Here is a 132,431-nt window from a genome sequence, read left to right as displayed (position 1 = left end):
AAATATGAGCGCTGATGGCAGAGGGAACTTATGAGAATAAGAATTAGGCAAGTAATACAAATCTTGTGGGAATCAGCTATCCGCTAAATTTGGTTAACCAGGAGCTTTGGAATATTACAATATCATTTAATGGAAAAGTATTTCACTTCACATACGAAAAAAAAAAAATCAAGCTACTATTAGCAGTTTTGGTTCTGATTAGCCATGTGATCTCAAACCTTTATATTTGTAAAAACTGAGGAGTTGGATGGGATCAGTACTTCTCAACTTTCAACTTGAGGGTATATATCAGAATAATTTGGGGAGTTAAGAAAAAAATATAAATGTCTGGGCCCAACCAAGATCTGTATGTTTAGAAGCACTGAAGCTGACACCTAAGCATATAGGCTTACTTATTTAAATTTTGTCAGTGTTCGTTTTGAAGCAGACCGGACCAATGCTTCTTACATTTTAATATGTCTGTAAGTCATCTGGGAGTTGTTAGTACACAAATTCTGACCCATAGGTATTGAGTGGGGCCTGAAATTATCCATTTCTATGAAGTTCCAAAGTGAAAGATGATGCTGTTCCTGGGCCTATGTATGTATGGAATAGATTTCTCCAGCTATAATCTTTGCATTCTATTTTTGGCACACCTACAATCTATCATATGCTTAGTTCTTAAATTACAAGTGCTATTAGATGTTGTTTTCTTTTCACTTTGAAAATAGATATAGAGACTTCTATTGATGTATGTGATATAATAAGACTATCTAGCACGGAGATATCTCCCATCAAGGACAGAGAAGGTAAGTCACGCCCTCTTTAGTCTTAAACATCTTTCCTTTCTTCATTTAGAAGACACAAAGTTGGGGCCTCCCTGGTGGCGCAGGGGTTAAAGGCTCAGTACTAATCAAACTATGGCCAGCCGCTGTGGCATGAGTTTGATTCCTGCCCAGGAAGCTAACCCACTTGGCACAGCAGACCTCTCCTGTCTCACCTGCTGCTCCCTCACCAGTGTATTTCAGTAGATCTGCCTATTTTGTTCCCCACTCTGTCTCTGGTGAATCCTCTCAACTTCTGCACCTCTGGTCTATACCCCAGTTCTTATATGCATTTATAAATAAAAATAAATCTTAAAAATAAAAGACACAAAGTCATTATTAGCAAAACACATATTTCTCAGCTTAGTAAATCAGTGTCTCCTGATGTGATGACATAATCACAAAAGGAAACTCAAATCTTCAAGGAAAGCAAAGTTTTATAATAAATACAAGCTGTAATTATAACAAAACCACTAAAGTTCATCATCATCTAAGACTACTGCCTAAGACACTACACAACTCATGAAAATGTTAAATATGCCTAGAACCTAGGATTTCATATAACTATGCAGGTAATGTTTGAGGGTTTTCATTTGCTAGGCCTTAATACACTTTATATTCATTATTTACCACCTATTTTATATCAGTGAAACTCTAGAGCCAGTGCAGAACAGAAAACTAATAAAAACTAATGCCAGAATTCTGTCAAAAAACAAAAAGACTGAGTCTGTGGAATCAGTAGAGACTTCTGGGCAGAACAATTTTAAAAATAGCATAACAAATTTAATAAATCAAGGATAATAATGATCAATGTTATGCAGAGCTTCAAATCTACTCCATTCTTTTTTTTTTTTTTTTTTTTTTTTTTTTTTTTATAGAGGCATGTTTTATCCATTTATTTTGTTTGTCTGTTTGTTCTGTCCACACATGCACTGGGCACAGTCAGAAGCGCGGGAGGGCGAGAGAATTCACCAGAGCCAGAGCGGGGAGCAGAGCAAGCAGAAGGACCGAAGTACACTGCTGAGGGGAGCAGCGGGCGGCAGGAGAGGTCCGCGCGCCACGTGGGACCCTCCGCCGGTGGCCGGGGAGCAGCCGGGGATCGAACCGGCGCCGCAGAGGCCGCGGGCAGCCTCGCAACCCAGTGCTCAACAGCTGCGCCACCGGGGAGGCCCCTCTACTCCATTCTTGATGGAAGAGTCAGGAGCCAGGAGTTAAAATCAAATTGCTTGGCTCTATGATTGCCAAGAACTCAGATCTTGTAACTTGTTATAAACCAACTTGTATTTAGTGAAGGTGATGTCGAGGAATCATCATGATCTTCTTGGTAAAAAGAGTGGTAGTTCCTTTAGAGCAGCAGGGATTTTGACCCCCAGGGGACATTTGGCAATATCTGGAGAGATTTTTCGATTGTCAGGGGCTGAAGGAGTGGATGCTACTGGCATTTAGTGGTTAGAGAGCAGGGATAATGCTTAACCTAAAATATACAAAGAATTGACTATCCAAAATGTCAGTAATACTGAGAAATTGCAGTAGTATTTCACACAATTTTACAGTGACAATAAGAATTAGTGAAGAGTTGAATTATAATTTTTTACACTACAGTTATCCTAACCAACATGCAGCAAGTGGCATTAGCACTGACGCAGGAGCTTATTGCTATCTGTTGAAATGCTCCTTTGAGTTTCAAAACTGCACCTTAAGTAGGTTAAAAGTTGACCCCTATGACAATGCAGAGGCCTTACATTCATTTACTTACTCTTTGCACTCACCAATTAAGCATCTGCTATATAGTAGGCTTCAGTGGAGATAGAGTATAAAACAATAACTACAACAATACAAGAAAAACACAATCCCAACTAAACCCAGTTTCTGGCCTCAAGGAGTCTACAGTCCAGAGAGGAAACAAGTGAACAGATAAAATAAAAACCTGTGGGTAATTACAAGGTCTGATATAGGCATAATGTAGGGCCCAAATAACACAGGCAATGATGGTCAAAAAGAGAAAGTTTCCTGCAAGAAGAATCCAAGTTGAAACTTGTAGGAATAGAAAAAGTAGGTAAGTAACTTAGAGTCTGAAATTTGGGTAGATAGAGCTATAAGAGAAATATGCTATGTTTCTCATCTCTGAAAATATCGACAATGATAAAAATAATTAACATTTGGAGAGTAAAAACTAGGAACTGGACACTATTCTAAGAACCTTGCCTATGTTAACTCAGACAAACCTCATAAAAGCCCTTTGAGGCAGGAACTGTAATTAGTCTCAATCTACAGAAAATAAGCTGAGGCACAGGGTGGTTCGGGTGACTTTCCCAAGGTCACATAGCTAGTGACTGGTGGTTAAAACTTAATCTTCCTTGGTGCCTAAGCTTATAACCACTGCTTTCTACTACTTGAACAGTCAGAAGATATGACAACTCCTCAACAAGAACAATTCAGGGACCTCCCTGGTGGCGCAAGGGGTTAAGATGCAACCTATTAAGCTATCGCAGCCACTGCAGCATGAGTTTGATCCCCAGCCAGGGAGCTACCCACATGGCACAGCAGACCTCTCCTGTCTTGCCCGCTGCTCCCCTCAGCAGTGTATTTCAGTCAATCTGCCTGTTCTGTTCCCCACTCTGTCTCTGGTGAATCCTCTCACCTCCCCCTGCCACACCTCTGGCCTGTACTCCAGCTCTTGTATGCATAAATAAATAAATCCTTAAAAAAAATTTTTAAAAACGAGCTATTTAGAGACTTACTCAAAGTTAACCTAGGCCTACTAGGCAAAAGTCATGTCCTGATAAACCATGCTTTTAGGAAGAAGACCCAACACTTCTAACCATGTATCACTAGGCCCTGCCTGATCAGGCCCTCCTACCCCAAATCATTTCTATCCTAAGCCCCCTCCATCTTCACACATGTATAGGTGGTCCTTCCAGTGTTTCTAGAGTTGGATGATATCCCTTGATTGTTCCTCTCCCTTCCTGTAATCATAAGGAGCAGACCCCTCTCTATTCTCACCCTATTTAGTGTTCAACACTAGAGAGGGTGGAGCTGAGGCTAGAATCCTCCCAGAGGATCTTCCAAACCAGCAGGGGAGGGCGCCATTGAAGAACACCTATTGAACATTGTCCTATCCCAGCAAACACTCGGACCACATTTTCACACACTTTATCAAGATAGTATGTGGAACTATCAGGTGCTGGGGGATCTAGAAAAAAAGCCTCCAGCACTGCTCTGACCCACACATCTACCGACATCGCCAAAACAGAATTCTCTTTAGAATGAGAAATACTCCAGAATCAACTAAGTTCCTTGATTCTGAAGCTTTTTGATTTCTTCCAACTTGAAGATTCTATAATTCTAAACCTCATGACTCGGGAAGAAACCTCATGACACAGTAATTAAGCACACAAGCCTGGGTCTGTGACTTTGAGTAAGGCACTTGACCTCTCTGATCCTCATTTAATAATCTCATTGGGTTATATGAGGTAATACGGGTCAATTACTTGGCAAAGGTACCTGGCACACAGAGCACTCAACAAATGTTTGTTTTTATTATTAATAGATTATTTTTTTAAAACTGGAAAAAATTACAGACTGTGAGTTTGTAGTACAGAGAAAATAGTTAAAGGTCATACATCCAATTTTCACCAGGAAACAAAGGAACTCTCACTTTTTATATGCACGTAATTTCTTTTTTAAAAATTTATTTTATTTATTTATGCATACAAGAGCTGGGGTGTAGTCCAGCAGTGTGGGGGGTGAGAGGATTCACCAGAGACAGAGTGGAAACAGAACAGGTGGACTGACAGAAATACACTGCTGAGGGGAGCAGTGGGGGAGATAGGAGAGGTCTGCTGAGCTATGTGGGTAGCTCCCTGGCTGGGGATCAAACTGCTGCAGTGGCTGCCAATAGCTTCATACTGCTGAGACTTAACCCCTTGCACCACCAGGGAGGCCCCTATATATACGTAATTTCTAAAACATTTTACTAATGGTCTGTACCTTTTGTAAATTTTTTAAAATATGAAAAAGAAAAATAAATTCATGCTTACTATTCATTTTTTCCTTTAAAAATTTCACTGTCAATCAACACCGTCTATTTGAAAAGAGAAAAGGAAGGGTCAACACCCTCAAACTGCCTGAGTTATATTTAGTCAAGGGATTGGCACTGGCCTTCACAGTGAAAATTGTATTCCATCACTGCAGCAAAGCTGCCCAAGCTTGGCTCTGGTTTGGGAGTACACCTATATGAAAATCAATGTTGGTTCATTTTCTGTACATTTGATTGAATCAAACCTTGCCCCATAACTATGTTTGGGGGTTACCTATAAAGAAAAATGCATAGCTAGATTACAAATGTCTTGCTCACTTCTTTACAAAAAGAGAGAAAAGAAAAGTGAATAAGAAAGCAAAATAACAGCTGCAATTTGACTTAATATTCATTATGCTTCAAAGAAATTTTTAGTGGGAGCTTCTGAATCTACCTAGCTGCCTCAAGTCTGTCCTATCCCACTAATTTTAACTTGGCTGCCACTCTAAATCAGAATAGGCTCAGAACCCGTGACCTTTACCTACCAAACCATTTTCAGTTTGGACTTCATTAGGTAACACACAATGATGATCCATGGAATAGTCTACATGTAATTGTCTTTGAAATCCCACAAATGAATGTTCACTTTTGCCTAGGGGCATTTAACCACACCCAGAAATTGTGAAGCTCTCTTTCTCGTCTGTGTCTTAAGCTTTTTTTTACATTTGCCATATGCCCTTGGGCCAGAATTCATGTTGAATTTCTCTTGGTGTGTTCAAGCTTGGCACAGAGAGGTGCTCCATAAGTGAGCCAAGGAACAGCAAATCAACCTGCCACCACCCTATTCGCCCTTTCCCATACCCTCCAAGGTTGGGAGTTCTTCTGTCTCCCAAGCCAGCAAGCTGTTTCCCTCTGTTCTGAAACAAATGCCAGGCACGTCTTTAATAGCAGGTGAGTTCCTTTACAAAGTAGAGGGTGGCTTTTTCTTTACAGATATATAGCATCAGCAAGATCTAGAATATCACCACCCATTCTGCAAAAGTGGGAGCAACATTTCTTAAAGGATGAACTATAAGGATACGTGGCTTCTTAGCAGAGCAGGTGTTCGTGTGCACATATGCAGAAATCACATACAACACAAGGCGCTCTTTAGTTTACGATCAAATAATGAAAACACCTTCAGACAGAGTCCAAAGATAACAGCCAAAGTAACCACGCCTGGCAACTCCAGGGAAAAACTGCAAAAGGACCCCGTTCCTAGCGTCAGAGCTGCCTTGACCCTACACTGGGAGAAGCGCCACCAGGGAACATCCACCGTCTTGCTCCCTAGCTCAGCTTTCTGCACGGTGAGGTAAGCACTTCGCTGAGAAGTCGACAAAGCGCGTCGACTTAGTGCCCCTTTTACTAACACCCCGAGGGAGGCTCAGTCCGGATCCACACCCAGTCGCCCTAAGCCTCTGCAGCCGGCGCAAGCCCCACCCAGCCAACCAGCCCAGAATAGCATTACACCACTTTCCTCTTTCTTGTTTTTTTGTTTTTGTTTTTTTTTAAACTGCACCACTGTAAATATCAATCTGTGCCTAACCGGGCACGGAAAAAAAAAAAGTCTTTCTTTTCTTTCGCCCGGGGTTGGCGACTTGTCCTCAGCGGTAGGGCCCTTGTCTCAGCCCGAGGAGCAGAAAGCAAAAAAGACTCTCCCCCCAGATCGCTGCGGCCTGGCCCAGGGAAGAAGTTTCCACTGGCTTGGCCGATTGCAGCTGCCAGGGCGGCGCTGGGCTTGGAGAGTCTCAGCATCCCCCGATCTTGCACCCCGAGCCCCCTCCGTGCTGTCCCCACCAGCGCCGGGGAGGGGAACCCACTTACCCCACAACGGAAATCATCATGGCAGCCACCACCAGGTAGTTGGTCTGATAATAGAGCAGGTTGCTCACCACACGGTTGTTCCATTTGGAAATGTCCCTGAAGTCCGGTCGGGCGAAACGGTCAGAGCCCGGGAAGAAATCGTCCCAGGCGCGGAGCGGAGCGATGTTCACGTCCATGTCGCCGAGCTTCTTGTTCCTCGCCTCTGGAATCCGGAGGCGGCGGGAGCGGCAACCGATCAGCTGAGCTGGGTTATAGAGATTCTGGTGGCTCGGCCTCCGTTGGCTCTGCGGTTGGCGCACAGCAGTGCAAACGAAACTGGAGCGGAAGGGCGGATTTTCTGTTCCTTCTTTCCTGCGTGATTGGTTCTAAGTGGTTAAGCAGAGCCTGCGACAGAGTAAGGGACGGAGCTCGGAATAGTGGTGAGTGACCGAAGGAGACCCGAGGAAATCCTTGTCTGAAGCGAGGTGGCAAGGTTTTCCCTAACAGCCCGAATACCAACGGTCTCCTTTGACATATCTCTTTGGGGTGTTCAACCTAGGGATGTGTGCTGGACTTTTGGGGAAAATACTGGCAGCTGTTCACATTCCAAATTATATTTTTTAAAAAATGGAATGGAAGATGATTCTAGTGTTACTGGAGGATGAGCTGGTTTTGAAAACTAAGCAGTTAATGACCTCTGCACATCTGAATGCAATGCCTGTGTTTTCCCGTTTCACTATGAGTCACTATGAATGAAATGAGATAGGAAAAATGGAAAGGACATGTAGCATGAAAGAGCTGGTTGTTATTTCACCTCTCTTCTCTATTCCTATTCTCTTGGGGGAAATTATTAAACTATGGTTCATTCTGATAAAGTAAACAATCAGGGAACTGCAGCTATGGGTTGGGCATATTATTTACATTTTAAAGCAATAATTTGGTAGACACAATTCTAAAATGCTGTGTCTAAGATAATGAACAGAATCTCTAAACGCGAGAGTGGTGCTTTTAAAAAAGAAACTAAACACAATCATCAGACCATCAATTTTCAAAAAAAATAGAAAGCAATAAAATACTTAATGCAAAGTCTAGAAGACATAATTTAATTTTCACTGATGATTCAGAAAGAAGGCAGTTAAAAAACTTACAATGACTCTAGATTATCTTGCCATTCAGAAAATTTGGTTTTTAAATCAAATAGGTACTTAAATATAGCATAGGTGATACTTTTTTTGAATAAAGTTAAAATATGAAAATGCGGGCCTCCCTGGTTGCTCAAGGGGATAAGACGCAACCTAGGAAGCTATCCTCAACCACTGAAGCACGAGTTTGATCCCTGGCCAGGGAGTTACCCTGTCTTGCCCACTGCTTCCCTCAGCAGTGTATTTCAATCAGTCTGCCTGTTCTGTTCCCCACTTTGTCTCTGGTGAATCCTCTCATCCCACACACACACCTCTGGCCTGCACCCAGTTCTTGTATGCGCAAATAAATAAATCTTTTAAAAATATATGAAAATGCTTCTGAGTTCCCACATTTTCTTGAGTCTGGAAAAATGAGAGAGTCATAAGTCAGACAGAGGAAAATTACAGTCTTAGCTCTCCCATTCCTGCTAGGGACTGTGAAGAAATAACTTAATTTTCTCCAATCTTGAGTGCCCCTGGTCAGTATAGTTAGTCTACTTGTAAGAAGAGGAAATTCAGACACAGACGATGACAAAGGATGACCTATGACAACAGAGGGGAAGATAGCCAACAAGCCAAAGAAAGAGACCTGGATCATCTCCTTCCCTTACTGTCCTCAGAAGAGAGGACCAACACCTTGACCTTGCATTTTCAGTCTCCGACCAGAACTGTGAGAAAATAAATATCTAGCATTTAATTCAAATAACTAAATAGATAAATAAATAATAAATAAATGAAATTGAGACACTCACTAGAGATGTGCCAGGCCTTGGTGCTCAGTTACAGGAAGTCAGAGGGTGTGGAATAATTCGCCTGGGCTCAAGAATTTCAAGAAGCAGCATTGTGGGTAGGCAGAGTAAATGACCTTGGTCAAGACCAGCGTGGGAGCCCCAGTAGGAACCCACAGCTGTTGGAGAGATCAGTGAGCATTAGAGAGCTATGACTAAGAACTTTGACCTTCCTGTTGCTCAATACTATATGACCATAAGCTGTCAAATGTGTGTTAGTAACAATATGATGACTATTGATCATAGGCAATTAAAATCTAATAAACATTTGTTCAGTCTATTTTTACTTATTTGCTTAAAACTCCAAAGGTTTTTTTTTTTAAAGGCAGATATTACTTCATATGGCATAATTCCTTTCTCCCCTTTTCCCTCCATGCTTCTCTTATGGCAGATTTTTTTCCTCCTCTACATATTTTCACCTTTGTTATAAAGCATTTCAAATAAACATGACTGCATATGGAATCCTTGCTTTATCTCAGACACTATTTGAAATAGTAGTAGTAGCAGCTCTTTGTCACTCTTCCTCCAGGGGGCTAGATTAGCTGTAGGGGGCTCTTATACCCAGACTTGTGCTTCTACGTAGGACAACCCTGAACGTTTGTCTGTATATGTTATAGCAAATAGTGTAATAATTTCTGATATATCTATTTGAAATGAAAGTAATCCGAAACATGTGACCCGGAGAAAGGCTGGTATGTCCTGCCAGGAATGGGGACTGTGAACTTCAAATCCCACCCACCAACCCCCTTTTCTGCCCAACAATGACTTTCAGCTCCTCGAGTGCTACTGAACTGAACCTGACTGAGGGATGAAAAAAAAAATACAAAAAGAGATTAAATATTACAATTAGTAACACCTGTATTTACTAAGTATTCATCAGGCTTCATATAGTCCATTTTAGTGGTTCTCAAACTTCATTTTACACAGAATCATCAAGGCTTTGCAGAAGGCCAGGCATGGGGCTGAACATTTATAACACCTCCCCAAATGATGCTGATGTGGCTGATCAGAAATATTACTTTAAGAGCCATTATGGATTTCACTTAGTTGTCAGTGTTACAGGTGTTACTATTACCCCCAGTTTACAAATAAAGACACGGAAGTGCCCACAGTCTTATAGTCAGTAAGTGGAGAGTTAAAGATTTAAACCGTTCACTCTAACTCTAAATCTCATTCTTGTTCTGCTCTAAGAAAGGATATATGTATCCCTCATGGATATATATATATATATATATTATATATGGATATGTACACGTAAAGCATGATTTTTTTGTATTTAGCCATCCAATTGTGTGTATGCACATGCACGCTCACACACACACATACACACAAACACACACTTATCCAACTCTGAAAGAAAATAGTTCAAAATTCTATCACCATTTGTCTTTAGGTGATGAGATTATGGTTGTTCCAAACTATTGTTTGAATTTTGCAATTTTCTTTATACTTTAATCTATTTACATGCTTTTCCCCATAAAAGAATGTTTTTTCAATTTATTAATGGTTCTATTTCCACTGAATTTCTTATCTGACATAACAGATGTGTCATTAAAAATTAAAACAATGATGTCAAATATATAAATAAAAAATTGCTATAGATAAAAATAAAATAAAATACTAATCTTAATATTCACAAGGAAAGAAAACAATAATCTCTCCATAGCACCTATATAAACTGATTCAGAAAATTATTCTTAAAGTTTGTATCTTTATGCAAAGATGTTGGATCAATTGTGAAAATTAGAAAGTGAGAATTCTCTCATGTTTTTCCGCAGAGGGAAGTTTTGGCATATTAAGCTCTTCCAGGAGATTTTTCCTAGAACATGTCATTTTATATAACCACTAACACACACATTGTATAAAAATAATGTATTATAGCTGTATTTGCGTTCAGCATAACACCACTATACACTGTATGTGATTTATCTAAATAAGTGTATTAATCAAGATAATTCTATATATAATTACATTTATACGATTATAATCAAGGAAAGGTGTAATGCCCTGAAGAGCCTCAGCCAAGTCGGCCCCGCCCCTCCGGCCCCGCCCGCCCCGCCCCTCCGGCCCCGCCCGCCCCGCCCCTCCGGCCCCGCCCCTCCGGCTCCGCCCGCCGTGGGGGCACCTGGGAGGAGGCGGAGAACAATATGGCGGATGGTGAGGAGCCGTAAGTACCCGGGCTCTGCAGGCGCGCGGGTCCGGGCTGGGCTGTGAGAGAGCGTGGCGGTGGGCGGTCGCCGCCGCCACCCGGGGTCCCCCCGACCCCCGCCCCGTCCCCTCGCCCCCCATCTCCTCGCGGCGCCCAGTGTGTAGCGTGATGCTGACCCTTCTTTTATTCTCTCTTTCTTTTAGGGAGAAGAAAAGAAGGAGAATAGAGGAGCTGCTGGCTGAGAAGTTAGTGCTGCCGGGAGGCCGGGGCCCTCTCCGGGACCCCCGCCTCCCCCGACCCCAGGCCTAGGGGACCAGCCGCAGCGGGACCGGGGGGGTGGGAGTGGGGCAGTCGGAGCGCAGGCCGCGCGGCCTCATCCCCGGTCCCCCGTCCCGCAGCCCCAGGTGCCGGGCGGGCGGCTCCTGCCCTCTCTCCCTCGGGCGGGCTCCGGGCCCGGGTGCACCGCAGCAGATTTTTGCAGGGGCCGGCCAGGGTGCTTGGGCCAAAGGTCTTGCGGAAGGACCCTGAGCCCTCCTTCCTCTATCCCAAATTGTTAGAGCTGCAGTCTTGTGAAAAGACATGTTAAACACGAAACGGAGATTAGCCTATTTTTGGTCTTTCATAAACACTGAGACAGTAGTATTAATTGCAGATATTTTTATGGGAACTGTATATCAGGTGTTGTACTAAGCACTCAAATCAAAGTAATTGGCTCTTAAAGCAGAGAGTTGACTCCAAAGAGTTTATTTTTCCTCTTTACTACACATCCTACTTCTTATCAGATGCTTAGTTTTGTGCTGGTGAAACAGGTTTAAACTAAATGTTTTATAACCATGCCAACGCCACATATTTTTCTTCCTCCCTACTGGGGCGGGGGTACTCCTGCAGTGGGTGTGGTGAGTTAGTAATTTCTGTGCCAATTCCCAGGAACAGTACTTCAGAGTGTGTAGGCATCCCTCAGAAAGTTATATTGCAAGAGAACTAGAAAGACAGAATAAATTTCACATTCCTTCCCAACTATTCATTTCCTTTTCACTTTTGCTTAAAATGATAGTTAAAATTTGAATGCTTAGTATATGCCGAGTACCATACTAGGGCCTCTCTGGATTATCTCTATATCCTCATTTTGACCTCAAGTAGCTATGAACAGCCTACAGATGAGGTTTATGGCTGTAATCTTCTCAAGGTCACAATGCTGTTAATTGTGGAACCAAATCCAGTTGTGACATCAAAATTTATCTTGTTTTTATTGCTTGCTTTGCTAATACTTCTTGATCCTTTTTTGTACAAAATTAGGTGTTACTAATATACTCGAAGGTAGAAATTGTGAGGTTATAGGAAACTTGAAAGTTAAAAGTAAGCACAACCAAATATGAATATTGCCCTCAGTGAATAAGAAAATACAGTTTAAGGAGTCCCTTCTTATTCATTGTTCTTAGGGTCTCCAGATGTTAATGCCTATTTGTGGCATAATTAGAACCTAAAACTTTGTGTTGTTTATTTGCAACAAAAAACACTTAATAGTTTTGAAGTTCTTTTTGAAAATTGGGACCTCATTCGGAAAAGAATACGTGAAAGTTCCTTTCATCAAAAATACGCAAATCCTGTTTTTCAAATATGGAAATAACATGAGTTGTATTAGATTTGAAGCCTCACAATTCTGAAAGTGAAGTTTTGTGGGGGGGGTTTTGGTAACTGATGTTTCCTGATCCAAGTGTGTTGAAGGAACAGGTTGGACTTTAGAGTGATCTTTTGTAATTTCCAGGTGTAGAAAAGCCCACTTCTCATTAATTGACCGCTGTCCCAAGTTTTTCTTGGGTTGCTTTAGGAATTCCAAACAAGTAGACTGATATATTTAATCAAATGTGCAGTTCTTAGCTTTAAATCGTATAATAATAGCCACCAAGGGAAAATGAAAGCATAAGAAAACCACATTGACTGTTCCCTTTTATTTGAGCAGGTTTGGTGTGATTACCTTTTCATTTGGGGAAACCCCTAATGTTTGTAAGTGTGGCTTTTTCATACTGATCTTTGCAGCTGAATTTACTGTGTTCTGTGCAGAATGGCTGTTGATGGTGGGTGTGGGGACACTGGAGACTGGGAAGGTCGCTGGAACCATGTAAAGAAGTTCCTCGAGCGATCTGGACCCTTCACACACCCTGATTTCGAACCGAGCACTGAAGTGAGAAACATTTATTTTTAAATAAATCTTCTAATAGTTTAGTTATATGTTTCAAAAATAATAAAATGCTTCCTTTTAATTTGCTCTTATAATAAAAATACTAATAAAATTGTATAAGTTATCTTGAAATGCTAAATTGAATATTTGCAATTGATTTTATTTAAATGTTCAATATGAGTCTTTTTTTACATTTTTCATATAATACAGATTTTTTCAAGGGCACATAAACTTTATAACCTCATTTAAAATTCTAAGTCATACTTCACTTTAAATTCCAGTTTAAAATTACTTCTGACAATACTTTTTAGTCTTGCTTTGAGAAATTAATTTTGATAGGAATATAGATGTGCTTAATTTTTGAAATTTAGTTGAAACAAGTAATTTAAATCCAATATAATTGCATGTTTAAGTTATGTGATTACTGTATAATAGAATTTTACATTAATAGTGTGACTTAAAGCAAATGTTAAATTAGATACAACTTGTTTTTCACTACAAAGTCAGAAAAAGTATTCTTTATAGTAAATTTTATGACCTTTGTGTTTATAAAGAGATGTTGTTTTGAAATAGAAACACCGTGCTGCTTCTAAAATGCATGCTCTTGGGTTTGACCCAGTGTCTCATCTGAGTAACCTTTCTTTTGAATCTTGGACAGAATTAACTCTGCCATTCTTTGAATAAATTTTACCATATTTTCTTATGCTTCTGATTTTTTTCCCCTGGTAATTTAAGATGCTCCTGTTGAATGATTGTTTCAAATTATATTTCTGCTGATATGTAATTTTCTAAGAGTTTTATCAGTTTTTTCCTTATTGTGATCTAATGATTTGGAAGTCTCAGTCATTATATTCAAAAGTAGTTGTTACTGTTACAACTACTTTTATTTTATTTAGACCTTTGAATACCTTGTATAGTACTTGATCCTCTGTTCTAAAGGTGTTTTGCACTTTTTTTTTTTTTTTTTTAGGAAATCACTTAAATAATTGAATTTGCTACTTTCCCCTTTTAAAGAAAAAAAAAAGAATGTTTAACTTGGCATAGTTTTTCCTTTTTTTTCTTTTTTTTTAAAGATTTATTTATTTATTTATACAAGCACTGGGTACAGTCAGAAGCACGGGAGGGTGAGAGAATTCATCAGAGCCAAAGCCGGGAGCAGAACAGGCAGAAGGACTGAAGTACACTGCTGAGGGGAGCAGCGGGCGGCAGGAGAGGTCTGCGCGCCATGTGGGACCCTTGCCCTGCGGCTGGGGATCGAACTGGCGCTGCCACCGGGGATCCAACCGGTGCTGCAGAGGCTGCGGGTAGCTTCGCAGCCCAGCGCTCAAGCGCTGCGCCACCGGGGAGGCCCGGCATAGTTTTTCTTGTTACAAATAACCTTGCAATTTGTACAATAAAAATTAATTTAAAAAATTAAAAATTATAAATAATTTAGGGTTATAAATAATTTATAAATAAATATAGGGTTATAGAACTTCTGGTTCTACCTTGTTCTTAAATTTGAAATAATTTATTAAATACCAAGTACTCTTTATCCCAAATTGAATTTTTCACGGAAACATCAAAAACTGTTTTATGGCTCTTATTACTTTATTGATGTTACTTTGGGGTTTTGTCAACCAGTTTTAATATGCCTTTTCATTCTTTACAGTCTCTTCAGTTTTTGTTAGATACATGTAAAGTTCTAGTGATTGGAGCTGGCGGCTTAGGATGTGAGCTCCTGAAAAATCTGGTAATTATATATAAAATATGTATTTTTTTCTTCTTTGTGATAATTAACCATTTTCCCTTTTATGTCATAAATTTTTTTATTTTGCCTGTTGACCTTGCTACTTGAGCCTTTGTTAGCTAACTTTAGCATGACATATTTCAGACAGTAATTAAAATGTTAGATAACCTTTGGGACTTCTAAAACACTAATGTTCTCAGCTATAAAGTCACTAGAAATTGTTTTCTTCTCTGCTCTTTAAGCAAACAAATCTGCTTCCTCTTGCAGAACACTCATTAGTTTCAATGATGTAAGTTATAAAAACTAGCATTTCATATTTTAACATGTAATTTTAAAGAATTTATTATTTCTTTTGCTCCTGAAAATCATCTTGTTACATGGATAAGGTATTTTCATATAGAAGGAGACAGTAAGTTTTAAAATTATATTATAACTTGCTCAGGTTTTTCTGGATTGTAATGATGTGCCTGGAATCTAATGTAGGACATTGATTCTTAGGGTGTTCTTTTCACTGAACTGTTAGGTCATTAACCAGATAGTAATTTTTGAGGATCTTATAGTAGTAGATTGATGAAATTTGGGAATGCTAAACCTCTTTTTTTTTTTTTTTCCCTTTTGGTCAGTTTGTTTTTAATGAATATCATTTTAAGCAAGGTTCCTATTTAGTGAAATATATTCATATACTGCTTGGATATCCTTAACTTGTGATTTAATTAGTTGTTTTCATTGGCTTCTGGTTACCACAGAGTAGCTTTGTATAAGTCTTTGTCAGTTTATTTGACAAAAATGGATAGGGGGAGGATTGATTTAGAGACGTTATCTTCCAGGTATCGTACTCCTTGGTATATAAAAAGTGGAAATGCTAGAGTAGACTTACTTGAAAATGAAGCAGGTAACAACCAATTAAAGGACCTAAAAAGTTGGCCATGAGGCTATAATTTAAATATAAACAACCACATTAATTCTGCTAGGGAACACTAATCTTACTCCTAATGAAACTACAAAACCTACAAAACTGCTTCATCACCTGTGATGGATTCTTCGAGGGATTGTAGCAGCTATTCATGGTCTCTATACTTAATAAATTTGAAGTTTCATTGGGGAGACAAGTTTCACATGAAATAGCAATATGTACAGTTTACTTTGATGGGGTGCCAAAATGACAGTACTTTATCAGCCATAAATACTCATTTAGTACATAAACCAAAGAATTCTAGAAAGGAAGGATTTTTGGAGAATGGATAGTGGTTTTGGTAGGCATTTTATACACAAATCTCCTAATCCTTAACTCTTTCCATTTAGGAAATTGTTATTTTTAAATGTGTTATATACTAATTTTAAATGTAATTGGAGATTAGAGCTGAGGATTAGTCATTTAGCAACTTTAGGAGTAGCCTTGGTATTTATTTATTGCATTGTAATAACCTCCTAGACAAAAGAAGGAAACTCAGGGTTTTCAGTTTTACCACTTACTTTGCTTATTTCAGACATAAGTACATAGGGGTATGCATGTTTTTTAATTGTAATACCCCCAAATGCTCTTTCTAAGAAAAAGTATATGGCATTAATATTGATTAAATATTTATTGACCCTCCTTCCCCATAAGCTATGTACTGTTTTAGATGCTAAAAATAAGCATTGAACAATATTGATAGGTGGTTTTTTTTTTTTTTTGACTTATATTTTAGTGATGGGAAAAAACAAGTCAAATACACCTTATATTAGGTGGTAATAAATGCTATGGAGAAAGGAAGGATAGAAAATAGGTAGCCTGGTAGGAAGGGGAAGGGCTTACAAAAAGGTAGGTGCTCTTTGAGCCAAGAGGAGCAAGAATATTTCTGACAGTAGACTGTGCAAATGCAGAAGTTGTGAAGTAGGAGCGTGGCGTATATATTCCAGTACAGCAAGGGTGTTATAGCTAAAGCAGAAGTGGATAAGAGGAAGCATTTTTCAGAATGCTATCAGAGATATAATAAGAGACATAGGGCCTTGCAGTAAATATCACAAAAGATTTTGAAGGCTGTTGTAAGAAATTTGAGTTTTACTGAATTAGGAAGTCTTTGGAGAGATTTAAGCAGATCAAATTAACTTGATCTGACTGGATCAAAGGAAAAACAGGAGGGAGCTCAGAGATTAGTTAGAAGTTTGTTACAATCATTGAGGCAGGAAGTGATAGTTACCTGGAACATGGTGGTAGACTTGGAGGTGGAAAGAGGAGGTCAGATTATGAATGTTTTAAAGATGAAGTCAACAGGTTTAGCTCATGCAACAGATTTGTGGTGCATGAGAGAAAGGCATTAAGGATGACATAGCAAAGTTTTAGCCCTGATCTCTGGAAAGATGGAGTTAACATTAACTGGAAATGAAAGAATGGGAAATGAGTATATTTGGTTATGTTAGCAAATTAGGATGATTGAGTTTGGTTTTGAAAATTACTATGTCTTTTAGATGTTGTTTATCTAATGTGATTATCTGAGTTCACCAGAACTAATGAAAGGATAGTCCAAATTCTCTCTAGTTAGGTGGGAGGAAAACTCCTGAGTGGTGAACTAGAAACTAATTTTAAAAAAGCATTCCAGTTTTCAAGCACGTGGTGACCAAGGGAACATGTTTAAGGAATTGATCCATACCCTGCCAAGTACTTCAGATAGGTAAGGTCAGAGGGTGTGAGAATTGATCACTGGAGGTAATAACATGGAGATCACTGGTGACATTGACAAGTGCAGTTTTGGTGGAGAGGTGGGAGCAAAAGCTTTTTCAGAGTAAGCTCAAGACAGCTCTCCTGCCTACCTGTGACTACCCAGGTATTTCTTTCCACAAACCTTTTCACTTTGCAAAATAGCTTTCCTGCCCCTCTGTGACTATGTAAGTGCATAGTCCTTCAGCTAACTCCTTTTGCTAATAAACCTGTCCTTTTAAAGGTAAAACAAAAAACAGAGTAAGGTCAAGAGAGCAGTTTGAGAGAACAAGTATGGACAACTCTTATAAGAGTTGTTGTAAATTGGGACAGAAAAATGGGGAAATTATTAGCAAGTGATTTAATGTAATCACTTAAATAAATGGATCCAGACCAGAAAGCATATTATGGAGACTTAATTCTGCTGATAAATTTGAATAGTGGTTTTGCTCTTAGAGTGTGTGGCATTATCATTGAAACACAACAGTATTTTGCTTTTCTCTAGCTTTTTTGACTGCTTGTTCTTGACTCAGTACTTTTAATAGTTCTTTTGTATATTCAGTGTACGTGTGTATTTATAATATAGTTTCTCTTTAATAGTTTACTTCTGAATTGTGGCATGCTTAATGTCATGTAAACTGAGATAAAGCTTGTAGGAATTGCTTTTAATAATATTTTGCAAACATAATAGCAAAAACTGTTCATAGTAAAATTAAAGTAAATTAAATATTAGTAAAATGAAAGTATCTTGTAATAGCAAAGCCACAAGTATTGAGATGTGTTTATGAAAATGCAAAACTGTAGAAATTTTGGGTTGTTCTCTTTTGGTTATACACTGTTTAAAACTGAATAGTTAAAGATTTTTCATCTTTGTAGGAGCCCTGAGTTTTATGTACCTTATAAGATGGTTTAATCATTGAATAGATTATACAGAGTTTATTATTAAAAATTTGTAGATTTAGGACTACCTTGAAAACAAATCTTAAAATTTCAAATGTGAGGAAATTTCTGCTTAATTGTTTTTTGTTTGTTTCTACAGGCATTGTCTGGTTTCAGACAGATTCATGTCATAGACATGGATACTATAGATGTTTCTAATCTCAATAGACAGTTTTTATTTAGGTAAGTTTTAATATCTAAGTTTTTTCCCCCTTAAATCTGATGATTGCTAAACTTGAGAACGCTGCAGGTAGTAATTTTTAAAAACTACTGAAAGGATAACATTAATTTTATATATTCAAAAAAAGTAATAACCACTCCCATTTTATGTGAAATTTTACAAGGAAATTTGGGGCATTTAAGTGAAAGTAGTTCTGCTTTGTTTTTTAAGAAATTTCCAAATCATTTATTTGCTTTTGTGCTCTAGCATGCAGCTTTTTTCCTCCTGGTGATTTCATAAGAAAACAATAGCTGGATTATTGAGCCCTAGTGAGATGTATTGGTGCAAGCTCCTGAGCCAGTATTTAAGTGGTGATCCTGGGACAATAATGTGGTATTGAGTGTAAACTTTTCTTAGAGGGGGGAAAGCAAATGGAGAGTTAAGGAGAGTAAACCCGGGAGCTATTGAAATAGAACTAAGAGGAATAATTACCATGGCAATACATGAACGACAGAAAACATCAAGGAATGTTTAAGTGACTTTAAAAAGCTTGAAGTAGACCATATAGGAGATTTGGTGAAAAGTTCATTAGTGAATTTTAATTTAGCTTGTAAGGTTTTGAGTGACTTATATGAAAGTATTAATCCAGGAATTATTGACATGGAGAGATATGGGCCTTTTTTTATTTCCCTCTCTCTAGTGAGTAAGATAGTGATATAACTCAAATAGTCCTACGTATGTAGGCTAAGGTTACCTTAGTAGAAAAGATAAAATCAAATTTGGAGATAGAACTCTGTCTTGTAGAAGATCTTAAAGAAATTGAGAGATGGGTAAAACTAAGTTAAGGAAGTGTTGTCATTGCAATGTAAGCTCTACATTTAACTTTCAAGTTTTATTTTTTAAAATGCCCTAAAGGGGGCCTCCCCTGGTGGCGCAGAGGTTGAGCGCTGGCCGGTTTGATCCCTGGGCGAGGGTCCCACATGGCGCGCAGACCTCTCCTGCCGCCCACTGCTCCCCTCAGCAGTGTACTTCGTCAGTCTGCCTGCTCTGCTCTCCGCTCTGACTCTGGTAAATTCTCTCACCCTTCCGCGCTTCTAACTGTACCCAGTGCTTGTATAAATAAATAAATCTTTAAAAAAAAAAAAATGCCCTAAAGGGCCTCCCTGGTGGCGCAGGAGGTTGAGCGCAGCGCTGTGAAGCTGTCCACAGCCTCTACAGTGCTGGTTCGATCCCGCTGGCTACGGAGATACCCACATGGCATAGCAGACCTCTCCTGTCTCGCCCGCTGCTCCCCTCAGCAGTGTGTTTCGGTCTGCCTGTTCTGTTCCCCTACTCTCTCTCTCTCTGGTGAATCCTCTCACCCTCCCGCGTATCTAGCCTGTACCCCGGTTCTTGTATAAAAATAAATAAAAATTTTTTAAAGATTTATTTATTTATTTATACAAGCACTGGGTACAGTCAGAAGCATGGGAGGGTGAGAGAACCCACTAGAGCCAGAGCGGGGAGCAGAGCAGGCAGAAGGAATGAAGTACGCTGCTGAGGGGAGCAGCGGGTGGCAGGAGAGGTCTGCGCGCCATGTGGGACCCTCCTCCAGTGGCTGGGGAGCAGCCGGGGATCGAACTGGCGCTGCAGAGGCTGCGGGCAGCTTCGCAACCCAGTGCTCAACCGTTGCGCCACCGGGGAGGCCCTAAATAAATATTTTAAAAAAATAAATAAATAAAAATAAAATGCCCTAAAAATGATACCATTGAATTGGTTGTATATTGGTGATAAGATATACACTATCCAAGCTCTTTGCCTATATCACCTTGTTGAATCCTCAGGGTAAGATTAAGTAATTAGGCCATGGTGTCCTTTAAGGATGATGTATGTGGAAGGTCATTTTATTTAAGGTACAGATTTTGGAGGGAATTATCTATTCCCCTAATCATGGAATGGTAAATTTGCAGACTTTTCCACAGAAACCATCTAGGAGTTATTTTGTTTGTTTTTTTTTTTTAACTTTTTTTTTTTTTAAGATTTATTTATTTATTTATACAAGCACTGGGTACAGTCAGAAGCGCGGGAGGGTGAGATAATTCACCAGAGCCAGAGCAGGAAGCAGAACAGGCAGGCCGATGAAGTACACTGCTGAGAGGAGCAGTGGGCGTCAGGAGAGGTCTGCGTGCCATGTGGGACCCTCGCCCTGCGGCTGGGGATCGAACCGGCACTGCATTGGCTGCAGGCAGCTTCGCAGCCCAGCGCTCAACCACTGTGCCACCGGGGAGGCCCAGGAGTTATTTTGTTTTGTGAAATAATATGAAAGCATATAAAATCAACAACATAAAAGAATTTTGGAAGTTTACTTTATCCCCTTCACATATAAAAAAACTGTCCAGAGTAGTTGAATTCAATACTGAAATCATGTTCCTTGTCTTATATGAGGGTCTTCTCTATTACAAGTTAAGACAAAGTCAGAATAAGACTGATCAGAAGTTTTTTGTTTTTTTTTAAGATTTATTTATTTATACAAGAACTGGGGTACAGGCCAGATTCATATAAGGGTGAGCGGATTCACCAGAGACAGAGTGGGGAACAGAACAGGCAGACTGACGAAATGCACTGCTGAGGGGAGCAGCGGGCGAGACAGGAGAGGTCTGCCACGCCATGTAGGACCCTTGCCGGCCGGCAGGGATTGAACCCGATCCGGTGCTGCAGAGGCTGCGGACAGCTTCACAACGCAGTGCTCAACTGCCTGCGCCACCAGGGGAGACCCTGATTAGAAGTTTTTAATCAGAAAAGACCACTGCTTTTATTGGAGGCAAACTTGAACTGTAAAAGTATTTTTCTTCAAATTTCCAATTTTAAATTAATTTCTAGGCCATTGATTATTTTAATTTCTTTAAAAAGTTAACTCTGTTCTCAGATATAAAGGATTATAAAGAGATACGAATGTGGTCACTTTCTTCCAGGTGTCCATAGGCTAGTGGGTATCTTAGGCCTTTGTATATAACAAAAAATACGTTGTGAAAAAGGTAGTGATGAAACACTTACTGTGTATACATGCAGGAGTGATTTATTTTTGTGAGGAGAATGGGAAATGTCAGGAAAGAAAATGCCATTTGTATTGAGATTACAAGAGAGAATTCATGTCCTTTCCTGTCTATAGCTACAGTTATTAGCTAGAAGTGACCTTTTGAGGCCTTATAATTTAGCTTCTCGAAATATTGTTGTCATTTGCAATTTTAGATAATGCCTTTGGAATTGTTCCTTCTTTAAGTGCAGCAGTAGGATGTCCTCTTAAGCGATGCAAAATTTACTACTTAATCAGCAGCATACATGGGAAGAAGCAGATAAGTTAAAGTTCTTCCATCCCTAGAATGAATCACATTGTATGTATTTCAGCTGTGACCAGCATAGTAACATCTTGAGGTTCTTGGTTTTAGGGCATATGCTTGAAAGTATCTGGGTCTGCAATAATTTCCAGGAAGAAAGTCACAGTGAAAAGTGTCCGGGAAACATGTCATTATATTTTTTACCTAGAAGAAAAAGAACACTTTATATTTTCATTTAGGAAATACTTAATTATACTTACCACCTATAAATAATGAATTTGAGCATTAGAAGGACTGAATGACTGATTATTCACCAAAAATCCTTTGTTAAAAATATTCTAAATATTCACTGAATAGTCACTGTGGACATTTTTAAGTTTGAAAATAAGCTATGTGGATCATCTAAAATTATGTCATGAATGATAATTCAAATATAATTTTTCCTGTAGGTCTAAAGATGTCGGAAGACCTAAAGCTGAAGTTGCTGCAGAATTTTTAAATGACAGAATTCCCAATTGCAATGTAGTTCCGTATCCTTTTAACAAAAAACCTAATTTTTTCAAGTTTTTGTCTCTAAGAGATGGTTAACATAAGTAATACAGATAAACAAGGTGAAATAAAGATCAGCAGCAATAGCTTATTGCTGATCATAGATCTGCTGATAACAGTTTGCTTTATATCCTCCTGGTTTTTTCCTTAAGGTTATATAAAATTTTTTGCCCTAATTTTTAAATTAAACTTATGTAGCCGGTGTCATAATTTGTTTTGCATTATTGTCTTTAATTTTAGTTACAATTGCGTATCTCCTCGCCCAGATGGTAAATTCCTAGAATAATACAATTAATCTTTGTGTCTTCTTACAGTAGTAGAGAGTAAGTTGCCAAATGGGGAGTGTGTCAGAGTAAATTTATTTTTACAAGAAATGTATATTCACACTCTTGGTTTTTGTACCATTAGATCTGGGGTACTTTAGTATTTTATAGAAATTTAGGAGTTAGGGTTACTCTGATGGAAATCCCACAGGATATAAAATCAACATACAAAAATTATGTATTTCTGTATACTAGCAGTGAAATTTAAATACAGTGGATATATAACATTGTCTATGCCACTCAAAAAAGGGGAGAAATACTTTGGTGTAAAGCTGAGAAAATAAGTGGAATTTGTATGCTAAAAACTACAAAATGTTGATGAAAGAAATCAAGCATCTTAATAAAAGGAGAGATAGCCAATGTTCAAGAATTGGATAAATAGTCAAGATGTCCATTCTTTCCAACTTTGTATACAAGTGTAACCAATTTCTATAATCATAGCAAAATTTTTTGATGATACAGATAATATTCAAATATTTATATAGAAAGCCACAAAAATGTTCTTCTAAACAATTCTGAAAAAGAATAAAATGGGAGGAAACATGTCTAATTTCAATACTTATTATATAGTGACAGTAATCAAGACAGTGTGGGATTTTCACAGAGAGACACATATCTGTAGAACAAAATAGAGAAGCCAGAAATAACCCCTAGCAAGTCTGGCGATTGCTATTTGACAAAGGCACAATATCAGTACAGTGGAAGAAGATTAATTTTTCAACAAACTGTTATGGAGCTATTAGATAAACAAGGCAAAAATGTGAATCTTGACTTAAATCTCAAAATTATATGTAGTAATTCAAAATGAATCACAGATAAAAATGTGAAACTCTGGAACTCTGAAGGATAACAGGAGAAAATCCTTGGGATCCAGGGTGTGAAGAGTCCTTAGACAACATCAGAAATTTGTCCATAAAAGAAAAAAAATTGATAAATTGAACCTTATCAAAGTTAAAAACTTTTGCTCTATGAAGGAAGGACATGTTACGAGAACATGTTACCTCAGATGTTACCTAGCAGTGGTCTTGCCTAATGTGTATAGAAGCCAATAATTACACTGACTTTGAAAATTTTACTGCCAGTTGACTGGCGGGAAGGCAGGAGGCAAGGCTCAATTCTGTCTTCCTGAGGATGGGACTTTGGACAATATTAAGGGATTGATGAACAAGAAAGTTTAGAAAAATGCAAGTTCACAGAATCTATTGCTTATGTGCTGCTGAATGAATCATGGCATAACTCAGTTTGGGATTCAGAAACCACAACAAAACATGTCCATTTAGCCATCTCCGGGCACCTTGGTTCTTTTTTTCTATGGCATTTGTTCTGGGCAGTTAAGTTGCATTGAGGACAGTGAACGTTCTTCTGGGCCTGCACTCAAAAACACAACTTCACAATTTAGGAAAATCTCCTTTTCGTCTCCTTTTAAATTGGGATTGGGTGCTTTTGCTCCAAGATTCATTTTATTGATAGTTACACAGTTTAATGGTCAAGCCTTGATGATCTTGCAAGGTAAGCAGAAATAAGGGAAATCATTGAAACAGGAAAAGGTGAGATAGATTGACCATTGTGGGTTTTCAGGCTGAATAATAATTGTGAAGCAAGTAACTTGCAAGGACTTTTACCTAGAATATGTAGAGGACTCTCAAAGCTCAATAGTAAAAACACAGTGCAGTTATAATATGGATAAGAAATGTGAAGGGACATTTCACTAAAGAACATGCAAAAGCACACAGAAAGATGCATAACAGCACTAGCTATAGAGGAATTCAAATTATGACCACAATGAGATCACTCCATATCTATTAGGATAATTTAAATTAAAAAAGGTAACAATATCAAAATAAATTAGAATATATTAAGTGCTATATTTATTCACACCCACAGCTAATTTTAAGTGGGATTCCCTTTCCATAGTCTCCAGGCAGGTGAAAACTCCTGATATGGTTTTGTTGTGTTCAGAGAAAGACTCAGCTGAATTACAAGAGAGAAGGAAATTTTACTAAAAAATTACTAATTTTACAGTAGGAAAAAAAAAGCAACAAATTATTAGCATCTGTAAAACTATTGTAAACACCTTTTTTGGCTTTGCAGTAACTCTTCTGGCTAAATAAAAACTAATGCGCTTCCTTCACTAAACCGACATTTATTGTTTCTTGACTTTATGCTTTCACAAGTCTTATGATTTTATATAAAAATTAAGCATAGGGCCTCCCTGGTGGCACAAGGGGTTAAGTCTCAGCACTATCACTCTGTCCGCAGCCACTGCAGCTTAAGTTCTATCCCCAGCCAGGGAGCTAACCCACATGGCGCAGCAGACCTCTCCTGTCTCCCTTACTGCTCCCCTCAGCAGTATATTTCAGTAGATTTGCCTGTACAGCGCCCCACTCTCTGGTGAATCTTCTTACTCCCCACCCCCACCTCTGGCCTGTACCACAGTTCTTGTATGCATAAATAAATAAATATTTAAAAAAATTAAGCAGAGTAGAAGGTGTTACAGACAAGTATAATAACATGAAGGTTCAGGGATGAGAGAAACTAAGTGGTTAGGAGAGTAGTATTAGAGAAAAGGTTTGGTCAGGAAATAGGTGGTCTTTTCATGAGATTCCTTGAATTCCACTGTTTTAAGCATTATGACATTTTTGTTTATACATTTATTTGTAATATTTTATATAATTCTTACATCATTTTTCATCTTCGCACAATGTATGCATTTTCATTTTGGTTATATTCCCCATACAATTGCACCCCCCCACCCCTTATTTTGACTCTAGTCCTTCCTCTCCCTGCCCCTCCCCCCCAGTGTGTCTCTGGTTTATAGTTGCTTGTTGATGTTTATATATTTATAATGTGCTTTTTATGACTATTAAAATTCACTTTGCAAATTACAAACTTAGCAGCTTAAGTTCCTTTACTTAAATTCAGACATTTCAACAAGATTCAGGATTTTAATGACACTTTCTATCGACGTAAGTTCTTTGTAAATTCACAGTTTTTAATTGTAAGCTATTTTGAAGACTTCAGTTGCTTTCTTCTCTTAGTGTTGCCTTCTTAAGAAGGTTGTTGATTGCAAAGAGAGTGCCACTATTTTAATTCTTAGTTGGCACTGCTGGCAGCATTTTTCTTTGCTAACTTGAATAAAGATTACTCAAGATTAGAAACTGTTTATGTATGTATAATACAAAGTTGGGTTTTGTTTGTTTCTTAGTGTGAATTATGTTGTGTAACAGCTCCTTTAAAAAGTAAACTTGCTTTTTATTCTTGTAGAATTTCATATAATTGTATGTGGACTGGACTCTATCATAGCCAGAAGATGGATAAACGGCATGCTGGTAAACACTTAGTGCTGTGGTTGTCTGAAGTTCTCAATCCTATTCTTAACTCAGTGAAAGTCAGAATTACATATAGACCATGATTTTTTGAAAAATTAATTTTCAGTTAAGTAGCTATTCTTCATTGTTTCTTGCCAGTCGTTTTCAGGTGACAATTTAAATTACTAATACTATAATTCCTTGATTTGATATATTAGTACTCAGTAATGCAGTTGCCTTGTAGAATTACTTTATATCATGTTCCTTTTATTGAATCCTTACACACTCTACATTTAAATACTTTCAAATAATTTTCTTAGATATCCCTTCTAAATTATGAAGATGGTGTTTTAGATCCAAGCTCCATTGTCCCTTTGATAGATGGGGGGACAGAAGGTTTTAAAGGAAATGCCCGAGTAATTCTACCTGGAATGACTGCTTGTATTGAATGCACACTGGAACTGTATCCACCACAGGTAATGAGAATAAACTTTCATTTGTTTATAGAGTATTCTGGAATAAAATTTGGGTTGAATTAATAAATATTCAATATTTAGGATTTTCAATTTAATAATTTTTTAAAAAATCATCCTAAGTAGAAGATAAAATATGAAATTCTGAGGGAGGATATGAAGTGAATGTCAGTTTTGATAATTATTCTGTTTTCATTTGTATTTTTTATTTTGAGAGTAGCGATAAATCACTCAATTACAAAGCTGTATATTAGGTTAGAGCTATAATCTATTTTGTTCGGTTTTAACCTGTGATTGTTTCATAGAAATAAAGATACCAGTGTTAAGAATGATCTTTTTAAAGATGGGTCCCTAATTTCAAGGACAGAATTTTGATTTATAAATGTAAATGTCGTTGAGTATTGACTGGAATTGATTTAACTTTGTGTATTTCCTTTTGTCTTGGTTTATTTTATATAATCAGATCTAAATATCAAGTAAACAAAGTACTCATATTTAGGAATGTTTTAGCTCTTCCCATGGCCCAACATAGCTTACGTTTGTATACCTTCTTAATGTAAGGCAAACCTGTTTTTATAGGCAGGTTGGCCAAAGTTAAATAAATGACTCAGAATGCAACTAGATTTAAAACCATCATTATGGAATAAAATGTTTTTGTTTATATTAGTGAAAGACTAAGATGAATTTTAAGAACTTGTTGCAACTAGATCATAACTTAGAAGTTGAATTTTAAAGTATTGATTATAGTCCACTAAAAAAGGCTAATTGTGGTTTTAGGTTAATTTTCCCATGTGCACTATTGCATCTATGCCCCGGCTACCAGAACACTGTATTGAGTATGTAAGGATATTGCAGTGGCCTAAGGAGCAGCCTTTTGGAGGTAATGAAACTAATTTCATGATTCAGAATTTATGTGAAATATACCTTTATTATTGATTTGGATAATTACATTTAAAACATATTGATTTGTTTAATATTTATGTCTTTCTCTGCCCCCCTCCCCCTCCCAACAGAAGGGGTTCAGTTAGATGGAGATGATCCTGATCATATTCAGTGGATTTTTCAAAAATCCCTGGAGAGAGCATCGCAATATAATATTAGGGGTGTTACATATAGACTCACTCAAGGTAAGTTAGTAACTTGTCACAAATTATGATTTTTGGATGATCATAATTATGGGTAAGTGTTGCTTTAGAGGAAATAGTTGACATGTAATTTCACATAATACTATCCACGTGCCCCAAATTTGGTAGCTGGGAATCGAGATTAGCAGAATCCATAGTACTTCTTAGCCAAGAGGAACTTAATGAAATTATTGAATCTTACAAGTCATCCAAGTTGAACCATTCATTTTATCTTTCACTGAAGAGGAATTTGTCACCTACTAGGGCAATCTGCTTCACATTTGGAGAATATTTATTGGCTAATTCTATAATTGAGCATATATCTCCATCTTTAGTTTGATCTGAGGGTTGCCCTCAAGTATACCATATATAATTTTCATTCCCTTTTAAGTCATTCATGCCCATTAATATATTAAGGACTATGATCAGAGACCCCCGATCTTTATCCTTGCCATGAAGACCCCTAGTTTCTTTAACCCTTTGTCATATTGCATGACTTTTTCCTTCATCAAGTTGTTTTTCTTTAACCATATTCCATTTATTCATGCTAACTGCTTAGGCTGGAATGGACCATTGTTGGGCTGATCTTGTTTTTCATAATAGATTTCTGATAATTAAAACAGTAGTAGAGGAAAGCAGGGCTTTTGTTTGCTTTTGTTTATATTGATGCTATGCTTTTCTTTGAGGTTACTAAAATCTGAAAGTTTTCTCTACATACATAGTCACTCCCTATATTTCTATTATTGAGTTGGCAGGGGTTTTTCGGTGTGTTGGTTTTTTTTTAATACTCAAGAATTGATGTCTTCTCTCTCCTATCCTTCCGCACGCCTCATCTTTACACACACACACACACACACACATACACACACTTTTATGCCTGCCAAGTTATCCTTATTCTTTCCAGGTTCATTTCACCTATTGCTTTGATAATTATATCCTTTATATCTTTTTCAAGTAATTAAAAATTTCGGCAAGCCTAAACTGAAGACATCTTAGTCATGCTTCTCATCAGATCTTTTTAGATTTATCTTATTCTGTTGAGTTGCGCTTCTTGAACACTTCATATTTGTCTTTTTCACAAGATGTTATGAAAAACCTTTCCAGATGTTCTGCTGAAACCTTGTTACATTATCTTCCATATTTCCCTGAGTTGCCAAGCTGGTCAGAGTAACTAAATGATAATAGTCCAACATAACACATATTAAATGAAACTTCTATGGCATGTAGTACACATTTAGTAATTGTTTCAATTAGCAAATGAATTCAGTTCATTGTGATTAACAACCAAAAATTAATTTCAATATGTAATTTCATTCATCCTTCCATACTCTTTAGCAGGGCTTGGTATGTACTTTTCAACCTGATGATTAGGGCCTTGACTGGTGGTACAGAAACAAAATTGGAAGGGAAGTCCAACTGTTTTGAAGGGGGTGTTTATGGAGAGAGTATATCATTTTGGTAATACTTCTGTTGGATAAGATCTCTTATACTCCTCACTGTCTGTAACTACAGTATATCCTCTCTAAGTGATTCACTGGGGAGTTTCAGTTTAATTATCATGAGGTTGTCTCCTCCCTCCCTGCTCCCTCTTCTCTAAAATTATACGTTAATTATATAGTCAGAATTAACTTTTTAAAATAGCCTTCCAAACTTTTGTACTGCCTTCCTTTTTAGTCTTCTTAGATAATTGCCCTTTTTTCTGAAGTTTCTGAAACCTGTTTACACCTGAAGTCCTGGGGTTACTTACTATGTATAATACAGCTTAGAAAAATGTATCAGTTAATACTATGTGTTTTAGGACAGATCTGGGTTCATAACCAACCCATCACTTTCTAGTGTATAATTTACATTCTCTCAACATCATTTTTTTTTTAAAACTTTTTAAATTTATTTATTTATACAAGAACCAGGGTACAGGCCAGATGCATGGGAGGGTGAGAGGATTCACTAGAGACAGAGTGGGGAACAGAACAGGCAGACTGATGAAATGCACTTCTGAGGGGAGCAGCGGGCGTGACAGGAGAGGTCTGCAGCACCATGTGGGACCCTCACCAGCCGGCCAGGATTTAAGTGGTGCTACAGAGGCTGCGGACAGCTTCACAGCACTGTGCTGAACCGCCTGCGCTACCAAGGGAGGCCCTCAACATCATTTTTCTTATTAAAATCAGAGTTACAAGATTAAGGATGTTATGAAAATTCAATAATATTTAATCTTCACACAGCATGTGGAATAAAGCAAACCGTTAATTTTTTATTACATTTTTTACTGTCTTTAAATGAAGCTTAGTGAAGAGGTAACTTTTTTACTACTGCTTTACGATTCTGAACATAATACAAAATGATAGCAGTATGAAAGAAGATTGTTTCACGGTTAAACTTAAGCCTGTTTTCTAACTTCAAAGCCTGGAAAATCAAGTTGTAGGAAATGATATTTAATAATCATATTGTTTAAAATATCTGTTTTTAAATGAAATTACCATATTTTAATCAATGTATTTTTTTAGGGGTAGTAAAACGAATCATTCCTGCAGTCGCTTCCACAAATGCAGTCATTGCAGGTGAGGAAAAAAGGCTACTACTTAATTTTGTTTGATTCCTTTAGTTTTTGATCCAGTATCTAAATTGACATTTCTGCAGTTATTTCATCTCAGAGAGCTGGTATTTTAGGAATTTAATACCTTCTTGGGTTAGTGGTATAATTAAGCTGACCAAAAAAAAAGCTGTTGGACCTTGTATGTATATTTTGTCTTCCATAATTATGTCATATTATAAAGTGATCTGCAGGGAGAGGACATTTTAGTGCCATTTTTTCAAGGATGCAGAACAGGCTGCTCTGAAGAAGGGGAAGACAAACTTTTCATGTTATACAAAACAAAGCATTTGTTACTTTCTCTATTTGAAGTAAAAGTATACATGTTTTATTTTTAGTCAGTAGATTAAAATCTATTTTATCTATACAAATCATAAATGTATCTGTTCTGCTCTAACTGTACTTAACTGTTGCAAAGTACTTTTAAAAAGTACTTAATTTTAAATGTCTAATTTTCATTGAGTTAAAACATCTTTATTTTCTCCCCTCTTCAGCTGTGTGTGCCACTGAGGTTTTCAAAATAGCCACAAGGTAATTGGTTTCATTTTTAATACATATGTAAATATGTGCTTTGGCCTGGCTCAGATATATAAAGGTGAACATTTTTTTCATTACAGTGCATATATTCCTCTTAATAACTACTTGGTATTCAGTGACGTAGATGGACTGTATACATATACATTTGAAGCAGAGAGAAAGGTTAGTAATATATACTAATTAAAATTTTTTAAATCATGTATACTTTGATTTTTACATATTACTAGTTAAAACTATGAATGAAATTGCCTGCACCTTAAGCATTTTGTCCAGAACTTCGTGAACTCTCACAATATGTCCTGTATATTCTAGCCTGAAATAAATACTACACAGCAAAATAACTTAGGGAAAAAATGGTAGATTAGGAAAAGCAGTTTTTAAAGCATAAAAATGTGTTCATAGTAAGTAGCATGATTGTAAAATAGATTTTCATTTCATTGTTATAAAAAAAACCTATAATTGGTGCATGTGCCACTGATACTTGTTGTGTTTTGTATCTGTAGGAAAACTGTCCAGCTTGTAGCCAACTTCCTCAGAATATTCAGTTTTCTCCATCAGCTAAACTACAGGAAGTTTTGGATTATCTAACTAATAGTGCTTCTCTGTAAGTGTCTTGGACTTTTGTTATGTTGTAGAAATAATTTTTGTGATTTTAAAACTAAAAACTGGAATTGTTTTCTAAAAAGTGATATTTAACTTTCTGTTCTCGTCATTATATTTAGGCAGATGAAATCTCCAGCCATCACAGCCACGTTAGAGGGAAAAAATAGAACACTTTACTTACAGGTGATAAGTATATTTGGCTTTGTATTTCCTACCCTACAAAAATCACATTAAAAGCTTATTTTCATTCAGTGTGCTTTACATTAAAATAATTTTGTTTTCTAGTCAGTAACCTCTATTGAGGAACGAACAAGGCCAAATCTCTCCAAGACATTGAAAGGTATTTTAAATGGGTATTTTTACTAATCAGTTTCGTCTTTCTTTTCTTTTTGGTAAAAGTAATAAATGCTTATTATAAATTTAAATAATGATATCCTAATTAAATCTTTAGAAAAAGACAATATTGCTCTTTTAGCAAATCAGAAATCTCCTAAGAAATTAAATGTACTATTTCCTTGATTAAAGGGTGAAGTTTAATGTTTATCAAGACCATATCTGTGTTATTCTATATACTCTATATGTCTCTTTTATCCTTCATTGAATTTTTCCAAAGTTAATTATACTTTCTCTGTTTTAGAATTGGGACTCGTTGATGGACAGGAACTGGCAGTTGCTGATGTCACTACACCACAGACTGTACTATTCAAGCTTCATTTTACTTCTTAAGGAAAATAAATTTACACATATTAGAACACACAGATAAACTTCATGGATGCTGAGAAATTTAATTGGTGTCATTTTTAGTATTAGTGTTGCTAGGATTTGACTTTTTTTTATATATATATATAATGAGCCACTCTTTTTTAATTTTATAACTATCCCTCAAAGACAGAATTTTTGGGATTGGTTACTGTAAACATTTTGTTAAAATGGGAAATGATGCCTGGAGAGAGAGATTATGAGGAAATTTATTGCTTCTTTTAAAGGAGGAGGCAAATACCCTCTGTTGTGTGCATTTTGTGTTATGGAAAAATACATTCCTCAGTTTTCATTTGAGCACCCACATATACAAAGGTGTTCCTTTAAAGAAAATAACATTAATTTTTAAATAACACAAAATATTACAACCTGACATCTAGAGCATATTGAATATGGGCTACTTCTACTTGATTTAATATTCCTTTAATTCATTTATCTATCCAATTGAATATTAATTATTGCAAAGGTTACCTTGTCCATAATAATTTGTAAATGGTGATGTAGCTAGCTGAAAACCTGTGCATGGAAATGAGAAATATTTTCATCTGTTTACTTGCAGTGCCATAGAGCCCGATATGTACAACATTAAAAGACATGTATGTTTAAAAGAATTTAATGTTTAAACAGTTATCACTGATGCTTTCGCACTATTTATTAATAAAATCATATATTATCTACTTTTCTCAATGAAAATTTTAAATGTATTAAGGATTATAAATAGCTCCCTGTAATATAGGTAAAAATGTGTAGTAGAGTAATATACAAATTTTTATGGCACCTGAATTAATATTTTGCCACAGTACCAATTTAATCTGATTTAATATAATGAAATGGATTTAACAGTATTCCTCTTCCTTAATGTCTTCCCTCCCCCTAAAAACTAAGGCTTAAAACAGAATGTGTGGTACATATTCTCTGTTTTTTACTTACCTGGCAATTTTCTATTTAAAAGCTTTTTGATTACTCAGTTACATATTCATTTATCCTTTCAAGCTTTATATTGACAAATTGTTTCATTATAAAATCATGGCATAAATTTATATGCTTTACTTATAAGTTACAGATTTTGTTTAAACTATTGTACATCGAAGAACCAATACTTAGTCCCTCCTTTACTTAGGTACTTACAATACTTTTGAAATAGCCTTTGGAGAAGGTGACATTATCCTGAAGAGCTTAACAAATAGTTTTAGAAAGTTTAGGTTATTTGCCCAAAACTGGGCATAGAAGTCTTGGAAAAGGGATTCCAACCCTAATCTACCTCAAACCTCAGACTACTTAGCTGTTTGAAGTTACTGAGTTAGGTGCTAGTGTAGAGTATTAAATTCTAAGAGTGTTAACATGTAAATTTTTACTGACTAGATAAAAATTGAAGATGATAACTTACCAAGGACAGTTTAAATCTGATTATTTTCAAAGAAAAATAATTCCTTTATGGTATTGTTCTTTGCAGTGGGTAAAGTACTCAAAAGGGATTAGGCAAGTAAGGCAAATAATCACAGCAGGGAGGGTTAATAAGAGGATGTAATAAGACTAGTGGGATCTTCGGCAAACTAGAGTGAAAATTGTCAAAATGGGCAACCCACTGCAGCTGACTCTTCCATGTTGATAGCCATATTTTTCAAAATTAGATGGAAATCTGGGTATCTGTATGAAATCTGACTTTGGAAGAATTTTTTTAACATGGAGATGAAATCAATCTTAGCTGCAGATTACATTAGAAAAACACCAAATTGGCTTCTTGCAGCCAGTATCTGAAGACTCCATACAGGAAAAAGTTAGATTTTAAATAATGCCTATTAACAGTAATAGCTTCAGTGCTCCGGTTGGTTTTGGTAGGGGAGGGTCGGGGAGAAGGGCGGTAAAATTGTTTTCTGTATTCTTGTTCTAACTTAAAATTTGAAGAGTTTTTTTAAATCCATCAAATGGGCTGATGAGGTCTGTATACAATAACCAGGATTCTGAGACAAACAAAGCCAGAGTTCCTCAATGCCAATTAACACAACTGATAATTTGAGACGAAGTCATAAAAAATGGTGGACCCTGGGGCTTCCCTGGTGGCAAAATGGGTTAAGCACCGCACTATGAAGCAACACTCAGCTTCTAAGGCCTAAGTGTGATCCCCGGCCCTCCAGGGAGCAACCCACATGGCGGGACAGACCTCCCCTGTCACGCCTGCTGCTCCCCTCAGCAGTGTGCTTCGGTCAGTCTGCCTGTTGCGTTTCCCCGCTCTGTCTCTGGTGAATCCTCTCACCTCCCCACACCTCTGGCCTGTACCCCAGCTCTTGTATGCATAAATAAACCTTTTTAAAAAAGGTAAACCCTTTATTGGCATTTTTTTTTGGCAAAGCGCTAGCTTTTAGTATGCGAACATCTTTTCAAAGAAGGAGCCCGCACGAAAACTCACATACTCTTCTGAGAGGAGTCAGCAGAGTTCTCAGGTGTCTGAGAATTCTCGCACTACTGGAAACCGTATAAATGGAAATCGTTCCGCGTTTCCCGGTAACTACTGGCAACCCTGGGCTTCCGGATGTGACGTCAGCGTTCCTTTTGCCTGTTCCGTCTGTGGACGGAACTCGACTCGGATCTGGTGGTTGTGTACGTGGAAGAAGCCAGCGCATGCGTAGTCTGAGCTCTTCGTCTCAGCTGTGGGAGAAGGGCTGAGGGTACCTCCCGAGCTCGGGGGAGACTGTCGGGGTCATGGTCACCCGCTGACAGCGCCCTCCGAGTGGAGAAGGAGGCGGGCCGCTCCGTTGCACCATCCCTGGACCTGAGGCCAGTCGACCCGGCCCTCGGCCTTCCGCCTGGTGCTCCGGCCACTGCCGGCTGCGGAAGGGAGATGAGCTGGTTCAACGCCTCCCAGCTTTCCAGCTTCGCCAAGCAGGCCCTCTCCCAGGCCCAGAAGTCCATCGACAGGGTCCTGGACATCCAAGAGGAGGAGCCCAGCGCCTGGGCCGAGACCATTCCATTCGGAGAGACGGGTAAGCGGGGCAGGAGGCGGGTCCCTGGACTCCCCCAGGCGTCTCGTCCGAGGCAAAAGCAGGTGAAGGGGTGGAGAGAGGGCGCCTTCCTCGCCGAGAGAATTCTGAGGAAGTCATTTGTCCCCAGCCCGTCCTCAGATGTTGATTTTGTCTCTGAGTTGGTCTTCGCTGTTTTCCTGAAGGGAAATCCAGTCCCAGGTTCCCCCTGGCCTCCGGCGCTCGGTGCGGGTTCTGCGGGCCTTGGGCGACCCGGGCTCGCGGGGTCTCGCCCCCGGGCCCGCCCTCCACTCGGCACCTGCGCAGCCTTCCCCGGCCGGACACTGTTGGAGCCAAGATCTGAACGAAGTAAATTAACAGGGACAGGAAGAACTAGCACTAACATTTAGGGCATTTCATGCTTGGTCCACGTAATGTGCTTTTTAAGGCAGCCTCGTCTTCAGAACAGCTCCTGAGTTAGGTTCCTTATTGTCCATATTTTACAGAAGAGGAGGACGAAGTTTATAGCAAGGCGAAGAAACTTCTTGTAGAGCACTCTGAAGGGGGGGCGGGGCAAAATCTGCTGGAGAGAATACCGTGGAAACTGGCCCAAAATTATTGGGTTGCATCACATTTCCTAATAGCTACATCTCTCTTCGTCAGATTCCTTGAGCTTAATCTTTCAGGGAGCTTCAGTTGCTCTTTGACTGTAGGGGGCAATTTAGCGTTTTTTGGTGTGTGGGGTAGAGATTTGTGGATTTTGTAGTGTGGACCTCTGTGAAAAAGGATGTTATTCTTGAGCACGACTTTCTAGTTTCTGTTTTTAATTTCGCCTTGAAAAGGTAGGACCGAAATTTAAGGTATCTCATTTTCACATATTGTGGCCTAAGTATGTATGTCATGATCCTATTACTTTTTTCACACTACCTGGCATTTAAATTACTCAAGTTTAGAGGAGACAAAAATTTAAGTTTTAAACTTCAGGATACTTGTTTTAGGAAACCTGGGACGTGGCTTGTGTTATAATTCACTCGGATTTTAGTGAAATGCCGCAAATGTTTATTGATTTGATCCACCTGTGTTTTACTTACCATCACTCAAAGATAACAAGTCTTCAGAGTACAGTAAATTGAGTCTCAGATAACCTTTGAATTTATAGAAAACATTTTCCAAGAGGCAGATGTGACTTGTCATTCATCAGGATTACTTAATAAATTCAACTAATCAGACCTAATCTTTCCTGTTCATTTGCATCTTTTAAGTTTGGCTGTCTCCTTTTTTTATATGCTAAACAAATGGATATAAAACTGTCCCCAAAACTAAAGTTTCCTGCATGCCTCAAAAGTAATATTAAAGGATAGACTCATTTAGAGCTTGATATTATTTAGAAACTTATTAGTTACTAATAACTATTAGTTACTCACCCCACCAACCTAATACAGTAGGATTTGTGATAATTCTGCTCTGCTGTTACAGCACAACTCCAATATGAAATGGGTTGCCTGACAGTGGGTCCTCACCCATGTGCTTAAAAGGGATTTATAATGAGACCCAACTGCAGGCACACACAAAAAGGTTAATAAGGGGTTATTTACAAAAGAAGGGGAAATGAAGAAATTAATAACTTAGGAGAAAGAGAGGGAGATAAATTGGTGAATATGTCCTACCAGTTCCGCTGAGCTGGAATCCCAATAGCACGCTGAGAACAGGCGAAAAGCCTAGAGCCAACCCCCAGGCCCACAGGTCTTGTCGTATGCCAAACTTGACTGCTTAACTTCACCCTCAGGTCCTAGCAATCCCTCCTTCAGCTATGATAATATTATGAGATTTGTAGTTCTTGGTGTCTTGCATCTCTGGTCTGGCATGAGGGTGGGGTCCATAAAACCTGTGTTTGTGGAGCTCCTTCAGGGCTTCCTTTCTCCCCAACAATTCCCCCGTTTCACTTCTTGTCACCATTTCTATGGTGATGAAAGTCAAATGTGTGGACATCCTTTCCCCCCAACACTGTCATTTTTGAATTTAGAAAAGGAAGTAATTTTTTTAAATGTTTTAAAATTTTAGTAAATAAGCCAGTTTTTATCATTGGGATTTTTAGTAGTTCATATTTCTATGACTGTTATAATCACATTTTTTAAGCAGGAAGATAATTGTTTTTTTCTAAGTGTTTCTAAAAAACCCTAGAATTGGACCTCTCCTGGTGGCACAGGCAGTTGAACACAGTGCTATGAAGCTGTCTGCAGCCTGCAGAGCACTGGTTCAATTCCTGCCCGCCGGCGAGGGTCCCACATGGCGCAGCAGACCTCTCCTGTCTTGCCTGCTGCTCCCCTCAGCAGTGCATTTCGTTAGCTGCCTGTTCTGTTCCCCGCTCTGTCTCTGGTGAATCCTTTCACCCTCCTGCGCATCTGACCTGTACCACAGTTCTTGTATAAATAAAGAAAGAAGTTAACATTGTTTATTTAAAAAAAAAAAAAAACAACAACACCCTAGAATAAGCTGCCATCTCTGGTAAAAAAAAAGCAATGATTCTTTAAAAATGCACATTTTGGAAATTCATAATGATCTTGTACTAATTGCTGATATAATTTGGAATTTCGAGAAATAACAAAACTTTCCATTGAGTGGTTTGGAGAATGGAACTTGGGGAATGAGATTGTCATAAAGTGAATGAGAATGAATTTGTCTGTAGAAGTTACTCTTCCTATCAGTTTGATTTGATCTTTGGAAAATGACATTCAGTTTTTGAGTGTGGCCCTCTGTGTATATCATAGCTATGTTTTATTATTAATATTGCAAGAATAAAAGTAATACAGAACTCAGTGAATGGAAGGTAGGGTCAATTTGCCATGACTGCTTATGACTTTGAGGATACTACCTGTTATTGGGAGATGCATCATATAATACCTTGGACTTAGCATGATTTCTATAATATATACTATTTTTTTTTTAATTTGTAATATCGTATATACCATTGCTTTCATACTTGCTTCTGGTCGGAGAGACCAGAAGAATAGACCCAGTCTATTCTTTTTCTTTGCTCCTAGTTCATCTCAGGAAGATCCACCTGTTTTTCTCTTTAAGGGCTAAATTACTCTGATAACTAATTGTGTAGCTTAATGTACACATAATAGATTTTTACTGCATATGTTTTTCTTCTAAAAAATTATATTGACATATGTTTGAAGTATTGATGTAATATATGTTATTTTTCATATATATATTTATTTATATTTATTTATTTTTATTTTTTTGTCAAAGGAATAAGTGCCCCTGTCAGTGGAGGATGGGACACTTCAACATGGGGATTAAAATCAAACAGTGAACCCCAGAGTCAACCAGTAGTTTCTCCTAAAGCAATTACAAAGCCAGTTCAGAGAACTGTGGTAGATGAATCTGAAAATTTCTTCAGTGCCTTTCTCTCCCCAACGGATGCCCAGACCATTCAGAAGAGTCCAGTGGTATCAAAACCACCAGCCAAATCACAACGGCCAGAAGAAGAAGTAAATAGCACCTTACAGGACTCCTTGCACACTGAGCAGTCAAGAACAACTGAAACAACAGAGTCAAAAGTCAAAGACTCTTCATGTGTGCCTGGAGAAACTCTGGGAGTAGAGACTCTGTCACCTAAGACTGAAAGCAACGATGAAAAAATTGTTAATAAAGAATCTGATCTGAAGGTGTCAGCTGTAAGTTTGAAAGTATCTGAAAGTGTAACTGATGTGAAAACCACCAGAGAACATGTATCTAATATGTCTGCTCAGTCTCTCACAGTAGAAACAAAGGACATGGCTTTGGAACCCAAGGAACAAAAACATGAAGACAGACAGAGCAACACACCCTCTCCTCCAGTTAGTACCTTCTCATCAGGTACTTCTACCACCAGTGATATTGAGGTTTTAGATCATGAAAGTGTAATAAGTGAGAGCTCAGCAAGTTCGAGGCAAGAGACTACAGATTCAAAATCAAGTCTTCACTTGATGCAGACATCTTTTCAACTTCTCTCAGCATCTGCTTGTCCTGAATATAATCGTTTAGATGATTTCCAAAAACTCACTGAGAGTTGCTGTTCATCAGATGCTTTTGAAAGAATAGACTCATTTAGTGTACAGTCATTAGATAGCCGAAGTGTAAGTGAAATCAATTCAGATGATGAATTGCCAGGCAAAGGATATGCTTCAGTACCTATTATAGTTAATCCTTCTACTCCAAAGACTAAAATCATTGAATCTGTTGAAGGAAAATCTGAAGAAGTAAATGAAACATTAATTATACCCACTGAGGAAACAGAAATGGAAGAAAGTGGTCGATGTGCAACTCCTGTTAACTGTGAGCAGCCTGATATCCTGGTTTCTTCTCCACCAATAAATGAAGGACATATTGTGTTAGACAAAGTGGTTGAGCAGCATGAAGCTGCTGAGAGTCAGCCTGCTGTACTTTCCGAGAAGGAAGATGTTTCCAAGGTAACTCTAGAAAATAAAAGAGGATTTTTGGACCTTTTTCAGAGATAAAATTATTTGTTTAATATTCAATGATGCATACTTATTTGTACTTACTTATAAAAAGACAGGCTTTTTGCCTTTTAAATGTGGCATTAAGAATTTAAAGTTGAATTATTAGTACTTAATTACTTCAAATTTCTCCAAGGCAGTTGTGGTAGAAAAGTTGATACTTCAGTAATAATCAAATGGCAACATTTTATGGTTTTGAGTCTTCGTCACTTTAAAATTCTCTTATGCCATGCTCATTAATTTGTCACTTTGCAAAGGACTCTCTTCTATGTTAACATATACAACAACTCCTTTGCAGATAGAGATGCTGAAACATGGTTTTCTTAAATATATTTTTTCTTGCATGTTCTCGTTATTGGCGCAAAATCTTAAGTAAAATTTTTAGTCTAATTATTGATGCTTTTCTATTTTTATTAGCTCAGTTTTCTCTTACGTTATTTTTGACATTGCCTATTGGTAGCCATCTTACATGAGAAGAAAGGGAAATGTCTAAGGAATTGCTTGTGAATGAGAAATTACTTCTGCCTAAAACAAAAGGAAAGTGATATAAATTCTTTAAATTACAGTTTTGTTTTTACCTGTCAATTTTAGATGCATAAATTGAGTTGAATCTGGCATCTTTAAAAACTTCTGTGAGATATAGGATGTCTTGAAGAAATGTCCTATGAGTGCAATGATTGAATTATTTAATGTTTAAAAAAAGTGTCAGATTTTATTAGCTAGGTTTAATGTTATTCATTATCAATAAGTTGTCTTGCTATAGCCATAATAGCAGTCTGAATTCCTAAAATTCAATCCTATTATCAACAAGATTTTTTTAAACTATTTTCAGAAAGTAAATAATTTCTAAATTAATCTAGACCTAACTTAGGTAAGACTTTTTTTTTAGTACAAAGTCACCATTCCTTCCTTCATATATAACTATCACTGTTTTAGCAAAAACTAAGGAGTAGATATTCTGAACATTTATTTTTGTTTAATATTATACTGCTGTGCTCTGAAGATTTTTAAATTACATGCCCAATGGAGTTTCTAAAATTACTTTTATTTCTAAAATGTAATGTAGCATACTCATAAAAAGCACACCTTATGTGTTTGGATTAAGGAGTAGTATGGAGAAGAAGACTTGTAGATCTGCTACCCAGCTAAGATATAGAACACAGAGGCTTTGAAGCACCTCTGTGATCTTTTTTGATTATAGCTATCTCTCCTCTTTTTTTGTGGAGAATGCACACGTACCTAGATCTTTGCTGTTACAGATTATTGTACATGTTACCCAGTACACTTTTGTGGGAGATTTCTCTTCTCAAGTATGCTTAAAAGAACTTTGGGTGGCGCAGCGGTTGAGTGCTGGGCTGCTTAGCTGCCTGCAGCCTCTGCAGTGCCAGTTCTATCCCTGGCCTTCGGCGAGGGTCCCACATGGCGCGCAGACCTCTTCTGCCATGACTGCTGCTCCCCTCAGCAGTGTACTTCATCAGTGTGCCTGTTCTGTTACCTGCTCTGGTGAATTTTCTCACCCTCCCTCACTTCTGACTGTACCCAGTGCTTGTATAAATAAATAAAATCTTAAAAAAAAAAAAAAGTGGAACTTTGTATGTCAAAGGATATGTAGATCTTCGACTGTACATGCCCTAATTCTTTTCCTAAGCAGTTTACTAAGTTATAATCCACTACTTTGTGATTGTGCTAATTTATACTCTCCTTCCAGCTATGTGTGAGTTCTTGTTCTGTAGCTAGTGTGTTCCCAAGGTTGTTTTAAATTCTTATTATGAGATAATGTTCTTTCATTTATTATAATGATTAGATTCCTTTGCATTTCATCACTTGCATGTAAAAATGGTCTTTAAAAAGTTATGTGTTTGACATTTGTATATTCTCCTTCTCCAGACTGTTGAATTTCTGAATGAGAAACTAGATAAAAGGGAGGCTCAGTTACTATCTCTTAGTAAAGAAAAAGCACTTCTAGAAGAAGCTTATGATAATCTGAAAGAGTAAGTATTTTATGAATATGAATAATTTTGCACCTTTTGTAGAGTCCATGTACTTTGTTTTTATTTAAGAATGTTTTTGAAATTAAAATTTTTATAATTTAACTTATTTATCATTATCAAAAATTGAATAATAGCATTTCAATTCTAACAGATCTCTTTTCTCAGATTTCTTTACCATGTTACTTTTGGAACTGAAGATAATCACTATGTAAAAAAAGGCTCCATAATAAACCCTTTTTTCTCTGTTGCCATTCATTCTTTTTAATATTAAGGATTTAAAATGTACTTTAAAAAAGTATAATATCACAGTTAAAAAAATATTGAGTACTGGTTTGCTTTAAATAGGTGATTGGTAAAATATGATACAAAAAGATTCAAAACTGAAAAATACTTTTGCTTTTTTCTTATTTTTCCAAATCAAGTATTGGTGACATTTTCATTTTCCTTAGAATACACAAATAAGTATCCTCAGTCTCAATATTATTTTAAATTTAGTGAAATGTTCAGAGTGAAAGAAGAAAGCAGCAGCATTTCTTCCTTGAAAGATGAATTTACTCAAAGAATTGCAGAAGCAGAAAAGAAAGTTCAGCTAGCCTGCAAAGAAAGAGATGCTGCTAAAAAGGTAATAGAAGTTTAAAATAATGGTAATTAAGCTCTTTAGAGATTATTGATGAATATATTAATATTAGTTTGGTATTGGATAGAAATGATATTAAAAGAAGACCATATAGTAGAGTAGCACTTGAATTGTAGATTTTCAATACCTTTTAAATTTTAGATTTTTGATACTGTAAAAAAGCACATTTTGATAATGTAAAAAATCAAAATACCTGCTTATAAAAAATATATATGTCTGTCTATATGTATGTATTGCAAGGTATTCAACAAGGTTATGGATGATTCAGAGCATGAGCATTGGGAATTCATAGACCTGAGTTCAAGTTATAACTTTACCACTCATTAGCTCTCTGACCTTCAAAGTTTACTGAGTCTTACATTTTCTTATTAGCATAGTTGAATAATACAAGTTTCTACCTCATAAGATTATTGTGAAGATTATGTGGTAATGCACAACCTACGTTTGAACTATATTCTGGGTTTAAATTATAAATGTTAGTTGTTTTTAGATATTGTTTCGTTCTGAGCATTGCTTAAAACCAAATTAAATTATAGAGCACTTTTCACATCATACTCTCTCTGGTTGTTTGAAAAGTCAAATTTCTATTGAGACTCTGTTATTAAAGTAGACTTTGTTTCACAACACATTGGGTTTTAGATGAGGAAAAGAATTCCAGTGAAAAATGGAGAGCAGTACTGTTTGTAATGTTCCAAATATAATGTATTATTATTAACCTGTAGAATATATTGTAGAAATATTGAAGAAGGGTATTGAAAGTTAACTTATTCTCATATTTATAGTTTCATATTAAAACCTGTTTATATCTGATCATATTTTGTATATCATTTTCAAAGCTACTTACCTATTAATTAACCAAGGTAATAAACTCAGTTTAACTAAACAGACGTGGAAATTCTCATCAAGAATAAAATTATGGATGATTTCTTTGAATATGGAAAAAATTGTAAAACATGACTAGAATGAAATAATTCTTTATGGTATTCACAATTTCTTTTAATTAGGAAATCAAAAATATAAAAGAAGAACTTGCTACTAGACTAAATAGTAGTGAAACTGCCGACCTTTTGAAAGAGAAGGATGAGCAGATCCGAGGATTAATGGAAGAAGGTACGTATTTAGTTGACTATGAAAATTATTATTATTATTTTTTAAAGATGCATTTATTTATGCATAAAAGAACTGGGGTGTAGGCTAGAGGTGTGGGGGAGGGGAGATTGCAAGGATTCACCAGAGACAGAGTGGAGAGCAAAACAGGCAGATCTACTGAAATACACTGCTCAGGGGAGCAGCAGGCGAGATAGGAGAGGTCTGCTGTGCCATATGTGGGTTAGCTCCCTGGCCAGGGATCGAACTTAGGCCTTGGTGGTGATAGTGCTGAGACACATCCCTAGGACACTGAGAAGACCCCATGACAATTATTATAAGAACAGGAAAAATACTTGCTACATGACTAACTTATTTACACAAAGCACATTTTCTTTGTCCATTCCATTGAGAGACACTTAGATATGTTACTGCATCCAGGTTATTATGAATGAATGTGAGAATGCACATATCTCTTAGAGATACTGATTTAATTTCCTTTGATTATGTAAAAGTGGGATTGCTAGATTATGTGGTAATTCTGTTTTTAATTTTGTGAGGACTCGCTCCATACTGTTTTCTGTGGTGGCTGCACCAATTTGTATCCCCACCAACAGCAGACAAGGATTCTCTTTTCTTCACATTCTTGCAAACACTTACCTTTTGTGTTTTTGACAGTAACCATCATAACAGGTGTGAAAAGATACTGTAGTTTTGATTTGTGTTTCTCTATAGATTAGCACTATTTTTTTTTTTTAAAGAATAGGGATTTTTAAAAATATTTATTTTTATTATAAGAACTGGGGTATAGGCCAGAGGTGGGGGCTGGTAAGAGGATCGCAAGTGACAGAGTGGGGAACAGAACAGGCAGATTTGCTGAAATACAGTGCTAAGGGGAGCAGCAGGCAAGACAGGAGTTTGTGGGGTTATGCTCCCTGGCTGGGGATCAAACTCAGGCCTTCGCTAAGATAGCACTAAGACTTAACCCCTAGGCCACTAGGGAAATCCTGGATTTGCACTATTTAGCAACTTTTCCATAGACCATTTGGCCACTTATCTTTTTTTGAAAAATGTCTATTTACAACTTTTGTATATATTTTAGTTGGCTTATTTATTTTGATATTGATTTGTATGTGTTCCTTATATATTTTGGATATTGAGCCCTTATCATATGTATGGTTTGCAAATATTATCTTCCATTCAATTGGTTCTTCGCTCTGTTCATTGTTTCCTTTGCTATGCAATAGTTTTGTTTTTTAAATTTTGGTTCAATCCCATTTGTCTCTTTTTTTTTTTTTTTTTTGGTGCCTATTCTTTTGGGAACATATCCAAAAATCATTGATAAGCTAGTATCAAAAATCTCTTTCCCTATGTTTTCTTTTAGGAGTTTTACATTAAGTCTTTAATGTATTTTGAGTCCAATTTTTTTATTTGTGATAGGGTCCAACTTCATTTTTCTGTACATGGATAGCCAGTTTCCCCAATACCATTTATTTATTTATTTATTTATTTATTCATTCATTCATTCATTCATTCATTTATTTATTTATTTATTTTATATTCCCCATACAATTGCAATCCCCTGATTTTGACCCCAACCCCTCTTTTCCCCGCCCCCCCCCCCCAAAGTGTGTCTCTGGTTCATAGTTGTTTGTTGATTTTGATTTTTTTCTTTCTTACAGTTATTCTTTTTCCTGGTCCCTTATTTAGATTTCCTAGATTCCTGTTATGAGCGAGCCCATCCGGTATTATTCTTTCTGGCTTATTTTGCTGAGCATGATCCCTTCCAGCTCCATCCATGTTGCTGCAAATTGCATGTGTTTATCTTTTTTGAATGCTGAGTAATATTCCATTGTGTATAGGTACCACATCTTCTTGATCCAGTCATCTATTTTTGGGCATTTGGGTTGTTTCCAAAGCTTAGCTATTGTAAACAGTGCTGCTATAAACATAGGGGTGCAGGTGCTCTTTGGAGTTGATGTTTCTGTGTCCTTTGGGTAAATACCTAGGAGTGGAATTGTTGGATCATATGGAAGCTCTATCTTTAGTAGGTTGAGGAATCTCCACACAGCTTTCCATAGTGGTTGGACCAGTTTGCACTCCCACCAACAGTGCAGGAGAGTTCCTTTCTCTCCACAACCTCGCCAACATTTGTTGTTGCTAGTTTTTTAATATCTGCCATTCTCACTAGTGTGAGATGGTATCTCATTGTAGTTTTGATTTGCATTTCCCTGATTGCAAGTGATGTTGAACATTTTTTCATATGCCTGTTGGCCATTTATATTTCCTCTTTGGAGAAGTTTCTTTTCAGCTCTTCTGCCCATTTTTTGACTGGATTATTTTCTTTGTTTTTGTTAAGTCTCGTCAGCTCTTTGTAGATTTTTGTGATCAGTCCTTTATCATTGGTGTTGTGTGCAAAAATGTTCTCCCAGTCGGTGAGGTTTCTCTTTGTTTTGGTTATTGTCTCTTTGCTGTGCAGAAGCTCTTTAATTTCATGTAGTCCCAGCTGTTTATCTTTGCCTTCACTATCACTGCTTTGGGTGATGTGTCTCTAAAGATGTCTTTGAGCTGCATGTCATGTAGTGTTTCGCCTAAATCTCCTTCTATATATTTTATGGTTTCAGGTCTTATGTCTAGTTCTTTAATCCATTTTGAGTTGGTTTTTGTGCATGGTGTGAGGTAGTAATCAAGCTTCATTCTTTTCCATGTAGTGACCCAGTTTTCCCCACACCATTTATTGAACAAACTTTCTTTGCTCCAGTGCATATTCTTTGCTCCTTTGTCAAAGATTAGTTGACCATAGATCTGTGGGTTTATTTCTGGGTTTTCTATTTGGTTCCATTGGTCCATGTGTCTGTTCTGGTTCCAATACCATGCAGTTTTGATGATTATGGCTTTGTAGTATAGTTTGAAATCTGGGAGAATGATGCCTCCATTCCCATTTTTTTTTCAAGAGGGTTTTGGCTATTCGGGGTTTTTGGTGGCTCCATATGAATTTTATCATTATTTTTTTTCTATTTCTTTGAAGAATGACATTGAAATTTTAATTGGAATAGCATTGAATCTGTAAATTGCTTTTGGTAGGATGGCCATTTTGATAATGTTAATTCTTCCGATCCATGAGCAGGGATGTCTTTCCATTTCTTTGTGTCTACTTCTATTTCTTTTAACAGTGTTTTCTAGTTTTCTTTGTATAGGTCCTTTACCTCTTTTGTTAGATTTATTCCCAAGTATTTGATTTTTTTTTTGTTTCAATAATAAAAGGAATGGTTTTCTTGATTTCTTCTTCTTCAGATTTATTGTTTGTGTATAGGAAGGCTACTGATTTTTGTGTGTTGATTTTGTATCCTGCCACTTTACTAAACTGATTAATTAGTTGAATCAGTTTTTCTGTGGAGTTTTTGGGGTTCTGTGTGTATAGTATCATATCATCTGCAAATAGTGATAGTTCGACTTCTTTCTTGCCTTTTTGGATTCCTTGTATGTCTTTCTCTTGTCTTACTGCTCTGGCTAGGACTTCCAGCATTATGTTGAAAAGCAGTGGTGAGAGTGGACATCCTTGTCTTGTTCCAGATCTTAATGGAAATGCTTTCAGCTTTTCACCATTGAGAATGATATTGGCTGTGGGTTTGTCATAGATGGCCTTTATGATGTTGAGGTATGTTCCTCGTATCCCGAGAATTTCAAGGGCCTTTATCATAAATGGGTGTTGTACTTTGTCGAATGCTTTCTCAGCATCTATGGATATTATCATATGGTTTTTATATTTCTTTTTGTTCATGTGTTGGATTACATTGATTGATTTTTGGATGTTGAACCATCCTTGTGTCCCTGGAATAAATCCTACTTGGTTGTGGTGAATTATCTTATGGATGCATTGTTGGATTCTGTTGGCAAGGATTTTATTGAGGATTTTTGCATCAGTGTTCATTCGGGAGATTGGTTGTAATTTTCTTTTTTTGTGCTGTCTTTGTTGGGTTTTGTTATCAGTGTAATGTTGGCTTCGTAGAATGTATTTGGTAGTATTCCTTCTTTTTCAATTTTTTGAAAGAGTTTGTGTAGGATGGGCACTAATTCACTGCTGAATGTTTGGTAGAATTCATTTGTGAAGCCATCTGGGCCTGGGCTTTTGTTTTTGGGGAGTGCTTTGATTACTGCTTCAATTTCGCTGCTTGCAATTGGTCTGTTGTTCTATTTCTTCTTTATCCCGCTTTGGATGATTATATCATTCTAGGAATTTGCCCATCTCTTCTAGGTTCTTAAATTTGTTTGCCAATAGGTGTTCATAGTAATCTCTTATTATTCTTTTGATTTCTACTGAGTCTGTTGTGATTTCTCCTCTTTCAATTATAATCCTATTTATACGTGTTTTCTCCCATTTTTTCTTTGTGAGCCTTGCTAGAGGTTTGTCTATTTTGTTTATTTTTTTCAAAGAACCAACTTCTGGTTTCATTGATCTTTTGGATTATTTTTTTAATTTCTAATTCATTTATTTCTGCTTTGATTTTTATTATTTCCTTTCTTCTACTGGCTTTAGGGTTTTTTTGTTGTTCTTTTTCTAGTTCTTTGAGATGTGAGGTTAGGTTGTTTCTTTGAGTTCTTTCTTATTTGTTGATGTGAGCCTGTATTGCTATGTATTTTCCTCTTATTACTGCTTTTGCTGCATCCCATACATTCTGAAAGTGGTGTCCTCCTTGTCATTCAACTCAAAGTGTTTTTTAATTTCTTCTTTGATCTCCTCAGTAGTCTAGTGGTCTTCCAGTAGTGTGGATTTCAATCTCCATGAAGTGGGAAGGTTCCTTGTTTTCTTTTTATGATTTATTTCTAGCTTAATGCCTTTATGATCAGAGAGGATAGCTGGAATGATTTTGATTTTCATGTATCTGTTGATGTTTGTCTTGTGGCCCAGTATGTGATCGATTCTGGAGAATGATCCATGCACATTTGAGAAAAATGTGTACTCAGATTTTTTTGGGTGCAGTGTCTATAGATGTCTGTTAAGTCCATGAGTTCTATGTCTTTGTTTAGGGCTCTAGTGTCTTTGTTTATTTTTTGTCTCTCCCCAATACCATTTATTAATGATAATCCATCTTCCCTGTTGTATGTTCTTGTCATCTTTGTTTGATGTCATTTGATTGTAAATGTATGGATTTATTGCTAGGCTCTCTATCTTGTTTCATTGCTCTTTTTTTATGCCAATACCATATTGTATAGATGACTGGAGTTTTGTAATATGACTTGAAGTTAGGAAATGGAAACCTTGAGCTTTGTTGTTTTTGCTCAAGATTGCCTTAGCTATTTGAGATCTTTTGTGGTTCTATATGAATGTTAGGATTTTTGTGGGGGGAAAAATGTGAAAAATGTCAGTGGAATTTTCATAAGGATTGCATTGAATCTGTAATTCACTCCTAAATTCTTCAGTTTGTATCTCCGCAAGGCTAGTACATTTTCCTTTATAAGCACAACATCATAATCATACCTAAGAAAGTGAACATTGGGAGTCTCCCTGGTGACACAAGGGGTTAAGTCACAGCAGTATGAAGCTACCCACAGCTACTGAAGCATGAGTTTGATCCCCAGCCAGGGAGCTGACCCATGTGGCCCAGCAGACCTCTCCTGTCTTACCCACTGCTCCCCTCAACAGTGTATTTCAGTCAATCTGCCTGTTCTGTTCCCCACTTTGTTGGTGAATTTTCTCACTTCCTGTACCTCTGGCCTGCACCCCAGTTCTTATATACATAAATAAATAAATCTTTAAAAAAAAAAAAAAGAAAGTCAGCATTAATTCAGAAGTGTAATACTGCAGATATGTAATCATGTACCCTAGTGGGCTATAAAAATAAGTTGTTTATCTGGTCATTTATCCTGCCCAAAAAGCCAATGTAAGTGTGTACATTACATTTGGCCATTTTTGTCCTTTTTGTCTCCCACCAGTCCTAAGATAATTCTTTCTTTTATGTGACATTGAAGACTTTATAGATTACAGGCCATTGTCCTACAGGATACACCATGTTCAGGAACTTATTCATGATTAGATTTAGATCAAATTTCTAGTAAGAAAAATTATAGGTGGTATTGTGCACCTGCCACAACACTAGATCAGTAATCACATGTCAAACTGTGCCACAGTTGATGATGCCAAGACTAAATGGTTAAGGTGGTGGGTGCCAGATAGGTCAATTGTAAAAGCACATTTTGCCCAATGTAACTCGTAAATATTATGTAGGAGTGAATCTAAATATCCTTTTCCTCATCATCCTTCCACCTAGTAAGATTAGCATTCATTGGTCATCCTCATCCAAATCATTTGTAACATTGAGGGTCAACTACTGTGATTTTTAAAATATTCTGTCGTTTTATGTCACTGGTTAGATGAAACATTCTGTTCAGATTTTTTCACAATCATTTTTTGAATTTGTACTTTTTTTGCTATTGTCAGGAGAAAAACTTTCAAAACAGCAGCTACAAAATTCTAACACCATTAAGAAATTAAGAGCTAAAGACAAAGAAAGTGAAAACACTATTGCAAAACTGCACAAAAAAGTAAAAGAGCAAGAAGAGGAGTTGCAGCATTTAAAACAGGTGAATAATGACAATTCCTCATATAAGTATAATGTTGCTTCCTGCATGAATAGTTAGCCATCGTCATTAAAACATTTGGAATGATTAAATGGGGTAAATTATGTAAGAAGAATTTTTCAATTTAATAGATGAATGTTAAGATTTTTATTCATTATTAGAACAGTTGAGATTCCCACCACAATTATTGCCCGTAGTGTAGTTTATTGAAAAATACTTTTGTTTGTTTTTATAACATAGGTTCTTGATGGCAAAGAAGAGGTTGAGAAACAACACAGAGAAAATATTAAAAAACTAAATTCTCTGGTAGAACGCCAAGAAAAGGATCTTGGCCGACTTCAAGTAGACACGGATGAACTTGAAGAAAAGAACAGAAGTGTTCAAGCAGCTCTTGATAGTGCATACAAGTAAGGAAGAGAACAAATATGCAGCCAATTTAAAATCAATTATCAGAGCAGAATGTTGAAAAAATACTTATTCTGTTACTAGGTTACTAACTTTTACAAGCTTATATATGACTGGTCAAAGCAAGTTCGACAGAGAGAGTCCTAGTCATAGTGTCCTCTCATTCTGTAGATCTCGTGGAAGTCTATATGGAAACTTTATTAACTTGGACATGTAATTAAGTATTTTATTTTAAATAAAAATTGTCAATCCAATTTTTTAAGAGAACTTACTGATCTCCACAAAGCCAATGCTGCAAAGGATAGTGAAGTCCAGGAAGCTGCTCTAAGTCGTGAAATGAAAGCTAAAGAAGAACTCTCTGCAGCATTAGAGAAGGCCCAAGAAGAAGCCCGTCAGCAGCAAGAAACATTAGCAATTCAGGTAAGCTATGGGTGATGAATTAAATTCATCTTTGAAATCTTTGTGTTTCTGCAAATAAAAGAATCCATAAGCTAGTTGAATCAAACCTAATGTAGTACATGTGTTTTATTTCCTTTATAAGGAAATAAATTTAATCATTTTTTAAACTGTTCTTAAAATCATGCTTATATGATACTAGAATTGCTTAATTTTTTGTGAATTTCAGGCATATTTGAGACTATTATGAAAGCTAAGAACATTTTTCCAAAGAAATGCACATATACAGATAAATACTAAATACTGCAAATAATTTCAGAAGAATCCATTGAACTCCTAAGCTTATTTGTAACCTTTGTGGGAGTGTGTACAGCCTTCACATGAAGGAGGAAAACCAAAATTTGTCATACTTTGCTTTATTAAATCATCAGTTGATGAATATTTGGATAACTGTTACTTTTTTGTTATTATGAATAATGTGCTATAAACATTCATTAAGAAGTTTTTGTGTGAACATGTATTTTAAATTCTCTTAAATATATGCCTTTGAGTCATGTGGCAACCCTATATTTAATTTTTGAGGACACGTCCAACTGTTTTACAGCTCGACTATTTCACATTCCCATCAACAATCTATGAGAGTTCTAATTTCTTTGCGTTCTTGCCAATATTTATTTTTGCTGATTTGTTTTATTATAGCACTTTTAGTATCTGATTGTATTGTTAACTTATGTTTCCTTTATAGCAAGTGATTTTTTTTGGCAATTTATCATCTTTTGAAAAATTTATACAAATCCTTTCTCCATATTTTTAAATTGGGTTATCTTTTTATTGTTGATTTATAGGCATTCTTTATATATTGTGAATACTAGACTTTTATCAGACATAAAATTTGCAAATATTTTCTCTTATTCTGTAGACTGCCTTTCACGTAATTGACAGTGTATTTGATGTTTAAAAGTTCTTTTAATTTTGATGAAGCATAACTTACCCTTTTTTTCTTTAGTTGGTCATGCTTTGGGTGTCATATTTAAGAAACCATTGCCTAATTCAAGTCACACAGATTTTTGCCTGTTTCCTTCACATTTAAGTCATTTGCCTGTGAATATCTAATTGTGTCAGCACCATTTGTTGAAAAGATTGTTCTGTCCTCATTGGTTGCAGTGTACTTTTGATTTGATGTTACGTGGGTATGTAAATAATTTATGTGATTCCCAAGTGAAAATTATATAACAAACATAAAGACAACATTTACTTCCAATTTACTCCTCCCATTTCCTTTTTTTTGCCTATGGATAACCATTTTATTAGTGTTCTTTTTTTTTTTCAGTGTTTCTGCTTGTAAATTCAAGAAAATAAGCATAGTGATATATTTATTTGCATACTTTTACACATATTTATTTGTATTTCATTCCTTATCCTTATTAGATAAAATAGTTTACTCTATTTTACTACATATTAATATTTTACTCTTTACACTATTTTACAAGTTGCTTTACTTACTTAAGAAAATATCCTGATCATTGCTCCATAATAAACATAGACCTTTTTAAAAATTCCTCTTCATAGTTTTATATTTTGTCATTGTGTGACATTGTTAAATCACTCAGTTCTTAATGATAGATGTTTGGATTGTATCCAATATTATAAAATAATGCCATGGCCCATTTACCCTTTTTGATTCTACCTTTCTATCACTGGGATAGACAAAATATTTATATTTTAAATTAAAAGTACATTAGAACAATAATAAACAAAGGTTGGGACAATGGGTGGTAGAGAACTATATAAAGCCGCAATTCATAAAATCATCTCCTTTTACCAGTACTATTAATTTGTGTAGTACCTTCTTATCTCCATGTATATATTCTTTTAATTGATATACATATTCTTTTATAGTTTTTTCATTTACAGTTAAATAATAGATTTTTACACTTTTTACATTCATCATAATTTTTAATAGATATATTCATTTTTTACCAACATTTGCAAAAATAAATTACAACTATGGTTATTCAGAATATTTACTGTTGTTTTTTCTAGTCTAGCTAACAGTATAGGAACATTGCATATTTACAGACCTGCTTCCATAGAGGAAATTCCCAGGACTAGAGTGACCAAGGAGCAAAAGGATACAAAAAATTCGATGATTTTTTAATCATATTTCCCTAATGTTTTCCAGAAAGTCTCTATAGCAGTTTACAAAATGTGTTGCTATATATGAGAATAGCATCTTGTTTTAAACAGCTCATAATAACTCCTATCATTTTCAGCCCTATGTAGCCAACGTTTATAGATGCACCATCTCTTCTCCTATATTGTATGGCAATGACTGTGCTTTGTGCATGTTTATTTGTTGTTGTTTTTGCCTAACATAGTGCTTTCTTCAGTAGGTATGAATTGGAAAGTTTGGAATTGCTTGATGGATGGAATATGAGATAATTATATGTCAACGCTCATTAATAAAGAGTATTATACATCAACATAACACAAAATCTATAGTTAGCAAGAAGAATGGAACAGGAGGGGATAATGCTAAACAAAATAAGTCAAAAGAAAGGTGTCCCAGATGGTTTCACTTGTGGAATATAGAGAAACAAAACAAAGGGTCAGACAGATTCAAATGAATAAAAAAAAAATCCTGATGATAGAATCCAGCTTACCAGAGTGGGAGGGAAGGCTGGAGAGCAGAGTGTAGAGGGGGCCCAGTGCACATTGATGCAGGACTATGGGTTCCTTCATGGTGGGTGTCATGTGGTAATATACATATGAAGAACTGTGAACCTATACTTCTGAAGCATATACAGCATTGTAAATTAGTGTTACTTCAATTTAAGGAAAAGAGAATCTTTACAAATACAGATAGCAGAAAGAAACGAGACTTGTGACTTTATATTTCTAGGTTGCTCCAGTATACCAAAATACCTCCAAGTAAAGTAAGATATGCAAAATTGCCATCATATATATAAATATATGTAAATAACCTGAAAGAAAATGGAAGGACTTTAGTATCTTAAAAATGTGTGGTAACATACCCATTCAATAAAGATTTATGTCACTTTAAGGAAAAGAAATAAATATTATGAAAAATTGCTACAAAAATGTTTTATATAAAAATGATAATGTTTTGATATCATTGGTGATCGTAAGTATGTTGGTTTTCCTCATGCAGGTGGGTGACCTTAGATTGGCACTGCAGCGTGCAGAGCAAACAGCTGCTAGGAAAGAGGATTATTTACGCCATGAGATCAGTGAACTCCAGCAGGTATTGTCAGTTTTCCTAAACACATATTCAAAATGTGTTTTCCTAAAAATAAAAGGTGATTCAGTGGGGTAATGTTCATGGGGTTGGAAGGATTCTATCGTACTTTTCATTTGCTGTTTTTGTGGCTTATGTAAATAAAATCAGAGTAGGAATTTAAAAATACATGAAAACCCCTCATTTTGTTTTACAGAAAACAATTTTATTATTCTGGACTTATTGTGCATTCAGTATTGTTTTTTTCATTTGTAATAGCTGATTTATTAATTATTGTCAGTGTTTGATTACTGTGGAACAAATAATCAGTGTCCAGTTTTTGTGCCACTACTCTATTAATTTTGAATCAATGAACATGCATGGAAAGGGAGAGAAAAGTAACGAAGATTGATCTTTCAGTTTTTATAAATATTTAGAAATATTTGTGTGAGTAGGCAACTTCTGGGAGGTTTAGATGAGACTCTTTTTTACCCGAAGGCAATCAAAGACTATCTTAATCTTAGAAATGCATTGATTAGAAGCATTTATTTAGATATTTGATTATACAATTTAAGGATTGAATAATTAGAAAATATTTTTTTTTAATTCTATAATGGAGAAATAATTTTTTCCAGAAATCTCAAAATTTGTTAGTGTTTCAGTGTTTTTATTGCTGTCAGTTGTAGTGACTTAAGAAATTCTTGATTCAGAGACTCCAGGAAGCAGAGAATCGAAACCAAGAACTGAGTCAAAATGTTTCAACAACAACAAGACCATTGCTTCGACAGATAGAAAACTTGCAAGCAACTCTAGGGTCGCAGACGTCATCATGGGAGAAGTTAGAGAAGAATCTTTCTGATAGGCTTGGTAATTACTTTAGTTCTTATGTTCTTTGTAAAAGCCCTTCCATCTTGTTTGTGGAATTAGAATAAGGGTATGAAATTGAAATTCACTTGATCTGGTGGTTATATTTTATGTCCAACTTGTAGATTTTTAGCTCTTCTCTTTTACATTTGTTTTCTATTATCAAATCCACTCTTTCAAACCATTTGTTTTCCCTTACACAGTGTATCAGACACAGTTTGAAATATGTCCATGTCATTCATCCATATTAACAGACTAATGTACTGCTAAATCTGACCTTTTTCTTGCTTGTGATAATGTAGGTGGTAGACAGATATTGTTCTAGTCAGTGACAGAACTCCAGGAGCAAGGATAGGTCTCAAGAAGATCAAGATCAGAACCTAGTAGACAGATGCCACAGAGTCTTAAGAATTCATATTCATATTCTGCCTCTTTATAGAAATATCTTAGATTGCCCTTCTGTGCTGTTAATAAAAAAATATTCTTCTAAGACGCTTATTACAGCACAGACAGGTAGTATATGTATGTATATACTGATGTCCTAGAAGCCAGCAAATTTGTGTGTCCCTTCTTTGCCTAAAGCTAAATAGAATTAGAGAGACGTCATGGTATAGTGATAGGTTTTTTGAAATGGAGTCTACATCTCCTCCAGGACATGTAGTATTATGCTGGAATATAGGCAAAGCCACAGGACAAACATACTATATGATGCTATTCATAGGAGCATAGATGCAGTATCAAACAGAATATAAAATGCAAAATAGAGGTATTATTAGGTCTTCAGTGGGACAACAAATATGAGATTTCTTGCCTTGCTTATATCTTAGAATCTTATTCATTACTTTTTATTAAAAATTAAAATTTTGTATTGTTACAAGAAATGATGCAGAGAGAGCTCTAGCACACTTTGCCAATGTCCCCAAATGTTAACATTTTGCAATGTTATAATCTATTATAGTGATATAATCTATTGATTCTATTCAGATTTCCCGAGTATTACTGCTACTTCTTTGCTGTATGTATTATGTTCTGTGCAACTTTATCTTTTGTCAAGCTTCTTGTATCTATCACAACAGTCAAGATAATGAAAAGTTCCAGCACCACAAAGATTCCTCCTCTTGCCCTTTTTTTTTTTTTTAGAGGCATTTTTTTAATTTATTTGTTTGTTTGTTTGTTTTGTTTATACATGCACTGGGTACAGTCAGAAGCGCGGGAGGGTGAGAGGATTCACCAGAGCCAGAGCGGGGAGCAGAACAGGCAGAGTGAGGAAATACACTGCTGAGGGGAGCAGTGGACAGCAGGAGAGGTCTGCGCGCCATGTGGGACCCTCCTCCGGTGGCTGCGGGCAGCTTCGCAAGCCAGCGCTCAACCGCTGCGCCACTGGGGAGGCCCCTCCTCTTGCCCTTTTAAAACCACACTTAACACTCTCTCGGACTTCCCCCTCTGTTCCAGATCTTTGACAACCCCTAATATGTCCTGTTTCTAATGTTTTGGCATTTTAAAATGTCATATAAATAGGATTGTATAGTATGTGACATTTTGAGATCAACATTTTTGCTGTTGTTCAGCATAATTCCCTGGAAGTTATTACATGTATCAATGATATAGTCTTGCTATTATTGGTCAGTGGTTTCTCATGTATGTATGTTCCACAGGGTACCACCATCTACCTGATGAAGTGTGTCTAGACTAATTCTAGATTTTGGCTGTATGCATCAAGCTATGAACATTCATGTACAGGTCTTAGTGAGGACATAGTTTTCATTACTTTGAATAAATGCCCAACTTTGCAATTTGCTATTGGATAGTTACATATTCAGTTTCTTAAAATGTAAACTGCTTTTCCACAGTGGCTCTATGTATGAAAACAACCTAATTTTTCCAGCATTTGATGTTGTCTGTTTGTTTTGTTGGTTTTTTTTAGTCATTCAGACAAGTGCATAGTGATATTTCATTATGGGTTTAATCTGCATTTCCCGATGATTAACAATGTTGCATAAACATCATTTCATGTACTTACATCCTATTTGTACATCTTCTTTGGTGAAATAACTATTAATGTCTTTTGTTGCTTTTCTATTGGGTTGTTTGTATTTTTACTGTTGAATTTTGAAAGTTCTTTCTATATTCTAGACAATAATCTTAGGTATGTGGTTTGCATTTATTTCCACAAGTCTATAGCTTGTGTTTTATTCTATCATATAGAAAATTTAAAGTTTTGAATAAATTCAGTTTACTGATTTTTCTTTTTATGGCTCATGCTTTTAGTGTCAATCCTAACTATTCTGCTTATCCCTAGATCCTGAATATTCTCCAGTGTTTTTTCCTAAATGCTATATAGTTTTGTTTTGCTCTTAAATTTATGATCCATTCTGAATTAATTTTCATGTATGATGTGAAGTTTAACTTGGGGTTCATGTTTGATTTCTGTTTTGTCTGTGGAGGCCCAAGTGCTCCAGCACCATTTATTGACCCACTACTCTTAATTCATGCCTCCAATTTCAAATTAAAATACTTTGGGGGAGAAATAATAAAGCAGGTATAAATTAAGATTGATTCTTCTGTCTCTGTAGGCAGTCCTGCATTAGGCAATAAATAGTCATCTGTTTTAAGTGTTGCTACTTTTATCTGAAGAATATGAAAACACAAATACAAAAGAATTTATATACCTCTATGTTCACAGCAGCATTACTTATAATAGCAAGGTTTGCAATCAGCCTAAATGCCCAACAATGGAGAAAGGGATAAAGAAATTATGGTACATGGATTCAGTGGAATACTACTCAGTATTATAAACATGACATAGTGCCTTTTTTGGGACAAATATAAATGAATTTTGAGATGGCAATGCTTAGTGAAGTAAATCAGAAAGCAAAATACAATTGCCACATGCTTTTACTCATTTATGAAATACAGATAAAAAAAACAAACGGGAAAACAACAAAAATAACTTTAGATCTAGGGTTGAGGTGTGAAGTATTCCCCAAATTATGTAGTTTTATAAACAAATGGCAACTCAAGAAAATTTGATATTAAATTTTTTTTGTCAGAATACATTTGGTATCTTGTAATTTTCCTTTTTTAATTGTACAAACAGGTGAATCCCAGACCTTGTTGGCAGCAGCAGTTGAAAGAGAACGTGCAGCTACAGAAGAACTCCTTGCCAACAAAATTCAGATGTCTTCCATGGAGTCACAGAATTCTCTTTTAAGACAGGAAAACAGTAGATTTCAGGCTCAATTAGAATCAGAGAAAAATAGGCTTAGAAAACTGGAGGATGAAAATAATAGGTGAGTATGTTTCTTGAATATTATTTTTGGCAGTCTCATGACATTTTAAAATATGTTGGCTTTTAGCTTCATAGCACTGAAAACTGAAAGTAATTGCTTTTAGTGTTTAAAGTCAGAGTCATTAGCAGTAGAAGCTATAGCAAGATTATAACTGGAATACATTGAACCTCACATAGGCTCTTGAAATTGTGTGACATACTATGTATACATTTGTATTTTCCAGCTTTAGTTAGCTTTTTACAAGAATCTGTAATCACAGAGTAGCTTAAAGACCACACATTGAAGTTATTTTTGTATTACATGGGTTTTAGCAGTGTTCTGATCTTTCTAAATAATAGTTTGGATTCTTTGGAAATCACAGGCTATAAAATCCCTCTATCTGAAATTATATTAAGGTTGTGATTTATGTGTCTGAGTTCTTTCTTGAAAATTTTACTTTTGAAAAAAGTAGTCAAGTAAAAATGATTTGTAAAGTAAAATATATCAACTTTTGCAGACATTTTTATAGACTTCCCTAACAAGGCTTTGTAGAGTATGAATATATTATAGGATGATTGTATTCAAAATTATTTTTGAATTTTTGAATTCAAAATGAAATCTTAACTCAGAGCACCAATAAATAAAATGCACAAAAGTAGAGCTTTCTTCACTTGTAGTTAATTTATGAGTAAAACTCAAGACATCTGGAAAATACTGTGGAAAAATCACTGATATCAAGCTGGTAGTAAAAAATGACCACTAAATATGTAACTGGAGTTAATAGAGTAGTGAATTTTTAATAGTGTACTGTTGTCTTTTTTGATTTGTGTAATCCCTTCTGGCTTAATAGGTACCAGGTTGAATTAGAAACCCTAAAAGGTGAATATGTAAGAACACTTGAGGAGACAAGGAAAGAAAAGGTATTTCTCTTAGTGTTCACTCTCTTGTAGGGCTTCCATTCGGGAATGATTGGGGATGGTCGTGAACAAAGAGATGACAAACAAAATGGGTTTTGTTGCTACTTTTGGGTTGTGATCTTTAGTAGTAAAACAAGGAGGAGTATACACCTTACTTTGAGATTGGCTTATTATGATAGTGTACACTGGTGTTACGGAAGTTTTCTAAAGCTACCTCTCTTTCTATTAGATAATGTTGAATAGTCAGCTAGAAATGGAGAAAATGAAAGTTGAACAAGAAAGGAAGAAGGCCGTTTTCACTCAAGAAGCAATAAAAGAAAAGGTAATGAACTTTCTAAGTTTTTTTTTTTTTTTAATGTTTTGGTTTTGGTATAAGCACTTAGTAACTACTGTATTAATCATTAATTGGTTTGTAATTTTAGCTCAGCTTTATAAAGACCATTACTGATGTCTAATATCAATAGAATGATGAATTCTAACAGCATCCTGCTCAGAGTGGATCTAGAATAATCTGCCTTACCCAAAGAGATTGTGATTTCTAGTGTTTGTCATTTTTTAGATGAATTTTATTGTCTTTCGCAAAACTCGCGCACCTCATTGACTAATATGCACCTTGAAGTAAATCTGGTTCACTTTTTTTTTCCCGATTAATGAAAGTAAGTTTTCTAAAGTGAGTTTTCTGTATTTAAATAATTGGATTATACTTGGTAGTTAGCATTACATATTAAAACCACTTATTTGTAAATTAAATTACCTTTTGAATTTATTTGGAATTTTAAAAAATATATGAAAATTAAATGGATTTTCAGAAACTATATAAACTATATATTTTGTAAAACTCATATGTAATCTTACTCTAAGGAACTAAGCTAAATTGGTGGAATATTATATAACATGAAGCAGTTCACATAGTTGTGAAACAAAACATTCTTATGCCATTAAAAATAAGCCAGATTGTTATTTTAATATAAATGGGTCCTCAGATAATTTGACAACATCTGTGTGTTTAAATTAGCAAATATTGTGCCTTTGATAAGACTTCAGAAATGACATCTGTATTATGAATTTTTTCCTCCTAAGGATCGGAAGCCATTTTCTGTTTCTAGCACTCCCACAATGTCTCGCTCAAGTTCAATAAGTGGAGTTGACATGGCAGGGCTACAAACATCTTTCCTGTCTCAGGTAATATTTTATTTCTTACATGTGCTTAATTCCTAAACTGAATAATGATAAGGGGAATATGCAGATAACAGTTTGACTGTCACTATGACCTTCCATTTTATAGCCAGTTCATTAAATATTTGTTAAAGATAATTGCAATAAGAAAATAGAGAAGACTTTTCTGCTTCTGAGGAAGTCACAGATATTTTAAAGGAATAATTGACAGAATCTTAAAATAGAACACAATCTATAATAACTGTATGTGCTTTATTCACATAGGATGAACCTCATGATCACTCATTTGGATCAATGTCTCTATCAGCAAATGGCAGCAATCTTTATGAAGCTGTAAGGATGGGAGCAGGATCAAGCATTATTGAAAATCTGCAGTCTCAGCTAAAGCTAAAGGAAGGAGAAATTACTCATTTACAGGTATTGAAAAAATTAAGTGTTCTATGGCAATAAATGAAATTTTCTTTAAAGATTAATTTATTTATACATACAAGAACTGGGGTACAGGCCAGAGGTGTGGGGATGAAAGGATTCACCAGAGACAGAGTGGGAAACAGAACAGGCAGATTGACTGAAATACACTGCTGAGGGGAGCAGTGGGTGAGCCAGGAGAACTCTGCTGTGCCATGTGGGTTGCTCCCTGGCTGGGGATGGAACCCCTGCTTCAGTGCTGTGAATAGCTTCATAGGTTGTGTCTTAACCCTTTGCGCCACGAAGGAGGCCCAATAAGTGAAAATTTGATGCCCAGTAAATAGAATTCCTCATTTCCTCCTGAATTCTGAGCAAATAGAGAAATAAAATGAAATAGTGACATGTGAAGCCCAAAAATATATTATATATATTAACAGTCAAGGGTAGTTGGGGAAATTAGCCTCGGATGAGAGCCAAATGAATCTGTTAACTGCCAGAAGTAGGGAGATTTACCTACTCTCTCAGAAAATGCTGGCCTGTAGTTGGCTTCCAAGTGAGTGTAGCCTGCCCAGGCAAGAATGGTAGGCATCCAGGACCAGCGAGCTCCTTGCTGGCAGGTTTTTCCAAATTGAAAAAAAGAAAAGTTACTGAGCTGAGCATGCTCATTTTACTTCTCTTAGAATTAGCACTTAAGTCAGTTGCTGCTTCTTCCCTTGAGAGGATGAGTTAAGGTGATGAGAGCAGTTAGAACTGTAACATTTCCCAATGCAATCTACACAGTTGGGACTACATTAAAGTGTTTTTAGAGGTCTCACCAGTGGCACAGTGGGTTCAGCGCTGTGAAGCTGCAGCGCTGTGAAGCTGTCCACAGCCTCTGCATCGCTGATTTGATTCCCACATGGCATGGCAGACCTCTCCTGCCTCATCTGCTGCTCCCCTCAGCAGAGTACTTCAGTCCTCCTGCCTGTTCTGCTCCCTCCCTGCTCTGTCTCTGGTGAATTCTCTCACCCGGTACCCCAGTGCTTGTATAAATAAATAAATCTTAAAAAAAAATAAAAGTGTTTTTCTTTCTCTGGGTTTTTGTAGTAATTCAGAATAACTGAAATGTGTGTTATTTCCTTAATTTAGGGAAAAATATAGGGCTGTATATTTCAAACAGATGACTGGATTTTCTTTATTTCTTTATCTTTTTTATAAGTAACTCCTATAAATAGAATGCCTCTGAGGAAATTTGAGACCTATTTTGTTTTTTGGATTTTTTTTTTGCTGTTATTTTCTTTTACTTAAGACAGAGTTAGCTCATGGTAATATATTGATGTATCTATTTCTTTAAAAATAATTTCTTCAAAATAATAATTCCTTAAAAATTTCCTCAAAAATTAAATTTTTATATTAGTGAGAGTATTAAGCAAGGCATGTTTTGATTTAAATTACTTTTTGGTAATGTTTCTCAGCTAGAAATCAGCAATCTAGAAAAAACTCGCTCAATAATGGCTGAAGAACTTGTTAAATTAACAAATCAAAATGATGAACTTGAAGAGAAGGTGAAAGAGATACCTAAACTTCGAACTCAGCTAAGAGTAAGTATTCTTCAGTTAAGGATGAGTCTAAGATATTTTAATCCTGTTATAGTCAATCTCATACTTTTAGGGCCTCCCCGGTGGCGCAGCGGTTGAGCGCTGGGTTGCGAAGCTGCCCGCAGCCTCTGCTGCGCCGGTTCGATCCCCGGCTGCTCCCTGGCCACCGGAGGAGGGTCCCACATGGCGCGCAGACCTCTCCTGCCGTCCACTGCTCCCCTCAGCAGTGCATTTCCTCACTCTGCCTGTTCTGCTCCCCGCTCTGGCTCTGGTGAATCCTCTCACCCTCCCGCGCTTCTGACTGTACCCAGTGCATGTATAAACAAAACAAACAAACAAATAAATGAATGAATAAAATACGTGCCTCTTTAAAAAAAAAAAAAATAAAAAAAAAAAAAATAAAAAAAAAAAATCTCATACTTTTAGTTTATATAAAATGCCTAAGTATATCTTAAGGATTTCTCTGAAAATTAAAGAGTTAATATTTGAGTAAAGAACTTTAAAGATGAATCTTTTATCTTGCTTATCATATTACACATTCAGATTATTTTTCACAATCATGTTTATTCCTAATATAGAAAAATAAATTTTTTGGGGGGCTCATTTATAGCATTGCAGTTTGCATGATCTTAGTAATATTGGGTTGTCAGAAAAGTCATGATGCATTTTTCTCGAAAAACAGAAAAAAATATGTCATTACTTTTTCCAACAACCTAATATTTTGTTCATGGATGTTGTATGCATCTTCATGATTGCATATATGATGCTGTGTGTGAGTCATTGTTAAGACATAAATGCAACTATATGTTCGTGGTAAGTGTAGGTAAATCATAATGAACCAGAGACAAAAATTTCATTAAATGTGCTTAAAATAATGGAAGGACAGCAGATACATTAAGCTATTAATGGGGATAATTGTTGATTTAGTGGGTTGATATGGTCAGATTGATAGTCATCTGGCCCAGTGTTCTCTCTTTCTTTTGAAATTTCTTTACTAGCTATTTATCCTAATAGGAGTGTTGAGTTTAATTTTTATGACTACATACCTTATTTTAAATTATAATGTGTTTCCCAGTGACTCATTTATGGCAATATAATAATATGTTCTGTACAATTATTTAAAAAATTACAAACATATATTTTGTAGGATTTGGATCAAAGATACAACACTATTCTGCAGATGTATGGTGAAAAAGCAGAAGAGGCAGAAGAACTTCGATTAGATCTTGAAGATGTAAAGAATATGTATAAGACGCAAATAGATGAACTTTTGAGACAAAGGCTCAGTTAAGCTTCTGGAAATTACATTCCCATCAATCTGAATGTAAACATTTACTATCTACATGTAGACTTCCAATAAATTCTTTTATAGAATTAGAAAGTAGAATTTACTGTAGAGAACAACAATTGAAGAAAAAAATTTTATAGTGTATAGTAATATTTGCAGTTAAATTATTTTGTGCAATATTTCAATTTTATTTTTAGAAACTATTCTTTAAAGATTTATTTTTTAAAGCATTTGTTTTTGTTTTTTGTCTTTAATAGCACAGAGATTTATTACTTTATCCTGTTGTCAATATAGTTAGGGGTGGAGAATGGTGTTCATATATGTATTGTAGATAAATAACTAATTGTATCTATAATTTATATGTGTTTGTATATATTGAAAACCTTTAACAAGTGATATTAACATATTAAAACTTTGAAATCTTTCACACATAAGTCTTCATAATATCTAGTTACTGCTCATGAAAATGAATGTTAAATGTTCAAGTAAAAAAACTTATTAAACCTGTGATAAATTTTAAACTAAATTTTTTTTTTAAATAGAAGTCATGCTGAAACACTGTCTAAAATTTAAAGGATGAGTAATTTGAACTTGAAAATTTTTGTGGTCTAAAAATTTATTTCACCCAGGTTCCACAATGGAGCCCAATTTGTTATTTACATAGAGAAAGCTGTAGCTATTAGAAGTTATCAGGCAGAATTGGGTAGTGGAAAAAATTTATTTACAATGATTTTGTGATACTGTCAGTAACATTTTGCTGACTTTTTACTACTCTATAAAATCAATTAAAAGTAATAAAATTATTAACATAGTTTTCTCTTTAAAATTGTCAGCATTTTTTAAAGTCTTATTTTGGGCACATTAAAAAATGAATGTTTGATATTACAAAATATCCATAACAAAATGGAGAAATTATAGGAGTTAATTTAAGTTTGTCTTTTTTTGTAATTCCGTATAATGTCAATTTTTCCTTGAACCATTATACATAAATATAGTATGAAATAGCTTTAAAAGTGTCTATTCCGTTTTCCAAATATTATTTTGTTCAAAAGTTAACCAGGCTGTTTTAGACATGTGAAATATTTTGATACATTTAATTCTGAATGTCATTAAGTTGCCCTTACTTGCAAATAAAAAGTCTAATTTTTTTTTTTTTAATTTTAAACATTAAAATTTAAGAGCATAGCCTCATGTAAGCCATGCTGAAAAACGTGGAATGCTTTTCAGGGCTATTCAAGTGACCTCATTTTTTTTTTTTTTTTTTTTTTTTTTTTTAGATAGTATTTCTGTCATCAGATCTCTGATTTGTAGCTTAATAAATATTCTTCCAAAATGAGCCAAATGAATAAAATTAATTTTCTACATCATAGTGGCAAAATGCAGTGTAATAGCTTTTTGTCTTTTTAATATTCAGGGGCTAACAGAATGACAAGACTAATAGCAATAAGAAATGTATAGAATTAGAAATATAGGAAACTTAAGTTGCAAAATTCTGTCAGTCATTTGAAAATAGAAATTTAGAAATAATAAAATTGTTCTTTCAGTATATTCATCAATGAGGAAAAGAACCCTTTCAGTTGTGGAAAAAGATTGAATAAAACTCCTATACTTTCAGTTTTATAGTATTGAACATTCTCTTTTTTTTTTTTTTGAACATTCTCTTTTCTTAATCCTTATTAGCAGTAAATAAAATCAGTTCAAGTTTAAATGTTTAAGTGTTTTCAATTTATTTTAAAAATGGTAAGCAGCTATACAAGTCTTTGTATTGCACCATATATTGTCCTTTATTCACAAATTAATAACTGATTTTCACATGATCTTAATTTGATTATTACACACTTATTCTCAGTACATTTGTGATTTCTTGTTAAGTAAATATGCTAAATTAGTTTTTGAGAAAATCCACAAGGTGGCAGAATACCTACTGAATATCTGTTGTATTTTGCTGTTTGTCATTGAAAATTTTCTATCCATATTCCAGAAAAAAAAATTATCTTTTAATAGATAAGAAAATAGTTTGCAGTTTAATGTTTTCCATTCTTGAAAGAAAACAGATACAACGATTCCTGCCAATTTCAAGAAAATAAAAAAGTAAAAAGAATGTTCAGGAAATTATTTTTCTCATGATCATTCAGTTCATGTTTGATTAATTGAATGTTTTGCTCAAATACTTACTAAAAGTATGAAATAAATAGTATTTAGAAAATAGCCACAAGAAAAAAGAAAAAGTGATATTTGATCCTTTTAAATAACTGTTTGCTTAGTAGGTATACATTTATGTTCCAGTATATCAAATTTTTTCATTTTTAAAAAGTTAACCTAATTTCCCCTATTTAAAACTGTACAACTTAAATTTTGTATTTTATAAAGGGCTAAGAGTATGATTCAAACAATAGATTAATATTTTAATTCTCAGTGAAAGATAATGTAAATTATAAGCATGGATCTGATTTGAATAAAGATTTTAAAATAATATTTCATTTTTAACATAATTTAGAGTCATCAGTAACAATGAAGACAGTGTTTTCTTTTGAAGATTATAAAAGATTGTCTTTTGTAACTTTAAAATTCACATTTTAAGAAAATGAGGATAAACCCAGATTTTTTGGGTTATGTAATAAGAAGTAATATTAGTTATAGCCAAAAGTTTTTCCAAGGAAAATGTTTTTGGAAAACAATTCTAAGAATTTACTTATTGTATTGACTATAAGGGAAATTTGTGTCTTTTAAGAATCTTAAAAAGTATAAAGATATTTTTGTAAAAGTCTTATCACATTGCCATATTCAAATAATAACAGATAAAATAAATATCCTCTAATCCTAAGTTCATATTGCTGTATCATTGAACTTTGCAATTTGATGCTTTAAAGTAATTTTAAGGTATCACCTTTATATATATCCATTTTACCACAATTGTGATATAGAGAATTAACTCTGGATGCTGTTCAGGTTTTATTACCTGCACTGCCCTGGCCCAAATGAGCTAAATTTAGTATTCGGTATTCTCAGATAGTACTCAACAAGGTTAAATGGGTTATTCTATATTCAATTCCTTTCTTGGTTTTGCAGGTAGTAAGGGTGGAACAATGTGTATAGAGGTGTTCCTTTCAGTTTTGCACAATGCCCTACCCATATGGCTCTGGAAATTACCAACTCAGCTTTAAAAACACATTATGTTCAAAAATTTGCAATTATGTTGATAATAGATGCTTACTTTGTCCCAGGTACTGTATAAGGAATTCTAATAATAAGATCATAATTCTTTAATGACTGCTCTGAAATATATGTAGAAAGATCTGAAACCCAGTGTCTTTTTTTCAATGTTTGCTTGTCAAATGTGCTTTGCTAGTAAAGCCTGACCTGCACTGACATTGGGCTATTTGTAGTCTTTATCTTACTTAGTTCCTACTGAGATAAATGTACAAATACATTTGCTGCAGAAATATGTGAGATTATGGGGTGCTAACCCAGGGTACAATGAGGGTGTTTGGTAACAAATCATGTGTGCGCCCTGTTCTATAAAACAAATTTTAGAGCACTTAAAGCCCAAAGATTTTGGAAAATGGATTTTAACTATACATGCGCGCGCTCACACACACAAACATACAGACACACACAGATACTATCTTGTGTGTATAAATATGTATTTTTGATATATATATATACTATATAATATTGATATATACTATCTTGTGTGTATATATATACTATCTTTTGTGTATATATACACATACTATATATATAAATGGATTGATTATATATATATATATATATAAATGCACATACTATCTTCAATCAACCTCAGCATTGATGCCATTATTATCTTTATTTTTAAAATGAAGCAATGTTATGTAACTTGGTCAAGGTCATATAGCAAGTTAGTGACAAAGCTGAAATCATGGTTTGTGTAGGCTAGAACCAGTTCCTGTTCTGAATCATTACCTATGGTGCTACCTCACTTTCTGCTCTTCTATGAAATCATAAGCATATGTAGATCAACTGTAGCGTAAATCAACTTTAGTCAAAATCTGATCACTTTAAAACTTCAATACCTTTGAATTATGTTTTAAGGGGTTGGATTATCAATATACCTATATCTCTCTTTATTAGATAATTGATAGCATATTACAGAGAACTAGTACTATGTACTCTGTTGTTAGTTCATCATTTTGTTGGCGATGAGTTATCCAAAATGTCAGGATATGAACAGAAAACTTACAACACATCTAGAAAACTTGTAATTCAATGTAAAAATTTGAAATTTAAAGGAACAGATTATGAATTCCCACATGCTCATTAGCATATTCTCTAACAGTGTCCAACAGTTCATGGCCCATTGTGTGTCATTCATGTGTTTCACTTGTGCTGGCTCCCAATGGACACTGATTATTTTGAAGCAAATTTCAGACATGGTTTGACTATCATTTAAGTATGGAATGTTTCTGCAGAAAGTAACCAGTTATTTGCTTATCATAATTCATATAGGAGAGACAGGAAAAAATGTGCTTGGTTCTTTTTTTAAGTTTTCACAATGAGAGTTTGTTCCCTTTTGTCATCATACAGAAACAATGAGTTTTTTGACTTTTGTATTTGGTGATTGGTTGGATCTTTTGATTATAATATTAAAATGTATTTTATGTTTCAATCCATTACAGTTACTTTTATTGATGACTTAAATTATCCAATCCTGCCCTGAGGAAGTCTTTCCAAATTGGTTCCTGAGTCCCGAGATGACCCTCCTAACCTTTGCTTCCCTGCTTTCTTCTGTAAGACAGGTCACATTCATCTTGTACATTTCCTGACTTACACTTAAGGTTATTCATTTTCTATCAAAATCCATGATTATCCCTTTTCCTATAAAGACTGTGTTCCTTTTAGTGAGAAATCACTTGTAAAGAGCAGTCTGGGCACGAGGGATGCTTCTTACTACCTAGTTGGTTATTTCTAGGCCCTTTCAATGGGTGATGGAGGAGAGATTTATTTTTAAAGATAAAACATATTGTTAATTCATATGGCTACCTCCAACTCAAATTCAGAACTACAAGATTTTTATATGGTCTCATCAGGCTGGCATCTATACACATGTCAAAAATTTCAACTTAAAAAAAATTCAATTTCAAACATACCTTCTTTATTTGATTTATCCCAACCAACATTGCTACCAAATTTGACTACTGAAACAGTTTGTGATTGTTTTGTTATACTTCTGTTGTTTAACTTCTGTTGTTTAACTTCTGTTAAGGTTACATCCTGATAGGTTGGTTATTATGTTTCAAAATTATGTTTCAGTGTTACTTGGGATTTTCTGTTGTATATGCAAACATTTAGATTGATTTCATTTCATTTTTCAATACTGAAGGATTACCTTTTAAAACTTTACTTTTACTTAATAATTAAAATATTTACATGATCTAATGTCACATATTTACAATGTATTGATTTATACAGAGAAGTAATCTTCTTTGTCCCCTTACACCCTTATTCACTTTTTCCACTATAGACAATTATTTAAAATGTTATACTTTTATTTTTAAAGTGATATGTATATATATACTTATTTACATACTTTATATGTGTATATACATATAGACTTTCCTGGATGATAGCATATTACACATCTCTGTCCTCCATGCTTTTCCTACGCAGTAATAGATGCTGCAGTGTATAGAGATATTTCTCAATTCTTTTTATATACCTTGTGGTTATACATTCTGTGGATATACCATAATTTAATCGGTCTTCTAGTCATGGACATTGAGAATATTATAAGGTTAATTTGAAGAAAGTTTAAAATTAAATCTTAATAGATTTTTGGGGAGAAATTCTATGTTGAGAAGAGCTGTTGCAGTAAACTAAAATGATCTCAGATTCTTAAAGTTGTATTACATCTTGTTTCCTCTGAGTCTGAATGACCACAGCTTAATATGTAGCCATTTATATCCTTGTAAAGAGACTAAACTATTTTTATAAGTCTTTCTCATGTACTATGTCATTTATCTTTACTGCATATCATTCAGCGAAAAATCAGCTTGTTTAAAATTTTAAATAAGTACTATTCTTTTCAAATCAACTAACAGGAAAGCTACGTTTCCTGTAATGGCAAAAATAGGATGGTGGCAAGTAGGCTAAGAAAACACTTTTGAAAATTCTTATTGTTTTGGGGGTTGGCAATGTATAAAATAATAGAGTAGTACTTCCCTTAGAAGCAAAATCTTTCACCTAAGGACTAAATGAGTTAATACGAATGGGATAATGCCTATCCCATATCAAATAACATTTATTTTCGCACTGTTATTATTTGGAAAAAAAATTCAGATAATATCCCTGATATATGAGGTTACTAACAATTCTTGTAACAATTCTCATAACATCTAAAAAATCAATTTTAAAAGTATGTAGACATTTGAAACGTACTATAGTGTTTCCTTATAATCTTTACTTAATACTGGTGATTTTGTGTCTGAGCATGAGTTTATTTTGATAGCAACCTTCATTTAGACAGTTCAACTTGGATCTGTACTTAATGACTGATTCTACCATGCTTTATATCAGACAGCATGCTAGAGCCAAGGGTGCTAATAAAAAAAAATCTGGGAGATGGGCATTCAAATAATTGATAAAATAAAAATTATTATTAAAATAATTATTTCATAAGACGGTCAAATTAAAATCCACAGAGTAGCATTTGAACTTGGTGAGTTTTCAGACACATACGAAGTGTGGCAAATGTAATACATAAGGTGTGAGGATTCCAAAGAATCCACAACCCCAGACTAGTTCAGGCCCCAAATTCGAGAGTCTGGGCGGCAACTTCTGCCCTAACTCAGAAAACAGAAATCTGCTGAATGCAGAGCAACCGGAATGAAGAAGCGGCTTTTCTGCCCATCTGATCCTAACATCCTTAAAGTTGTTTTTTGTCTCTCTCCCAAGGAGGGGCTAGCTTCCTTAAATCCCGCTTTCTAGCCCAGTTTAGGAAGCTGGCTCCGCAGCCGAGCGGGAGCGCGCCTGCAAAAGCCCAAGGTGTCACCAGCCGCCACCTTGCAGCCTGCGCGCTGCGCCGCGCGCGGAGCCCCGGCCCCAAGGAGCGTTCCCGGCAGGAGCCGCCCCCTTTGGGGAGCTCGGGCCCGCCCCCGGGCGCAGGCCGGCCAAGGTGTCGGGGCTGCTCCCTGGCGCCCCCTGGCCCGGCTCTTGAGCCTGAGGTTTCCGGTGAGCAGCGGTAGCCGGTTATGACGACTCCCTCCTCCGGGGCTCCGGCCGTCTCCCGCTCCTCGGCTCCTGCGGCTTCAGGTGGGACTAACCCCGCGTCCACCGAGGCTTCACCCGCTCCCCAGCCAGCCCCGCGACTTCCCTGGCTGTAACCCCCGCCCTCGGACTCCGCGGCCCGGGGAGGCGCGCGTGGGGAAGCAGATCCTGGCCCTCCAGCTCCCTAGCGCTCGGCCCCTTCACAGCGCCGGCGAGAGTCCGCTCCCCGGAGCGCCCCCGGGAGCCCGCGGGGCGCAGCGGAGGATGCTCGGTCCTCGGCCGCGTCCCGTTGACCGGGTTTCCCTGGCCCGGGCGGAGCCGCTCCCTCCGGCTCCTTCCAGGCATCAGGGTTGCTGGCTGGTGTGGGTGCGGTGCAGGGTTGTGGGAGGTCCTCGCGGAGGTCTGCGCGGCGAAGCAACCCCTGGAGTGGCCCCTCGCCGCCGACCCAGCTGTCCTGGTTCTCGGGTTGACGTTCTAGCAAACTGCTGGGGGGGCCTCCACCTGGGCATTGCAGGCAGCCACGCCCTTTGTGCCAACCCAGAGACTTATTTCTTAAGTGGGGCCAGCTGCTTAGGAGTCGTGAGTCTCAATGCATTCATTTAGTTTTTCCTTGGCCCACTCCCTTAACAGGTTCCCAAATTCTACACAGAACATGCACGCTCCATCTGACCCACTGTGGTCCCTATTCTGGTTTCACTTATTTTTCAGGCTTTTCGCGTTTTCTCCCACCCCTCTTTTTTTTTTTTTTTTTTTAGGCTTGTGGAAATCCATTCAAGGGATACTGAAGTAGAGGGAGCCAGTTGCTTTGTGCTACAGGAAAAGGTTCTCAGCCACTGAAGTTTCCATCTGCCAAAGAAGTGCGCTGATCCATCCCTGGGAGGCCTTGCAAAAGGACTCTACACCAGGAAGGCTTTCTGCCAGGCCCCGGGGTTGTGCTTTCATGCACCAGCAGTCACCACTTTCTAGCTTGTGCAAGTGGGTACGTGCCCTCTGCTAAAAGCCAAGTTTGATCTGAGTCTTTACGTTTTTCCCATGACCTGCTCTTCATGGATCTGTGAGTTTAATGGTCTAGCGCTCCATTGAAGACAACAGACTTGGATAACCAAAGGTCTAGACTTGGTCAATGCAATGAGTTTTTACTGGGAAGGTTCTGTTAAAGGATAGGGTGACCTAACTATTGAACCTTAAGGTTCAAGAAATAGTGAGGCTCAGGTCTGCTTCAGTGAGTAGAACTACTGCAGTGAGAAATAGGCAAGTTGCTTGCCCCTAGGAAAGGGTTTTCTGCTACTGTCCTGTGGCAGATACCAGTTGATGCCTATATAAAACGGGCAATCTCCTTGCTGGTGGTTGGAATCTGGACTGGTAAGTTACTGTGTTGAGGGTCTTTCTGTAACTTTACTTAGATTTTCATTAAAGTGGAAGTCCCATGAGCCAGGTCTTTTGCTTACGGGTTACCTTATTCAATTATTTCTTCTTGTAATATTTCATTTAAATCAGAATATCACCTGGGTGATAAATTCTATTTGGGCATCTTTTTAAAGTAGTATGTTTCAATTCTGACAAGATTTAGATACGTGAAACTTGACAACAGTTTCTGGGTGGTTCTGAGGATTAAAGAGGTAAATATTTTCATTATAAGTAGAATCCTTGTTATTTATCAATATATATTTTTAAATTTTTTAAAATTGGTTTCAAATTACTGTTGGATAAAAGTCTTACCTAAAAATATCAATTCAAATCACCTTTACAATAGATAACAGTATACTTTTCAAAGCTACCTAACAGGAAAACTATACTATTTCCCACTCCAGAGGACAAAATGATTTCTCCTTGGTGTCCCCACTGTTAGTTACCATCCCTTGGCCTTGGAAATTAAGGTTTGATTGAACATATTGGTCTGTTTCTAAAGCTCCTTAACCTTAACATTCATAGTCAATGAGAACTATTTGAAATTTGTGTTTTCTGCTATGCCCCAGTGCCAAACTACCTTTGGAGGGGAGCAGCTAATGAGTAATATGTTCTATCATCTAATAGAAAGGCCACCTTTTTCTTTTTTTAAAATAGAACAAATTTATCACTAAAGTGAACCAAAAATGTAATGATTATGACCTACAGTATATAAGAGAAATCTGGCCCCAGAGATTTAATCTTTAATGGGATGACTTAGAAATGGCAGTAAGGCTGTGACCTTGGACAGGGAGACTTAAGTACCGTGTTTAAGGTAGACTGCCTGGATTTCACTCCTGGAGTTTACAGAGGCTTAGTTATTATTAGAGATGTTACTATACACACTAGAATGTGAGCTTCGCAAGCCTAGAAATTTAGTTCTTGACCTCGAATTGCCGCATCCTTGTAACTTTTAAGTGTACCTAACAGATAGTATATTCTCACACACTGATTGTGATTATTAGTTTTTATTCATCACCTGTATACTTGCTCAGGACCATTGCACTTTATTTTCTCCCCTCTCTCTGGCATATTTCCCCCACTTCTTGTCATTCAGGTCTCAGCTCAACTGTTATTTAGCACACCCTTTTCCCTCCCCATAGCCACATGACATTAAACATTTCCTTAATAAAAGCATAGCATTTAGGGCCTCCCCTGTGGCGCAGCGGTTGAGCGCTGGGTTGCGAAGCTGCCCGCGGCCTCTGCGGCGCCGGTTCGATCCCCGGCTGCTCCCCGGCCACTGGAGGAGGGTCCCACATGGCGCGCAGACCTCTCCTGCCGCCCGCTGCTCCCCTCAGCAGTGTACTTCGGTCCTTCTGCCTGCTCTGCTCCCCGCTCTGGCTCTGGTGAATTCTCTCACCCTCCCGCGCTTCTGACTGTACCCAGTGCATGTATAAACAAACAAACAAACAAATAAATAAATAAATAAAACATGCCTCAAAAAAAAAAAAAAAAAAAAAAAAAAAAAAGCATAGCATTTAATGTGGCAGGTACTCTAAATACTTTACCAATATTTAGCATACAGTCATGTCTTGAGGAAACTTTATCATGATTTGCATTTTGTAGGTGGAAATGCTGAGGCACAGAAAGGTTAAATAACTTGCTCAAGGTCACAGTCCATGTTCTTCATCACTAGGCTATGTTGTCTATCTTATTACTTTATTTCAGGCATCAGCAAACTGGGTCATATTGAGTCCCTCTCTTCATTTTTGTAAAGTTTTATTAGAACATAGCCACCCTCATTCCTTCAGCATAGGCTAATGGCCTATGGCTTTTTTTCCATGTAGTATTGTTGAGTAGTTGCCACAAACATGAGCCTGCAATGCCCAAAAATATTTTCTGCTTGGTCCCTTACAGAAAAAGTTTGCTGGCTCCTGGCTTATTTGAATCCCAGCATATTTTCAACATCCAAGTTACTTGTTTATTTATTTGATTACTTAGGTCTCTTGCACTAGATTTATGCTCCATGGTAGAAGGGACCTTCTTTGGTTTATTCACTTCTTAGCTCCTAACCAAATTACCTGGCACATAATCAGTTTGCAATAATATGTACCAAATAAAGGAATGTTATTCAGTGATGTGGCAAAATTCATTGTAGCTAAAGTTAGCCCTTTGACTTTTAGAGGATAGGTCTTAATGAAGATGTTTTCAATTTGATCTCTAGGTGTGGAAGTTGCTATGTTAACATTGCTTGTCCTTGGAGTATTACTTCATGATGTCTCACTGAGTAGCCAAGATGAGTCTCCTTCCAAGACTGAGAGCATGACAGGCACCCCTCTGTTTGACTACGCCAGGATCCGCCTGCCAGAAGAACACATCCCCTTCTTTTTGCACAATAACAGACACATTGCCACTATCTGTAAGAAAGACTCACACTGTCCTTATAAGGCAGGTATTATTTTTTCTCTTATATATTTTAAAAGGATCCAGTTTCAGCTTGCTTACTACTTTCATTTCATAACCTGAATCTTTCTTTGTGACTACGATCAATCATTATATTTCATCTAGTGTTTCTAAGTGACTAAGCTTTGTTTAAATTTTTTTCCCACAAACCAGAGTGAGATTTAAAATCTAAATCACTAGTAAAAGTAATTGGTGGTCAACTGTATTTTTATTTTCTGTAAATGAAGCAAACTAGATTTTATTCAGAAAACAACTAGTTAAATGCAACTAAAGGATTTTTTGGCCCCTCTTTTCTTAAACTGCACTTAAAAGGGTTACTTAGCACTTAATTTCAGTAATAACACCTCTGCCTTTGCCTCCACATGATTAAGACGTTCTTGTGGCCTTCCTTCACAGAGCTGTTGAAAGGCCTCAAATTGGAGCCCATTAAGATGTCTCAGGAGACCTTCCAGATCAAAGCTGGGCATTGTGAGAGGCTTCCTTTCCCATGGTGTGGGCACAGGAAGCATATGGAGAAGCAGACCTGAGAATCAGACCAGCATTGCTCCTGGGGCCTTGCAGAAGAGCCTTCTAAGCCCAGGGGCCAACAATAGTTGCTGTCCCCCAAGGGTTGCAGAGCTGTCCCTGTCTTGTGGGGGCTCTGCTGAGTAGACTGATGAGTAAAATTGCTGATCCATTCAATTTAACTGTGATTCTTTTGGTGGCAGAAATTTCAGGTTATGTATCTCTAAGGACTAATGCTAGAATTTCTTTGTTCACTGGAAAAGGAGGTTTCATTAAGCTACTTCAGGAAATTTCAATTCAAATGGTCTGTTGATTGAGGGCAGATGTGATCGGGGGTGTGATTAAGGATAACTTAGGAACCTTCAGACAGCTATTCTTAGAATTTAGTCATTATTATTACATAAACAGTACCATAAATTATAAAAATTAAATTATATAAAAAATTATTTTCAGGCCTCTTTGGTGGCCCAAGGGGTTAAGTCTCAGCACTATGAAGCTCTCTGCAGCTACTGCAGCATGAGTTCAATCCCCCATCAGGGAGGTGACCTACATGGTGCACAGACCTCTCCTGTCTCACGAGCTGCTCCCCTCAGCAGTATATTTCAGTGGATCCACCTGTTCTGCTCCCCACTCTGTCTCTGATGAATCCTTTCACCCCTCCCCCCAGCTCTGGCCTACACCCGAACTCTCATATGCATAAATAAATAAATCTTTTAAAAAATTATTTTCATCATAGACAAATCTAAGTGTCCTCTCTGTCAGAAGAGATGTCTTATATTCCTGTGTTATGTTCCAGAAACACTTAGAAAATCTAAAGTACTGCTGGGGTTATGAGAAATCCTGCAAACCAGAGTACAGGTTTGGTTACCCTGTTTGCAGCTACGTGGACACGGGATGGTAAGTTTGCAGAGAACACCTTCTTGCTTTTAAGTCATCTTTTTTTCTCTGCATTGTATTCAGATGCCTCAATTTCAGCTTTTTGGTTTTAGTAATTCCTTTAGGTATTGTTTTGCTTATACCTCATGAATTCAACTTTATTATCTCCCACTGGGACAGGAATGCCTCTCACTTCCTCTGCCAGAGGGAGAAGACAGTCTAGATCACAGAAAATGTTTTCCTCAGTATACTCTAATAGATATATTGATGGGTTCTTCTTGATTCTGGAAGGAAGATTAAATATAATTAGTATTTCCAAAATATGTGGGGTAAATGGGGTAAAGAAAATACTTTAATTAACATTTCATTGTCTTGAGTCCATGATAAACTTCACTTCATATATTTCTATTGTCTTTATATCGTAAGGAAATATGTCTGGGCACCTTTCTGGTGGCTTAGGGGTTAAGTCTCAGTGCTACCACTGCTAAGGCCTGAGTTCTATCCCCAGCCAGGGATCTAACCCAATGGTGCTGCAGACCTCTCCTGTCTTGCCCGCTACTCCCCTCAGCAGTGTATTTCAGTAGCTCTGCCTGTTCTGCTCCCCACTCTGTCTCTGGTGAATCCTCTTACCTCCGCAACTCTGGTCTATAACAGAGTTTATGCAAAAATAAATAAATAAAATCTTAAAAAAAAAGTATGTCTATAAATAACTTATTTTGATAAGCTCATGTAACATGTATACTTTTAGGAAAAATTAAAGAAATGAAAGGTTTCTGGCATTTTAACCTTTAGAAAAAATTCAGGGTTAAAAAAATAAAAAGAGGACTTGCCTGGTGGCTCAGAGATTAAGGACACAGTGCTACCAAGCTGTATCCAGCCATTGCAGCATGAATTCAATCCCTAGCCAGCCAGGGAGCTGGCCCACATGGCGCAGTATTTCAGTAGATCTGCCTATTCTGCTCCCCACTCTCTCTGGTGAATCCTCTCACCCCTCCCCCCCACACCTCTGGCCTATACCCCGGTTCTTGTATGCATAAATAAATAAAATTTAAAAATAGAATTTTTATTTTTATTTTTTTTTGTGAACAGGACCGACACCCTCGAGTCAGCTCAGGACCTCTTCTGGAGACAAGCTGATTTTGGATACGCAGGCGAGCGGCTAGAAGAGATGCATGTGCTGTGCCACCCTCGGGAAATGGTGGGTAATAAGTGAGCATGGCTTTTAAAATACTTGCAGAGTTTAGATCACAAAGTCAAAACAAGATAGATTGCACTATGAAAGGGATCCCTCCCTGCCATGTATTTATTGTCTTATTTAATTTTATTTATTTAAGAATTTTATTTAATTTCCAAAAACCAGTTCTGTTTCACTTGGAAACCATGTCCTCATTTTCACACATTTATCAGATCACCATATTTGGAGGCAGTTAATTTACTTCTAGAGTTAGAATTGTTCCCTCCATCGTATGCTAGAGAAGGTAAACTGGTAAGTTGCATCTTTACAAATTTTTACAAACATGCCTCTACTGATGTGCCTTTTGTTTGTTTAGCACTTTAGTTTGCAAAAAGTTTTTCTGTGTATTAGTTTGATTTTCACAAACATTATAGAGTTAGCCAGGGCAGGCATTAGCCTGTTGCCATTTAGCCAGAGAAAACAGGTTCCTTAAAGAAGTTAAGTAACTTCTCTAAGACCTCACAGCTACAATGTAGAATTGTACATCTAGAATTAAAATGCAGATCTCTTTCTGTGTACTTTCACTCATACCAGGTTGTACTCTATGGGTAAGTAACACATTGTCAAAGGCAATTTAGGGTAGTATTGAGTAGAACAGGTTCCACGCTTCAGATTTCAAATCCTGAATCTCTGACAGGGCGCCCAAACTTTCCATGTTTCAATTTCTTTTGTTTTTAATCTGCCTATTTCATAGCTTGTAGTCAGATTGAAATGCAATTCTGCCATTAAAAATGCTCCAGACAGGGGGCCTCTCTGGTGGCACAAGGGGTTAAGTTTCAGCCTATGAAGCTATCAGCAGCCACTGCAGCATGAGTTGGATCCCCGGCCAGCGATCTACCCACATGGCGCAGCAGACCTCTGCTGTCTCTCCTGCTGCCCCCTCTAAGCAGTGTATTTCAGTCAATCCACCTGTTCTGTTTCCTACTCTGCCTCTGGTGAATCCTCTCCACCCCTACCCCCAACCCCCCACCCCGCACCTCTGGCCTACACCCCAGGTCTTGTATACATAAATAAATAAAATAAATCTTTTTAAAAAATGCTCCAGACAGGGCCTGATTTCCAGCAAAGGGCTCAATGTTAATTTCTAAACATCCATGGGCTTGTAAGCACTTTTCATGTGGAAAGGAAAGGGAGGAGCCACAACCCTGTCCCAAGATGACTTTTTTTTTTTTTTTAAGATTTACTTATTTATTTATACAAGAACCAGGGCACAGGCCAGATGTGCGGGATGGTGAGAGGATTCACTAGAGACAGAGTGGGGAACAGAACAGGCAGACTGACGAAATACACTGCTAAGGGGAGCAGTGGGCTAGGCAGGAGAGGTCTGCTTGCCTTGTGGGACCCTCGCCAGCCGGCCTGGATCGAATTGGCGCTGCAGAGGCTGCGGACAGCTTCAAGTGGCGCTCAACCACCTGCGCCACCAGGGGAGGCCCACCAAGGTGGCCTTTAGAATGCTTTCCTGGTGGGGATCAACCTGATATGCTTGGACAGTTAGAGTAGGATAACTTACCAACAAGATTAAGGCCTCATGTTCATTGGATGTCATGGGAAAAACAATACAATGGCATTTGAATCTATAAGGAAAATCCAGATAAACTTTTTTTTTTTGGAGTTAACCCTCTTTCAGCACAACCAGATTGGTGGAAACAGAAGCTGACTCTGGGAGTGGATGCTTCACCGATTTAGAAAACATTCCCCTCCTGTTGCTGTTGAGACAGACTCCCACAAGTTTTATGGTTTGCAGAAAGTAGCTCTTAGTAAAATTGGCAAAATGCCCTTCCTGCCTTGCATTTTAATGTCTCTTATGTTTCATTTGGCTCTCTTTCGAAAATACTTTCTTACATAGCTATGGGGTAATAATAGTTCTGAGTGCTTTTTTTTTTTTTTTAAACAGTTCCTGGCTTTAAAATTTGAGGTGCTATAAATAGGATAATTAGCAAAAGTATATTTGGTTGAAGTCTGCTGGAAGGACAAAAATCCTTAAGCAGAAACAGTCTTCAGGAAGCTTTCCTTCTCATATTGTGTGGTTTGGACCTGACGCTGTGCATGTGCTCAACATGTCTAGCAAGTCTGTGTGTGTCCTCAAGTTAATGTTAATGCTCAAGTTACTTTCTTTCGTTTTTCTTAATCTTGTTGCAGAATGACTCAAGTCTGGTGTGTTCCCGTTATCTTCAGTTCTGCAGAGCAGCCCGTCTCTACCTTGATTTAAGAAACATCAAAAGGAATCATGACAGGTACTTAAAGTGATTGATGAAATCTAATGGAAATTCTGAAATATTTTCAGATCTGGGTATATGCCTGGATTTTCCTCATAACAATATGGTGGTGGATTTGGGAAACAGGACACGAGTTGTTTTGAAGTTTTGTTTGGAGACATCAGTTTCCTTGTACTGTTCTATCTCTTTTGTATGTATTTGAAATATTCTGCTAGAAAGAGTTAAATTCTAGTGAAAAACTGATTTTAGAAATTAGTAAATCACTAGTTACAGCCCATGTTCCTGAGTCATGAAAAATTTTATTTATTTATATATATTTTACATCATTGTTCATTTTTGTGCAATGTTTGCTTTCTCCTCTCAGATGTAGTTCCCATAGAATTCCCACCACCCATTCACCCGTGCACCATCACCATAATCCCTTGTGCCCTTCCCACCCTGTTTTGATCTTCTCCCCCTGTCCTGCAGCATGTCTCTGATTTATAGTTGCCTGTTTATTTTTGTTTTGTTTAGTTTTTTGTTATGATTTTTCCCCTGATTCCTTATTTTGTTCCCCTATATTCCTCCTATAAGCGAAACCATCCAATATTTCATGGAAAAAAATTTCGAACTCAACTTAATTTGTTGTTATCCACCAGATTTAAGGAAAGTTTTTTCCAGAGTGGTAAGATTGGAGGCCACTGTAAACTTGACAGTCGTACATTGATGTCTGAAGGTCAGCGCAAAAGTCCTCTGCAGTCTTGGTAAGTTCTTTTTTTAAATGGTTTTTCTAAATTATTTGTCTTTATTTTTTGTACTTACAGGTTTTGGTAAGAACTTTCAAATGGGAAATGTTACTTCATTTGTAGATAATTGATAATGACTTTCTGGGAAGTTGATGGCTAGAGAGTGACTCTCAGTTGTATCAAAATTAAATATTTGTTTATACACTACTAGGAAGTGTCATACGGTATTTACCATTTGTTAATGAAAGAAGGAAAATCAATTCAAAATTAATTTTTATTAACTCCTCATAATTGCCACATATGTTTTGGGGAACACATTTTTTTTTAAAAAAATACACATGTTGAAGTACATAGCAAGCATATAGAGAAATGTACAGTTTGGATTATGAAAAGGTGAACCCACCTGTGTAATGCCTACCCAGGTCAAAAGTCATCAGCCCTCAGACCTTCTGCCTGTCACACCCCTATCCTTCTCTCTAAAGGTAAACACTACCCTGACTTTTAACATCATTCCCCAGCTTTTTGAACTTCATAAAATTAGGGAACACATTTTGGTTTTAAACATTTTTACTGTTAAACTAATTCTGTAGTCTATCAAGAAATTTACCATCCCTAGAAATAAAGCATGAGAACACTTTAAAGATACTTTTTATTTTAAAATAATTTTAGAATGTGTAAGTTTGAAAATCACACAGAGTTCCCATTGTACCCTTACTCTGACTTCCTCTAATGATGAGGTCTTACAAAACTGTACCTCAATGATCAAAAACAGGAAATTGATGTTGGTACAGTATTATTATTTATACACATTTGCATTTCACCAGTTCTTATAATTTTTGTGTGTGTAGCTTAATGGAATATATATCACCTGCTTAGGTGCATGTAACCACTAAGACAGTATAAAGAACTGTTTATCACCCCAAAGAAACTCATGCTACCCCTTTATAGCTACAGAGGACACTTATATAATGTTAATTGTATTTGTGCTAAGCAAAACATTCAGGATAAGAATCTACCATACATTTGTATGGCCTGTTATAGTCTGTAACGCAATATCTTGACTTAACAGACTTCTGCAGTAGGAGCTTCTGTATCCTACTAGGTCTTTTGGTTCTTAGTACATTTTGATATCTACTCTATAATATTTGATCACTAGTACCTTTGGAAATCATGGCATTTCCTTTTATTTGTGTTAGTTACTTAATGGAATATAGCTTATTACTCCAAAGCACATCCTAGGGTACATTTGTATTTATTATCTATTGCAGTATAGCAAAATTTCTCCAAATTTTAATATTTATTCATTGTCTACCCACCCCAGTTTCTCCAGATTGTAATAGTTTAAACATAAGCAATATTTATTATGTTGTGAAGTTTCTTATGGTCAGGATTTCAGGGCAACTTAGCTGGGTGCGTCTGGCTGAGGGTGACATTTGAGGTTTCTGTTAAGCTGTTGACACAGGGCTGTGGACATCTCTAGGCTTTACTGGGCCTGATGAATCCACTTCTAAGCTCACTCATGCGGTTGTAAGATTCATCTTTCTCTGACTGCTGACAGAGGCATCATTCCTTTGCCACATAGCCCCCTCTCCCTACTGCGGCTTACAACATGGCGACTGGCTTTCCTGAAGGCCAGTGGTGGTGGGTATGATGTCCCAAGATGGATGCCTCAGTGTTTGTATACCTCAATCTCAGAAATGACACACTCTCCCCTTACAGGGCTACAGCGTTGGGAGTGGCAAGGGATAAGAGATTACTCAAAGTCCATGTGGAATAATGGAGGGGCTACACTGGGAAGTAATGTGCAGTCCCCATCCAAAGGCAGTCTCATTTATTAGCATCAAGTACAAAGGCGGAGCAAGTATGTAGGGGGAAGCAGTTATTGGGGATGTAAACTAGGGTGGAGTGACCAGGGGCTATTGTCTGGGGGCTCCATTATTCCTGCTGATCACAGCATGTTATCTCTGTTCTATCTAACATCTGCTGCTGTGTTCAGCAGATACTGGTTTCCTAGTATATTCCCTTTCCAGGACTTTTGCTTTTGGTGAGACACCACTCTGACAAGCAGGAACTCTGGGCACCACGACAATATCCCTGAGAATAAGGAGGGCTGGGGATACAGTACACCTTCACTTCTGCCATTCTGCTGTATTCTGTTTGTTAGAGGTGAATCACTAATTTCAGCCCACTCTTTGGGGGATGGAATTAATCTCCTCTTGAATAGGAAACACGTGTTCCTTTCTTCCAAGAAGCTTACCTATGTGCTGTCTTTCTGAGGCACTCAATAGTTCCTGGAATGCCACCTTTCTCAGAATCAAAAAATCTGTACAAAAAGTTCTTGAATCAAACTGAGCTTCCTAGGAGTATTGGAAACTTTTCTGAATCTTCTGACTTTATTGGTACACTATTTAACCTAACTCACTATGTAAATTTCTCCTTTGGAAAGTTCCTAGTTTATCATGTACATTAGGCTGAATTTAAAAAAACAAATTTTCCCCTTTTCTCAACATTAAAATCAGTATCAAGTTGTATATATGTTGGTATGTTTAAGAAGTTTTATATGTCTCCATTATAGTTTATACTTGAAGTAAAATTTCCCTACTTAATAAACCCTAAGTTATGATATTGCGCTAAGAAGTTCAGGAAAATAGTTTTGAAAGCATCTGCCAATTCGTAATTCCAGGTTTGCTGAGTTGCAAAGCTATACTCAGCTCAACTTCAGACCTATTGAAGATGGTAATTGTGACATGGTTATTGATAAGCCAACCTACTTCATGAAATTAGATGCAGGTGAGATGTTTATTCATTTTATTTATTTAGGTTGATGAGATCTGATTTCTTTTTCGTTGTAGTATGTATTGATTTCCTATGACTTTTTGGGAAATATAACAGTGGATTTGCTTCTGACTTTCTTTTTTTTTTTAAAAGATTTATTTTTTTATTTATATAAGCACTGGGTACAGTCAGATGCGTGGGAGGTTGAGAGAATTCACCAGAGCCATTGCGGGGAGCAGAACAGGCAGACTGACGAAATACACTGCTGAGGAGAGTAGCAGGCGCGGCAGGAGAGGTCTGAGGGCCATGTGGGACCCTCGCCAGTGGCCCGGTATTGAACCAGCACTGCAGAGGCTGTGGGCAGCTTTGCAGCCCAGTGCTCAACCGCTGTGCCACTGGGGAGGCCCTCTTCTGACTTTCTTCTCTGAAGAAGTGACCTTGTTTGAAATCCCCATTATTTTTTACCTTTGATATTTTAGAAGAAACCTTCAAATTTATGACAAGTGAATGAATCAACAGTCGCAGATGGGGGCCTCCCTGGTGACGCAGGGGTTAAAGACACAGTGCTATCAATCTGTTGCCAGCCACTGCAGCACAAGTTCAATCCCTGGCTGGCCAGGAAGCAAGCCACATGGCACAGCCCACATGTCTCACTCGCTGCTTCCCTCAGCAGTGTATTTCAGTAGATCTGCCTGTTCTGCTCCCCACTCTCTCTGGTGAATCCTTTCACTCCTGCCTACTCCCCTACCTCTGGTCTACAGGCCAGTTCTTATATGCATAAATAAATAAATCTTTTAAAAAATCAAAGATGAGAGGAGGCAACATATATATACCTTTTATAACTCAATTTACCCCATCTGGTTTCTCTAGTCATTTAATTTAGATTTGTGCTGCTTTAAAATAAATTTTTTAAGTCTTTTTTTTTTTAAGATTTATCTATTAATGCATACAATAACTGGGGCACAGGCCAGACTTGCAAGAGGGTGAGAGGATTCACCAGAGACAGAGCGGGGAGCAGAACAGGCAGACTGACCGAAATACACTGCTGAGGGGAGCAGCAGGCGAGACAGGAGAGGGCTGTCAAGCCATGCGGGCATCTCCCTGGCCAGCTGGGATAGAACCCGGGCTGCAGAGGCTGCGGACAACTTCACAGTGCTTCACTCAACCTCCTGTGCCACCAGGGAGGCCCTAAAATAAATTTTTTTAAGTAAAAGCCATATGTGCACTGCGGCATGTACAAGGGCATGTGGATGCCCTTCACCTCTTTTGGCAAACTTTTAGCTATGGTTCTCATGACTAAAATGAACTTAAAATTCTTCTAAAGTTAGCACTGCAGTATTTTTTTAATTTAAATTTTATTTTTATATTCCCCATACAATTATAACCCCCTTATTTTGACCCCAAGCCCTCCTTTACCTGCCCCTCACCCCACATAGAGTGTCTCTGGCTCATAGTTTGTTGATTTTGATATTTTCTTTCTTATAATTATTCTTTTTCCTGATCCCTTATTTAAGTTTTCTAGATTCCTGCTATGAGTGAGACCATTCAGTATTTTTCTTTTTCTTTCTGGCTTATTTCGCTGAGCATGATCCCTTCCAGCTCCATCCATGTTGCTTCAAATGGCATGTGTTTATCTTTTTTGAATGCTGAGTAATATTCCATTGTGTATATATATCACATCTTCTTGATCCAGTCATCTATTTTTGGGCATCTGGGCTGTTTCCAAAGCTTAGCTATTGTAAATAGTGCAGCTATAAACATAGGGGTGCAGGTGCTCTTTGGAATTGATGTTTCTGTGTCCTTTGGGTAAATACCTCGGAGTGGAATTGCTGGATCATATGGAAGCTCTATCTTTAGTAGGTCAAGAAATCTCCACACAGCTTTCCATAGTGGTTGGACCAGTTTGCACTCCCACCAACAGTGCAGGAGAGTTCCTTTTTCTCCACACCCTCGCCAACATTTGTTGTTGCTAGTTTTTTTAATATGTGCCATTCTCACTGGTGTAAGATGGTATCTCATTGTAGTTTTGATTTGCGTTTCCCTGATTACAAGTCATGTTGAACATTTTTTATATGCCTGTTGGCCATTTACATTTCCTCTTCAGAGAAGTTTCTTTTTAGCTCTTCTGCCCATTTTTTGACTGGATTATTTTCTTTGTTTTTGTTGAGTCTCATCAGCTCCTTGTAGATTTTTGTGATCAGTCCTTTATCATTAGTGTTGTGTGCAAAAATGTTCTCCCAGTCGGTGGGGTTTCTCTTTGTTTTGGTTATTGTCTCTTTTGCTGTTCAGAAGCTCTTTAATTTGATGTAGTCCCAGCTGTTTATCTTTTCTTCACTATCACTGCTTTGGGTGATGTGTCAGTAAAGATGTCTTTGATGTGCATTTCATGTAGTGTTTCGCCTATATTTCCTTCTATGTATTTTATGGTTTCAGGTCTTATGTCTAGTTCTTTAATCCATTTTGAGTTGGATTTTGTGCATGGTGTTAGGTAGTAGTCAAGCTTCATTCTTTTGCATGTAGCGACCCAGTTTTCCCAGCACCATTTATTGAACAAACTTTCTTTGCTCCAATGCATATTCTTTGCTCCTTTGTCAAAGATTAGTTGACTATAAATCTGTGGGTTTATTTCTGGATTTTCTATTTGGTTCCATTGGTCCATGTGTCTGTTCTTGTTCCAACACCATGCAGTTTTGATGATTATGGCTCTGTAGTATAGTTTGAAGTCTGGGAGTGTGATGCCTCCATTCCCTTCTTTTTTTTTTCAGGAGAGCTTTGGCTCTTTGGGGGTTTTGGTGAATCCATATGAATTTCATCAATAATTGTTTTATTTCTTTGAAGAATGACATTGAAATTTTTATTGGAATAGCATTGAATCTGTATATTGCTTTTGGTAGGATGGCCATTTTAATAATGTTTATTCTTCCAATCCATGAGCAGGGGATGTCTTTCCATTTCTTTGTGTCTTCTTCTATTTCTTTTAACAGTGTTTTATAGTTTTCTTTGTATAGGTCCTTTACCTCTTTTGTTAGACTTATCCCCAAGTATTTGATTTTTTTGTTTCAGTAATAAAAGGGATGTTTTTTTTTGATTTCTTCTTCTTCAGATTTATTGTTTGTGTATAGGAAGGCTACTGACTTTTGCATGTTGATTTTGTATCCTGCCACTTTACTGAACTGATTGATGAGTTGAATTAGTTTTTCTGTGGAGTTTTTGGGGTTCTCTATGTATATTATCATATCATCTTCAAATAGTGATAGTTTTACTTCTTCTTTTCCTATTTGGGTTCCTTGTATGTCTTTCTCTTGTCTTATTGCTCTGTCTAGGACTTCCAGTATTATATTGAAAAGCAGTGGTGAGAATGGATATCCTTGTCTTATTCCAGATCTTAATGGAAATGCTTTCAGCTTTTCACCATTGAGAATGATACTGGCTGTTGGCTTGCCATATATGGCCTTTCTGATGTTGAGGTATGTTCCTTGTATCCCAAGAATTTCAAGGGCTTTTATCATGAATGGGTGTTGCACTTTGTCGAAAGCTTTCTCGGCATCTATTGATATTATCATATGGTTTTTTTATTTTGTTGATGTGTTAGATAACGTTGATTGATTTTTGGATGTTGAACCATCCTTGTGTTCCTGGAATGAATCCTACTTGGTCGTGGTGAATTATCTTATGGATACATTGTTGGATTTTGATAGCCAAAATTTTATTGAGAATTTTTGCATCAGTGTTCATTAGGGAGATTGGCCTGTAGTTTTCTTTTTTTGTGTTGTCCTTGTTCAGTTTTGGTATTAGTGTAATGTTGGCTTCATAGAACGTGTTTGGTATTATCTCTTCCTTCTCAATTTTTTGGAAGAGTTTGTGAAGGATAGGCACTAATTCGTTTCTGGACGTTTGGTAGAATTCATTTGTAAATCCATCAGGTCCTGGGCTTTTGTTTTTGGGGAGTTTTTTGATAACCATTTCAATTTCGCTGCCTGTAATTGGTCTGTTAGGTGTTCTATTTCTTCTTTATCTAGCTTTGGGTGATTGTAGAGTTGTAGGAATTTGTCCATTTCCTCTAGATTGTTGAACTTGTTTCCATATAACTGTTCATAGTAGTTTCTGATTATTCTTTTGATTTCTGCTAGCACTGCAGTATTTTTTTAAAAAAATTATTTTTCTAGGGCCTCCCCGGTGGCGCAGCGGTTGAGCGCTGGGTTGTGAAGCTGCCTGCGGCCTCTGCAGCGCCAGTTCGATCCCCGGCTGCTCCCCGGCCACCGGAGGAGGGTCCCACATGGCGCGCGGACCTCTCCTGCCGCCCGCTGCTCCCCTCAGCAGTGTACCTTGGTCCTTCTGCCTGCTCTGTTCTCCCCTCTGGCTCTGGTGAATTCTCTCACCCTCCCACGCTTCTGACTGTACCCAGTGCTTGAATAGATAAATAAATAAATCTTTAAAAAAAAAAAAAATTATTTTTCTATTTATGCCCTTAATTCCTGACAACTTGCAAGCTCAGCTTTTACTTTATATACTAGTCATCCTGAGAGGAGAAACACAAATTTTCCTTCATTATCTAATTATGAGGAATGGTTATTACCACGCCACATCATAATCAGAATTCATGAGAGGCTGGGCTTATCATGAAGTATTGACTGTTTCAGAATCACTCTAAGTTATTGATTATATTTTTAATGTGCCCTGCTTTCTGAAGTCATTATTCTTATATTACAAAGTTTTATTTTTAGAAATCAGGCAGGTTTAGATTTTTAAAATAAGAGCAGGTAAAAATGCTATGTTCATTGTCCTGACTAATTTTTAAAATATGAAGACTTAAAAAGGGCAAAGAAAACTGTGATCTTCCTGTTCAAGAATATGAATATGTAATTTTACTTAGATACGTATGCAATGAAGTATTAAAATAGGAATAATAGGCTGATGTGGGCGTGCCATTTCTTTCCTATATTCCTAAGTCTACTTTATAAAAAAAGATTTATTTATTTACGCATGCAAGAACTGGGGTACAGGCCAGAGGTGTGGGGGGAGGGGAGGGTGGGGGTGAGAGGATTCACCAGAGACAGAATGGGGAACAGAGCAGGCAGACTGACCCAAATTCACTTCTGAGGGGAGCAGCAGGCAAGCCAGCAGAGGTCTGCTGCGTCATGTGGGTAGCTCCCTGGATGGCCTGGGACCCAACTCGTGCTGCAGAGGCTATGGATAGCCTCACAGTGTTGTGCTTAACCCCTTGCGCCACCAGGGAGGACCCATAAGTCTACTTTTTTCTTCTTAGGCTGCCATTCTATTTTTCTTTTTATATTAGTGCTTACCTTGAGAGATGAGCATTCCATAGAACAAGACTCACTGGAGGCCCTTGAGGACAGAGCCTATGTTTTCTCATTTATAAATTCTCCTGGCAACAAGAGCTATTTTGTGCCTACTGAGTTTCTCAAGAAATGTTAGGAATTCAGTGAATGATACATGAGAGACCTAATGTGCAGTGTAGCTAACCTGGGAGGACATGTGTTATAATAGAATTTGCTTTTTCTTGTTTATTTGAATATAGGCTTTTGGCAAGATTTTTCTGGGTGATAAAAGAAGCCCTTCCAAACATTCTTTTCAAATACCAGTCTAAAAAGAATGGAGGTTTCTTTTTTTAAAATTCTAATTTTCTGACACACTCATTCTTCACGATGGGAATGAAATCAGAATAATTTATAGTCTGCATTTGAGAGTCACTGTTTTTCTTTCAGTTAACTTTCACCCTCCTATAAAATGCATACTTGAAACGCCAGTTGTTGGAATTTCATCTTGTTTAGATGTGTTTCCCGGTTGAATACTGGATACTGTATGCCTAAGTCAATAGTACATGTTCAGCTTTTTTTTTAAAGACAGACTTAGGAGATTGCAAATAGTAGTTCTGCATTTTTATCAACTCTGTGTGACCTCCCAAACTTAGGTCTTCACTAAGGCTTCACCAGGTGTTAGGCAGCGGGCTGGGTACTTTTGGATGTATTATCATTTAATCTTTCCTAACAAAACTGGCACCTAAGTATAATATTTCCTTACTTCTAGTAGAGAAGCTAAAGACTGGAAACTTTACAAACTTACTGAGAACACTGCTCATGAATGGCTGAACTGGGATTCAAGCCAGTTCTTCTGACTCCAAAGTTCATGCTCCTTCAAGTAGAATATGGGGCATGAAGCCCTTTGAAATGATAGTTAATATTTTCCCAAAAAGCAATATTGTAAGTAATGATTAAGTATGGAAAAAAGAAACAGGAATGAAAAATTCCAAAATGTTAACAGTTTCAATCTTTGCCAATACTTCTATAATGAAGGGATGTTACTTAATTGATTTAAAACATAAGATGTCATAAAGTACAACAATTAGTCTTCATGCTTCTATAATTCTATCTCATTTGAGTTTAATAGACTTATGTTATTTTTTCCTGGAAACTTAATGATCATTTGCTACTTAGTGTATATGGGAAAATGCATTCATAATTCCTAAATAATCAATTTTAAAGTAATATTTCTACCCATTCAATCTGTAATCTATGTGTGGATTATTTCATGTTTGGAAGAACTCTTATTGTTTTCCCCATTTATTTTATTTTTTAAAGATTTCTTTTTATATATTTATGCATACAAGAGCTGGGGTATAGGCCAGAGGTCTGGGCAGTGAGAGGATTCACCCTCTGGTGGGAGCAGAACAGGCAGATCAACTGAAATACACTGCTGAGGGGAGCAGCGGGTGAGACAGGAAAGTTCTGCTGTGCCTCATGGGTTAGCTCTCTGGCTGGGGATCGAACTCAATCTGCAGTGGCTGGAGATAGCTTCGTAGTGCTGAGGCTTAACCCCTTGTGCCACCAGGGAGGCCTATTCTCCCATTATTTTAGCTAAAAGATCATCACACTAGAAATAGATGGGATAGAATAAAACTTATCAAATCATTTGTTCTTTGGGGTTAATTAACATAGATTTCTTTTTTTCCTATACTAGGTGTTAACATGTATCACCACTTTTGTGATTTTATCAACCTTTATATTACCCAACACGTTAATAATTCATTCAATACAGATGTATACATCGTGATGTGGGACACTGTAAGTAAGAATGTGTTTCTGCTTTAAAACTGCCTTTGACTTGCTCAATAAATGTGAAACCCTGATGTTGTGAAATAAAATGTTCTAAGAGATATCTGTTAATATAGCCTGGCACACAATCCAACCTGCATATATATGCACATGCATATGAATATCTGTGGAGAAGCATTTACATGTAATATATATATGGGCAGAGACATATGTATGTACCTTTGTTCTTTCAATTGTAGAATGAGATGGTGGAAGATTTCTTTGCCCCTTTGGGTAGGTGGAATTCCAAAGACCAAATGCATGTGCTGTTTACCCTTTATGTCGACTTTGAAGACTGTCATCCGCTTAACTTCCATGACTCTGACATGAAGCCTGTTAGAGAGTTTGCCTCTTTTTACAGTTTGGTCTATTGTAGTCAGTGTCTGCTTTGCTAAATTATAGCTTCCCTGTTGCTATTTGCTTTGCACCAATTGTGTTGTGTGTATCAGCTTGTTACATAGCACGTGTCTTAAGCACACGCATCTATATGTTGAATTACATCGTTATTTGCTTATTTGTTCTTAGTCCAGTTTTCCCCTCCTCATTCCTGCCCCCCATCTCTTTGTCTGCCTTTTCTCTCATTTTTCTCTATCTCTTCCACCTGTCAAGGTAACCCCAGGAGTTGTCCCAGGACACTCAACTGTGAAATGGAGTAATTATAATGTCCACATTGTAATGGTGTCATTTTGAAGGTGTTCCATGTTGTATGTGGCAAGTCACAATGCCTGGCACATAGCACATGCATCTTATGACAACAAGGCTGAGAACAGTATATTTACTGCCTAACCTGGGAAACTGACCCACCTGAAGGTCATCCATGATTTAGCTAAATGTAACTCCCATGTACTCATGGGTCCCTCCCTTGGCATGTCTCTTCAGAGTGACATTATGGGGGAACCACAGCTTTCTGGCAGAGAAGCACTGGGCCTTTCTTACAGGGAGTCCTTCTAGCAACCCAAGCAGCTCAGCTTGGGTACAAAAAAGATGGGACCCATCTGGAACAGGCATAGGAGGCTCAGGTGCCAAAGGGACCAACATCTCCTGGAATACCTGCATCAGCAAAGCTCCAAGGTCCCCATAAGAGACGCAGACAGTCAGAAATGTTATTGTACTCTCTCTCAGTACATATACAATTTTCCCATTAGATGCTTTTTTTAGTTAAAAGCAATGGTACCTAGAAGTGTAGTTGACACAGGCTATCCTTTCCAGAGAGCAGAGTCAGATAGTTAACTGAAGATCAAATTCTCATGCAGAAGGGGACATGGTTTACTAAGGTTTTTTTGTTCATAGATCTGAGGCTTGCAGTAGAGCTGCGTAGAGGTTTTCACTATTACTGCTCTTTAACCTGTAGTGAGATTTGAAGTCTGCTGAGAACTGGTTCCACAATTCTTGGCATGTTCATGCTCTCTTTTGGTTCCTTCTTTGCATTTATGTTTCCTTCATGTTCCAGTTTTGCTGCCACCACAGTTTCGTTTCTTGAAAATGTTTCCATTAGCAAAGGGAACAACAGTTCCTTTCTTTTCTTTTTTGGATGAATGCTTCTAGGCCACAATCTCCAGCTATCAAGATCTGCAATGATTAACTCATAATTCACTTGTGTTTTTCATGGTCTAATTATACCTGGTTTTATCTCACTGAATGCTTACAACCCTCCATGGGTTTTTGTTGTGGTGTTTTGTTTTGTTTTGTTTTTTAGCTGATTTTACAGAGAAGGAAACTAGATTCTGATTAGCAGACATTGTCTAAGAAGTGTCTAAGATAACACAGTCAGTGAGGGGTAAGATCCATGATTTCAGTCCAGGTAGTCTGACCCCTGTGCTGTGCTCTGAAATCACAGTGCTTGATCTATTTTCTATAGTTTCCTGAGGAACCTGTTTGACAAAAAAATTTCCAGACACCTTCCAGAAATTTTCTTGTACCTTGTTGCATGCTTTTCCACATCTCATACAGGAGGACTAAGTTAAATCAAGCCCTTCTCTATGCCTGCTGGGATGGAGTAAATAGTTTTCTCTCACCATGACACTCATCGGTTATTCTGTAAATTGGGAACATGTTTTTAGGGCAGTCTGACCTTGACTCCACAGACAGGCAGGATGAGTGTAACTAAGCATGTTGGCTGCCCTGTGCCTCCCTCCTTTTCTACCCTCTTTGTATTGATTTGAAACCTTGGTCAAATCTTGATCTGTGCATACTTGATCAGAGAGGTTCTTGTTCTCCAAACAATCCAGTTGCTGCACAGTTCAGGCCACAGAACACCATGGGTTGCATGAAGAGAGTTAAGATATTGTGTGGTCACTGACTTTTTCTTTTGCTGGTAAGAACTTGAATGAAGCAATGCTGCATCCCCGGGGGATGCTGTTGCTGTATGCGCTGTGTCCAGGAGAAGAGCCGAGTGGCTGTGACTGCAATTCTGATCTTAGCGACATTTTTAAAAAAGGTTTATTTATTTATGCATACAATAACGGGAGTACAGGCTAGAGGTGTGGGGGGATGAGAAGATTCGCCAGAGACAGAGTGGGGAACAGAACAGGCAGACTGACTGAAATACACTGCTGAGGAGAGCAGCGGGCAAGACAGGAGAGGTCTGCTGGGCCATGTGGTTTAGCTCCCTGGCTGGTCATCAAACTTGTGCTGCAGATGCTGCAGATAGCTTCACAGTGCTGTGCTTAACCCTTACACCACCAGGGAGGCCCTGATCTTAGTGACATTTTACAGCTGTTCCCTCAGAGAAGTTCATGGAGTGTTCCCGCTCCTGCTCTCAAAGTTCGGCAGCTCACCACTCTTCAGGCACACAGCTTCCGCAGTGGGATAGGCACAGCCAGTACCCTTCAAGGATGCATTAAGGGACACTTCTGGGCACAGAAGAGTTGCCTTGGTTGACTTACTGCAAACTGTCCATGTTTTCTTATGCTAGAAAGTAGCATGGCTTTATTATTCTTTTTAATTATTCAAGTGATGCCTGGTTATAATGAGTTCAAATAATACAGAAGTCTCCTTCCATTTCTCCAATTCCATTTCTCCCAAAGGTAACTGCAGTTATGTGTGAGAGTCTCTTGCAAGACTATTTTAAAATTAAATTTTAATAACTGGATAGACATAGCCTTCCATAAAATTTAGACAAGGATTTATATTTATAAAATATTTTATTATGCTATATATGATTTGCTATATATGCTATATATGATTTGCCTAAAGATATGTTTATATCCTGATAGAAAATATACTTTCTCATATTGTTAAAAATATTATATCATGGACATCTTTCCAAGCCAGAACACTTGGGAGTGCCACCTTTTCAGCAGTACAATGCGTTCTATAGCCATCAGATGTATGACTCAGTGTGCCTTTGTCTCTCCCCCATCCCAATCATATTTCATTTGCTTCCAAGTCTTTGTTATTTACTGAAATGCTGCAGTGTGAACACCCCCTTTACATGCCCATTGTGGCGTTACTATAGGACAGATTCCTGTACGTGAAATTTCTAAGTTGCATGTTATGTTTGAGCATGTTTAAATTTGAGACAGGGCCTCCCTGGTGGCTATCTGCAGCCTCTGCAGCACAAGTTCAATCCTCAGCCAGGGAGCAACCCACATAGCACAGCAGTACTCTCCTGCCTCACCCGCTGCTCCCCTCAACAGTGTGTTTCAGTCAGTCTTCCTGTTCTGTTCCCCACTCTGTCTCTGGTGAATCCTCTCACCCTCTGCACCTCTGGCCTGTACCCCAGTTCTTATATGCATAAATAAATCTTTGTAAAAAAAATAAATTTGAGACAGACACAGGAGGAAATTTTGTGTCATCTTTGAGAAGATCTAAATATCCTTTAAGCAAGAATAGAAAGAGATCTCTCCTTCCCCTGCAGCAGATAATTTGAAGTTGAGGGGCATGGGAAAGAAGCTTCTAGAGATGCTTATTACTGAATAATACATGATTTCCCTGAGAAGAGATCAGTCAGGACTGCAGTATTTTATTAAATTTACCTTTTAAAGGTTTCTTATTTTATCAGAATGTTATCTCAAGAAACTGTAATTACTTCCTTTAATTGCCTGTTACTTACTATTGAGTTAGAATAGGGATCCTTCATTTCTGATGGTGTTGAGAAAAACCTTTATTAGAACAACACTGGAGAAATATGTAAGGAAAGTATTTTTTTCATCGCCACTTCTAACAGTTCTCAACAACTTTGAAATAACACTAATATCTGCACAAAGTTTTCAGGATCTGAAACAATCCAGTTGCTGCACAGTTCAGGCCCACAGAACACCATGGGTTGAATGAAGAGAGTTAAGATATTGTGTGGTCACTGACTTTTTCTTTTGCTGGTAAGAACTTGAATGAAGCAATGCTGCACATGCTATAAAGATAAAAAGAACAACACATGCTATAAAGATAAAAAGACACAAACAATGAATATAACATATAACCAACTGCAGGCCTCAAATGGAATCCTGCAGTGCATATTTCTTCTTCTGGATGAATTTTTCAATTTCAGTTATTCCATTTTACAATAAATTGATGTCTTTCCTTTGGCTGATGGAACACATAATTAATTTCCACTTTTCAAGTGTGAAATATATTTGGTAAATGTACTAGGAAGAACTAGTTCCTGCTGAGAGGCAGCTGCTGCTGTACAGGTTACCAGCTTGGAGTCCGGAACCAAAGAGACTGGATTTTATCCCAGTTCTACAAACAAAGTAGCTCCAGAGTTTTGGCAAATTACTTAAAATTGTGTTTCAGTTTGCTCATCTGTAAAATGGAGATAGTGACATTACCTAGTTCATCGTGTTTAAGGGATGGTTTAATATGTTAATAATGTCAAGTGCGTAGAAGTGTGCCTGGGGTTTAGGAAGTATGCAAGATGCTATTATTATTACTGTTAGTGGGGGATTATCACATTAATCATTCGAGGAGGACATCATTTCATAATTATATACATTGTATTGTGAATGTTAGAAACCTCCAAGGCATTTTCTTGATGGAAATTTCTTTCCAAAAGCATATTCCCTTTACTCTGATGCATTTTGCCCACTGAGCATATTCAGAGTGTGTACAAATGATGGCATATGGATACAGTTTGTTTAGCTCTGATTTTGGATAGAAAATACATAGAAGAAATGCCTGCAACTACTTTTCAAAGACATGGGAATAAAATGGACAAAAGTAGTAAAACAAAACACTTAGTAGACTCAAGTTATAATCGTGAATATCATTTCTGATGCTATTATATTAAATTAGGTACTTGCTCAGACCCAAGATGGAAATCTATTTTTTGGGCCTCCCCGGTGACGCCAGTGGTTGAGCGCAGCTCTGTGAAGCTTTCCGCAGCCTCTGCAGTACCAGTTCGATCCCCGCCAGCCATGGAACAACCCACATGATGAGGCAGACCTCTCCTGTCTTGCCCGCTGCTCCCCTCAGCAGTGTATTTCTGCCAGTCTGCCTGTTCTGTTCCCCACACTGTCTCTGGTGAATCCTCTCACCCTTCTGCACATCTGGCCTGTACCCCGGTTCTTGTATAAATAAATCAATCTTAAAAAAAAAAAAGAAATCTATTTTTCATCCCTGGATTTTATGAACTTATTTAGGATCGTTAATTTTTTTAAAATATTTATTTATTTATACAAGAACGGGGGTACAGGCCAGGAGCAAGGGAGGGTGAGAGACTCCACCAAAGACAGAGTGGGGAGAAGAACAGGTAGATGGACCAAAAGCACCACTGAGGGCAAAACAGGAGAGGTCTGCCACGCCATGTGGGTTTCTCCCTGGCCAGCCAGGAATCAAACCGTGCTGCAGAGGCTGCAGACAGCTTCACTGTGCTGCTCTCAACCTGCTGCACCACCAGGGAGGCCCTAGGATCATTAATTCTTAACACTTACAAGCTAAGTCAGGCATTTTGTTGCCTTTTTGACAAACCATGTTGTACCCTCTTATTGCCCTAATGTATTTTTGTTTCCACTTTCAGAGCTCCTATGGATATGGTGACCTGTTTTCAGACACATGGAAAGCATTTACTGATTATGATGTTATACATCTGAAAACTTATGATTCCAAAAGGGTACTGTAAACTATACTGAAACTAACATTGCAGATTGATTCACCCATCAAATGTTAATGAGCTTCTATTAGCTATTTCCATTGATTTCTCACTTCTTTGTTTCTTTTTATAACTAGAATCCTCAGTGTTGTGAACATGTAGGTTTTAGAAACTACCTCCTGGGGCCTCCCAGGTGGCCTCGGGGTTAAGTCAGCCTTATCACCTCTGTGGCCTGAGTTCGATCCCTGGCCAGGGAGCTAACCGACATGGCACAGCAGACCTTTCCTGTCTTTCCTGCTGCTCCCCTTAGCAGTGTATTTCAGTAGATCTGCCTGTCCTGTTCCCCACTCTGTCTCTGTTGAATCCTCACATCCCCCATACTTCTGGCCTGTACCCCAGTTCTTCCATGCAAAAGTAAATAAAATTTAAAAAAAAGTAACTATTTCCCGTAACTTTTCCAAAAATATGTTATTTCATTTGAGTGGCATAGTTTGCTGTTTGAAATATTTTAATATAAAATAGAGGTTAGTTAAAATTTATTTTCTTTAACCATAAGCGCTGTTTTGGTGTGAAGGATACAAATTGTATTATCTTTTAAAATTTCTTTGATCTTAGGTATGTTTTAAGGAAGCTATTTTTTCATTACTCCCCCGCATGAGATATGGACTGTTCTATAACACCCCCCTGGTAAGTATGTTGTCTATTGTTGAAGATTCATATTAATAGAATTTACTCTTGATAAGGTTTAAAGATAACATTTATATATGACTTGAGAACATCTGAAATAATAATGTGGACATATTCATCATAATGTAAATTATTATTTTTATTTTAGATATCTGGCTGTCAAAATACTGGATTATTCAGGGCATTTTCCCAACACGTACTATACAGACTGAACATCACACAAGAGGGACCCAAGGTAATGACTACATTATGGATTCTGAGATGGGCTTGACTTTTCACACCTAATAAAAATCAATACCACCTCTGCAGAAAAAGAAATTATCAGAAGACAGTGTTTTCTGTGTTAACATTTTCTAACTTAGAGGAATTCAAAATCAGATGTCAGCAACTTGTGAAGATAAGCTAAGCCACAGTGGAAGAATTTGCTTTTTCCCTCCTTTTGTCTTTTTAGCTTTTGTCTTCTGTAGCTAAAATGAGTGTGTTTTTTCCCCCTGACAGAACTGTGAAGGAATCGGGCCAAAAAAATAATAGTTTCTTAAATGTGTCCTTATTGAGCTTCAAGTCTGTGAAAATCACATTTTAGTTTCAGGTACTCATTCGTCTATCCAGGCATATATGGCATTATCTTGACTTTTCCTTTTGATTACAGGATGGAAAAATCCGAGTCACCATTCTTGCACGGAGCACAGAATACCGGAAGATACTAAACCAAAATGAGGTTAGTTTTTGGTATGCATCTTAAATATCATTGTATTGAATTTAACTTCTTATGATGATGTGCCTTATATTTTCACATTGCATTAAATGCTTTGGTTTGAAATCATTAGCTTTTAGAAAAAGTTTGATGGCTATGCCCACTTCATTTATTGGCTTTGAATTTCTACCTAGAAGTCACTAAACCACAGTTACCCAAACTAGCTTTGCTTTATTATAAACATTCATCTGCTCCAACTCAGTGATAACAGGCAGAAAGCTGTCTCTGAACCCTACCTTTATTGTCAGAGATTGCCAAACATTTTGTCTCTAGATAAACTAGTAACAAAAATGTGACCGTATCTTTCAGAAATGGCTGATGCAGCACTGGCAGCATCCAGCAGCAGATTAGGTTGGAAGAGACCCCATCCGTTTCATAACTATGTGTCTTAGAAACTGGTTGCCCCCTTGGGGCCTCCTTAATTACACAGGGGTTAAAGTCTCAGCACTATCAAGCTATTGCCAGCCACTGTGACATGAGTTCAATCCCAGGCCAGGGAGCTACCCACATGGCACAGCAGACCTTTCCTGTCTCCCCGCTGCTCCTCTTAGCAGTGTATTTCAGTCCATCCGCCTGAGCATGAGTAGTTCAGAGGGATTGATATGGGGAAAACAGTAGGTGGGAGATAAGGACCAGACTTTGATGGGTAAAATGTTTTTCTCAGATTAATTTGTATGCCTAATGGGCTGATCAAAATTGTGTAATTAGCACCTCTTCCTGAGACCCATATGGATTATGAAGGCCATGAACATATGGTGTAATGATACATTGATTGTAAGCTTTATGGATGGAAGAAATGAACAATTTGTGTATATATACTTTCTTTAAAGGAAATTAAAATGTGTCAAGTAATGCAATGTTGGGTTAGATGGTTGGGAAACCTCATTAGCTAGCAGATCCATAGTATATATTGATAGAGTTAATTATGTGCCAGTAATATTACTCTGTGCTCCCCATGCATGTCCTCCAACTCTCTCAGGACACCCATGAGGTAGATATTTTATTATTATTCCTTTACTAGACAAGGACACTGAGTTTTAGAGGCTGAAAAATAAGCCTAGGGTCATACAGGTGTGAGCAGAGGAATGCGATGTGAGCCAAGGTATCAAGGTCCAAGCAGCTTCCTACCCAGTGTGCTCTTCTGCTCTTACAAAGAATGTCTTGGAGGAGGCTGACCAACCATGGTTCTCAGTCTGTTGTGACAGGATGGGCTAAAAACCAGCATCAAGCCACTGAGATGTCCAGTGGAGAGGCAATGCCAAAGTAAGCTAAGTGCAGCCATTGCAGTTTTTATTCTATTTTTTTTTAAGATTTATTTATTTATGCATACAAGAGCTAGGGTACAGGCCAGAGATGCGGCAGGTGAGAGATTCACCAGAGACAGAGTGGGGAGCAGAACAGGCAGACTGACTGAAATACACTACTGAGGGAAGCAGCGGGCGAGACAGGAGAGGTCTCTACCATGTGGGTAGGGCCGGCTGGGGTTCGAACTCATGCTGCAAAGGCTGCGGATTGCTTCATAGTGCGGTACTTAACCCCTTGTGCCAGCAGGGAGGCCCCATCCCGGTTTTTAGATGTAGTCACACAGATTGCCCAAATAAGATTTTCCAAAGATGAGATTTGATAATTCCGCTACAAAGGGCCCCCAAGTGACTGCTTTCTTCCTTTGGATTGGCGATCACTTGAAAAGACAGCAACCAGGCAGAGAAGGATGTTGGACTCTTCCTTGACTCATGAATAGGTAATAAAACCCACATGCCCTCATTTGTGATGGCTTGTGCAATGCTACCTGACCTCAGGGTTAGAACAGTCATGTCAGGAGGGATACAGCCATGTCTGTGCAGTGACTGGAAATCCCTGGAAGCACACACGTGCCGCAGGACCCTCAGAACACTTGATGGGCCTGTGTTGTTACAAGACCAGGGTCAAGCTACCTGATTAATTTCTTTTCCGGAAAGTGGAATTCTAATTGTCTATCCTCACTCCTCCAAATCCTTGATGTGAGCACGTATTTGTGGGAGTATAGAGACTATCTAGAGAGAAACTGAAATGTTATGACTCTGTGTGTGTGTGTGTGTGTGTGTGTGTGTGCTCACAATGGGAAGAAAAGGACTGGATTTTGGTCACTGCCTGTTGTTTTTTGTAAGTAGAAGAGTCAAGTACACCGGCTGAAAACACAAGTTCTGGGGTCAGGTGACCTCAATTTAATTTCAGTGCTGCCATTTTCTAGCTGGGAAATCTGGGGAAAGTTATTAAATTTCTCTAAACCTCTATTGTATCATTAATAAAGTGGGCATAGTAATAATAACACTTTCTTGGTAAGATTTTTATGAGGATTAAGTCATGTAGAGATGCCAGAGCAATTTAAGTGTTCAATCAATGTTGCTCTTGTAACCATTCTTGGTGCAGTCTTGTGTAGAACACCAGAAACAGGATATAAGTGCTGATATTCCTGAATGAGGGTGATCAGCCGTTTGGGTTTAAAATGTACTAGTTGTGACAGACATAGAGAACCACAACTGTGTTGCTGATAATAGATTAAGTATGCTACTTTCTGTTTGTTAAAGAATGATTTTTTTCTGTGTAGAAATACTGAAAGTGTTTTTCTGCCAAGAACCTACTATTTTGAGAAGATGAGGTCTAAAGCACTTGTGGTTTGTCTGAAATGAGATAATGGATGGGAAGAAAACCCTCAATGTAATTTCTGGAACACAGTAGTGCCCAACAAATATATGTTGAAAGTTGAAGGAGCAGCTAGCAGACAGTTCTAGTAGGACCTAACTCTTTGTGTGCCTTGTACTAGCCCATGAATCTTCTCCTATTACCCTCTCCACAACGCTGGGGTGAAGCCTCCTTCTGAATTCAACTAAAGTCAAAACAGTAGTGCTGACAGATATTTAATTCTTGAAGAATATTTCATATGAAAATAAGAAATTTTAGGGCCTCCCTGGTGGTGCAGGCGGTTGAGTGCAGTGCTGTGAAGCTGTCCGCAGCCTCTGCAGTGCTGGTTCGATCCCTGCCAGCAGCAGAGCAACCCACATGGTGGGGCAGACCTCTCCTGTCTCGCCCGCTGCTCCCCTCACCAGTGTATTTCAGTCAGTTTGCCTGTTCTGTTCCCCGCTCTGTCTCTGGTGAATCCTCTCACCATCCCACACATCTGGGCTATTCCCCGTTGTTGTATAAATAAATAAATCTTAAAAAAAAAAAAGAAAATAAGAAATTTTAGGACTCAGAGAAAATGTAAAACCAAAAAGAAGGAAGGAAAAGAAATTTTCAGTGACGCTGTTTTTTTTTCCCCTAGCTTGTAAACGCACTGAAAACAGTATCTACCTTTGAAGTCCAAATTGTCGATTACAAGTATAAGTAAGTAATAGCCCACTCTTGGTCCTTTATTTTGCTTGAATTTGGGTAAATGGGATCGGGAGATCTGATTCCATTATGTCTGTCCAGAGTGTTGTGTGTACACTGGCATTTCGTCCAAGACTCCGTTCAGTGAGAATTTTGGCATTGAGTTTGCACATCTTTCACTGTCTTAAACACAAAGGACACTTGTTCAATCCCAATATGTGGGAAATTGTGTATTAGTCAGTTGTCAAGGTGGTATCTGAGGTGATTTTAGGTACACCGAGACTATATTGAATACTTTAGATTATACAAGGAGGAATTTGTTCTATTTTTCAACATCCTTTTGTTATCTTAAGTAAATACTTTTCAGTCTGATATTAGTATATCCTACCATCTCTTAAACACTTATTGATTTCACTTTTTTCATAGAGAGTGCGTCTCAGGCTTAGACCTTTGCCCTGAGATAGTATCTACCTTGATTTGAATAATAGTTTTTAGTTTGCATATATTTGTATAGTTTTGCTTATGGCATGAGCTACTGATTTTCCAATTTAGACAGCTATAACAGTCTCCTTCTAAAGTAAATGAATTTCTGGGTGCTTGCTGAAAGACATGGCATGGTAACATCTGTAAGGTGTGACCCTATACCCCTAAATTATATATGGTATCAAAAACCAGTGTCACTGCAATAAAAAGTGGTACAAAAATAAATGCATTTAACTTTTTTAAAGGTGAAGTTACTTTAAAAATGTTAAATCATTATGTAATTAAATTATTAATTACTGTAGTCAGCTTGGAATTAGCAAAAATTCATGGTGGAATGTGACTTAAGCCAAGAAAGACATTTATTGCTATGTACCATGAACAAACTCAACTTAATACTTTCTCTCTTCTTCCCATCTGTCTTTTGTTGTTTTTCTGTTCACAGAGAACTTGGGTTTTTAGACCAGCTAAGGATCACTCATAACACTGACATATTTATTGGAATGCATGGAGCTGGTCTTACCCACTTACTTTTCCTTCCAGACTGGGCAACTGTGTTTGAATTGTAAGTATTTGGAGACATTCTTAACATTAAGACAGCATGTAGTGCTTTTTTTGCATGCTGAGGCTTTCCTTCAGAGCAACAAAAGGCTTAAGACTTAATATTTAATCATTATAGGGAAGGTATATCGTATAAGCATCTAGAAAGAAAAAAAGACCTAAAGCCAAAAATGTAGAATTTGCAGCCTGCCACTGCATTTAGCAAGCAAGCTACCTTCCTAACCCCATCTCAACATGCAATGGAACAAACCTATGATTTCCCTTACCCTAATTTGTTCCTGTGTGCTCTTCAAACAGTGAACATCTCCCTGCATCAGTGCAATTATTGTGTAAAAGCAAGCTGTTATGTCACAATGTCACACATCCATGTTTATAGCAGTACTATTCACAGTTGCAAAGATTCAGAAACAAATGTCCATCAATAGATAAACAAGCAAAATGTGATCTATGTACACACACACACACGCACACACATAAACACACATCCAATGGAATATTATTCAGTCTTCAAAAGGAAATCCTATTATATGCTACAATATGGGTGAAACTTTGAGGACGTGCTAGGTGAAATAAGCTATCCACAAAAAAGACAAATGCTGTGTCATTTCACTTATATGAGATATCTAGAGTAGTCAAACTCATAGAGTCAGAAAGTAGAATGGGAGCCCAGGAGAGGGGAACTGGTGAGAAGTTGGGAACTGATGTTTAATGGGTACAGAGTTTTAATTTTGCAAGATGGGAAAGTTCTGGAGATCAGCTAACAACAGTGAAAATATACTTAATACTACTGAACTGTTAACTTAAAAATGGTTAGGGTGATACATTTTATGTTATCTATTTACTACCACAATTAAGGAGTTTCAGAAACTATGAAACTACTAAGAACACAGCTCCAAAACACAAGCCAAACTTTCCTCAGTGCTCACAGACTTCATACACAGGAAAGAGGCCCTCAAGTTGGAAATGATTGACCCAGGGGCTCCTCCTCCTTGAACTTGATGACTGGTCATGGAGTTATGGGCTTCTCTGCCTTAATAATTCTTTGGTCACCAGACCCTGTCTTCAGTTCTTGACACACCAATAGTATTACTGCCACCTGACTTCCCTACTTTGCATACAAACTTCTTGATTTATGATTTCACTTTCAAAATAACTTGACTCAGTATTTAAATGAGATACTACTTAGAAAAAAGTTGTCATGAACTTCCAATGACCTGAAAAGACATTTAAATATATATGTTAGAGAAACAGATAATTGTGGATTCTCTCTCAATACTTTATTTCTCCTAGAGATGGGGGTGGGGAGGCAGAGTGGGAATAAAGGGAGGAAGGAGAGCATAGGAGAAATGCAAGCAAGTTCAGGCATTGGAGTTTGACAGATCTGGGTTCAGTTTCTGCCTCACTAGCTGCTAGTGACCTTGGGTGTGTTACCTACCCAAGTCCACACCTTGGGTGTGTTACCTACCCAAGTCCACGTCCATAAATACACAGCCCAGATTGTCAGGAGATAATACCTAGTTCACAGGCAGTCTGCGCTATTGGTAAGGCTCAATCTCCATTCCTTGATCCTAATCTGTGTTATAAAAGTTAAGGTAATGGGGCCTCCCACGCCACCCACGGTGGCGCAGCGGTTGAGCGCTGGGTTGCGAAGCTGCCCGCAGCCTCTGCAGCGCTGGTTCCATCCCCGGCCGTGGGGCGAGGGTCCCACATGGTGCGCAGACCTCTCCCGCCACCCGCTGCTCCCCTCTGCAGTGTATTTCATCAGTCTGCCTGCTCTGCTCCCTGCTCTGGCTCTGGTGAATTCTCTCACCCTCCCATGCTTCTGACTGTACTTGTATAAATACATAAATAAATCTTTAAAAGTTAAGATAGTGGGCCTCCCCGGTGGCGCAGCGGTTGAGCGCTGGGTTGCGAAGCTGCCCGCAGCCTCTGCAGCACTGGTTCGATCCCCGGCCGCCAGGTGAGGGTCCCACATGGCCTCTCATGACACCCGTTACTCCCCTCAGCAGTATACTTCGTCACTCTGCCTGTTCTACTCTCCACTCTCGCTCTGGTGAATTCTCTCACCCTCCAGTGTCTCTGACTGTACCCAGTGTTTGTATAAATAGATAAATAAATCTTAAAAAAAAAAGTTAAGGTAGTTATAACAATATTTTTAAGAATAATCTACCTCAGTCTTATTGGCTGTTTAAAAAGCCTTTTGTTTGGAAGATGTTGGGGCATGCGTTTCTTCCAAGAAATGCTCTGGGCAGAGCCTCAGAGCGCGCCTGAAGCAGGGCTGTGCTTGTGTCCTCAGGTACAACTGTGAAGATGAGCGCTGCTACTTGGACCTGGCCAGGCTGAGGGGCATCCACTACATCACTTGGCGAAGGCAGAACAAAGTCTTCCCTCAAGATAAGGTAATGTTCAGGCCTCCCTGGTGGCGCAGGGGTTAAGAAGCAACCTATGAAGCTATTCGCAGCCACTGCATTATGAGTTAGATCCTCAGCCAGGGAGCTACCCATATGGTGCAGCAGACCTCTCCTGTCTCACCCACTGCTCCCCTCAGCATTGTATTTCAGTCAATCTGCCTGTTGTGTTCCCCGCTCTGTCTCTGGTGAATCCTCTCACCCCCCACACCTCTGGTCTGTACCCCAGTTCTTGTATGCATAAATAAATAAATCTTTTAAAAAAAGATAAGGTAATGTTCCGTGACAAAATTGACCTTATTTTACTTTTTAAGTTTTTTTTTTAATTTTACTTATTTCTGCGTAGAAGAGCTGGGTGTAGGCCAGAGGTGAGGGCAGGGTTTGAAGGATTCACCAGAAACAAGAGTGGGGAGAAGAACTGGCAGATCTACTGAAATACTCTGCTGAGGGGAGCAGCAGACACGACAGAAGAGGTCTGCTGTGCCATGTGGGTCATCTCCCTGGCCAGAGATCAAACTCAGGCCATAGTGGTGATAGCACTGAGACTTAATCCCTAGGCTACCAGGGAGGCCCACTTATTTTCCTTTTTAATTGATTTCAAGTATCTACTTACTAATATGCAAAATTGTCATTGAACTTCAATCCAGAGAGATACTCTTCGGTGGAATAGTTTATTTCACACTGACAAATGACAAAGGAAATGAATCACTCTGTGTCTTTATGTTGATAAGACAATTTTGTGAAATTTGGGCCTAGAAAGATCTTTTGAATTATATATAGGAGGGGTCAGCAAGTTGTACAGAGCACCTGCTTGGGGGCCTGTTCTCACCCACATCTGGTTTCAAGATAAAGTTGCATTAGGCCCAGGCTTGCTTCTCTGTCTCTGTGTTTCCAGTGGCTGCCTGTGCACTTCAGGGGCAAGTTGAGTAATTGTGGCAGAGGCTGTGTGGTTCACAGAGCTGAAGAAATGTATTATCTGGCCTTTATTGAAAAAACTGGCCGGTCTCAGCCTCTGACATTGAGCGTAAATTAAAATAGCTGCTCTGGCCAAAGTAAAATAATTTCTTTCCTCTACGAAGAATCTTGTCCTCTATACTTAGAGATGTAGGTTTTGGTTTGTTTTTGCAGGGCCACCACCCAACGTTAGGGGAGCATCCAAAGTTCACCAACTACGCTTTTGATGTAGAAGAATTTATGCATCTTGTCCTTCAGGCTGCAGACCACGTATCACGACACCCAAAGTGGCCATTTAAGAGAAAGCATGATGAGCTGTAAATGTCTGAGTCTGTGTGCAGAGAGGGAGTATTTAAATGTTCCACCAGACTCACAGTGAAATCAGTAAAATAACGTGTTATTTCTTAGCCCTCAAATGACCTTTTCTATGCCAAAACATGACTTCAGGATATTACTTATGTGTTTCATAGTTTTCAACTGTTTTATATAACTTTTGTGTCATTGCTATTTATCGAGATACTATTTTTGCACTGAAAACTGTACTTTTTATAGTTTGAAAACGGGGTGTGGGCTTGCTGGTATAGTTGAGTTTTCTTAGGGATACCAAAGTTTTCAACTTTCTTAGCTTTAGAATTTATAAATGTTTTCGTAGAGTACCTTGTGACTGGAATTCCAGAGACTTCCAACTTGTTTATGATATATATTATGATATATCTGAGTCCATTCACAATAGTTCTTTTGTTTGCCATAATTTGCTCATACCACTGTGGTAGAGAAAGGAAAAAGGCACTACACACACATACACACACACACACACACTCAGCTAATGTGAGTCCAAGCTACTGGGTCATGTGATACATCAAGTAGTATTATGAAAGATTGTTTTACTCTATCAGAGTCCAAATTCCCACACAATTCTCTGCCATATCTTTTTAGCACTACTAACCTGGATAAACCATACTGTTACAGTAAATTATGTTCATATATTTCATATGCAAATCACATGTCCCCAAAATGGAACAACTGCGTAATGATAAAAACAAACTAGAATATTCTCCGGGGTGATTTTGTATACCTTCTAACTGATTTCTTCTTAGCCATGGGGAGTTTTGTGTTGAATATATGTATCAAATAGTGGTTTCCATTGTGCACGTCACTGCCTAGACCACTGTGTATGTGTCTACCTCTTTTAGCATGGAAGTATTCCAACCTTTGAGTTTGCAGACTTCAAGTTACCCCAGGAAAAGAGTTTTTCCCTGTAAAGACCTAAGAAAGTGCCATTGATTAAGGAGAATATATGAAATCCCACTCTTTGAATGGGATTTGTTTCTTACTCGTCATGAACCCTCAGTCTAGTAGTCAAAAACCATGGATATATTTTACTGAAAAATGTGAAGTTTACATTGTATTAACACTTGAGTAGTCTAATCTAGAGAAAAACAATTTCTATTTTTTAAATAAGGGATTAGTAAATTACAGCAGAAGTAACATTTTTTCATGTTTTAGAATTGTAAATAAAAAGAATATACAATAGGGAAGTGACCTAAGAAATCTAAAATATTTATTATCTGACCTTTACAGAACAAGTTAGCTAACCCCTGCTTTAAGGGGTTATGAACAGTCTCCTAGACTTTAGGAATATTTATTAAAACATCTGTAAAGAAAATAGTGAATCACTGTGGCAGTAGCTTCAATTTGTATCTTAAATTGTCTAAGAAAGAATTACAACATATGAATTTTTTGATGATAGCTATCACTGCTTTTCCTTCTACAAAAACTGAGTAATTAGTGCAAAAATATTCCACAGGAAAGGAATTGGATAAGTAGTGTTGCACTTTTAGTCGGAGAGAGAGATCTGAAAAAATCACCTGAAAAAAAAAAAAAGAGCTTCATCATTTATCTTCTTACCTCATTGAGAAAGCGTGTGGAAATGTGATCCTATAGACGAATGAAGATTTCTGAAATTGAGAACAGTTTCTTTGTAAAGCTGTTACAGTTGACTATTTTGCATTGAAAGAGGATATGTTTTATATAAGCAAGAATGTACATTTGACATTTTCTGGAATTAACTTTTAAGAGACTTTTTCATGGGAGCAAAAGAAAGTTTCCAAATTATTATAAAAATTAAATGTAAAGACTACTCTTTTTACTGATCGAGTCTTTAAAAGAGATGCATTTCATTGTTTGTACATTTTGGATAAGGCTTTGGAATAAATCTTTGTATTTTATTTTAATATCAGGTCCATTTTCAAGGTTTTCCTGTGTCTTTTTTGCTCATCTGGTAGCTCCGGATTATAAAAATTAAAGTGTCTCACTTATAAACTCATGTAAACAAAAAATACACTTTACATTCATTTAGCAGCTTATTATATGATCTTTCACATAGGTTACATTGTATAAGTCTCACAAAAATCACATAAGAATGTTCCTTTTTTCATGCAAATAAAATCAGATACTGTTTAAGAGACTTCCCTGAAGATTATTGGTCTTCTGATTCCATAGCCTTCCATTCATTCACACACTTGCTTGCTCAATAAACATTAACTGAGCAACTCAGTGCCAGTTGCTATTCTAGGTTCTGGGGATACAGCCATGAATAAAACAAAGCCCTTGCATTCTGGCAGAGGAGACAAATATTAAGCAAAATAGTCAAATATGCTGGCATATGCATGCCATGAGGAAGGCAAGGGAGGAGGGGTGTAGAGTTCTGGGGTGATGTGGGCCTGGCACACTCATGTGGTGTGTTCAGAGAGTCCTCTCCAGTAGCACTGGAGTCAGGGTTCGAAGGAGGCATGACCTGAGGCTGCGCCCTGGGGAAAACAGTTTGGGATGGAGAATTGTTTGCAGGTGGCTTATGGGGAGGGGCTGATGATCAGCATCTGTGAAGCCACCAGGGGCCATGTTGGGTGGAGGAGATGAGCTGCAGCTGTTGCAGGTGAGGCCTCAGCCAGGCAGCTGTGGAGCTGGCGCCTTCGGACTGGCCCAGACCGGCCCACAGAAAAGGTAAGGGACCCTCATATCAATGCGTCATAAAAATGGGCCATTCCACATAGGGGTGTAATCCTGGTGTAGGGGCAGGAAGACCACAGGAGCAGGTTTTCTATGATCCCATGCAGACCGGGTAAAGGAGGAGTCCGAGTCCTCAGTGGCTTTTGCAGGTCTTTTATTGGGATTTACCGGGTACACAGCTGGCAGGGGTGCTGGGGGCCCGGGAGGCTTGCCAGCCTCCCGGGCCCCCAGCAAGTCTTCACTCTGTCTGGGCTCTCGGGAGTTCTCTGGTGGCCTTGTTCTCGTGGTTCTTCTGCTTCTGCTTCTCTGCTTCTTTCTCGGCTTCTACTGCTTCTCTTCTCTCGGCTTCTGCTGGCGTCCCTGCAACACCGCCCCTAAAAGCCCAGTTTCAGCCCAGGTGAATCCCATCTACATCTGCCCACACCCTACTCCAGGTGCCCGCCATCAGGCATGCATTCAGGACCCCAAGGATCCATCATCTATCCTGATGGCGGGAGGGCAGAAAAGCCTGACATTCAGCTTCTCGTTAGCTGAGAGCATTTCTGGAGAGGACCTGGCTGTGGATCTGGGGCCCATCGGCAGCCAACAGTCCCAGTGCTCAGGACTACAGGGGGATGGGGCCTCTGTGGCTCCTGAAGGGCAACTGTGGTGACACTGGCTTGTTCTACTCTCCCACCTACCGCCTGCCAACCAAGATGTCATTGGATTCAGACTATTTGTTTTATTTTTTTAAATTTTAAAAAATTTTATATATTTTTTACATCATTTTTGCACTATTTATGCATTTTCATCATGGTTATAGTCCCCATACAATTCCCACCACCCTTGTTTTGATCCTACTCCTTTCCCCTCCCCCTATTGTGTCTCTGGTTTATAGTTGCTTGTTGATTTTGATTTTTACTTTATTATAATTAGTCTTTTTCCCGGTCCCTTATTTAAGTTTTCTAGATTCCTGTTATGAGTGAGACCATCCGGTATTTTTCTTTTTCTTTCTGGCTTATTTCGCTGAGCATGAACCCTTCCAGCTCCATCCATGTTGCTGCAAATGGCATGATTTTATCTTTTTTGAATGCTGAGTAAAATTCCATTGTGTATATGTACCACATCTTCTTGATCCAGTCATCTATTTTGGGACTATTTTGTTTTAAAGGACATCAAGAGATTATACTGTGTACTTCCTATTGCGGAAAGCTAAAGTAAGCTTTATGGGCCACTGTGTTTTCTGTCCCATATTAATTGTTGATCAAACACAAATCATTTAAAAATGTAAAAGCATTCTTCTAAGTGTTTTAACAGAGAGCAAATAATTTGAAGAACTTGTTCAAAGCCACATAGCTACAAAGTAACAGATGGATTGGATGTAGGACTTTCTTTGTGAAGGAACTTAAATAGGACATTTACATATATTACATATAATGGTTGAAGGAAAGAGGGATTTGTTGGGGATGGGGGAAGGCAAGTGGAGAAATGGTTCTGCAGTTTCTTGCAGTTACAAAATATTTTCCTTTGAAACATAGTGAAGAGGGGATTTGAAAGTGTCCTGCTTTTCCTAAACTAGGAGCATATAAACAAATCAGCTCAGATATGATTGCCTTGGAGAAACCAGTTGTTTAAAAATAATTCATTACCACCAAAAGCTACTGCTAGGCTCTTCAATACCTTTCTTCTCTTTAGCTTATTAGGGCATGTCAAACGATGTCACAAGTATTCTTGTCATAAAACAGGTGACTTAGAGCCGTGCACAGGTTATGCTGACCCTTGCTTCGGCAGTAATGCACACTTTGACCACAAGGCGGCAGTCAAACCCTTCCAAATGGCCTCTGTGGCCTGCAACCTGGTGTACATCTTGCAGATTTCATAGATGGGTCTTTTTTTCATTCCTGATTTGAGGGAAAGTGGGAAAATTATCATGGACAATTTTCAGATATAAGTGTGGAATTTCTTAGCTGCAGCCAGTACTGAATCCTGTGTACTGTCTCCTGATCATCCATTGGGAAGCACATTTAGCCCTGAGATCTAGTGACAGCAGCTATTTGGTGGAATATATTTTCAGTGCTGTTTGAGGGAATTTACTTGGGAGGAGAGCTCTATTATGGGATCTATAGATAGCACATTAGCTCTTCAATTCTTTCTAGGAGCTAATTTCTACCTTATACTGGCTTGAAGAGTTATCACTTGCATACTTGGTGTTACCATTAGTTTAAGAGGAAGCAAACTGAAGGCTGGATGCTCAGGAATTGTGCAGCATTAATTAAAGAGTGCTTTTCAACATAAACAAAGCAGTGTTAACCCTGAATCTTTACACCTAATGCAGTTCTCAAAGTGTTTCTTTATCTTCACAACTTTGAGTTACATCACTTGGGGATGTTTTTGCTGATAGGGACTTTAGAGGGCCTTCCTTGTGTTTGTTAATTTCACAGTAGTTTGCTGACTCCCCAGCAGTAACAGTAATGGGCATTTCTGGACTAAGAGAGGGGTGACCCCGGGAGAGGCCATGTGGTGCAGACCAAAGAACATGGCTATTTAAGTAGGACACTGACTGCTCAGCCTTGGGCGATGCAAGCTGTGTGAGCATAAAGAGTATGCTTCCATTTTATTTCTTTAAAAAAAAAAGATTTATTTATGCATACAAGAACTGGGGTACAGGCCAGAGGGGTGGAGTGGGGGGGAAGAGGATTCACCAGAGACTGAGTGGGGAGCAGAACAGTCAGATTGACTGAAACACACTGCTGAGGGGAGCAGCGGGTGAGACAGGAGAGGTCTGCTACACCATGTGGGTCACTTCCCTGGCCTGGGATCGAACTCATGCTGCAGTGGCTGTGGATAGCTTCATAGTGCTGTGACTTAACCCCTTGAGCCACCATGGAGTTCCCCCTGCTAGTTTTGTTTAGAACTATTATTATTTAAAGTTCTGTTACCTTGGGTGCATTGACATTGAGATCTCCAGGCCTCTCTCCAGACTGAGTAAATCAGAATGTCTAGTCAGTCAGCTGACTGACATGTTCACTTACTCATCTCCAGGTGGTTCTTGATGCCAATGCACAGGGCTTGGGAGCTGCTGGACTGGGAGAGAGTGATAAAGCCAGTGGCACTGGACAGTTCACAAGACCTAAGCCAGCACTGTCACGGTGTCTATCACTGGACATAGATGGCTCATACAGAAAATGCAGCTCAAGCCAAGTTAAACAGAGCTGTTGTCAGCAGGGTTTCCCCAAGCTTCCTACTGTACTCTGAGTCTCCAAAGGAAGGATCCACAGCTACATGCTGTTTCCAAGTTTATCTGACCACTGGATCCTTTTCTCAAGGAGAATGAAGTCCTGGACTGTAAGAATCCCCTCTGGAAGGCATTTGCCCAGACTACCTCCCTCGGGGAAGGGGGCCAGGTTGTGCTTGACACAAAGCTGCTCTGGTCATTTGTATCTTAAGTGTGAGTTTGTTAGGGGGAAAGGATGTCCTGCGCTAATCCCATACAGGCTTTGTGGACCCCACCCCCACTCCAGACTAAAGCCATCAGGACATTGGGAAAGACAAATCCCATCACCACCAAAGGGAAGGTGGCTGGGACCTGAGGGTGGAGTTGGGCAGCCAGGTTGGATATAAAAACCAAACACGTGGGCCTTGGGGTCTCTCGCTCTGTCGCTCGCCTCCTGGCTTCACGGCTCCTGGCTGGCGGCCAGCTCTCAGCGTGCCATTTGGGATTCCAGATCGGCAGATCGGGTAGGACTCATTTAAAACTTTGTCTCCCACTTTTCTCCCTGAGCTGTACATTTCCTCATTTCCCCTTCCCTTGTAAATAAACCTTTTATTGACCTTTCGATTGTGCCTGCAGTAGAGCATTGATAAGTCCTTTTAAGCGCGCGGGTGAGGACCCACAGTCAGGCACCCCGTTTTGTATCGGGGCTGCCCTATAACAAGTTGACCCTCTGTACTACCTAGGAAATGACTTGCTGAACCAAAGTCTAGCCAGTTGTGAGGTGGCAGGATAAAGGGAGAAACAAACGACCCACTCAGAGGTGGTCTACAGGGGACATGTGGATGTGAGATGCAAAGAGAATGTCAAGTCCCTGGTACCAGGACTCCAGGCATGAGCCACTGGTGCTTCTCATTTATCAAGCACAATTACGCACCACTGTTCAGATATCCCGGGCCACGTGTGCATTTGGGTTATGCCATGGATGATCTCCAGCACACCAGGAATGGATATCCTTCCACTAAACCATGGACAGGGGCCCAGAGCTTTTAACTCCAAGTTTAATACCACCCAGCTTGCCTGACATTTGCCTCTCAAGCTGAGGTCATTCAATCAGCAGGACAAGTATAGGTAAAACATAATGGTAGTTTCCAGAACAACCTAGAAAGTTAATTACAAGGACACAGTGCAATGCTGTTGAAATGACACCTTCATACTGTGGAATCCCCAGCCCTCCTTATTCTCAGGGATATTGTCTTGGTGCCCAGAGGTCCTGCTTGTCAGCTAGGTGTAGGGTCAAGCAAGGGGCCTCTGACAAAGAGCAAAAGTCCTGGTTTGAGGAACAGTCTGGAAAATGAGTATCTGCTGAAAACATATGTGCTTTAACCAGCAGGCAGGCCCTGTTCACTCCACCCTAGCTTAGATCCTAGACAACACATCTCCCATTATGTACATACCCTTCGTACCTGCCCCACCTTTGTACTAACGGGAGACTGGTTTTGGATCATCGCTGCAAGTTTTTGGTGTAAGCCTCTCTGGGCCTCTCTCTTTCATTTGGACTTTGCGTTGTCTTTCCTTCATCCCATGCTGCTCCCGATACTGTCCCCCTGTGAGGCAACACATACTATATATATATTTTTTAAAGATTTATTTATGCATACAAGAACTGGGGTACAGGCCAGAGGCGCAGGGGGTGAGAGGATTCACTAGAGACAGAGTGGGGAGCAGAACAGATAGATCTACTGAAATACACTGCTGAGGGGAGCAGGGGGCGAGACAGGAGAGGTCTACTGCGCCATGTGGGTTAGCTCCCATGTGGGTTAGCAAACTTGTGCTGCAGTGGCTGTGGATAGCTTCATAGTGCTGCGTCTTAACCCCTTGCACCACCAGGGAGACCCCCACATACCATATTTAATAAAGATGCCTGAGAGATCAGGATGGTTTGATATGATCAATTGGAGGAGGAATCAGCAAGATAAAAAGGTGACTTGCCAGGCCCAGAGGAGGCCCACAGTTAAAGTGGTGGAGACATGCAAATAAAGCTGACTCGAGAGTAAAAGGGGGTGCCTCCCCGGTGGTGCAAGGGGTTAAGTCTCAGCACTATGAAGCTATCTGCAGCATGAGATTGATCCGGCCAGGATGCTCACCCACATGGCACAGCAGACCTCTCCTGTCTCACCTGCTGCTCCCTTCACCAGTGCATTTCAGTGGATCTGCCTTATTCTGCTCCCCAGTCTGTCTCAGGTGAATCATCTAACCTCCCACACCTCTGCTCTGCACCCCAGCTCTTGTGGGCATAAATAAATAAATAAAATAAATCCTTAAAAAAAAAAAAGAGTAAAAGGGGAGAGGTACTAGCCAGATAGAAAGGAGGCGGGGTGGGGGGGTGTGGAGGAAAAGGGCAAAATGAAGGAAACAAGTACATACCTTACAGCGGCAACCCTTCAAACGCTGAAGGCAGGTGGAAAAAAAATAGGGCCATGATTCACAGGAAGAGAAATTCAACATTGATAGAAAAATGTAAATCCCTGAGAGAAATATAGTCGTCTTCCTATCATTTCTCATAACTGCAGGGGACATTCCGCAACTTTACACAAGATGCTTTAGTGTTTATGGTTCACATCGTAGAAATGGGACCAGAAGTTTTTCCTCTTCCAGGTTACGGGGATGTCACTCCATTTGCTCTTCTGTAAAATTAAAAGTAAGATGTGATGATGGAGCATCTCACAGCACCATCACCACTCAAAAATGCGCCACCGAGATGGGATTTGGTTCAGTCTGTCAGATCTCTTTATGCAAAATAAATTGCTTTTCAGAAATCACTTTGTAATACTATCATATTTACTTTTTACTACATTATATGTTCTTGGATAGTCTTACTTTTGCAATTCAAATAGCAGTCTATTGAAAAGAAGAGTTTGCTATTTGGTGCAAGCAATAAATCTGGAGGAAAAGGGAATAAAAGTAATAGGATAAGGCCCCTCTTCTTACATGGCTTAACTTTGAAATGAGTGAAAGGGCCAACAAATGGGAAAGTTGTTATATTCTGCTTGACTTTGTCTCTTTGCTGTTGCTCCTCCTCTTCCTCTTTCTCATCTTCCTCCTCCAAATATTAGCATCTGTGGGGCCTCCCTGGTAGTGCAGGGGTTAAAGACAGCGCTGCCAAGCTATGGGCAGCCACTGCAGCACGAGTTCCATCCCCAGCCAGGGAGCTGCCCACATGGCGCAGCAGACCTTGCCTGTCTCTCCCTCTGCTCCCCTCAGCAGTGTATTTCAGTACATCTGCCTGTTCTGCTCCCCACTCTGTCTCTGGAGAATCCTCTCACCCTCACAGGCCACACCTCTGGCCTGTACCCCAGTTCTTGTATGCATAAATAAATAAATCATTTTAAAAAAACACATTAAAAAAAACCAAATATTAGCATCTGAGAGTCTGCTTTCTTGGTGAAAGTAACGCTCATCAGGAATCCAGAAGATTTTGATTAGTTGGCTCCTACAGCATCCTGTGCAGTGACCTCTGGGACAGTAAGGCCTGTGAGCAGATTTTGGACTGACTTTCTTGGGGTTTGTGATGTCCCTGAAGAGAGCTCATACCGGCCTGCTTCACTCACTGAGACTTTCTGAGCCCCCCGAGGGCCTCCTGTAGGGTAATGTCTAGCACATGCTCGCACTTGAAAGGAGAATCTAGAGGGGCTATACAGAGGGGCTGGCGGTGGGATGGTGGTAAGGCTGGGTGGTCCAGTGGTGAGTGACAGGCTCTGGCCTTGATACCACTTGCTGCCCAAGTGACCCTAGAAAGCCACTTACACTCCCCCAGCCTCCGTCTTCTCCTCTGTAAATGGGGACTAGTAAGGAAACCAGTCTCAGAGGGTTGTTGTGAGAGTTCTTTGGCCTTTCTTTTCTGGAAAACTGGGGAGGAACAGAGGAACTCATATTAATCAGATAACCACAAAAGTAAAAGGTTAAACTCAGGTATGAATACTGAAGGGAGGGAACAAGCTCTAACCAAGGGAAATGCTGCAGAATTGGATGGAGAGAAGTCAGGAGGGACTTCTACTGTGTGCTGTCTGGCACACAGTGAGGCCTTGATGCACATGGAGAGGAGCAGGGAGAGGAGCAGCAGGGAGGGGAGGAGCAGAGAGAGGAGGAGGCACGGCTGGAGGAAGAAGATACAGATGGTTAGACTGTCAGGGTGATGTGCCCAGAAGCAGCAGAGAAAACTTTGGTCGGTGACAACTTCAGCCTGAAATGCCCCCAGGACGGTGGGCATTGCCCGGAGTGCTGCCAGCACAGCACTGGCAGTCTTAAAAGGTAGAGGCTTTTGGGAGAAGGCCAATGGGAGACCAGATGGCCCTGGGGATGAAAGTTACATAGGCTCCCTGGCGGTGGGGCTTGAGCTTTGCTTCCCATTGAGTGCTTTTGTCAGCATCATCTGAATATCTTTAAAAAAAAAAAGATTTATTTATTTATACAAGCGCTGGGTACAGTCAGAAGCGCGGGAGGGCGAGAGAATTCACCAGAGCCAGAGGGGAGAGCAGAGCAGGCAGAAGGACCGAAGTACACTGCTGAGGGGAGCAGCGGGCAGCAGGAGAGGTCTGCGTGCCATGTGGGACCCTTCCGCTGGCGTTCGGGGATCGAACCGGCGCTGCAAAGTCTGCGGGCAGCTTCACAACCCAGCGCTCAACCGCTGCGCCACTGGGGAGGCCCTCATCTGAAAATCTTATTAACCAAAAGGACGTGTGTGACTTCCACTCCTGACTCCACATTCTCACCTGAGAAGTGAAGGGCTGGAGCACGTCTAGCCTGTGCTTCTGCTCATTGAGTCTGTGATTAAGAGGCAAATGGTCCGTAGATACACGCAGGGTCCGCACGTGTGGTTAGGGAAGGCAGCCACAAGGGGGCGCCATAGGGAGGCGCGTCTGAACCTCACCCTAAAGTCTTAACACAACGTGTGTGTTCTGGATCCTGAGAATCCGGGGTGGGGCAGGGATTCATTCTTTTGCCAAAGCATTTAGGGATGGGCTGAGACTTAAAAGGAATGCTGTTATGGCCCGATGATTTCAATTAGCGCTAGAAAATGACTGACAGGAGGCGGGAAACCAAAACTGTAGGATTGTTTGAAGAAAGCTATGGAATGAGTCGTTCTTTGTCGGGCTCTGTGGAAAAAAGTGTTAGGACTGATGGACGCTCTTTGTTCAGGGGCCCCTGGATGGGAGGCCACTGCCTGGAAACTAAAGCCTTGGAGCGACTGAAGGTCCAACCCTGCCTTTTAAACACAGAAAGGGGAAAAAAAAGTTCTTTAAATGAATGGCAGTACCTAGGGCATTAACGCCCATCTCTGCATGGTGACCTTAGTCACTACTGGGAGTTTTGTCCAGGAGCCCCCTAACAGATTTGCCCTATTGGTATCAAGGCTTTGGGAAGGCAGTCCCTTGGCTGGAATGGTTTAGGTCTGGCCCACCCTAGAGACTCAGGGGTGGGTCATGGTACCTCTGGGAAGGGTGCAGATGGCCAGTGGGAGCACAGAGCCACCCCGACTTTCATGGGGACATCATCTTGTCTTTCCTGTCTCTCAGTCAGAGGAGTTGAGTTTGGGAGTTGAATGCAGTAGCAGCAAATAGCTTCCAAGTCTGAAAGTCTGATAAAGAAAGGCAAAACCTCCCAAATAAGAAAGCAGAACGCTTGGAAGGTGGTGTTTTGTTGCCATCATGTCAAAATGTGGAATCATGTTTATTTTTAATTGTGTCATCTGTGGCATGTATGCAGTCAGGTTTGATCTTATCCCTGACCCTAGCCCAATTCTTCCCTTCACCCCTAGACCCTGATTCCCTTTCTCTGTAAGTCCCTGAACCTGACCTCGCCTCCTAGTTTTACACACCCCAGAACAGGCAGCAACATTTTTCATCATCCTGAAATATGCTGTGCAGAGCCCCAGGGCTGTGTACAATAGTGATGTCAATGAGAACAATTCATTATTCCATCAAGCATTTGGCACGTCAGTCAATGAAAAAATATGTGCTTTAGAACTGACAGCTCAAAATAGTCTTTTCAGCGATTGGCATGCCGAGATCTTGATGGTGTAATGAATTATTCTTTAAACCTATCATTTCATCCCATCAATTTGGTCATTTAGAATTTTCTTTGGGGAGGAGGGGCTGGGCTAAGTCATAGAAGTTATTTAAAACAGGTAGCAAGATAACTTTATAACCTGGGAAGGAGAGACAAGAGCAATGAGAAGGGGAATCAGAAAGAATATTTCTCAGAAAAGATACTGAGGTAAACACAATCATAATTCACAAAAGTATAAGTTCCCCAATCGTGTATGATTCTTGGGCATGAAAATAGTTTCTTTTCATTGAACACCTGTAGGAACAGAAGTGGCATCCACATTTTCTCTAACAAGGCACAGGGAGAATATGTTTCCTGTGGGCCTCACGGTGCCAGCTTGTGGGCAGCGTGTTTCCTGAAGACACACAGGTGTTTAGGGCAGTGTTGGATTGGACTTGGAGTTGCACCGGAAGATCAACTATCCCCAGTTAATCTCCATATGTAGATTACTTTTCCCACACTTGATGTATAGTTTTTCTTATACTCACGTGGCTAATTAATTCCATCCTTCTCAAGTCTGACCTCTTCAAAGATCTGCACCCCTCTCTTCTCCCCTGCGTGTTTTGAAAGCCAGGGTGAGAAATCACACAGCTCCCTGCTTTAAGAGGAGTATTTAGCCCCTTGGCATACATTTTGGGTGATTTCTGAATACCACACAAAGTGTATTTTGGTTTCAGCTGGTCAAATGTCTTTTATCCTAAAATGTCAGCTTCATTTCTAGGAATGGCAGCTGCCACTTACATTTTTTTCTTGAATCTCTCCACTGAATTGCTTGATGTAAATGGTTATTTTCCATCTTGCTAGATGATGCCTCATTACTACAGCAGTGGTCATTTTATATATAGTCACAAAATAACAGTGACACCAATTTGTTCTCAGGATTGGGTCTTAATTGTTCGCCTATTGTTTGAAGATAGAGAATGGCCTCATTAATCCACTGCAGAATATTAAGCATTTCATTAAAATATTGCCCAGAAAGGAGAGTTACTTCAAATATCCTTCATCTGTCCTTCACAGTCAGCAGTATGGTCTCTTTCTGCATTTTTAACTATCAACCTGAAGAAAAATCTGGGCATCTGTGACCTTTTAATTTGTGCTTCAAAGAAAACATTTCTTAATGTTATGTAATAAATCAATCATTACTTGCTTAATAATCTTAATGCATGTCTTTGAAGTCAGTAACCCACAAGAGAGACTAGGATTTTAAAAAATTGACAACTCTCTGGTCATTTGATGTAAACTGTGTTTTATTGATCAGCTGTGAAGCACTACTTGATATTAGATGCATATAAAGGCACGAGATCACAGGGGACAATGAAAAATGAAGATGTATGTATATAGATACACACGCATATTTATATACAGCCTTGAAATGCACAGGAAGTAAAAACTTCTTAGTATTTCAACTATGTCAGCGAATACTGACTCACCTTTGAGTCCAAGTTATCTTTGTACGTGGACATGCTAATATCTACATTCTTTATGTATGTTATGGTTTGTAGAACCTTGAAACCATAATTTTGCAACTCTATTTTCTATGTAATCTTTAAGTCCATTATTTAAAACGCAAATTCATCCATGTTCATTCAATACTCTTTTATGTTTGCCTTGATTTCTTTTGTTATCTGAAAAAGTTTTAAATTTAGATATTTTTAACCAAAAACCAATATTCTACTTATCATTAATGCTCTGTTTATTGTAACTAAAAAAATCCAAAAACCCAGACCACCGCTGGATTTTTTTTTTTTATTTTTGTTGATGAGTTTCAGATGACACAGTTGCCAATCCACTGCTACTTTACCAACTGCTAATTATAGGTTTCCTGATTTAAAGTGTATTTAGAAAAAGCCACAAAGTGCAATTAATCTGATAGTAATAAGAATGGAAGTTAATATTGGCCTGAAGCGAAATCATTCATTGTCAACAGCTAGCCTGAATAAATTCCAGCCACAAAGGCTCACCACTGGTTCCTAAAAGTCTTCTGACTGCTGTCCCATGACTCAGCTTGACCCCTTCATCTCCAGAGAGTTCTTCTACCCTGACGTTACCCAGTCCTGTCTTAGTCACAAACTCAAGACTGACTATGCAGGAATTTAGAAAACCTAAATTAAGGGACCAGGAAAAAGACTAATTAATACAAAGTAAAAATCAAAATCAACAAGCAACTATAAACCAGAGACACACTGTGGGGTGGGGAGGGAAGGGGAGAGGAAGGACTAGGGTCAAAATAAGGGGGGGTGCAATTGTATGGGAAATATAACCAAAATGATAATGCATACATTGTGCAAAAATGAAAAATGATGTAAGAATTATATAAAATAAAATATTAATAAAAAAAAGAGTGATTATGCCTCTCTCTGAGCTTTAGTTGGTCCCTCTTCTCCATGTAGTGGGGTGTCCCAAAGCCCCTTGGCAGAAGGCACACATGTGGAGGGGAGGGGCATAGTCTCAGCTCAAGATCGCCATTCTGTGACCTGGGGCTTGGCCTTGAAGCCCCCAGGCCATGCTTTAGGAGACCTAGCTTGAGAGGTTGTAGCAAGTGAGTAAATAATGCCTGCACATTATAGGAATTCCGAAAAGCTCTGGCACTCCAAGAAAAAAAAAGAACAAGCAGGATGGAGGGTGGGGGTGGGGAGAAAACCTGCTACCGTATTTATTTCACTGGTGGGGGAGGGGAGGGACCCAAATGTCCCTAGAGCTTCCTGCCTTCAATTGGGATATTGTTAGCAATTGCAGTGACTCTTCACTGTTCTCTCTGCTCCTTTCTCATTACCTTTTCCATCATTTCTACTCAATAATTAATACTGAAAGGCTTTTCTCTATTGAAACAATGCTCCCAAAAGGTTTTTTACATCTTCTCCAGGTTATTTCATTTTCCTTTTATCTGAACCTTTGAAGCCCGTTTAGACAGAATGGGCTTTTTCTGTTATTTTTGTTTCTTTTTTATTTCTTAGACAGCTCCTACATGTTCATTGTAGAAATATATGAAAACACTTCTTCTAAAAACCACTTGAAGGAAAGCAGACATTGGATTTATCAATCCAAACCTAGGCTGTGCATGCCTCCAACTCCTTCAGACACATGCACACAAATTTTACACACACACGTATATATACTCTCCTAGGTATACCTGGATTCATAACCTCACATATAGAATTCTATATTGCACATATGCATTCTGTGCATGTTTCTGGGTAGCCTGCTGTTTACTCCAGGATGGAATGGACACCCCCCCCATTATCATAAAAATATTTACTTGTATCTTTAATGCCCGCAGATCATTTGATTGGGTCAGTCTCATATTGTGGGACATGCAGGGTCTTTGTAACTATATAGCAGGTCCTCCAAGAACATTTAGTTATAATATTGTTGAGAAAAAAGTGCCTGAGGGAAGCGGCTTTATGGACCACTTGCTTTAGTTGTACATCATTTTGCTTGAAGTCAAAGTTTCAAAGAACCTATTGATGGTATTCAGGACTTACTGTACTTAATATTATTTAAAAGAAACACTGGCTTGAATATCCCTGCACGTACATTTTTGTGCATCTGACTGATTACTTTCTTAGAATAAATTTCTAGAGCTGGCACTGCTGGATCCCAGGGTAAGCACAGTTTTAGAGACTTGATTACATACTAATAAATTTCCATCCTCAATGTGGCACTTTTCATCTAACTCTTCAGCAGATATGTGAGCATCCAACCTCCCTACATAGTCACAAGGCTGAATACATTAATTGGCAGAGGGTTTTAAAGTAGAGTTGCAGAATAGCTTTTTCACAGAAACGCCAAGAGAAGGGGCATATTGGGGTCGATCTGTTTCATACATTGAAACAATTCTGAGTACTCTGATTAGCAAGACAAGTTGCAGCATTGACGTTTGTGACAAGGATCAGGACTGAATAGAAAGTAAACCAGCTCTGGAGTGCTGGACCACGCACCAGGAACGCTGTTGTGATTGAATAGACCCAATAAAGGAGCAGCGATGAACATTATTTAGACAGCCCAAGTGGCTGTCACTTCTCAAACTAGGTTAAGTAAAAAAGGCTACACAGGTTAATTAAAAGATAACACCATGCAGTTGGACACAGTGCCTGGATAATTATTTCTTCTAGGACAAGTATGTGATGCATTGTATGGAGGCCTAAAAAAAAATAAACTTGGGTGACATAGATGAGACATATGTATTTAAAGCTAGAGTACTCTCTCCATACTTGGCTTTTATAAGCCTGGACACCTGCATGGAATGGAAGATTTTGAAATGATTGACAAATATTGAATGGCTGTACTGAGTAGTATGCTTGGGTTGCTTGTAATTGTATGAAAAACATGACATTAAAAAATTATTTTTATTTGGTAAGTTCAAATAGCACAAAAGTAGAGTGAGTAGTACAATGAATACTCTTTTTTTCAAAAGATTTATTTATTTTATGCATACAAGAACTGGGGTGTAGACCAGAGAGGTGAGTGGGGTGAGAGGATTCACCAGAGAGAGTGGGGAGCAGAACAGGCAGACTGAAATACACTGCTGAGGGGAGCAGAGGGCGAGACAGGAGAGGTCTGCTGCACCATGTGGGTAGCTCCCTGGCTGACTGGGATCTAACTGGTGCTGCAGTGGCTGGTGAAACGTTGCCAGTGCAGCATGTTTAACCCCTGTGCCACCAGGGAGGCCCTACAATGAATACTCTTGTACCCATAACACACTTACAACATCTCAAATCATGGCCACTCTTGTTTAATTTGCACCCTAGCTTTTCCTGCATTAGATAATTCTGAAGCAAATCTTTGACATCCTATCATTTTTCCTCCTGTATCTTTTCACATTTAAAAAGGTGAATTTGACTGACTGGTTCCTGCCAATGGGGTGAGCATTTATGGAAAATAATTAATTAATTGTAGCATTGATGGATTGTGTGAACTCAGCAAAATTGTGTGTCTTCTCTAAGATAGTAATAATCAGACATTGTCTTGGTATTGTGATTACAGGAGTTAGTTCAATATATCATAATATTGAAGTGAGGAAGAAATGTTAACAAGTCATCATCACTTATCACTGGAATTCACATTTTATAGGCAAATGACACACGGGAACTTTGGAAAGCTGAGCGATTAAGATGTAGGGACTTAAGAAGCTGCTGGTGAAGAAAATGGTAAAAATGGCAGGCATATTAGAAAAAAAAGGTGGGTAAAACAGGGATGTATGAAGTCGCATCAGCAGAGATAGCCAGTAGCCCAGGCACGTGGGGGAGGCATTAGCATCGTGCTGGTGGGGGATGTATCTGTGCTCCCTTTCTCACCAACAGGATAGAAACTTGGAGGAGTGGAACATTCTGGAAGATAGACAAGGAGAGAGAATTTGAGTTCAAAATGTTAAATTCTACTAAAGATCAAAGGCTATCATAGTAATAAATACTGTTACAAACCAGAGATTGAGCTATATATGTATGTATGGACACAATTTTGAAGTGTTGCCTGATGGGTCCCTCATTTCTAGAAATGATTGACATTGCACATTTATATGGGACCAATGCATGTATGTCATCCCTTGGAATTTATATTTTTCTGAAAATTGACTGGTTCTCAATCTATGCTAATCTTATCAAATGAAGACAGAGGTTCCCCAGATGTTTGAAACATTGGACCTAAGGTAGATATCTCCACAGTCTATAATTTTCCGGATACCTCCTTCATTCTTTTTACTGATATTAATAACTGTTTAATTTTTTTTTTTTAATTTTCTAGAGGCATGTCTTATTTATTTATTTATTATTTGTTTGTTTGTTTGTTTGTTTGGTTTATACATGCACTGGGTACAGTCAGAAGCGCGGGAGGGTGAGAGAATTCACCAGAGCCAGAGCGGAGAGCAGAGCAGGCAGAAGGACCGAAGGACACTGCTGAGGGGAGCAGCGGGCGGCAGGAGAGGTCTGCGCGCCATGCGGGACCCTCCTCCGGTGGCCGGGGAGCAGCCGGGGATTGAACCGGCTGCAGAGGCTGCAGGCAGCTTCGCAACCCAGCGCTCAACCGCTGCGCCACCGGGGAGGCCCAATAACTGTTTAATTTTTTCATCCAAAAAAATAGCATGCAGGATAATTTCACAATATGAATCTTTCCTGCTGTGTGAATATTTGATGTACATCAGTAAGTCATTTCATGACGTTTCAGACGTGGCTCCAGACGCTAACTCAGACCACCCTTGCTTTTATCAAATCTTATCTCTCTTCTGACCCCTCCTCACAGTTGAATATCAGAGAGAGGTTTTGATGAATGGACCCCAGAAAAAGAGTCAATGGCTAATAAGGTATTAATTGGTGGTAGGGGGTGGTGGTGGTAACTCCTCTTAGCTACTGTTTGCACCCAACAGAGACTTCGCAAGACTTAACTGGAAGGAAAGGATAATATGGGCATGTTAGTGAGATGCCAGTGAGAGAACTCAATTGAGTCGGGAGGGCATTTGGTGTCTTTAAAATCAAATCACATAAGGGCCTCCCCTGGTGGCACAGGTGGTGGAGTGCAGTGCTGTGAAGCTGTCCGCAGCATCTGCAGCACCGGTTCGATCCCGGCAGGCCAGCAAGGGTCCCACTTGGCGCGGCAGACCTCTCCTGTTGTGCCCACTGCTCCCCTCAGCAGTGTATTTCGTCAGTCTCCCTGTTCTGTTCCCCGCTCTGTCTCTGGTGAATCCTCTCACCCTCCCACGCATCTGCTCTGTACCCCGATTCTTGCATAAATAAATAAATCTTTTTAAAAAATCTAAAAAAAAAATCAAATCACATAAGAATGAAATTGAAAAACCATATTTAAGAGTTTGGAACTTATTCTCAATAGTTGCCTCCCTGCCAAAATGGGAAGTGACATAACTGTATTTGGATTTCCGGAAGCAGGGGAAGTAGGCAAGGAATGGAGACATCCATGAGTGAGGACAATGGCAGTGAAGATGGAGCAAGTGGGTGGATGGGAGGAGTTAGAATACAGAGGTCTTGATTATTAATTTAATGTAGAGGGTGAGGATGAAGAAGAAGTCAAGAATGATACTCAGGATATAGATTTGGAACATAGGGTGCATGATTGTATTGCTGCCTGTAATAGCCAAGGCAGGAAGAGATGCAGGTTTTGGAAGAAAGATGGTGAGTTCCATTTTGGATGTGTTGAATTTGAGGTGTGTGGAAAGTACCCCAGTGGAAGTACCTTGTGTATACAGGAGTCTTAGAGCTTATGAAAATGCACATCATTGGCATAGAGATCATGATTCAAGCCACAAGAATGGACAGGATCAAAGAGAGCAGTCAATTAACAGATGATACAGGGGAACAAACAAGGGCAGAGCCTTGCTTACATCAGCCCTTTCAGATTGGCATTATCCTCCGATAAAGTTATTTTCTTTGGGAAGAATCACTAATAACAGGGAAGGTGGCAGAGTCATTGGCCGTTTTTCAACATGTAAATTGGGAGAGATTCTTAAGATCTTGTGGCAGATTAAAGATGGCAGCACATGGCCTCCCTGGTGGCTCAAGGGGTTAAGACACAAACTATGAAGCTGTTCACAGCCACTGCAGCACAAGTTCGATCCCTGGCCAGGGAGCTACCCACATGGCACAGCAGACCTCTCCTGACTCACCCACTGCTCCCCTCAGCAGTGTATTTCAGTCAGTCTGCCTGTTCTGTTCCCCACTCTGTCTCTGGTGAATCCTCTCACCCCCACCCTCCCACACATACCTCTGGCCTGTAGCCCAGTTCTTGTATGCATAAATAAATAAATCTTTTTTAAAAAGATGGCAATGCATTCGTGACACTCCTCCCACCCAGAGGTGGTATCTATTCCTCTCCCTCCTCCTCACTTCTTAAATCTGGGTGGACTCTGTGACCACCCCGAAAAATTGAATACAATGGAAGTGACCCTGAGCTGGGTCAAGGTCTAAGCTTTGTAAGACTGAAAATTTCAGATTTCTGTCTCTCAGAGTACTCGTTCTTGGCCACCATGTAAGAAGTGACTGTTGTCTCTCGGGCAGCAGGGTTGGGAGCGGCAAAGGATGAAAGAAAGATTACTCAAAGTCCAAGTGGTGAGAGGACTGGAAGGGCTACCCCAGAAAGGAGCAGCCCTGATTCGTGGACAGTCTCGTATTTATTTAGAACCAGGTACAGAGAAGGTGGCCAAGTACGTGGAGGAATGTACATGTGTGGGGATGCATTTTTTTTTTTTTCTGAGCATTTTTTATTTTTATTTTTATTTTAAAGAGGCATGTATTTTTATTTATGATTTATTTATTTGTTTGTTTGTTTTGTTTATACATGCACTGGGTACAGTCAGAGGCGCGGGAGGGTGAGAGAATTCACCAGAGCCAGAGCAGGGAGCAGAGCAGGCAGAGGGACTGAAGTACACTGCTGAGGGGAGCAGCGGGCGGCAGGAGAGGTCTGCGCGCCATGTGGGACCCTCCTCTGGTGGCCGGGGAGCAGCCGGGGATCGAACCGGCGCCGCAGAGGCCGCAGGCAGCTTCGCAACCCAGCGCACAACCGCTGCGCCACCGGGGAGGCCCCTGTGTGGGGATGCATTATCGGGGATGCATCAATGTCTGGTGCAAGCTAGGGTGGTGTGACCAGGGGCTATTTCTTGGGAGCTCCATAGTTCCCACTAATCAAAGCATACTATCTCTAGTCCCTATTCTTACCTAACTTTCTGCTAAGTTTCATAAGTAAGATATCCTAGCTGATCTTGTTCATCTGGCCATAATAGCTGTCTGCTATTTTCAGCAGATATTGGTTGCCAGGTATGTTCTTTATACCAGGACTTTTGTCCTTGGTGAGAGGCCTCATGCCTGACTGTATATTCAGCTTTAACTCTGGGCTGGAACTCTAGGCACCAAGACAATATCCCCCGAGAACAAGGATGGCTGGGTATTCCACAAGTGACTGCATGGAGAGGCCCTGGGACAACAGATGGAGAGCGACCTGCCTGGCCAGGACTTCCAGCTGTCCCCTAAGGCACGTGTGAGTGAAACTCTCTTCTCAGAATTATTTTAGGACGCAAATGAAATAATATATGTGAATGTACTTCATAAATTATAAAGAACTGATTATTATAAAATTTAGAAACATTGCTAAGTATACAATGTTAGTGTTCTTGTTTTAAGTTACATCAAGATCAATCGGAATTACTTTGACTATCCATAAATTGATTTGGAGGCTTTTATCAGGTTTCCCTGCTTACTTAGTATTTTGTCTCTTTGTAAAAGAATGGAAGTTCATTTTCACTCTTCTTTCACCTTGCGTTGATCTAAAAGGGCCTTATTTACTTAAGCAAATTTAACAGACTCATTTTGGTGGAGAACAAGGAGTAAAATTGGATCCAAATTGATGCACAGCATGTAAAGACTTCCTTGGATCACTTGGTGCTAGCTACAGCCGACTAGTTTTTAAACATTTGTCATATTACCTCTCTACTAAATTGAATTACCAAATTAGCATCAGTTGTTCAGCAATCTGGTGTTCTGGTGTTCTAGTTTTCTTCAGGGTAATTGAACTAATTTGTGCAATTGAAATGAACACCAATCTTGCAATTTTTCTGTCCTGATGCCTTTGAAAAATTGTGTGGATGGACAATTCAAATTGAATTGTGACCCTTAATAGAAGCAGAAGCAGATGTTTTCCAGTGTTTATTTATCTATTTATTTATTTTTTGTGTGGAAGAACTGGGATGTAGGCCAGAGATTCAGGGGATGGGAGGATTCACCAGAGACAGAGTGGGGAGCAGAAAAGGCAGATTCACTGAAATACATTGCTGAGGGGAGCAGCGGGCAAGACAGGAGAAGTCTGCTGTGCCATATGTTGGTTATCTCCCTGGGTGGTGATAGAGCTCAGGCCGCAGTAGTTATAGCACTAAGACTTAACCCCTAGACCTCCAGGGAGGCCCCTACAGTGCTTATTTTGAGCTGTTTGACACATACCTGTAATAGTTAATTCAAAATAAAAGCAAAATAAAGTCGGGTGTGGGAAAGGGATCTTCTTGGGTGGTTCCAGTTGACTAGGGTTTCTCGATCTTGACATTGTTGACCATTTGGGAACAGATGATTCTTGATTGTGGCTGTACAGAGCTGTATTATGCTTTGTAGGATACCTAGCAGTGTCTCTGCCCTCTACCTACCAGGTGCCAGTAGCAGTTTCCATCTTTTAATTTGGCGATGACAACCAAAAATGTCTATAGACATTACCAAAGGTCTCCTGGAACCCAATTGTTCCCTGTTGAGAACCATTGCTGTAGACAATAGACCATATTTCTTATACTTGGGAGCAAACATATTTTATACAAAACTTCACACTTCATCATCACCTCCCAAACTTGAAACCTCAAGTAACATACCGAGTTCTGTTTAATAAACCCATCTTTGGTGGTATTTCTAGGGCAATGATCTCTTGTTTATCTTCTGTGGTATTTGACAGTGGACTTTTCTTCATTAGACCCACTCAGAAACTGACTTCCACATCTGAAGGTGATTTTAAAGAAGTCATCCTTTAAAAGGTCATAAAACATTTGGCATTAGGTTCTTAGAGTGTGTGATGAATATTTTAATAGTTAAAAATGTAGCCAGCCAGCAAAGAAATGATTTAGTGTTGTAAATAAATCTCTTTGTGGGATTTAATGTGCAAAAATGGACAGCGATGTCTTTGAAAAATCACTGCCCAAATGATGGGATCTATACAGTGGCGCTCTCCGTATGTTGGATCCATATTTGGAGACAGTGTTTGCTATATGTTTCTTAGGTGTTGGAGGAAGACACTAAGATCATTTTCTTTCTCAGGACCTCTTTGTTTCTCAAAACTGGAGCCACATAAAATCAACTTTTTGGAAAATAGTACTACCCAGACCCCTAAGGAGTTCAACATTCATCATGATCCATAAGATAATAATAATAAATTGTAACATGAAAGTAGGCACTGAGCTAAAAGCTTTACATTTAATATTCAAATAACACATGAACTAGTTCAGGAATTGGCAAACTATGGCCCATGGCTCAAATTTAGTTGCCAACTGTTTATGTGTAATCCATGAACAATGGATATTATTTACATTTTTAATGTAATGTATATTTTTAAAAGATTTATGCATACAAGAACAGGGGTACAGGCCAGATGTGTGTGGGGTGAGAAGATTCACCAGAGACGGAGTGGGGAGCAGAACAGGTGGACTGACTGAAATACACTGCTAAGGGGAGCAGCAGGCGAGACAGGAGAGGTCTGCTGCTCCATGTGGGTCAACTCCTTTGCCAGGAATCTAACTCGAGCTGCAGTGGCTGTGGATAGTCTCAAAAGTGTTGAGACTTAACCACTTGTACCACCAGGGAGGCCCCAATGTAATGCACATTTTTAAATGTAAGTTAATGTAATGAAAAAAAATCAAAAGAAGAATATGTATATGAATAGATGCATCAGATCATACGTTATCAGGGAGATGCAAATTAAAACAAGAGTGAGGTACCACTACTCAATTATTAGAATGGCCAAAATCTGGAACACTGACAATGCTAAATGCTGGTGAGAATGTGGAGCAACAGGAACTCTTCATATATTGCCAATGGAATGCAAAATTGCACAACCACTATGAAAAATAATACAGGGGTTTCTTACAAAACTAAGCATATTCTTAGCAAATGCTCCATGCTCCTTGGTATTTACCCAAAGGAGTTGAAAACATATGGCCATACAAAAACCTGCACATATATGTTCACAGTAGTTTTATTCATATGCCAAAATTAAAAGCAAGCAAGATGTCCTTCAGTAGAGTGAATGGATAAATAAACTGTGGTGCATCCAGATAATGGAATATTATTTAGCACTAGAAAGAAATGAGCTTTCATGCCATGAAAGACATGAAACAACCTTAAATGCATATCAGTAAGAGAAAGAAACCAATCTAAATTATGGTGTACTATGATTCCAACAATATTACCTTCAGGAAAGGGCAATACTATGACAATAATGAAAAGATCAGTCATTGGAAATTGGATAGGGGGAATGAATAGAGAATTTTAGGGCAGGGAAAATATTCTGTAGGAGATTAAAATGATGGCTATATATATTATGATTTTTATACATTTGTCAAAACCCATAGAACACACAATACAGAGAGTAAATCCAATGTAAACAATGGACTCTAAGAGATTATGATGTGTCAATGTAGATTGATAACAATTGTACTGTTCTGGTGAGTGCTTTTTTAGTATTTATTTTTGGAGTTAACATTGGTTTACAACACTGTATGTTTTCGGAATACAAGTTACCACAACACACCAATCACCCAAGTACCAATGAACCCTCACACAGCCCAGTGGACATCCTCTGCCCTTGGCACCAACTTCCCTCTTCTGGTAACTTCAGTTCTGCAGGTAGCTCCCAAGGGGCTGTTTTAGTTTGGTTTGTCTGTCCCTTTGCTTTATATCTTTATAGTCCAGATATGAGTGAAATCATCCAATATTTGTCTTTCTCTTTCTGACTTATTTTGCTTGGCTCAATCCCCTAGTCCCATCCAAGTTGTCACAAATGGCAAGATTTCATCTTTTTTATAACTAAATCATATTCCATTGTGTTTATAGGCTCATCTTCTTTATCTACTAGTCTGTCACTGGGCACGTAGTTGTTTCTATCACTTGTAAATAGTGTGCAGTGAAGTAGGAGTGAATACTGGTGAGTGATGTTGCTATATGGGGGATATATGGAAAATCTCTTCATTGCCTCTTACCTTTACTGTAAACCTAAAACTGCTCAAAAATGTTGTCTTATTAGAAATTAAATGAGGTTCAAATTTCGGTGTCCATAAAGAAATTTCATTGGAACATCACATGTCCATTAGTTTACATACTGTCCACACGGCTTGCACGTGACAGTGACAGAGTCAAGCAATTATGATAGAGACTGCATGGTCTTAAAGCCCGCAGTATTTAGTATATGGCCCTTTATAGAAAAAATGTGGGCTTCCCTGGTGGTGCAAGGGGTTATCCGCAGCCTCTGCAGCATGAGTTCTATCCCTGGCTGGCCAGGGAGCTACCCACATGGCGCAGCAGACCTTCCCTGTCTTGCCCGCTGCTCCCTTCAGCAGTGTATTTCAGTCAGTCTGCCTGTTCTGCTCCCCACTCTGTCTCTGGTGAATCCTCTCACCCCCCGCACCTCTGGCCTGTACCCCAGTTCTTGTATACATAAATAAATCAGTCTTAAATTAAAAAAAAAGAAAGAAAAAGTGTGCTGACCCCCCGAGTTAGTACCATTACTGTCCTCTCTTGACAGATTGGAGATGGAAGTGCAGAGAAGTAAGTCTGTTTAAAGTCATGTTTCAAATATGTGGCAGAGCCAAGATTTGAACTCAGGTAGTCTGGCCTTCCAGTTCCTTGGCTCTGCTGTGTTAACACAAACTGGTGACAATAAAACTTGTCAATGCAGAACTCCAGGTTTGAAAAAATAACACCAACAGCAACAACTCCCCATAATTCAGCTCTTTATATTATTATATTTTACAGTCAGTACAGCCTTTACTTTTGTACTTAGTTGCCTGAATAGTGATTACTGAATGAAGTGAAGAGCATTTTCACTCCTTAGTCTGGATATACATTCCCTTCAACATTTTAAATTCTCCTTTCATCTGGCAGGATTCCTGCCACACAAGGAGTTGTCCCCAAAGAGCAGTGTCCTGGGGGGCTGGGAATAGAGTGGCTTGCTGCTTCCACTTCACAGGAACTAGAGAAGAAGGAGGAAATGTCAAGGACAGAAGGATGTGTCTAGGTTTGCTGTAATTGAAGTTTTAATGTCTATGTAGAACAGTTAGGAACTTAGAAAGAAAAAAATCTCCTCTAACAGTCTGGCCCAGAATTGGCCTTGCTTCATTCAATTTATCCGTTTCAGAAGATGAAAGGCTATGCGTCTGCCAGGATTCAGCATCCAGTCCCAGGGAAGCATTGTGTTTCTAATCTGATGTTTGGGTCATGACGCCATCCCCTTTGCCTGCTGGACAAGATCAGTTCCTTTTTTTGTTATGTTGTTAAAAGGCCTGGGGTATGGACTGGTTTCAAACAGCACTTGGCGCCATAGGGAACCAGTTCAAAGGTCTTTGGATTTATTTTATTCCTTTGGGGATTTAGAGGGGAGTTCATTCCCAATAACAGAGGGCTGCAATAAATCTCATTTTTTAAAAAAAACTACCCATAAAAATTATGAGTATGGAATGTTCTAGATCTTGATTAGAGTGATGGTTCTATGATCATGTGCATGCACTTGTCAAAGCTCATCCAAGTGTACACTTAAAATCTGAGCATTTTATTTCAATTAAAATAGCATTAGAGGGAGAAATGTCTAGAAGACAAGAGTTAAAAAAAAAAGAAAAAGAATGAGAACAGTTAATTATAGCACCCATCTAAGGCTGGGTAAGCCCAGAAATACTCTCTAGTAATCACTTCTAATTCTTTAGATTTTTTGAATCCCAGATTAAGGTATTTCTTGCTTAAATTCATTTCCTCTAATTTGTGTTCTCACTCCTTTGAAAGCGTTCATCCCAAGGCCACATCAGATAACTGATATTTAGCCCTATAAATAGTCAGTGTCAGAAAGGTAATCTTTATTTTTGAGTCTCTATATTATGCCATCATTGTATTTACAATTAAATAAAGGTAGAAAATATACTGGGGCTGGATGCAGTGAATGTATTTAATGTTTGTTTCCTCAAAATTGTGAGGCACGTGAAATGTAAAGAGAGAAATATGACTTTAAAATAAAAAGTCTTTACTTGCAATCATTTATCATGCCTGTGATACAGATTTCCAGTCTTACATATAAATATTTCAGGATCAAGATGCTTTCATCTTTCTTTGCCTTGCAAGAAAGGAAGATTGGAAACAATCTTCCTTAAAGTAAGCAGCTTTAATCATTGTTTCTAAATCAACTAAACTGTGTTGGAAAAAAAGAAGATGTAAGAATCTTATAATCCCTGGTTTAGCTGTGATGAAACTGTCCAGGCTGAGAAGGGAACAGATGATTTTGATTAATTTCTACTAAGACCAGCAAATA

General features: G+C 38.4%; 3 protein-coding genes across 6 annotated transcripts; all 3 read left to right on the top strand.

Moving 5' to 3' along the window:
- The first annotated feature begins 10,742 nt into the window (after positions 1-10,742).
- Positions 10,743-34,365, top strand: UBA3 (ubiquitin like modifier activating enzyme 3). 3 transcript variants are annotated; one of them, XM_037492488.2, is made up of 18 exons: positions 10,743-10,799; positions 10,985-11,026; positions 12,843-12,963; positions 14,612-14,692; positions 18,406-18,488; positions 22,229-22,309; positions 25,574-25,617; positions 25,916-25,980; positions 26,280-26,435; positions 27,210-27,312; positions 27,446-27,559; positions 30,061-30,114; positions 30,641-30,677; positions 30,764-30,845; positions 31,187-31,287; positions 31,406-31,469; positions 31,572-31,626; positions 31,924-34,365. In XM_037492488.2, the coding sequence occupies exons 1-18, from the start codon at positions 10,780-10,782 to the stop codon at positions 32,010-32,012; spliced, it is 1,392 nt and encodes a 463-aa protein (XP_037348385.1). In that variant the 5' UTR covers positions 10,743-10,779; the 3' UTR covers positions 32,013-34,365. The 3 variants fall into 3 exon arrangements, with proteins under 3 accessions (XP_037348385.1, XP_037348392.1, XP_054551446.1); XM_054695471.1 differs by having other exon boundaries at positions 10,773-10,789; XM_037492495.2 differs by lacking the exon at positions 10,985-11,026 and having other exon boundaries at positions 10,744-10,799.
- A 245-nt stretch (positions 34,366-34,610) lies between these two features.
- On the top strand, positions 34,611-65,622 carry TMF1 (TATA element modulatory factor 1). 2 transcript variants are annotated; one of them, XM_037492525.2, is made up of 17 exons: positions 34,612-35,026; positions 38,258-39,459; positions 41,395-41,498; positions 41,994-42,120; positions 43,140-43,245; positions 49,661-49,803; positions 50,041-50,207; positions 50,469-50,625; positions 53,774-53,866; positions 54,550-54,706; positions 57,801-57,993; positions 58,823-58,892; positions 59,119-59,211; positions 59,970-60,071; positions 60,330-60,482; positions 61,928-62,053; positions 63,198-65,622. In XM_037492525.2, exons 1-17 carry the CDS (start codon positions 34,885-34,887, stop codon positions 63,339-63,341), a joined length of 3,279 nt encoding a protein of 1,092 aa, XP_037348422.1. In that variant the 5' UTR covers positions 34,612-34,884; the 3' UTR covers positions 63,342-65,622. The 2 variants fall into 2 exon arrangements, with proteins under 2 accessions (XP_054551442.1, XP_037348422.1); XM_054695467.1 differs by lacking the exons at positions 59,970-60,071; positions 60,330-60,482; positions 61,928-62,053; positions 63,198-65,622 and adding an exon at positions 59,312-59,551 and having other exon boundaries at positions 34,611-35,026.
- Positions 65,623-70,538: 4,916 nt separating this feature from the next.
- On the top strand, positions 70,539-107,551 carry EOGT (EGF domain specific O-linked N-acetylglucosamine transferase). Its single transcript, XM_037492469.2, has 17 exons — positions 70,539-70,625; positions 71,336-71,559; positions 74,191-74,414; positions 75,730-75,830; positions 76,899-77,007; positions 79,183-79,277; positions 79,898-80,002; positions 82,668-82,774; positions 89,738-89,841; positions 95,828-95,920; positions 96,515-96,586; positions 96,735-96,821; positions 97,236-97,304; positions 100,642-100,703; positions 101,614-101,733; positions 104,026-104,128; positions 105,266-107,551. The coding sequence occupies exons 3-17, from the start codon at positions 74,205-74,207 to the stop codon at positions 105,410-105,412; spliced, it is 1,584 nt and encodes a 527-aa protein (XP_037348366.1). The 5' UTR covers positions 70,539-70,625; positions 71,336-71,559; positions 74,191-74,204; the 3' UTR covers positions 105,413-107,551.
- Positions 107,552-132,431: the final 24,880 nt, after the last annotated feature.

This window comes from Talpa occidentalis, unplaced genomic scaffold (assembly GCF_014898055.3).
Source record: "Talpa occidentalis isolate TD23 unplaced genomic scaffold, MPIMG_talOcc4v2.1 talOcc4.10, whole genome shotgun sequence".
Taxonomy (NCBI): domain Eukaryota; kingdom Metazoa; phylum Chordata; class Mammalia; order Eulipotyphla; family Talpidae; genus Talpa; species Talpa occidentalis.
The sequence above is the reverse complement of the archived record's forward strand: the minus strand, read 5'-3'. Positions and strand labels throughout refer to the sequence as shown.

Coding starts and splice junctions, on each gene's coding strand:
- UBA3 (XM_037492488.2), top strand. CDS start 10,780: ATGGCGGATGGTGAGGAGCC. Junction 10,800..10,984: donor ATGGCGGATGGTGAGGAGCC/GTAAGTACCCGG, acceptor TCTTTCTTTTAG/GGAGAAGAAAAGAAGGAGAA. Junction 30,846..31,186: donor CATTTGAAGCAGAGAGAAAG/GTTAGTAATATA, acceptor TTGTATCTGTAG/GAAAACTGTCCAGCTTGTAG.
- TMF1 (XM_037492525.2), top strand. CDS start 34,885: ATGAGCTGGTTCAACGCCTCCCAGCTTTCCAGCTTCGCCAAGCAGGCC. Junction 35,027..38,257: donor CATTCCATTCGGAGAGACGG/GTAAGCGGGGCA, acceptor TTTTTGTCAAAG/GAATAAGTGCCCCTGTCAGT. Junction 43,246..49,660: donor CCGAGGATTAATGGAAGAAG/GTACGTATTTAG, acceptor TGCTATTGTCAG/GAGAAAAACTTTCAAAACAG.
- EOGT (XM_037492469.2), top strand. CDS start 74,205: ATGTTAACATTGCTTGTCCTTGGAGTATTACTTCATGATGTCTCACTG. Junction 74,415..75,729: donor ACTCACACTGTCCTTATAAG/GCAGGTATTATT, acceptor GTTATGTTCCAG/AAACACTTAGAAAATCTAAA. Junction 96,822..97,235: donor TCACACAAGAGGGACCCAAG/GTAATGACTACA, acceptor TTTTGATTACAG/GATGGAAAAATCCGAGTCAC.